The sequence below is a fragment of the Bombina bombina genome, chromosome 5, assembly GCF_027579735.1.
Source record: "Bombina bombina isolate aBomBom1 chromosome 5, aBomBom1.pri, whole genome shotgun sequence".
NCBI lineage: Eukaryota > Metazoa > Chordata > Amphibia > Anura > Bombinatoridae > Bombina > Bombina bombina.
The window spans coordinates 588,079,993-588,224,171 of NC_069503.1; the positions used below are offsets into that span (position 1 = coordinate 588,079,993).

A 144,179-nucleotide genomic window follows, 5' to 3' on the forward strand; every position below is an offset into this window, starting at 1 on the left:
TGTATGCTCAAAATGAAAATTTTGGTTTCATGCTCCTTTATTATGTGATATTATTGAACTGTTAGATTAATTGTTTGTGCATGGAATCTTGAAAAGTTTCCAATCCCTTATAATGTTTAGTGGATCTAAGCTTAAGGGACAGTCAACACCCAAAATACACTTACTTTATTGTAATAGTTGCCACCCGATTAGTCCATACATCGTGGAATAGCTACTTTTTTTGTAAAAGTTTAGTGCCGTTTTGAAACAAACATGGATCCCAAACTCCTCCTACATCACTTTGATCCTGATTTTCTTGAGTGTCGGCCACGACGACTCCTGCTCGTTCACGATCAATTGTGCATGCGCAGTTTGTTCAAATCGTCGCTCTCAGCCTTTATATGCACGGAACTATGGAAAAGTTCTCATTGTATGACACAAAGCGAAGAGAATGTGCATGCGTTAAGCTAAAAGCACGGCCTCCTGACGTCATCAACTTTGCCGGGCACGAGAGCTTTTTAAAAAAAAGCGAAAGAAGCTGTGGGGAAGAAGACGATGAGAGGAGGAGTTTGGGATCCCTTTTTTTTCAAAACAGCAATAAACTTTTACAAAAAAAGTAGTGATTTCGTGTGGACTTCTCCTGTAAATAACGATATATGGACTAATCGGGGGCAACTATTATAATAAAGTAAGTGTATTTTGGGTGCTGACTGTCGCTTTCCCCTTAGGCTTGTTATCCTGAGACAAAAATGCTAAGCAGACAAGAACGGTGATCGATTTAAACAAATAAAGGAGTTTTTTTTCATGAAGTATCTTATACTTCATGAATGAATGTCCCCTTTATTTGTTTCAATAGTCAAACCTAGCGTTTGTAAAATGCTAGGATTGACTTTCCCTTTAAAGTAAAATCTACTGTACAATGTCCTTGCAGTGGTTGCAGACATACTAGGATCCTCAGCCTCTAACACATTCCAGAGAAAACATCAACCCCCTTCCAGACATTGCATTGAGTAAATTGAACTTATCTGTAGAAGTGAACGTGGAACAAGTCAGCCAGAAGTGATTGGGAGACTGAAGATTGCTGCAGTCACCTTCAATTTGATTTTAGGAATTAATGTATCCATAAAACCAGTGTGATAAGCATAGAAATAAAGCTTTGTGTTCAAAACATTGTGGGTTTTAATCATTTGAGCTCCTATTTTCCTTTCTTTTTTTCTTTTGGGTAAAAAAACTAAATCAACTTTTTTATATCATTTTGAATCTATAAATAGTGTACAAAAATATCTAATAAGCCTAGCTAAACACAATCTGATGTCTAAATACCATTTTACATACATACAAAATGCATAAAATGTTCCGGTCTCTCAGTTATGCCAGAAACATAAAATTATTTTTTGTGCATTAGACATAAATATTACATACTGTAATTTTCATTTCCTTGCCAAAGAGCCCTCCAGCTGGTAGAACTATATCAAACATTCTTCCAAAAATAAGAGCTCACAAAACTGTAGCTCAGTAACAAGATCAGAGAGAACCTATGGGTGGGAATTTGAGTAATGTAGCAGTAGGCTTTCACTTGGAAAACAGTACATTTGAATTTTCCATTTTTCCGCTATTTATAGCAACATTGTTTATAGATATTACCTCTGCAGGATGGCAAGATAGTAAAGATAACTAAAATGCTTATATTTAGAAAAGTGCAATAAAGTTTGCATGAATACTTTTCACGCAAATCTCCCATCCCAAAGACCTAGATGATAATGACTAGTCATATATTAAAAGGGGCAGTCTACTTGAAAAATGTTATTGTTTAACCCCTTAAAGACCACAGCACTTTTCCATTTTATTACCGTTTGGGACCAGGACTCTTTTTACATTTTTGCGGTGTTTGTGTTTAGCTGTAATTTTCCTCTTACTCATTTACTGTACCCACACATATTATATACCGTTTTTATCACCATTAAATGGAATTTCTAAAAATACCAATATTTCATCATAACTTATAATTTACTATAAAAAATTTTTTATAAAAATGATGGAAAAAACACTTTTTCTAAATTTGACCCCCAAAATCTGTTACACATCTACAACCACCAAAAAACACCCATGCTAAATAGTTTCTAAATTTTGTCCTGAGTTTAGAAATACCTAATGTTTACATGTTCTTTGCTATTTCCAAACCATTTTTTTTTTTCAAAATAAGCGATAGTTACGTTGTAACACTGATATCTGTCAGGAATCTCTGAATATCCCTTGACATGTATATATTTTTTCTTAGTAGACAACCCAAAGTATTGATCTAGACCCATTTTGGTATATTTCATGCCACCATTTCACCACCAAATCCGATCAAATAAAAAAAAAAATCGTAAAATTTTTCACAATTTTTAGTTTCTCACTGGAATTATTTACAAACAGCTTGTGCAATTATGGCACAAATGGTTGTAAAAGCTTCTCTGTGATCCCCTTTGTTCAGAAATAGCAGCCATATATGGCTTTGGCATTGCTTTTTGGTAATTAGAAGGCCGCTAAATGCCACTGCGCACCACACTTGTAGTATGCCCAGCAGTAATGGGGTTAATTTGGTAGCTTGTAGGGTTAATTTTAGCTTTAGTGTAGAGATCAGCCTCCCACCTGACACATCCCACCCCCTGAACCCTCCTTAACCCCTCAAACAGCTCTCTTCCCTCCCCCACCTCACAATTGTCGCCGCCATCTTAAGTATTGGCAGAAAGTCTGCCAGTACTAAAATAATAAGCATTTTTTTTATATTTTTTTTCAATTTATTTTGCAGAGTTGGATCCCCTCTTAGCCCCCAACCTCCCTGATCCCCCCATACAGCTCTCTAACCACCCCCCCCTCTACCTATTTGCCACCATCTTGAGTACTGGCAGTTGTCTGCCAGTACCCAGTTTGCCCCCCAAAAATGTGTATTTTTTTTTTATTATTAAAATAAGATAATTTTCTGAAGTGTAGCTGCCCCCCCTCAATATCTTACCTCCCTCCCAGATCCCTTGCCCAACATCCCAGATAGCCCCACCATCGCCGTCCAGAAAAATTTTTGCAATACAAACTTAAGATATGGCACACAAACACCCCTGCCCCCCCGGCCGCTTCCGCGGACTTATGTGCAAATGTGCATTACAGGAACAGGAACCCAGGACATCGATGGACCGCCCAACTGCCTCCCTGCTGCTGCTACCACCCACCCACCAACAATCGGCACCATCAATGTCCTATGCAGAGAGGGCCACAGAGTGGCTCTCTCTGCATCTGTGGCTAAAAAAAGGTATTACAGTGATGCCTCAATACATCAGTCTACATTAATGTTGGGAATTTTTCACCTAGTTACCAGAAGGAGGCCAAGACACCCGTCACAAAAAGCCCACTTTTTTTCTTTCATAATTTTGAACAGGGCATGTGGTTTTAAATAACTTTCCAATGTACTTCTATTATCTAATTTGTTTTGTTCTCTTGATATGCTTTGTTGAAAAGGATACCTAGGTAGACTCAGGAGCTGCTGATTGGTGGCTGCATACATATTCCTCATGCTATTGGCTCACCCAATGCGTAAAACTAGCTCCCAGTAGTGCATTACTGCTTCTTCAAGAAAGGATACCAAGATAATTAAGCAAATTAGATAATAGAAGTGAATTGGAAAGTTGTTTAAAACTGTATGTTCTATCTCAATCATGAAAATTGTTTGGGTTTCTTGTCCCTTTAATATCCCTCCTACTTCCCTGACCCTCTCAGTTATTACGTATCACCAACAATAGGAGAAGAAGTAGTAAGAAAGATAGAAGGTTAAAGAAGTGCAAATTAGAACTGCCACCATTAGAAAAAAAATATTTATTTCTTATGATGGTCAGAGTCCACAATTAATTACTGTTGGGAACTAATACCTAAGCTGTGGAATCCACAAAAAAATGGGTGGGACAAAAGGAAAAGCAGCCACCTATTTACCGTAAACTATAGCCTGAAAAACCTTCCTACCAAAAACTGCCTCACCCAAGGCAAAAATATCAAAATGATAAAATTAGGTGAAAGTGTTAAAAGGCAACCATGTTGCCACCTTGCAATTTTGTTCTACTAATGCCTCATTCTTACAACCCCAAGAAGTAGACACAGAACTAGTAGAATGAGCTGTAATATGTAAAGGCAGCGACTGTCCCGCCTCCAAGTAAGCTCTGTTAATTAGACTCTTCAACCATGAAGCTAAAGTGACAGAAGTTGCCTTCTGACCCTTATGTTTACCTGAATACCAAAACAAATAAACTGGAAGACTGACGAAAGTCTTTAATAGCCTGTAGATAAAGTTTTGAATGCCCTGACAACCAGACAAATTGTGTAATAATCTCTCTTTTGAAGAGTTCAGATTAGGACATAGGGAACGAACTACAACTTCCTGGTTAATATTCTATGAAAAAAAACCTTAGGTAAGAAACTTTACAAACTAAGTAAAAACACTATATCTTGATGAAATACCAGATATGGATGATCACAAGAAAAAACAGACAACTCTCCTAACCAATGAAATGGCTAATTGAAACAAAACCCTCCAGGATAACAACTGTAAGTCCAATGTATGCATATATTCAAAGGGAGAAAAATAAAACACCCTTAGGCCCAAGTTCAAATTCCTTGCAGGAGAAAAGGGCTTGATAACAGGTCTGATTCTAACCAAGGCTTGAACAAAGGCTTAAACATCTGTAAGACCCTTTAGAGTGCTGGCCAATAGACCCTTGTCCAGGCCATCTAGAAGAAAGTTCAGAATTTGGGGAATTCAAACAGAATGCCGTGTATAAACCTGATCTCAACTCAAAGAAAGATACACCTTTCACACCTTTCAAGCGACTGGTTTGCAAGCCTGAATCAAAATATCCACTAGAGAGAAAAACACCTTGGGGTAATAACTGTCCAATCTCCAAGCAGCCAAATTGTGAGATTAAAGATTGTGGCAAAAGAAAGGACATTGAGATAACAGATCTGAACACTGAGAAAGACGCCACAAAGGAGTGCTGGACATCTGAATCAGATCGGCATGCCACGTCTTGCTGGGCCAAGCCGGAGCAATTAAAATTGCTGAAATCCTCTCCTGTTTGATCCAAACAATTACCCTCGGAAGAAGTGCGAATGCAGGAAACAGATAAATTAGATGAAAAAAACTATGAAACTGCTAGAGCATCTATCAATTCCGCTTGAGGATCTCTTAATCTCAAAGTATACTTTGGGAGTTTGTGATTCAAACAGGATGCCATCAAGTTAAATTTTGGGAGACCCCAGCGACACACCAACAGCTAGAAAATCTCCTGATTGAGGTACCATTCCCTCGAGTGTAGAGTCTGATGTCTCTGACTATTCATTTCTCAAGTGTTGACCTCGGGAATGTGAAATGCTGAGATGTTACAGTGATGAACTTCTGCCCATTCAATATGCGAGAAACCTCTTTCATCACTATAGTGCTGCGAGTACCACCATAATGATTGATGTAGGCTACCGCTGTAATGTTGTCAGACTGAAAACAAAATAAAAGGAACAGTTCTAAGAAGGGCTCAAGCCTGAAGAGCTTTGAAGATCGCACAAGTTCAAAGATATTTATAGTTAACCTCGCCTAATGAGGAAACTAAACTCTGCATCTGTGGTAATTATTTCCCATAGACCAAGGAAGATCACCCCCAAGGAACTGGAAGGGGGAATATATATGTCTGACGAAAGGTTCTAGATGGATTAACTGGAAAAGGTTTGTGTGGTCTCCATTTCACTACTAGCATGCATAGCCATCAGGTCCACTACTTCCATGCACTGAGCTACAGAAGCCTGAGGTAGGGACTGCTAGTTCAGACAAGCAGATTGAAGCCTGAGTTTGCCTTTATCTGTCAAGAACAGTCGCATGGAAAAAGAATCTATGAGTTCCCCCAGAAGGGACATCCGTGTTAGCGGAGTAAGAGAACTCTTTACAGCGTAGACCTTCCAGTCAAGATTGTGAAGAATGCAACAAAAACAGCGTTAGTAAATGCACTGAACTAGATGGAATCAAACCTCTACTAAAAAACACAGCTTCCTCTATGTTGTGTTAAAAATGTACGGCTACAAAATGCAAAGGGGTATTTGGAGGGTGCTAAAGTAAGCTTAAGGTTCCCAAAATCATGTATATTTACAATACCACACAATGTATGTATATTATAGACAATATTTATTATGACAGTTTAGCTAGCAGATCAATAAAATCGGGACGTCTCCCTTAAAATTACATATATAAAAAAAAGAGTATGTTTACTCCCTAATCACAGTGTATAAAAAATCCTTTTTTCATTAGTACAAAATAACAATCACTGGGTGTTTAAAAACTTTTAGAAGACGCTGAAAAAACATTGACAACCACTTATTTATGTCTTACATACAGATTCTGAAACAGTCTTACACGCAGGTCTCAAAACAGACAGACAGTCTTAGATTAAGGAATGTTTCGTATAATTGGTGATACGAGTGGTGTCACTAAACATGGTATTTAATATTAAGCAGCAGTAATACGATCCTCAGTGTACCTTATTTTTGTACTGTTGTTGGTCCTAGGTTCAGATGTGCGCCTTTCTCTCCCGCTACACCTGTACTGCACAGACCTGTTTCCTTACCCTGCCTCATTGTTAAACCTCCAATTGGCCGCTTTCTGTCATGCTACTTCTTCCACTTTGTCACAGACTGTTAGAAAAAACAGAATCCACGGATTCATCCTAACTTGTGGGATACCAATACCAAAGCTTTAGGACACGGATGAAGGGAGGGACAAGACAGGAACCTAAACGGAAGGCACCACTGCTTGCAAAACCTTTCTCCCAAAAATAGCCTCCGAAGATGCAAAAGTATCAAATTTGGAAAATTTGGAAAAGTTATGAAGCGAAGACCAAGTCGCAGCCTTACAAATCTGTTCAACAGAAGCATCATTTTTAAAAGCCCATGTGGAAGCCACCGCTTTAGTGGAGTGAGCTGTAAATCTTTCAGGAGGCTGCTGTCCAGCAGTCTCATAAGCCAAACGGATGATGCTTTTCAGCCAAAAGGAAAGAGAGGTAGCCGTAGCCTTTTGACCTCTACGCTTTCTAGCATAGACAACAAACAAAGAAGATGATTGGTGAAAATCTTTGGTTACCTGCAAATAAAACTTCAAGGCACGAACCACGTCCAAGTTGTGCAACAGAAGGTCCTTCTTAGAAGAAGGATTAGGACACAGAGAAGGAACAACAATTTCCTGATTGATATTCCTGTTAGAAACAACCTTAGGGAGGAACCCAGGTTTGGTACGCAAAACCACCTTATCAGCATGGAAAACAAGATAAGGCGAGTCACATTGTAATGCAGATAGTTCAGAAACTCTTCGAGCTGAAGAGATAGCAACTAGAAATAGAACTTTCCAAGATAGAAGCTTAATATCTATGGAATGCATGGGTTCAAACGGAACCCCGTGAAGAACTTTAAGAACTAAATTGAGACTCCATGGCGGAGCAACAGGTTTAAACACAGGCTTAATTCTAACTAAAGCCTGACAAAAAGCCTGAACGTCTGGGACATCTGCCAGACGCTTGTGCAATAGAATAGACAAAGCAGATATCTGTCCCTTTAAGGAACTAGCGGACAATCTTTTCTCAAATCCTAGGAATCCTGATCTTACTCCATGAGTAGCCTTTGGATTCAGACCAAAAAAGATATTTACGCCATATCTTATGATAGATCTTCCTGGTGACAGGCTTTCGAGCCTGAATCAAGGTATCTATGACCGACTCAGAGAAACCCCGCTTTGATAAAATCAAGCGTTCAATCTCCAAGCAGTCAGTTACAGAGAAATTAGATTTGGATGCTTGAATGGACCTTGAATCAAAAGGTCCTGTCTCAGTGGCAGAGTCCATGGTGGCAGAGATGACATGTCCACCAGGTCTGCATACCAAGTCCTGCGTGGCCACGCAGGCGCTATCAAAATCACTGAAGCGCTCTCCTGTTTGATTCTGGCAATCAGATGCGGAAGGAGAGGGAATGGTGGAAACACATAAGCCAGGTTGAACGACCAGGGTACTGCTAGAGCATCTATCAGTACTGCCTGAGGATCCCTTGACCTGGATCCGTAACAAGGAAGTTTGGCGTTCTGACGAGACGCCATCAGATCCAATTCTGGTGTGCCCCATAGCTGAACCAGTTGAGCAAACACCTCCAGATGGAGCTCCCACTCCCCCGGATGAAAAGTCTGACAACTTAGAAAATCTGCCTCCCAGTTCTCTACCCCTGGGATATAGATCGCTGATAGATGGCAAGAGTGAGTCTCTGCCCATCGAATTATCCTGGAAACTTCTATCATTGCCAAGGAACTCCTTGTTCCCCCCGATGATTGATATAAGCTACAGTCGTGATGTTGTCTGACTGAAACCTGATGAATCCGGCCGAAGCCAGCTGAGGCCACGCCTGAAGAGCATTGAATATCGCTCTTAATTCCAGAATATTTATTGGTAGGAGGGCTTCCTCCTGAGTCCACAAACCCTGTGCTTTCAGGGAATTCCAGACTGCACCCCAGCCCAGTAGGCTGGCGTCCGTCGTCACAATAACCCACGCTGGCCTGCGGAAACACATTCCCCTGGACAGGTGATCCTGTGACAACCACCAAAGAAGAGAGTCTCTGGTCTCTTGATCCAGATTTATCTGAGGAGATAAATCTGCATAATCCCCATTCCACTGTTTGAGCATGCATAGTTGCAGTGGTCTGAGATGCAAGCAAGCAAACTGAACTATGTCCATTGCCGCTACCTTAAGTCCGATTACCTCCATACACTGAGCCACTGACAGCCGAGGAATGGAATGAAGAGCTCGGCATGTGGTTAAAATCTTTGATTTCCTGACCTCCGTCAGAAATATTTTCATGTCCACCGAATCTATCAGCGTTCCCAGGAATGGAACTCTTGTGAGAGGAATAAGAGAACTCTTTTTCACGTTCACCTTCCACCCATGAGATCTTAGAAAGGCCAACACTAAGTCCATGTGAGACTTGGCAAGTTGGAAAGTCGACGCTTGAATTAAGATGTCGTATAGATAAGGCGCCACTGCTATGCCCCTCGGCCTTAAGACCGCCAGAAGGGACCCTAGCACCTTTGTGAAGATTCTTGGCGCTGTGGCCAACCCGAAGGGAATAGAATTGGTTTAGGATCTTTAGATCTAGAATTGGTCTGAAGGTTCCCTCTTTTTTGGTAACCACAAACAGATTGGAGTAGAAACCTTGCCCCTGTTCTGTTTTCGGAACTGGGCAGATCACTCCCATGGTAAAAAGGTCTTCTACACAGTGTAAGAACACCTCTCTTTTTGTCTTGTTTACAGACAATTGAGAAAGATGGAACCTCCCCCTTGGAGGAGAATCTTTGAAATCTAGGAGATACCCCTGGGTTACAATTTCTACGGCCCAGGAGTCCTGAACGTCTCTTGTCCAGGCCTGAGCAAAGAGAGAAAGTCTGCCCCCTACTTGATCCGGTCCTGGATCGGGGGCTACCCCTTCATGCTGTCTTAGTGGCAGCAGCAGCCTTTTTGGCCTGTTTACCCTGGTTCCAAGCCTGGTTAGGTCTCCAGGTTGGCTTGGATTGAGCAAAGTTCCCCTCTTGCTTTGCAGCAGGGGAAGAGGAAGTGGGACCACCCTTGAAGTTTCGAAAGGAACGAAAATTATTTTGTTTGGTCCATGTCTTATTTGACTTATCTTGACGGAGGGCATGACCCTTCCCTCCAGTGATGTATGAAATGATCTCTTTCAGTGCAGGCCCGAATAGGGTCTTACCTTTGAAAGGAATGGTCAAAAGCTTAGATTTAGATGACACATCAGCTGACCAGGACTTAAGCCATAACGCTCTTCGCGCTAAAATGGCAAAACCTGAATTCTTTGCCGCTAACTTAGCAAGATGAAAAGCGGCGTCTGTAATAAAAGAATTAGCCAACTTAAGGGCCTTAATTCTGTCCAAAATATCATCTACCGGGGTCTCCATCTGAAGAGCCTCTTCTAGAGCCTCAAACCAAAAAGCAGCTGCAGTGGTTACCGGAACAATGCACGCTATAGGTTGAAGAAGAAAACCCTGATGAACAAAAATTTTCTTTAGGAGACCCTCTAACTTTTTATCCATAGGATCAATGAAAGCACAACTGTCTTCAATAGGTATAGTTGTACGCATAGCCAGAGTAGAAATAGCTCCCTCCACCTTAGGGACCGTCTGCCATGAGTCCTTTATGGTGTCAGAAATGGGGAACATTTTCTTAAAAACAGGAGGGGGAGCAAATGGAATAGCTGGTCTATCCCACTCCTTAGTAACAATGTCCGAAATCCTTTTAGGCACCGGAAAAACATCAGTGTAAACAGGAACCTCTAAATATTTGTCCATTTTACACAATTTCTCTGGAACGACAATAGGGTCACAATCATCCAGAGTAGCTAAAACCTCCCTGAGCAATAAACAGAGGTGCTCTAGCTTAAATTTAAATGCCGTCATATCTGAATCTGTCTGAGGGAACATCTTTCCTGAATCAGAAATCTCTCCCTCAGACAGCAAATCCCTCATCCCTACCTCAGAACATTGTGAGGGAATATTGGATACGGCTACTAAAGCGTCAGAAGGCTCGGCATTTGTTCTTAACCCAGAGCTACTGCGCTTCCCTTGCAACCCTGGCAGTTTAGATAAAACCTCTGTGAGGGTAGTATTCATAACTGAAGCCATATTTTGCAAGGTGAAAGAATTAGACACACTAGAAGTACTTGGCGTCGCTTGTGCAGGCGTAACTGGTTGTGACACTTGGGGAGAACTAGATGGCAAAACCTGATTTACTTCTGTCTGAGAATCATTTAATGCCAAATTCTTATAAGTCAAAAAATGCTGTTTGCAATTTATAGACATATCAGTACAATTGGGACAATGGCTTCTAAACAAATTGAACAATGAGTTTCCTCAGTGTCAGACATGTTTAACAGGCTAGTAATGAAGCAAGCAAGCTTGGAAAACACTTTATTTAATGAAAAAACACAATTTGCAAAAACTGTACTGTACCTTTAAGAGAAAAAAAGGCATACACAAACTGCAAAACAGGTTAAAATTGCTTCAAAAATTCCAAAATTTTAACAGTACACCCACTAAGCTTTAGAAGGATTGCACCACAAGTAACAAAGCAATAGACCCCCAAATGAAAAAAAACGGATTGATAAGTGTCTAAAACCGGTTAAACCCCCCCTAAAGCACCTTGCCACAGCTCTGCTGTGGCCCTACCTGCCCTTAGGAAGCGATAATATGGGGTTTAAAGCTTCAATTAGTCCCTCAAAAGACTCTCAGGACCTCAGGAGAAGTTGCTTGCTGCTTGTAAATGTAGGCCCCGCCCACCTCACTTGATGTTGCTGGGGCCTACACAAAACTAACAAACCCTGCCTGAAAGCCATGTGGGTTATAAACAACCCCAAAGAACCCTCAAGCAAATGTCCCATAAAATAGAAAACGTTACTCCCAGACACAAAAACGTTTGTCCCAAATTCACATAACAAACTGAGTGCCCACAAAAAATTAACCCTTTATGCAAGCTAGTAAAAACCTCTGATAACACTAGGATTACTGCTTACCCTTCCCCTAATGGGGACACTGTCAGCCTTTCTGAGTTAACACAGTTTCTGCAGAAAATATGACTGAACATACCTCATTGCTGTATAGCAAGAAACCGTTCCTCACACTGAAGTTTTCCTGTACTCCTCAGCTTCTGTGGGAACAGCAGTGGACCTTAGTTACAAATGTTAAGATCATCATCCTCCAGGCAGAAATCTTCATCTATGTCCTGCCTGAGAGTAAATAGTACAACAATGGTACCATTTAAAAATTCTAAACACTTGATTGAAGATAAAATAAAACTAACAGTTTAACACCTCTTCTCTTTACCCTTCCTGCTTAGAGCCAGCAAAGAGAATGACTGGGGGGTGGAGTTAAGGGGGGAGCTATATAGACAGCTCTGCTGTGGTGCTCTCTTTGCTACTTCCTGTCAGGAAGGACAATATACAACACGTTAGGATAAATCCGTGGACTCGGTACATCTTGCAAAAGAAAATAATATAAACAAGTTCCAATGCACAATATTTGATACATAAAAGATACCTTGTTTGTAGTGCTTACTCTTAGTGTTGATAACACGCAAGCTTCCAAAGAGGTTGCAAGGTAGTTGATACCAATGTAGATGATGCTCAAAGTATAACCCGGGTTATGAAGTTGATATTTGTCTACAAACTATGTCCGTGGATTATGGTTAGGTTCTTCGTGTGGTCCTCCCCACCACTTTTACAAAACACTGCCTCAAAAACGTCAACGCGTTTCACCCAGTTCTGGGTTTTTTCAAGATAAGTTTCAGGCAGGTAAATAAGACTTATAAAGACCTGTGTGTTCTGTTATTGGTCCGTTGTTAATTATTTCTTAAGGTGGTATTGGAAAACATTGTCCATTTTTTACTTAAGGTGGTATTTATAGTTTATAATCTTGTGCAATCGTACTTTTTTTTTTTTTTACAGCTGAGTGGGTCTGCTGTATTGATTATCTGTTAAAGTAAGATTGTCTAAGTATAGCAGTTAGCTAACCAAGGTAGTTAGGCAAACAAGGATTTGGAGTAACCAAGGGGAAATAAAATTATTTAATATTTTTAAGTTAAACCTTTTAGTAAGTATGTGTGAGAATCTCATTCAGTGTACAGCTTGCCACGTTTGCATCACTGGAGCAGCCGCTTCAGTGATTTATATGTCTGTGGCAAGTGTGAGCATATTGTCTCTTTAGAAACTCGTATTGGAGTTCTGGAGGAACGAATTGCAACACTGCATGAAATTCAGACACTTGAAAGGGAAATTGATAGGACTGAGCTGGTTGTTAATGGTTCTAGCAGTGGGAATGGGGAGGATTCAGATGAGGAGACTCCAGGATGTAGCTGGCTCACAGTTAGAGGGCAAAGTAAAGGTAAGCGGAAGAGGCGGGCCAGTTCTGAGCTGGTACACATCAAAAGATTTGCCAGATTAAGTGAAGATGTTGGGGATATCAGTTCAGGGGTGGCAGTGTCAGATAGGGCTGTGTTGCCTAGTATAGTGAACAGTCATTTAGTCGTGGAAGAGGAGAATACTATGGTGGGCAGTCCTTCAGACATGGTAGAGGGGCATACTATAGTTAACAGTCCTTCAGTCATGGAAGAGGGGCATACAAGTCAGGGCCTGAGGTAGATGTTGGTGGTAGGAGACTATTTTTAGGAAGGTTGATTTGGCAACCAGACCCTTTAAATAGAACAGTTTGCTGTCTTAAAGGGGCTCTTATTAGGCATATTGTGGAGCTTATTGATAGAGTGTTAGCGAGATGTGGGTCTGATCCTGCAGTCATGGTAAATATTGGTACTAATGAAGGAATCAGCGGGAGATGGAGAGTACTAAAAAATGACTTCAGGGAGTTAGGTAGCAAGCTTAAAGCAAGGACCTCCAAAGTAATATTTTCGGAGATATTACCAGTGCCGTGTACTAACTCAGTAAGGCAGAAGGAGCTAAGGTCTGTTAATTCATGGTTAAAAACATGGTGTAAAAATGAGTGGTTTGACTTTTTAGAGCACTGGGCTAACTTTTCACTTGGGTACAATTTGTAAGGATGGATTGCACCTGAATGACATGGGTGCAGGTGTGTTGGGGAAAAGGATGGTAGCAAATTTAGAGAATCTTTTAAACTAGGTAAAGGGGGGGAGGGTCAGTTAGAACACAATAGAACAGAGAGATCAGTATGTGAATATGTCACTCCCTTAATATCTCAAGGAAGGGATGACTTAAGAAATGTCACATTAAAAAGTATAGAGGAAAGCACACCAAGTAGCAGCAGAAAGCACATGAAAATTAAATGTATGACAACAAATGCAAGAAGCACGACAGGTAAAATGGGGGAGCTGGAGCTCTTAGTTGCAGAAGAGGACTATGATGTTATCAGTATAACTGAAACTTGGTGGGATGATTCACATGACTGTGCAGTTAACTTAGAGGGGTATACTTTATTTAGGAGGGACAGGAATAATAAAAGGGGTGGAGGAATCTGCATGTATAGTAAACCTAACCTTAAACCTACAATAAGGGAAGATATTTATGATACAAATGACAATGTAGAGAAAAAAAAAATCCTAAAAAAATATTACTAGCAACATGCAACAAGCCCCCCAACATTAGTGACCCAGAGGAAATTCAACTACTAATCCAAATAGGTAAGGCTGCTAATAACAGTGCTGTAATTATGGGAGATTTTTACTACCCTGATATAAACTGGGCCAATGAAACTAGTAATTCAGCTAAGGGGGATAGATTTTTAAATGTTCTCGGGGATAACTTCTTGTCATAATTAATAGAGGAGCCAACTAGGAGTAAAGCTATATTGGATTTAGTGCTATCAAACAATACAGATATAATATCAAACATAGAAGTCAAAGAACATTTGGGTAACAGTGATCATAACATGGTCACATTTGAAATCTCTTTTTATATGCAGGGTCTTAAAGGTTTAACTTTAAGAAAGCAAAATTCAACGATTTAAGGAAATCATTAAATAATATAAATTGGGACAAAGTATTCTCTAATAAAAATACAAAGGATAAATGGATAATATTTAAAACTTTGTTAAATAAATAAACATATCAACAAATACCATATGGTTATAAAAATCAAAATCAAAGCCAATGTGGCTAAAGAAAAATGTGTTAAGAGAAATTAGGAAAAAACGTAGGGCATTTAAATTATTCAAAGAAAATAGTACAGACTCAACATTCCATATTTATAAGGAATGTAATAAAGCATGCAAAAAAAGCAATCAAATTAGCCAAAATTTAAAATGAAAACTTAATTACAAAGGATTCTAAGTCTAACCCTAAAAGGTTCTTTAAGTACATAAATAGCAAAAAATTTAATAAGGACAATATAGGTACATTAAAATGCGTGGAGTGTAGCATGATAAATAATGACAGAGAGAAGGCTGAGGTACTAAACCAGTTTTTTTTCTTCAGTATACACAAGAGAGGAACCATTGGATGATACTTTGGAACAAAATAGAACATGCCAGTCCATACCATTAACTGGGTTATGTTTAGAGGATATCAGGAAAAAACTGGATAATATTAAGGTAAATAAAACTCCAGGCCCAGATGGAATACACCCAAGGGTGTTAAGGGAACTTAGAACTGTTATAGACAAAGCTCTACTCTTATTTTTTCAAGACTCATTATCCTCAGGCATGGTACCCCAGGATTGGCGTAAAGCTGATGTGGTGCCACTCTTCAAAAAGGGAAGCAGGGATGATCCAGGAAGCTATAGACCAATTAGTCTGACATCAATAGTGGGGAAGATATTTGAAGGGATTATAAGTGATTATAATGATGAGATATTCGTGTAAAGAAGATTATGAGTTCTAATCAGCATGGTTTTAGGAGAAATAGATCATGTCAAACTAATCTAATTAGATTCTACGAGTAAGTAAGTAAAAATATAGATAAAGGGGAATCAGTTGGTGTGATATACTTAGATTTGGGAGTAGTAATAGATAACAAGCTAAAGATGGGTGCACAATGCAGGGCAGCAGCTTCAAAGGCTAATAAGATACTAGTATGTATTAAAAGAGGCATTGATGGGGGGGCGTGTCTAACCACCGACCAAGATGGCTGCTTGCTAAACTTCGTCTGACTGTGGGAGCAGCCAAAACTGCTGTTTGCTTCTCCAAAAGCTGTCAGATTTGAGTTTCTTGACAAGAACTGTGACAAGCATCACTTCTAGAGCAGCTACATATGTCATTTATGCATTTCTAAGGAACAGGCAGCCAGTAATTGAGTAAGTACGCAGCAGAGGCCCGGGAGCGGCCTATACTTATCTCTACCCCCCCATTATACTGAATAATCAGACTATCCAGCCAGTTGTGCTGAAGTAAGAACATTCCCTACATAGGGGCTATTACCATGGAGGACATCTCGCAATTACTGCAGGATATTTTTACAGAGTTTAAGGTAGCGGTGATTGGGGCTCTTGAACCTGTGCTCCTATCCCCTCCACTTACAAAGCCAGGTTACTTGTTGCCCACGAAACAGCCTTCGCAAGCTTCAGAGTTATGCCGACGAGACAGAAGATGCCCTGAGCTAGCTAGTTTCACCCTGACCCTGGGGGCTGTGGCCGTCCCTCAGGTGCGAGATAAGGTATATCCTACACCCAGCAGCGCCGAGCTAAGGGATCCACAAGTGCGAGCTCTCTTACCGCGCACATCTACATATTCGGCATGGAGTGCGCAGACATTTGGTTGGGAGCTGCTATACAACTATAAACTGGCTGCCTGGAAGTCCGATACGGAAGTGATACGTGGGGCTATGGAGGGGCGATAATGGACACCGCCATTCTTGTACTGAAGCCCCGTGATCTGGAGATGGTGAAGATGGAGGACAGGCCTACAATTTCTGATGCCTGCTATTTCAGGACTGGAGTGGGGTGAGAGAGCTGGGTCATAATCCGATGGGCTTGGGATATATGGAGTATGCTGTCGTAACTAGCCCACTTGCACCTTTATACCTGGGGGTTACTCTAGGGTGACTTTTTGCCTAACGCGACTCTCAATCTGACCTTATGTTCTGGGAGAGATGAGAGCTTACAGTACTGTTTTAGTAAACCGCAGCTCCACACGGACGCAACTTTGTTTGCTTTCCCCTTTTGCCCTGGACTTATGTTATCTTAGAGGGCGGAAGATCTCTGGGGAAAATTATATTATATTTTTTTTTTTTGTTGTTTGTTTGTTTGTTTCTATGTGAGATGTTTTCTTACATGCTTTCTACAATATCAGTTATACTAATGTTTCTCCTCAGCGGAAAGCTTACGCAGATGGCAGTGCCGTGAGTAATGCCATTACATGGCATTAGAGCTATATCCTCATGCTAATTCTTCATTAGTTCTATATGTATACGTGTGGGACCTTTTTTGGGCTCTACTATAATGCAAGATCAAATGTTAGTACTGTTGAACTTATATGCTAAGCAGTATTAGTTGCTAATAGTTGTGTGTCACTATCCCTGTTGGTTGTGTCAGGTTTGTTAACACTGGGTTGAATCGATTTTTCTGCTACAATATTAAGTATTCTGTATTCCTGAGTACTATATCCCTACCCCATGATTGAAGAGATTACAGAGCAGTGCTAAACCCTAGTCCTTACTATCCACATAATCCCCATACTTTGACCCCAGGTGTATTCTTCCATAATCTCCATAGTATACACTGCCCCTTTTTCCCCTTTTCCCCAATATAGTGTGTCCTCAAAACCGGGGAATTTTATCCCGATAGCTGCCCCTATGTAACTATAAGTCTTGATATATTTTGCTAGTCTATCATCTATAAACCCCTCCCTACCCGGATTGTATTAGCATATTTGTAAGTATAGTAACAACGGCCTAACAGAGGGTCTATATGAGTTAGGCGGTATGTTCTAGCTATCCTCTGCCTAAGGATATACATTGTGTTTGGGCTGTTAAAGGCCATTTGGGCTCTGAGAGGATTGTATATATTTTATATAGGAAAATTGAGGTTTCATATATCCATGTGCTGACCAACATAAATGCTAGTTTGTATCCATATGCAGCAATAGCTGGTAATACTCAGCTTCTAGATTTTATATTACAGTATATTTATATTGCCCGTACTCTCATGAGCTATTCTACTCTCTTATATGTAATACTGAATATGTATATTGCTTCATGCATACAGGTGTTGATTAACATAAAGCTAGTTTATACCCACATGAAGCAGTAGCTGGTAATATGCAGTTTATGGATTATACATTTCAATATATTTATGTTGCCTGTACTATTACGAGATATTCTACTCTCTTTTCTGTACTACTGAATATGTATATTGTTTTCTTTTCTTTTTTGTTGCTGTTTTGCTATTCAAGCTCAATAAAAAATTTATAAAAAAAAAAAAAAAAAAAAGAGGCATTGATTCAAGGGAGGAAAGCATAATTCTGTCACTATATAAAGTCCTGATAAGACCTCACCTTGACTATGAAGTGCAGTTCTGGGGACCGATCACAAAAAAAGATAATGCAGAACTAGAAAAAGTTCAGAGAAGGGCCACAAAGCTAATAAGGGGATTGGAGAATTTAACCTATAAGGAGAGGCTAGCCAAACTGGGTCTGTTTTCTTTAGAAAAAAGGCGCTTGAGAGGTGACATGATTACTTTATATAAATATACTTAGGGCCCATATACAGAGATGGCAGAAGCTCTGTTTGTTCAAAGAAAATTGTTTCTTACAAGAGGTCACAATTTAAGGTTGGAGGAAAGGAGATTTAATCTCCTGCAACGGAAACGTTTTTTCACTGTAAGAGCAATAAAATTGTGGAACTCATTACCAAAGGAGGTAGTGTATGCCAATACCCTAGATACATTTAAAAATAGTCTGGATATGTTTCTGTATATAAACAATATTCATGGATATGATTGCTAGTATTAAATGGGTCACCTTTTAGTGGGGTTATTTAAGCTTAACTGGAAATTTTTGTAAGTATTTTAGATTTGTATAGGATGAACTCGATGGACTTCAGTCTTTTTTTCAACCTTATCTACTACGTTACTATGTTGATATGTCTAAATAACAAATAATATCTACAATGGATATTCACACATAAATTAGTAGATAGTTATCTCCCATCATAATACATTAGATAATATAGGTCCTTAAACCTGCAGAAAAAGAACAGAGGCGCCACCATGGCCTAGTACCACCAAAACAGATATAAATAGATGCAGGATAACAAATATACTCACAAACATAAAGCACCCAACAGTGCTAATGGGGCAGGCTGGAACTTTGCAGTAGTCCAGCTCACTGTATGCGACCAGCAATGATGTCCAGCCAGATGACCTTGAGGGAATACACCTATTGCCGTATATGTATGAAGCAAACATTCATGGCGTCACCGCCACTCAGTCCCACCTCGTAAGCACCTTCATGTGTTAAGGGGTGTGTGCCTATGCACCAATCAATGAGGAGGAGAAGCCGAAAATGGGCGGGTCCATGAGTGTTTAGGATAACCTCAACTATAAGTCATGAGTGACATAGGCACACACACACCCCTTAACACACGAAGGTGCTTACGAGGTGGGACTGAGTGGCGGTGACGTCATGAATTTTTGCTTCATACATATATGGCAATAGGTGTATTCCCTCAAGGTCATCTGAGTGGACATCATTGCTGGTCGCATACAGTGAGCAGGACTACTGCAAAAGTTCCAGCCTGCCCCATTAGCACCGTTGGGTGCTTTATGTTTGTGAGTATATTTGTTATCCTGCATCTATTTATATCTGTTTGGGTGGTACTAGGCCATGGTGGCGCCTCTGTTCTTTTTCTGCAGATCACCACATACCAGGATTTGACCGTCCTTCGACAGAGAGCTGCCTCATTTTGGATCATTTGGACTTTTATGTTCAGGTTTAGGGTTTTTTCTTTTTAATATTATTATTGGTTTTGTACACAGTTAGTAGGAAGCGCCCCCTTTGGGTTTGGGTGTACGTTTATACACCACTCTCTATTTTATTCTTAGGTCCTTAAACCTGCTTACATCAGCCTTTTACTGAAAACACGTTCTATTCAAATAAAAAAGGAGATAGATCAAGTCCTGAATTAAGACCTTTGGGGTATAATATATCGAATTTATATATAAGTTCAGCTTCTTTAATATGCAAATTTTTTTCAATGTTACCTCCTCTTATAATGTAAGCAGGTTTAAGGACCTGTATTATCTAATATATTATGATGGAAGATACCTATCTACTAATTTATGTGTGAATATCAATTGTAGATATTATTTGTTATTATACAATATTACTTTGTGCTGACTAATAACATGGTTGTTGTACTATCCTTGTGTTATGATGGGGCAATATATTGTTTTTGCATGTTGTTGCATTATTACTATGGATGAATGTATTTACCCCCACATTACTTATGTAATGATATTCACATTTTATGTTCCTTATAAAACTCCCTTTTACACAAGGTTTTGATTTATATGTTCTTATTGTACTACATTGTTTACTATTGAGGTCTGTGATATGGTCACCATTTTGGCAGTTTTACACAATGGGGGTTCACAAAACCTTTATGTTTCTACTTCACTTGTGTATGTGGTAGGAGATATTTCCCCCCCAAAACATCATCATAAGAGTTAAGCTTTTCATAAATCAAGGGTATTTGCACCAAATATTGATTTGTTTTAGAGTTTTCCTTTGTTTAATTACTTTGTATTTTGTTAATTAATAAAAAAATTAACTAATAAAATGTCTATTTTATAAAGTTTTCTTACTTTGCAACATTTTTTCACACCTGCCTAAAACTTTTGCAAGCTCTGACCTATGCACAGTGAGTATAACACAAATAAATGACAAAAAAGAGGAAAATGTAGATACGTAAGTATATAGTAACAAATAGTATATTATTGGATCGGCAGTGCCCAAGCCAATACATAAAAATTGTCCAAGAAAGATCCTTCTTACCATTCAGGAAACTCAAAGGATAAATAGAGGGAGGGGAAAGATCTTAAAGGGACAGTAAACACCAAAAATGTTATTGTCCCTTTATTACCCATTCTCCAGTTTTGCCTTACCTTACCTATGTAATTACCTTGTATCTAAGCTTCTGCAGACAGCCTCCTTATCTCAGATCTTTTTAAAGACTTACATTTTAGGCAATTAGTGCTGACTCCACTGGGGTGAGCACAATGTTATCTATATGGCACACATGAACAAACAGTTCATGTTATTATCTATTCACAGCCAGACTGTGAGATAAAAGGTGGACTGCATAGTCTTAGAAATCAGCATATGGGCCTACATAGGTTTAGCCTTTAACAAAAATTACCAAGAGAAAAAAGCAAATTTGATGATAAAAGTAAATTGGAAAGTTGTTTAAAATGACATGTCCTATCTGAATCATGAAAGATTCATTTGGACTTTACTGTCCCTTTTAGCAGAAAGTTAGCAGCATGGTGGAAAAAGGGAATGAGGGGGGAATATGTGATACACATTAAGACATCATTCAGCAATGAAAGAAAAGTTACTAATCAACTATCTCACTGGTACTCCCAGCTTAAATGTACACTGCTTTCTCTCCTCATTCATGTATTCCACAGCTCCAAGATCAGCCAATGGAGCCCCTGGCTATCCGTCAACCGCAGGGAGAATTCCTTTTTCACAATATACTAAATTATATATCTAAGGCCTGAGTGCAAATCAGTGTCTCACCTTTCCTAGATATCAATAATTCTGTAGTAAGCAGTATATAGACACCTAAATATCTACTCTGCTGACCAACCTTGCTGAAAAGATGGTGGAATAAGGCTATACCTAGGGGAAGATTGTATAATTATTTCAGTTGGTTTCTCACTTGCTCAGTCTCCCAAAAATGTGCAAATTGGAACATCCATAGATATCTGATAGGGTTGACCAATTCTGCCACACTGCCTTCAGCAAGTATATATTTAAAGGGACACTAAACCCAACATCTTTCTTTCATGATTGCTTAACTTCCAGTTTACTGCTCTGACAGCTTTTAAAAGTATACAGTGTTAACATTAGTAAACATAAAACAAATCAAAGAACATAGAAAACAAAAAAGGACAACGCCATGTTTGTAGAAGATGATATCAGCCAATCAGCATGCTCATAATGTCCATAAACAGCCCAGAGTGCACCAATACCTCCTCTTTCTTTTTGCTGCTCTGAAAAGATAAGTACTTGGCATTGTCTTCCTAATAAAGTGTTATTTTATGCTATTTATTAAAAAACATTAATTATATTTTCATTTCTCTTTAAAATGTCCTTTACCCTATGCTTTATCCTTTTATCTAGCTGTTTTTTATTTCTATTTTTGTGGGAATTACTTTTTCCCTCCTTTCAATTTTGTTTCTTTTGTGTCCCTCATTCATGAGCGTTTTCTATCTTCTTATCTTTACCTGTATATCCGCTTCTGTTCCCTTCGGTTATTGATTTCATTGAAGCTCTTTTTGCTATCTCTCTCTTTTGTGGAGCTGTGTGTCTTCCGACCGCCATTTTGTTCCGCCCCTTCCCACCCCTTTCCCGCCACTTATTCCCGCCTCCTTCACTCATAGCCTTGTCGTGTCTTGGCAGTGAAGTGCAATTCCTTCCTCCAGGTGGTGTTCATCTGCTTCAGCTGTATTGCTTTAGATTCCGGTTTCTCCCAGGGCCTAAACACGCCCTCAGTCCTTACATATTTTAAAGTTGCAACATTGTAAGTAAAACATTTTTCTACTAACTTTTTCTGAGGTAATTTTCTTTTCTACCTCTGTGTGTCACTGTTTCTCTTTTTTCACAGGTATTGACATAGTTTATTCAGCCTTTTATACTGCTATGCTGCATTATTAAAAAAATTTACTCCCCAAATTGTCTAGAATTTTTAAACTTTATTTTAATTTTGCCAATTTTTTCTGTGTTCTCTAGATGTCTCATGAGAAGAATAATTCAGCTAACGCTGACCCCTCATTACAAAGTATTATGGCCTCTATGCAGTCCTTTATGAGGAAAATGGATAATAAAATGAATAACTTAATGGCTAATTTTCAGTCAGAAACCCCTCAAACACACAAAAAACATACTTCTAAAACTAAACATCTGTCTGTCCTCTCAGGTTGATAAAGATGCTGATAGTCTGATTCAGACAGACATCCCTCACAGCTTATTGCCTTTAAGCACCTGTACTGTTAGCCGGCACTCTATGAGGGATGGCTCTAACTTCTGAGTGTGTTGAGAGTCACATCTCAGAGGGAACTATTACTGATGCTAATTCTAAAAGAATTGGTCTTTCTGCAATCGCTCTCTGAAAATATTTCTCCCTCTTCTGATGAGGATTTTTCTGACGAATATAAATATGATTCAGATTACTCTGACTTAAATTATTTTATTAAATTTAAAAGACGCAAAAAATCCTTGCCTGTTAACGATTCAGAAATTGTTTTTCTTGACCCCCATGGTAAACCCAGATTCAAACCTAAGGAGGTTAAGCACCCCAGATCTTCGGAGTGCTTTCCCTCCTCAGGTGTTGAAGAATATATAGACTTTTATTTAAGACATCCCTTATTGCAAGAGGTCCACAGTAAACTTTGTGCAGAATGTCCTCGCCCCTCCCTCCCAGGTAATTCCAATATCACTCCTGACATTGAAGCCCAAATTTTAAAATTCCTGGGTACTCCTGGGTCTAGTATTAAAAGAGGATCCGATAAATTACTTAAGTCTTGTCAAGACAAACATTAAGATATTTCTGGCCCCTTATCAAAGATATTTGAACTGGCCGAGGATTCTGTTACAAATAATTCCTCTATGGATCCTCAAATCATTATAGAATATAATCAAAGAGCCTTTGTCTTATTAGACAACGCCAATAGGTGGCGCTGTAGGACTAAAGTGGAGACTATGTCCTGTGTTTTTATAGGTGTTTGACAATATTTCAGACTAAGAATAGGATGTGAAAAATCAAATACATTTATTCATATATTAATACACTTAAAAAAAACACAAAAAATAGTAAAATGATGAGATCTCAACTTAAAAATATATCGACACCGGTGTCCGTTTTAAAAAATATATATTTTTTCCATTAGTACAGTTATATATTGAGAAAAATGCTCTTAAATAATATGTGTTAGAAAAAATTATATTATATTAAAAAAGCTTATAAGCTATTTAAATGATAAACCTTTAGTTGATATTGGAAAATCCCAAGTGGTTTGCAAGTGGAAAAACAATAAGATTAATAGTTCATTAGCAGATTTGTCATCAGGGGAAAAAAGAACTAATTCTTTGACATTTTGAGGAAAACCCGTGTTTCCCCTTCGATTGTTAGCCCGTATAATCGGCCTCCCCTCCTCTTCCATTCAAGCCATCTTTCCTGCCCCTCTCCATTATGGGGCTCTTCAACGCCTTAAAATATCTTATTTCCAAAGAAGCTTCTCTTATCATCATCGAATCTCCTTATCCCCAGAAGCCAAAGAAGAACTCATATGGTGGATCCAAAACATAGAGGCATGGAACGGCAAGGCAATCTTCAGTTCTGTTCCAGATTTAGTTATAGAATCGGATGCAAGCAACTCTGGTTGGGGAGCTCGTTGCGGTTCCATAATCACAGGTGGCAAATGGACCCTTCCAGAATCCAACTTCTATATCAACTGCAAAGAACTTCTGGCGGGTTCCTTCGCAATTCAGAGTTTTCTCAAGTCCAGTCTCCCTACTTCAGTTCTTCTTCACATGGACAATCTATCAGCAGTCCGTTATTTAAATCGTTTAGGAGGCATGAAATCGAAACATCTATCAGACCTCACAAAAAAATTTCATTAATTTTTGCCTCAACAATAATATTTTTATTTCAGCGGAATTCATTCCGGGTTTATCTAATCAAGCTGCAGACTGGGTTCTCGCCATTTGAAGGACTCCAGCGATTGGAAATTGGACAGGGACATTTTCCTTCAGATTTTCTCTTTTAGGGGTCCTTTTATTCTAGACCTCTTTGCCTCTCGCTACAATTTCCAGGTCATCCCCTTTTTCAGTTCGAGAACAGACCCGGACGCCTCTGCCGTGGATGCCTTCCTTCAAGTGTGGCCCCCCACCGGAGCTTATGCTTTTCCTCCCTTTTCTATAATCACTCAGACTTTGGCTTATCTCCGCAGGAACCCAATATCTCTTCTCCTAATCACTCCCCTGTGGCCGTCTCAGCCTTGGTACCCTTCTCTTCTGGAAGTCTCCTTCCTTCCTCCCCTTCTGCTTCCTTCTCTCCCTCATCTCCTGGATCCCCTGGGATTCCCTCATCCTCTTCTGCTTGCTAACTCTCTTCTTGTAGCTTGGATGCTTTCAGGGGATCCTGGTCTTTCGATGGACTTTCGGACCGAGCTCAATTTTTTATTACAGGACTCTTGGGCTCCTGGAACCAAAAGATGTTATCTCTCAGCTTGGTCCAAGTGGTCTGGCTGGTGTGTCCAGAGGGACTTCGATCCCTTTTCAGCTCCTTTGAATTTTATTTTAGATTATTTCTCTTCTCTTTTTGATTCAGGTCTTGCCTATAGATCTATCAATATAGCTCGTTCTGCTATTTCTGCTGGACATGTCCCTATTAATAATACCCCTGTTGGGAAAATTCATCAGGTCTGCAGACTTCATAAATCAATTTTTATTTAAAAGCCCCCTTCTTCTAAATACTCTTTTTTTGGGACGTAGATTTGGTTCTGTCTTTCCTTAGAAATTGGCCTTCTAACGATCTTCTTTCTCTCAAACAGCTGTCAGCTAAACTTGCCACTCTTCTCTGTCTCCTCTCTTGTCACAGAGTTTCTGATTTACGTGCCATTGATATTAATTCCCAAATGTTTTCTCCTTTTGGTTTCACATTTATCCTTTCTAAAATAACTAAATGTTTTTCTTAATCTATTTGTTATCCTTATCCTGATCATCTTAAATTGTGTGTTGTTCTTTGTCTAAAAGAGTATTTGTCTCGTACTCAACCTTTACGTCCTTCTTCTCAACTCTTTTGTTTCCCCTTTCAAACCTTCTATTGCCAGGTGGGTAAAGTGGATCTATTGCCAGGTGGGTAAAGTGGATTATGCTTCTTGCTGGTGTGGAAGAGTCCTTTCCGGCTCACTCCATTCGCGGAGCTTCTGCCTCTAAAGCCTTTTTGAAATCCTCTTCCCTCCAAGATATTTTAAATGCAGCAGACTGGTCTTCGGACTCTACTTTTAGACAAATTAATAACGCTGCTTTTCCCTTAATTTCATGATCCATTTTTGCTTTAAACTAGCAAAATATGAGTCTCTGGTCTTGTAATAAAATTCTGATTATCCTAACTTTAGTGTAGCTATAATCTAGATTATAGCTACACTAAAACTACGGTAATCGGAATTTTAAACAACATTCCAATTTACTTATATTATCTAATTTGCTTCATTTTTTAGATAGCCTTTGTTGAAGAAATAGCAATGCACATGAGTGAGCCAATCACATGAGGCATCTATGTGCAGCCACCAATCAGCAGCCACTGAGCCTATCTAGATATGCTTTAAAGCAAAGAATATCAAGAGAATGAAGCAAAATAGATAATAGGATTAAATTAGAAGGTTGCTTAACTTGCATGCACTATCTGAATCATGAAAGAAAATGTGGGTTTAGTATCCCTTTACCGACCAAGGACGTACAGAGTACGTCCTTCAAAAACTGTCACTTAATGACCAAGGACGTACCTTGTATGTCCTCAGGGGTTTCAAGTGGTGGAAGCGATCTTGATCGCTTCCAGCCACTTTCAGGGTATTGAAGCAATGCCTCACTCTGTGGCCCTCTCTGCATCGGCCAGCGATGGTGCCGATCGTTGGTGGGAGCCATTGCAGGGAGGTGGGTGGGCGGCCCATCGCTAGAGGATATCCGGTAGTAGGGGTGGGATCGCTAGCGGGGGTGCTACACTATGGAACCTGTAAAGTGTAAAGGGAAGGAGGGAGGGGGGAGGGATAAATGTTATCCAAGGGATCTGGGAGGAGGTGGGGGGTAGGTTATTGAGGGGGGCAGCTAAACTACAGGAACATTTTTTTTTAACAAGCTAATTGTTTGGTAAACTGGGTACTGGCAGTACCCAAAAGCAAATTGTTTGGCAAACTGGGTACTGGCAGACAGCTGCCAGTACCCAAGATGGCGGCAAATAGGTAGAGGGGGGGGAGGTTTAGAGAGCTGTTGGGGGGGGATCCTACATTGCAGAATATATATATATTTTAGTACTGGTAGACAATTGTGGGGTGTGGGAGGGAAGAAAGCTATTTGAGAGGGGTCAGGGAGAGATCATGGGGTGGACCGTGGGATGTGTCAGGTGAGAGGCTGATCTCTACACTAAAGCTAAAATTAACCCTACAAGCTACCCAATTAACCCCTTCACTGCTGGGCATAATACACGCGTGGTGCGCCGCGGCATTTAGTGGCCTTCTAATTACCAAAAAGCAATGCCAAAGCCATATATGCCTGCTATTATGAACAAAAGCATTTACAACCATTTGTGCCATAATTGCACAAGCTGTTTGTAAATCATTTCAGTGAGAAGCCTAAAGGTTGTGAAAAGGTTTGTGAAAAAGTGAACATTTTTTTATTTGATCGCATTTGGCGGTGAAATGGTGGCATGAAATATACTAAAATGGGCCTAGATCAATACTTTGGGTTATCTACTTAAAAATATTTATATATATATATATATATATATATATATATATATATATATATATATATATATATATATATATATATATATACACACACACACACACACACACACACACACACATGTCAAGGGATATTCAGGGATTCCTGACAGATATCAGTGTTACAATATAACTATCGCTAATTTTGAAAAATGGTTTGGAAATAGCAAAGTGCTACTTGTACTTATTGCCCTATAACTTGCAAAAAAGCAAAGAACATGTAAACATTGGGTAGTTCTAAACTCAGGACAAAATTTAGAAACTATTTAGCATGGGTGTTTTTTTGTGGTTGTAGATGTGTAACAGACTTGTTTCAATTTTTTCATCATATTTTATCATTTTTTTTATAGTAAATTATAAGATATGATGAAAATAATGGTATCTTTCGAAAGTCCATTTAAATTAACGGTATACAATATGTGTGGGTACAGTAAATGAGTAAGAGGAAAATTACATCTAAACACAAACACAGCAGAAATGTAAAAATAGTCCTGGTCCCAAACGGTAAGAAAATTTAAAAGTGCTGTGGTCAAGGGGTTAAGATGTCAGACCAGTAACCACAACTAAACAAGGGAGCCAAACTGAAAGAATGACCAAATGTGCAACATTATATGTCCCCATTTGTTTGCACTCTCTAGTTTACATGAATCCACTTCTAGTACTGTTGGTCAGTCATTAAAGGGACACTAACCCAAATTTTTTATTTTGTGATTCAGATAGAGCAATATTAAGCAACTTTCTAATTTACTCCTATTATTAAACGTTCTTCGTTATCTTGGTATTTTTATTTGAAAAGCAAGAATGTAAGTTTAGATGCCGGCCCATTTTTATTGAACAACCTATAAACAAGTGCTGTCCAGGGTTCTGGACTTTCTTTTTCAAATAAAGATAGCAAGAGAACGAAGAAAAATTAAAAAGTAAATTAGAAAGTTGCTTAAAATTGCATGCTCTATCTAAATCACGAAAGAAAAAATTTGGGTTCAGTGTCCCTTTAAAGCCTATTTAATATTGAGAATGCAGATATCTGAGGCTTGGAAAGACAAAACAGATCCTGGAAAGCCTCTGGGAAGATTAGGGCGGTATGATGTATACCATTTACTGCCAAAAACTCAGAGCTTTTAACCCCCGAATTCTTAAAGCCTAGAGCCCCCACTATTTAAGGGGCATAAGTACACATGCATGATGCATACCTGCATTTAACCCAGGGTACCAGTAACAAAGATGGCGGTGACTAGTCGGAGGGGGATCAGGAAGGTGGGTGGATGAGGAGGGTTCCCTACATTACAGAAATGAAAAAATTATATATATATATATATATATATATATATATATATATATATATATATATATATATATATATATATATATATATATATATATATATATATATATATATATATATATATATCCCTAAACTGCATACTAACAGACTGTCTGCCAGTACCTAAGATTGTGGTGACCAGTGGGGGGAGAAGAGAGCTGTTTGGGAGAGATCAGGGGGTGGTAGGTGTCAAGTGGGAAGGTAATCTCTACACTACAGCTAAAATTAACCTTGCAAACTACCTGATTAACCTCTTCACTGCTGGGAATTTCAGTAGTGTGTTGTGCAGCAGTAATTAGCGTCCTTAATGCCAAACCCAATGGCAAAGCCATGCATGTCTGCTGTTTCTGAACAAAGGGGACCCCAGAGAAGCTTTAACAACCATTTGTCTTATGACTGCAGTAGTTGTGTGTAAATAATTTCAGTGAGAAACCCAAAGTTTGTGAAAAATGTAACAATTATTTTAATAAGATTGCATTTGGCGGCAAAACGGTGGTATAACATATACCAAGATGGGCTTAGACCATGGTTTTCCAACTTGTCTTCAGATTTTCAGGAATGCCTTGGGTGAGAGCAGGAGTCAGAAGTCAAATTCTAGGAGTGAGTGGCTCCCTGACTCCTGGGTTTGTCAAGCCCTGGGTTAATAACCATGTTTAGTAATCAGCTGATTTTGTCACCTGTGCTCTAGTTCGGATATCCTCAAAATCTGGCCTGTTAGAGAGGCCTGAGGACAGGTTTGAAAATTAGTTGTCTAGATAAATACCTTGGGATGTCTACTAAAATTATATCATTTTGATAGGTAAATATTTCTGTTTAAATGGAGTGATAGCAAAAATGCTAAAAATGTCCCAGTAAATAGAGCAAGTTTTCCTCTAAATTTCCCAGTCCTTAAAGTGACATGAAACACATGTTTTTTCTTTCATGATTTAGATAAAACATGTAATTTTAAATAACTTTCCAATTTACTTCTATTATCTAATTTGTTTTGTTTTCTTGGTATCCTTTGTTGAAAAGGATACCTAGGTAGGCTAAGGAGCTACTAATTGGTTGCTGCACATATATGCTTCACGCTTTTGGCTCACACAGTGCATTAACTAGCTTCCAGTAGTGCATTACTGTTTCTTCAACAAAAGGATACTAAGAGAATGAAGCAAATTAGATAATATAAGTAAACTGGAAAGTTGTTTAAAAATTGTATTCTCTCAAAAACAACCTGTAATAGACAAATTGCATGATAAAGGGCTACAGATCTCAAAACCAGAGGACATTTCAAACACATTTTACGAATATTATCAGGAGTTGTACTTATTTAAAATAAGTGATTCACAGAAATCTTTGGACTTCTGGAGGGACATTAAACATCCCAAAATTACATTAGAAATGTCCAACAGTCTAAATGCTCCTATCTCCATAGAAGAAATAGAGAAAATAATATCTGAACTCTCCCTAAATAAAACAGCAGGTCCAGATGGTCTTCCGAACGAATTTTATAAGATTTTGTCTAGTGAGGCTACTCCGCATCTCTGCACTCTTTTTAACACTTTTTTTATAAAGGGTAATTGTATCCCTTCTTCATTTTCTAGCTCATATACAACTCTGATACTAAAGGGCGGAAAGGACCCTAACTGTAAAGAATCCTACAGACCAATTGCTCTGCTAAATTCTGATTATAAAATTCTCACTGCGATTTTAGCAACTCGGCATCAAGGGAACCAAACAGAGATAATTCATACTGATCAATCAGGCTTTATAAATAACCGCAACTCGGCTGCAAAAATTAGAGAAGCATTGTTAGTGACGGAATACTTTGAGGTTATGTCTAATTTAAATAGCGGGGGAGAGGGCACACCTGATCTTGTCATTATTTCTATCGACGCTGAAAAAGCCTTTGATTCAATATTTTACGATCATATTAAAACATCACTAAGGCGTTTTGGTATTGGGGGCAATTTTCTTGAATTTATTGAGAATTTGTATAAACAGCCATCCACAAAATTGATAGTGAATAATACTATTTCTTCTTCTATCTTTCTAGGCAGAGGGACGAGACAGGGCTGTCCTCTCTCCCCGCTTTTATTTAATATCTCCATTGAGCCTCTGGCAATTAAAATCCGCCACCTTCTAGATGGTATAAAAATTTGCAACACTGAAATAAAAATTGGCCTCTATGCAGATGACCTGCTGCTTTATTTGGCAAACACTAAAGAGAACTTACCAAAACTTTTTCAGATTCTGGAACAATTCGGCTCATTTTCCGGATATAAAGTAAATATGGCTAAGTCGGAGATACTTTGGTTGAGGAAAAATAGTACCTCTATATTGAAAACCCCCTTTCACCAAGTAACAGATTCTTTTAAATACTTAGGGATTCATATCCCGAAAAGAAATTCAGACCTATATGCTTTGAATATCCCCCCGGTAATAAAAACGATCAAGGAAAAACTTCTGATTTGGCAAAAACTCCCAATATCACTCTCTGGAAGGATAGCTCTTTTTAAGATGGCCCTCCTCCCAAAATTATTGTATATACTTCAAAATACGCCGATAATTCTCCTAGGAAAGGATATTCGATCGATAAATACCTCTCTTACTCAGTTCTTGTGGCAGAACAAAAGGTCAAAAATATCCTGCATGAAACTTTCAGTACCAAGAGAAAGTGGAGGTCTTGCTTTGCCTGACATAAGGTTCTATAATTTTTCCTTCCTAGCTCGGAATGTAGTAGACTGGATCTCGTCTAATAACTTTGTATTGAACAATGATCTTGAGTCTAGTGTTTGCTATCAGTATTCTTTGGTTGCGTAAACACATTTAGAACCAAAAGAAATTCCAGCGGAAATTAAGAGATTTAAAACTATCCTTAACCCACTGAAAACTTGGCATAAAATATCATCTATCTTATCAATTAATAAAAGAGCCTCACATTTTTTACCTATAATAGGTAATCCCACTTTCCAAGCAGGCTTGGACTCGCAGGTTTTTAGAAAATGGCATACTGCTGGACTAACAAAGGTATCTCAAATCATAGATATAGAAGGGAAATATATTAAAACATTTCAGAACTTAAAAATGGATTTTGATCTGTCCAATAAGGACTTTTTTGCATATTTGCAATTAAGACACTTTGTCCAAGACCTAGTTAGAAAAATGGGCTGGGAATGGGGATTGGGTATATTGGAAAATTGGTTGGTCTTAAAAAGAAATGGCCATATGTCGATTGCGCCGTGTTATCATCTTCTGAGTATAAATAAAGGAACTTCGGTATTGGCAAACCTGGTTGCTTATTGGAATCTATTAATCCCACAGAGTAATATCGAAACAAATACTATCCAATTATCAATTAAGAAAATTGCTCAAGTAACATTATCTGCAACCTGGAGAGAGGCGCATGTCAAACTCTTACATGGGGCATATTTTACCCCTAAGAGAGGTTTTAAATGTGCCAATAGCGGGTTTAATAAGTGTCCTAAATGTTCGCTTCAGGAAGCCGATTTAATTCACATGTTCTGGCATTGTCCAAGGATTAATAATCTTTGGGCTAAAGTTGAATATTGGCTCAAGAATGTGTTAAAGATAGCATGTCCTTCATTAACATTATATCAGATAATATTCTGTCTTAAAAAAGAATCTGGTAGACAAAATAATGAAAGATTAGTAATCTCTACCATCCTCGCTACCAGATATTTAAGTTGTAAAAAGTGGAAAAATCATGCAATTCCAAGCATCTCTGAGATTAAAAATTGCATGAAAAAGCAATGCATTTTAGAACAGAGAGATACGGACATAAATAACGACCAGGACATCAAAAGATTTTTTGATAAATGGGCAGTCTTTTTAAGAATATTCTCTGTGGTAGAAATGAATCATATCATATAATCTTTCCTTTTAGGAACACAGAAATTGTTTTGCTAGGGAACTGGTAGATACCAAGAGAGAAGCAGTGGTAGAAGGGTAGAAGTGGTTCTCCCCTTCCTTCCCTTTTCTTTTTTTTTTTTTTCTCTCTCTCTGCGATTATGGTTTGGCTGAACTGCTTCTCCGCACGGGGGGGGGGGGGCGTATGGGGAGAGGGTCCAGAGGGGGTTGAAAAATAAAAACCCCAAGTAATGTCAATGAGTAAGCTGATTATATCAATATGCTGATTAGTTAAAATATATATGTATGCATAGTTAAATACAGTATTATATGAACGAACGTATGTATAATTTATGGATTATGTTATGTGTTCAATGTTTATATTTGCTCTTGGACATTGTCTTGGTTCATAAATAAAAGCTTTAAATAAAAAAAAAATTGTATTCTCTCATGAAAGAAAATGTTTGGGTTTAATGTCCCTTTAAGGGAATTTGCATGATACAAACTCTAATGGCTCTGAGCAGATGCTTAGTGTTTAAATGCAGTTGCAAACGTCACACCTACAAGGAACAGAAAAGCTCTCATCCTGCATATTGTGATGGTTTGGAAGCTCTGCCACCCTATACATATTGCAGCTTCCCCTTATCTCCCGATTACCATAGCAAAATCAGAGACTGACCAACTCCCTCTACTGCCTGCCTAAACTCTTTGTATTATCTAAAGAAAAACTATGTAAACAAGAATCAGCAGCACCCAATGGGGAGTGTGGGAGTGAAAGATACCAAAATGTAAATTTCAATTGCTCTCTATAAGGGTCTGATTAATCTATAGCTCTCTGGTCTGGTGAGATTATCTAAGAAGAGTCAGCAGTACTCCAAGGTCCCCGAAAATAATTTTAGGAAGGCAAATTTTAGAATGAAAGTGGTTTATCTCACTATGCAGATTTCTAGCGGTAAAGGAGAGACACGTACATTACAATAGAAGGTATATATATATATATATATATATATATATATATATATATATATATATATATATATATATATATATATATATATATATATATATATATATATAGCATATTTTCTCTCCATGACAGTGAGTTTTTGTGTGCAAAGAGATAAGGAGGCATATGTGTGTATAGATAAATAGATCAGGTTGGTTGCTCTTTCTGCAAACTCAGACCATTTAATGAGTTGTGTTTACGTTGAGAAAAGGCAGCTGTTTCATATACAAAAACAAACCCAAATGAACAGTTTCCATTCTATCTTATACACTTCAAATTATATAAAAAGTAATTGGAAACACATTTATGGGAAATCAATTTTACAATACAACGTCCCTGTATGGCTCCACTCATAAAAGACCCACTGTTACTAGTCCTGGGAGGCTTCCAGCAAATATTGGAAGGTATGGACCAGAAATAACTAGTAATCGAGGTATTTAGTTGCTAATACAAAATGCTTATATTTAAAATTGAAATGCACCCAGGAAAATGTCAAATTTGACTGTCATCATCACAATTAGCCATCTTTTTGCAAGGACATACTTCTAAGATCTTGCTTTTAATATATGTATACTAATATATAAAACAAGATACTGGAAGCATTATACCTTTATTACATTTTAATTCCGACAACAATTAGCAAATCTCAGATTCATATACTAATATAACTGTTAGTTCAAAAACGAAGCTATACCTGAATCAAAACTGAATTCTTACTTCTTGATTGAAGGACACAGCTTTGTGAGTACACATGAGAAACACATGTCTGACAGCAGGGCGGACATATTTAATAAGGGCGAAGTGTTGAAATTGTGCATATATGTTGTTTCATAAAATGTTTAAAATAAACCGAAGCAAAAGATGTTTCCCAAAACAAAGATGGTGCTTTTGCAGTTTAAAAATGTTTTAGCTTGCCCTCACTGGATTGGGTTAGACTTAGATGGTTTGTCGAAATAGCCAAGTCGCGCTGCTTGAGCAGGATGTGTTGTGTAACAACTCTGTAGTTCTATGCACGAGCTTGAGAGTTTGGAACTTGTGCTGTGGGCGCGCCCGGTTATCAGTTCTTTACAAGCGATAGAAGCCGTGTAGGTAAGTAGCACACAGTAGCTACAATGCACCTTTAGCATCACGTTTGGTAACACAATGATATTTAAAGTAAAGAAGATGTATGTTGTTATAAATGGCTATTTATATGCATCTATTGTGTTTATACAGGTTTTTTTTTATACTTTTTATTTTTACAGTCGAATACTTTGTTTTTAGTAACACTGCTTTTCTAATAGTTATTGTGCAGTTGTCACTTTTTATTATTAGCCTCGCATGATGACAATGAGGATCTAGATCAGGTGTTGTATAAGAGGTTTTTTTTCCCCCTTTTGAGGTCTGGTTATGAAAGCACAGTAATTAGGTGGATTCATTCACTGCTCACTTGCAGGCTGCTGTCAGTTCAGAAGACTTGCATCTAAACTGTAAGTAACAATATTTTTTGGAACAAAATGAACATTCATAACATAGACAAGGAACAATAAATGCAGTTATAATTAGTTTTATAAATAGAGGAAAAGGAAGCCACTGACTTGTAAGATGTTTCTCAAACAAACGAATAAAAATTGTAAGCGATCCTTGCACTCATACTGTTATTAATATTATTTCAAAAGTTCATTCATATGCATAGTATAGTACAAGAATCACAACTATCACCAAACAGAATTCAGTCATTTATCCTAAAAATGAATAATAATGTTGGCTGATTTGCAAGTGTGCAACATATTGCTGTGATGTCTGAAAAGAACATGGCAATTTAAAAAAAAAATTGCAGCTGTGACATAACCATTGTGCAGTTGTTTTATACAGGCAATAATTTCTTAAAAAAATAATACATTTTGGCCCTAAGTGACAAAACTTTAGTGTCAAATCTCAAAATTCTATTAACTATTTGCTCTAAACTGTACATACTAATTGTTTTATTTGTCACTATAGACTTTGTTTAGTAAACTATTGACTTTATAAAGTGTATAAATGACAAATGTTAGTGTAAAATATATGGGAATGATAACACAATCAAGATGTGTTTAGATGAGAAAGGGCTATTGTGTGATATGATACAAAATTAAAGAAACATCATTCTTATTAAACTTTACTGTACATTGCCATATAGTTCTATATTTATTTTATTATAAATTGCATATTATTGCATTTTTCTGGCTTATAACCATGTGTTTAACCTCTGCAAAAAGATTAAACACATAGTTAAAGTTACCCCCCAGAGCAGCAATGAACTCTTGGGAGCTAACAGAACATATCTGGTGTGCCAATGACACATATACCAGTACCCAGCAACCACCAGCTAGCTCCCAGTAGTGCATTGCTCCTGCTTTGAATATGTACATTTTCAACAAAGGATAACAAGAGTACAAAGTAACTAAATAATAGAAGCCAATTTAAAGCTACATGCTCTGAATCCTGAACATTTACTTTCCTGTCCCTTTACTATATTGTTGAGTTATACACTCCCTCTAAGGCTCCATATACGAATTTGTAACAGAACAATCTACACCAGTGATGGAAACACTGTAAGAGTTTGTATCCATATTGTAAATAATCTTCTAAAAATGTATCTCATGGTGGGAGCGAAATGTCAGTACTGCATGCTGTGTTATCAAGAACATTTTGTTTCCGCCCCATTGGGTAAACAATCTATGCCAAGTTTCCCCTTCCCTGTGCCATATTAAAGGGACATGAAACCCAATTTTTTTTCTTATATAACTCAGAATCAACATACATTTTTAAGCAATTTTCCAATGTACCTCTGTTATCGATTTTGCTTTATTTTCTTGATATCCTTTATTGAAAGAGCATCAATGCACTACTGAGAGTTAGCTGAGTACACTTGTAAGCCAATTAAATAAGGTATATATGAGCAGCCATCAATCAGCAGCTAGCTTCCAGCCCCTGAGCCTACCTAGGTGTGCTTTTCAACTAAGGATACAAAAAACTTAACAAATTAGATAATAGAAGTACATTGAAAAGTTGTTTAAAATTGTATTCTCTGAATCATGAAATAATTTTTTGGAGTTTCATGCCCCTTTAATGTGAGAGCCCCTTTTACATTCATAGCACAAATGTAGATTGTTTTTGTTTGTTGTACCAAGGAAAGTCTTGAACACTTGGGGATCGATTTATCAAGCTGCGGCGGACAGGGGCGTACATTGCCCTGTCTGCCGCAGTTCGCCTTTAGTGGGCTGAATTACTCAGCCGGAATTCAGCATTGCACAAGAACGCGATTTTGCACTCAGGTGCAACGCCGCCCCCTGCCCGCGCACAGCCAATCATGTGCGGGCAGGAGCTGCAATCTCACCGGTTGGACAAGACTGGGGAGATTGAAATTCGCCGCCTAAGAGGTGGCGAGAGGTTAGGGAACCAGCGGTTTGACGACCGCTGCTTGTTAAATACGGACTGCAGGTTCTCTTGTGAGAACCACCAGTCGTAGAAGTGGAAAACCTTTGATAAATCGACCCCTTAGTATCTGATATGTTATCTATTTATATATTACATTTCCTCTCCTTTAGTTTGCTAAATATTTTTGGATGATCTGTTTTAGACCTGTTTAATAAAAGGATACTACTATCAGTGTCCATATAGGGGCTCTTGGCCTCTTCAGTGCTGTTATCTGGTACTACAGTTCTCCATAGCAAGCCTGCTTAAACCTTTATCTTTTTTTACCATCTGATTTTCAATTAACATAAATAGAAAGCGCTACTTTTAAGAGTTTATATTGCTCGTGTCAATGGTGCATTGACTTACTCAGCAAATGTATTTTGCCGAGTAATACCCACTTTTTTAGTGCCACGCCTTTCATTAGTGCACAGTAAATATATCCTTCTAAAATCCTGTTCTGCATATCCATTTTTAGGCATTTATCTATGTTAAGTCTTTAAAAAAAAATGCATTAAAGGGATATGAAACCCCCCCCAAAAAAAAATTCATCATTCAGACAGAACATACAACTTAAAAAAAAAAGTTTCCAATTTTACTTCTATTAAAGGGACACTGAACCCAAATTTTTTCTTTTGTGATTCATATAGAGCAAGCAATTTTAAGCAACTTTCTAATTTACTCCTATTATCAATTTTTCTTCGTTCTCTTGCTTTCTTTATTTGAAAAAGAAGGCATCTAAGCTAAGTAGCTAGCCAATTTGTAATTCAGAACCATGGACAGCACTTGTTTATTGGTGCTGTCCAATCAGCAAGGACAACCCAGGTTGTTCACCAAAAATGGGCCGGCATCTAAACTTAAATTCTTGCTTTTCAAATAAAGATACCAAGAGAATAAAGAAAATTTGACAATAGGAGTAAATTAGAAAGATGCTTAAAATTGCATGCTCTATCTGAATCATGAAAGAAAAAAATTGGGTACAGTGTCACTTTAACAAATCTTCTTTGTTGAAGAGATACCTAGGTAGGTATCCGGAGCACTAGATGGCAGGAAATAGTGCTGCTATATAGTGCTCCAGACACTTGCACGCTCTGGACTTTACATCCCAGCTTTTCAACAAAAGATACCTAAAGAAAAATTAAACAAAAAATAATAATATAACTAAATTAGAAAGTTGTTTAAAATTACACGCTCTGTCTGAATCATAAAATATTTATTTTTTTTGGTTTTCATGTCCCTTTTTATAAACATATCCTTAACACTTTTGTTGCAACTTGTTGCAACCAAGGGGTTAAACGGTTTTGAACTAGGAATGTATTTAGCTGAAGCTAGTCACTTACACAACTGGACATGTGCCTGTCTTTAAAAGATTAGTATATTCCAGGGTAAGCTTTGACACCTAAGAGTCTTCTTCAGATTAAAATCCATGATACTTGCATTGATAATCAGTGCCTCCGACAGATTAAAGGAGCAGGCGGTTTTTCTATATATACACATAGCATATTAACACTGCCATATTTCTGCATAAAAATAAATGTTATAAAAATCATGAAAAACTATTATTTTAATAAAACATATAATGTATCAGAGAACACCAGGGATACAACACTTGAGATTCTTCTTGTATATATTAATCACACATCTACTTTGCTATGGTTCATCAGAAGTCAGTTTAAGAAATCACTGTGTGGGTGCACTGAAGCATACTTAAGTATGTAACATCTATTTCAGCCTCTCTTCTGTAAAGTAAAAAAAATATTTAAGGGGTAACAATTTTACATTTTGTTTTTTTTATTTACTATAATTGTTTAAAGGGACACTCAAGTCAAATTAAACCTTTATGATTCAGAAAGAGCATGCAGTTATAAGACACTTACCAATTTTGCTTCCATTATCAAATTTTGCACAATTTTTTTTTTTTTTTTTTTTTTTTAAAGCAAACTTTCTGGAAAAAAACAGATCCCAATGAGCACAAGCTCACAGGGTATATGTATATTAGTCTGTGGTTGGCTGATTCTACTGCATTGTGGGGTCCTTTAAGCAATGTATGGGAAACTTAAACTAATTTTCTTTTAAAGGGACATAAAAATAAAAAAATAAATTTCATAGGTCAGATGGATTATGCGATTTTTAAGAATCAATTTACTTTTATTGGCATTAACTTTGTTCTATTTATATCCTTTGTTCCTTTTGTTTTCTTGGTATCTAGTAATGGCAATGAAAACTGGGTAGATTCTACTACTCAACATAAGTAGTTTTTCTAACTTAAAGGGAAAGTAAAGACAAAATTAAAGTTAAATGGGTTGGATATAGAGTATGACATTTTATAAAAACTTTCCAATTTACTTCTATTATCACGTTTTCTTAGTTCTGTTGGTATCCTTTGTTAAAGTGTAATCTTAGGTAAGTTCAGGAGCATGGGACATGAAACCCAAATTTTTTCTTTCATAATTCAGATAGAGAATACATTTTTACGCAACTTTCTAATTTACTTCTATTATCTAATTTGTTACATTCTCTTAGTATCATTTGTTGAAGGAGTAGCAATGCACTAATGGTTTCTAACTAGCCACATGGGTGAGCCAATGACAATCGGTATGTTTATGCAGCCACCAATCAGCAGATAGAGCTGAGCTTTCCTAGATAAAAACTTTCAGCAAAGGATAACAAGAGAAGGAAGCAAATTAAATAATAGAAGTAAATGGGAAATTTGTTTAAAATTGTATTCTCTATCTGAATCGTGAAAGAAAAAATAGTAGGCTTCAAGGGACAGTACACTGTAAAATTATTTTTCCATAAATGTATTTTAAATGACTTGTTATACCAACTGCAGAGTATAAAATATTTGAGAAATTGCATTTTCAGGGTTATTTGTGTATCTGAAGTAGCTGGTTTTGTGCTTTGAAACCACAGCCTATTACAATGGGTTGAGCTTCAGGTAATATCAGATCTCATTATGTTATCACTTTCATGTACACAGACTTGCTATCTTATCTTATATTTGTCTGGAACACCAAAGCTCAATACATAGAGAGAACAATGGAAAATTATCATTTTATTACTTAACTATCATGCCCCCCACTGAGGGTGTAATCTCTTCTGCTGGCTGTGTTTACTTAGGCTTGTCAATAGCATATACGCCAGTATCAAAACTTTCAGTATAGGTTGGGAAACCACAAGCTAAATCAGCTATTTCAAATGCTGAAATAGGAGTAAAGGAGCCACTTGCAACCAATTTAATACACTCTAGCAGGTAAAAAGGATCATTGGGAATAATTTAAAGGGGAGAAAGTTTTTGGGTGAACTGTCCCTTTCATGTCCCTTTAAGCCTTTGGGTAGCAGTGTTTGCATTGATGTTTATAGTGATGTTATACAGAGTTGCAAACACTTATACCATAGAATTCTTCAGATACACGCACACACTTCTTAGCTCCTATTAGCCTACCTATATTTACTTGTCAACAAAGTACACCCTAAGAACAAAAAATAGTTGATAATAGATGTAAATTGGAAAATTGTTTAAAATTGTATCCTATATCTAAATCCTGAACATTTAATTTTGACTTTAGTATCCATTTAAGGGCACAAGTCAGATTGATTTGCTTAGTCAATCATACAGTTAAAAGTTAAAATGTAAGTTTTTACCCTGGTTTGCTTGTCTCTGGTTGCAGAGCTTCAGCTGAACAGCAATCAATAACACTTGTGATTTGAAGTGGTTAGAAGCAGGTAGGAACGGCCAGCCAAAATGTCAAGAAAGTGAGAGAAACATAGTCAGAGCAGAAGATCAGTATCTGGGTTTTGTCATTTCCCATAGCCCCAGTGGCAGAACTTTTTTCACTTTCTGCGATGAGATTTTTTTTTAGTGAAAATGTTTCTGCAGGTTATTTTTAAATATAATTCAATTTTAAATTAGGCATTTACACTAAAGCACCAGTTCAATTGTAGTGTGTTGGTTAACTGGAGAATAAAGCAATTTTAAAAGTTTTATAATATATTACAGCAGTTGAATATTGGATTGCAAATTAGCTGTAGACAAACAAATCAATTGTAAAATGTCTCTTGAAAAAATGTGTTTCCTTTTCTCTTAGTCTAACATAGAAATGCAGTAATAAAAAAGATGCATTGCTCATAAGAATGTCTTACATTCAGGAAAAAACAGCTTTGTAGACTGGGAAAGGCTAGGGGCAGGTTTAAAAAAATACGAGAACCAGTCAACAATCTACTGCTATGCAGCTCTACTGCATATTTGACTGCTCACTTCAAACAGCACTTTGCTGTGGATGCTCTGTGTTAAGGAAAACTTGCACAGTGCAGCCAGAGCAAAGCTCTGTTTGAAGAGAACTGTCTAATGTGGAGCAGCGCTGCTAAGTTAAAGCAGTAACAGTTGCTGCATGTGTCCTGTTCTTTCTGCAGACATGCTGCATTTTCTGCTATTACATCTCTGATCACTGCATGTTCTGCCTTGGGGCGGCCATAGCTTGTCCCTGATGCACTTAGATTGTGAGCTGATGTGGAAACTAACTTCCTCCTTTTAAACATCTCCACTGGAGCCCTGCTTTAAATATAAACACTATACCGTCATACATGAGAAGCACTTTGCAGTGAATAAGGTTTTTTGTGTTGTCCAATTAGGGCTCGATTTATCAAGCTACGGCGGACAGGGGTGTACATATGCGCCATGCCTGCTGCAGCTCGCCTCTGGCAGCCAGAATTCCACTGGTGGAATTTAACATTGCACGCGAGCGCTATTTTGCGCTCATGTGCAATGATGCCCACGCTCAGCCAATCACGCCTGGGCAGGAGTTGTCAATCTCTCCACCTAAGAAGTGGAGAAGTAGCTAGGAAGCAGCAGTCTGATGACCGCTGTTTGATAAATCGTGACTGCAGGTTCTCTTGTGAGAACCTGCAGTCGCAGAGAGGCGAAGCCTTTGATAAATCTACCCCTTAGTATATTTTTCTGTTCAATTATTTCCCAGAACAGAAAGACCCTTGTTAACCAGTTACAATAATATGGTGGCTGAAGCTGTATTGCTGTTCACACATGGACAGTGGAAGAATCGTCTTTTAATAAAGGGGAAGTAAAGTCAGAATTAAACGCTCATAATTCAGATAGAATCTACAACTTTATATAGCTTTTCAATTTACTTCTATTATCTAATTTGCTTTATTCTCTTGGGGTCCTTTGTCGAAAACAATACCTAGGTAGGCGCAGGAGCAGCTTGACAGTAAAAAGTAAATGTTCATGATTCAGACAGAACATGTAGTTTTAAATGTGTGTCCTATTATCAAACTTGTTGCATTTTTTTTTTTTTTTTTTTTATTGAGGTACTTGTATAATAACAAACACAATAAAGATACAAGATATAGTCAGGTTGATACATTACAGTGAATAGACAGTAGGACAAAATTTTATCTCAAGGATAATTAAATAATAAACATATCATGTATACTAAATAACAACTGTGCTATATTTAGTGATGACACATAACCGAATGTCAAGGATATAATAAGATAAACATAGATGAAACCTCATTTTCCTATAGCGTAATATAGTGGTATGCAAGATGTGTTAGCATATGAAGGGTACGGGAAGATCAGCAGGCAAGAACTGCTCAGAGTTGAGGAAGGGGAATAGGGAGGGAGGGGGCGGGCATGGTAAATGGTGATATATGTGAATACTTAGAGAAGAGGCCAGTGTGGAGCACCTTTGAAATCCTTGTTGCATTCTTTGATAATAAAGTAAACTGAAGTGGTGTTTAACATTGTATTCTCTTAATCATGAAAAAAAAAATTGGATTTTGTCTCTATAAATTTGCTTCCATTATCAAAGTAACTTTATTCTTTTGGTATGGTTTGTTGATAAGCATATTCTCAGCAAGAGCAATGAACTACTAGGGGTTAGCTACTGACTGGTGACTGCACATATATGACTCGTCATTGGATCACCAAATGTGTCCAGCTAGCTCCCAGTAGTGTGTTACTGCTTCTTCAACAAAGGATAACAAGAGAATTAAGCAAATTTGATAATAAATGTTAATTAGACAATTATGTACAATTGTATGTTCTATCTGAATCATGAAAGAAAAACAATGAGGGTTGCATGTCACTTTAAAATAGCTTAGCACTGAGTCTGCCCAGTTCACTACAATTTAACACTTTTTTTTTTTTAAATTTATATTTATTACACACACTTTGTTTCTCTGGCCTTTAGCTGCATTTTGTTTCCTTGTTTTAGTTTTTGGGTGTTACGTTAGCACTACTGTGTTAGGAGTATATTTTGAATCTGTGTGCTGTTGTATATTTAAAGGGACAGACAATTGCATGTAATAGAATTATCTAAACATTCAGTATAAAACCTTTTAAAAAATTACTTGGAAGCTCCCAGTTTAGCACTGTTAATGAGGTTTGGCTGGGACACCCACTGAAAGGGGCTGGGAAAACAAGAAGAGCAGACCCCCCCCCCTCCCTGTATATAAAAAGACAGATAACATAAACAGGAGTCAGCAGTATTCTGTAAACGCGTGTATACATCTGACACTGTGGGGCTTAATTAGGAGCCTTAAAATCAGCACAATGTTTGCTTAAAAATAAGCAAAACTATACATTGTTACAAAAACACTACCAGATGGGCTATATAAATGGATCATCTACAAAACATTTATGCAAAGAAAAATCTAGTGTACAATGTCCTTTTAAGCTTATTGACTACTTTTTAGTGGGACGTCTCTTTGTAGTACTTCTCAGCAGATTTGCACATGTGTTTTCAACTGTAGCTAGGAGAAATCCTTCAGCATATAGAATCAGTTGGACATTACCAAAGCAGCCCGAGGTGACTGGCAGAGTATGAATATAAAACTGCACTCGAGTGATAACTGTCCTTAATTGGCTTCAGCAGAGAAGATTATATAAGGGAAACCTAGGCTGCAACATGGCTGCACCTATTGCTTTATATTTTTAATATTTTAAAAAACTGATGGGCATAATTAAAAAAAAAAAAATCTCTATATTACGATGTTTAATCTTTAGTTTAAATAAATCTTTCTTTTTTATTTTAGCGTTTAAGGTCCCTTTTTTTTTTTTTTTACTGTTTTTCAAGCATATGTGTAGTCTGGCAAAAGATTGCAGTCAAAAAGCCTTGCAAGTATTGTTCCTTTTGTATATAAAAAAAAAAAAGAAGAAAAATAAAGTGATATAGAGGCAATGCCTTAAAGGGACACTGAACCCAAATTTTTTCTTTCGTGATTCAGATAGAGCATGAAATTTTAAGCAACTTTCTAATTTACTCCTATTATCAAATGTTCTTTATTCTCTTGGTATCTTTATTTGAAATGCAAGAATCTAAGTTTAGATGCCGGCCCATTTTTGGTGAACACCCTGGGTTGTCCTTCCACCCATCAAAAAATTAAACTTTCATGATTCACAGAGAGCGTGCAATTTTAGTCTTTAGGCTTCAGTTTACATCTATTATCAAATTTACTTTGTGCTCTTGACTCCTTTTTTTGAAGAATAAACCTAGATATGCTCAGGAACAGTAACAAACTACTAGGATCTGACTGGTGATTGGTAGCTAGCTATGCACATATGCTCCTTTTATCCTATCATTGGCTCACCAATTTTGTTCATCTAAGTCCCAGTAGTACTCAAGACAAAAGTCCAAGAGTGAGACATTATTTTCAATACTAAAAAGGTTGGCATAGCCCCAGCAGAATGTGTTCTGAATCTTTATGAACAAAAGGATATGAAGTTTATAATCCAAGAAGAATCTGTAGTCTATCTAACAAAAGACACATACACTGACCCACAGATATAATATGGCTAATTAGACTTTCTATAATTTTAGTCTTGTCCTTATTATAATGCAGACATCCAACACACACACACACAGGTCTTACATCCATATGCTTTTATTTTATTTATTTTTTTCAATAATTTTTATTGAGGTGTTTGGCAAAAAGGTACAGACAATAGTACATTACATTACAAACAGTATACCTCATTTTTTAATTATACAGTATGCGGTTGATTTATCAAACTCTTCGAACCCCTTCGACTGCAGTTTCTCACAGTAATCAGACCGCTGCTTTCCTTTTAGATGGCAAATTTAAATCTCCCCAGTCTCGTCCGACCATGGAGATTGACAGCTCCTGCCCGCGTGTGATTGGCTGTGCGAGGGCAGGGGGGCGGGATTGCACTCAAGCTCAAAATAGCGCTTGTGTGCATTGCTGAATTCTGGCAGCGGAATTCAGCCCGCCAGAAACCCGCCACAGCTTGATAAATTGACCCCAAAAGTAAATATCCCCGTCAAATATGGTTAGATAAATAATGGAATGTTATCCCCAAATAGTAAACAAGGGCCCCAAAGATATTATATTTGATTGAAAGGGGTATTTCAGGGGAAATAGAAAAATAGGGTCACTCTTAGACCCACAGAAAATGATCTTATCAAAACATATACAATAAACAGTAAAATGAAGAATATTGTAGGTAAACATCAGCTGCCTTATAATGTAAGGGCCCGTCTGCTAATGCTTAGTTCACAAATCTAGAGTGGTACTCAGTACATACTATTATTATGGTAGAGGCAAAAAAAGAGCACCTTGTCTGATACTAATATAAAACTATACAATAACAAAAGAGAAAGGTATGTCCCCCTGAAACCTACTGTACATTAAAGGGACAGTATACACCTAATTTAATTGCATGTAATAGACACTACTATAAAGAATAATATGCACAGATACTGATCTAAAAATTATAGTATAAAAACTTTTAAAAACTTACTTAGAAGCTCCCAGTTTGGTACTGTTGAAAAGGTTAGCTGGAACACCCATTGCAAGTGGTTCTATAGCAAAAAAAGCAGACACTCCCCCCTCCCCCTTCCTCTGCAAATAAAAATACTTTTTACACAAACAGGAGCAAGCTGGAGTAGGTATACATCAGTATTCTCCTAAAACAATGTTTTAGGAAAATCAGCGCAATGTTATGTAAAAATGAGCAAAACTATACTTTTTTATTTTTTTTATTTTTTAAAGAGCTGTTTAGGCTATATAAATGGATCATCTACAAATCATCTATGCAAAGAAAAATCTAGTGTATAATGTCCATTTAAGCAAATATTGGTAAAAAGTCAAGTTGTCTATATAGATGGTTGTGCAAAAAAAGTTATATATAAGGCTTAAAGGGACATAAAATAGGTTGAGATCTGTGCATATCTTAAAAGGGCTAATTAATTAAAAATTGCTGGCAAGTATTTTTAAAATTTTCAAAAATAAGTAAACTGAATTACATAGCTAAGCTGCCTGGAGCAGCCAACTCCACCCACCCCTATCAGTGTTTAGACACCGGCATTGTATTTCAACTGAGTTCACAGCTTCTTGGCATGCTCCAGCAGATAATCACTGTGCACTTTTGCATTCTACCAAAGCAACAATAGATATAGATACAGCCATAGAAGGAAATGTGTGGGAGTTAGAGCTTTACAAATTAGAAACTAAAAAGAAAGGGTTAATAGCGAGGCACTGCAGTATAAATTTGCAGGTAAAGTTCATTATATTTTGTCTCTATCCCAACTTGTTTCATGTTCCTTTAATACCCAACAACTTCAAACATTCATGACTCTTGAGAGCAAGATGATGGGTTAGTAAAGACCCTAATAATCGCTACAGAGACATATCTAAACTAAATCTTGTAAACACTAATTACTAGTAAGGCAGACTACACAACATTGCTAATTAGTGTGACTAAAGAAGAAGAGCCAGCGTAACAAAGTAGTAGATTCCTTAGTTATAACAGAAATGGCTCAGTCCAGCAAATATATATAGGGTAATCTCCACTGCCTGCTAATAATAAATAAATAAATATATATATATATATATATATATATATATATATATATATATATATATATATATATATATATATATATATATGAGAGAGAGAGAGAATAGTTCAGCTGCTTGTCCTCTACAAATCACACCAATGTCCCAAACCTGTAGGTCCTCATTTACAACATTAATGCACAAGGTAATGTATCTCAATAATCAACCTATTAATATTTCCCTTCATATAAAACAAATACTGCAGAGCAGAGTGAATATCATCGGGAGACCTTTACACATACAGTTTAAGATATCTACTACAAAGTAAGTGCTGCTTTAACCGGGGGGGTAAAAAATTAACACTTTATTAACATATATGCAGGTGGACAGAGCACCCTTATACCGGCATCTGATCTAGCCTATAACATCCATATAGCAGTTAACCCACACTATTCTCTGGTCCACCTGGCCCTCATGTTTTTAATTAAGATACCTTAAAGGAACGTTGATCTACATAGAGTTTGGAAGTGCTCATACCCATCTCTTAGCTTCCACTTTTTGGTGTCTGACTCACTGTTTTTTGTCCATTTGCATATATGTTAATTAAGTGTTAAATTTTTTACCTATATTTAATCATTTCTAGTGTTTAATTAAACCCTTGGCTTTAATGCTAAAACCCTCTATAGTTCCCTAATCCCCTACAATGGACACTTATTAGAAGCCACCATATTGATTGCTTTAATTCTGAGAAAATTAAATTCTTTCATAACTAAGTAAACAGAACAGCTGATGGAAATCTGAAATAACAGGCAGAGGCCTGCAAGTTATGATAATTATAAATCACATGCTGTATGATAACAACCATTTATAAAGCAAAGCAATTACTTATTTTTCTCATCACTGCATAATGTCGTATGAGCCTCAAAGTCCTCAGTAAAAATGAACATAACACTACAAAGTTGTATAAATCCAGAAGAGGTAAAGTAAAATTTCAGAAATTATTTTTGGCAGACAACTGTTGAATATGTACTAGGCACAGAAAATGTCTAATTAAACCTCACCATCAGACACAACCATGGCCGGACTGTTAGCCAACGGACATTTGGCCGGCAGACAAGTGGCTGTCAGATAACAGTCCGGCCACGAGATAGATAGATTCAATAGATAGATTTGAAAGATAGATAGATAATTCCCAGACAGAGAATTACAAGATGTGCGGTCTGGGACGCATGGTTAGGTTCTCAGAGGCGGTTGTGGCGCCTGAGGCTCTGATTAGAATAGAGCACTCTGGAGCGTATCTGCCCTCGGCCGAACTCGGAACATGCTTCTGCATTCTCTCCGTCGGCCATACGTCCATCGGACAGAATGCTGCTGGCCAAATGTACGTTGGCTTTTTGTCAGAGCACCAGGCAAAACAAGTGAGATAGCAAACCTCATAAACGCACCACTCTCAAGTGGTAGCCAATCATAATAGAAGAAAAAACACTAAAAGTGCTTTTTACTGCACCTGTACAACTGCTATACATCCAAATACTCAACTGTATAGTGAAAAAACCGACTGTTATTCTTTCGATAATCCACTTTTCAAAAAAGGTATTACAGTCCTTTGTGTTTGAAAAATGATAATATTTTGTGCTAAATAAACCAACTTTTTTTCCTTAAGAGCTGTCCATGTTAGCCAGTGAACAATAAAGTTTCAGGACTTTGTTGCACTCAACTATATGCACTTCCTGTTAAATTTTACTCCAAATTTAAAGTGAATGTAAATTTTGATGCTAAAGTGCCAAGATTTTAAAACTTCGATTAAAAACAGGGGCACGTTAATTCATAAAAATTTACATTTCACTCCTGTTGTGAAGAAATACTTGCCTTTTTCACAGCAGCTCCAGCTTCCTCCGGTCTCGCAAGCCATTTCTGATGTCAGAAATGATTGATAGGTCATCCTCCAATCACAGCTTCCCCCCCCCCCAGGGGGAATCCGTGTCTGATTCAACGCTGTGATTGGAGGAAGCTGGATGCCTCATTTTAGACCCAGGAAGAGGCTTTGAAACGGGTGGAGGAAGCTGGAGCTGCTGTAAAGTTTTAAAGGTATGTTTTTTTTCCACAACAGGAGTGAAATGTAAATTTTGATGAATTAAAGTGCCCCTGTTTTTAATCGAAGTTTGAAAAACCGGGCACTTTAGCATCAAAATTTACATTCACTTTAAATAGCTTTTACTTAAGCTTTTTTATTAAAAAATATTTTTAGCATGTGTAACGGATGTTCTAACATTGCCCTACTGTTATTAACCCTTAACTCCTGCTAGATCCTCATTACACAAATTACCCCCCCCCCCCAACGCTCTTAAAAGGACACAAAACTAAAAAAAAAAAAAATCATGATAAAGGACAAAGCATTCAATTGTTATCAACTTTGCAATCTACCTCTATTATCTCATTTACTGTGTTCTCTTGGTATCCTTTGTTGAACAGAATACATAGTTAGGCTCAGGAGCAGCAATGCATTACTGGGAGCTAGGTGGTAATTGGTGGCTGCACATATACCTGTTATAATTGGCTTACCTGATGTGTTCAGCTATTTCCTAGTAATGCATTGCTGATCCATCAACAAACAATACCAAGAGAACGAAGCAAATTTAATAATACAAGTAAATTCGAAAGTTGTTTAGAATGACATGCTCTATATTTTTTTTTGGCTTTCATGTCCCTTTAACCTATTGTCACGACCACCTCTCCTGATCAGATGCGAGGATGAAAGTGTTAATAAAACTCTAAACTATTCTAGCTCCAGAAAGAACAAAAATCCTCTTTTATCACCACTAACTGCATCTATAACTCTAAACTCTGCCACCACCTAAGATTATTATATGGGAAATTCTAAGGAAAAAAAGAAACTACCAGATTAAAAATCCCAAACACACAATGTAGCAAACATCGGTCTAAAAACACAATACTGCCATTACCAGTCTCTTCAAGTAACGTGTCTGTTTCACCCAGAAGTAATAATCATTCCCGAGAACATTGCATTTTCTTGTCTTAGATAGTTCTGATAAGAATTTGTAAATAGCATGGAAATACAGCAGAAACTGAAAAGAAAATGAACTCCTGACATCCTAAAATCATGAGGTCTTCATGACACCTATTAACCAGGCGTCCTGATTTTTCCAGGACAGTTCTGAATTTGGTAAATCTGTCCCAAATTGTCCTGAACATGCCTTGCAGAGTGTTGCGACTTATTTAGAGAAAGATGGCCTAAATAAGTAGTGTTCATTATTGAGCCATCTCTCTCTAAATACATAACACTGATTATGGGTCATATTGCGGTCTCATGCAGACTGTAATGACCCACTAATGTCATATTATTATATAAGTCAGCAGCTAGGTCATTCCAGTAAGCTGTGGTATGTTGGAATGCTTATTATCTGCATTACTATGTGTATTTTATGCATTTATTGTAGTGCTACTGTTGCTTTACACCAGTGGTTTCCAAATTGGGCTGTACTGTACCCTGGGGGGCACTTATAGCACAACAGTTGGACAGGGAGCAATGGGATTCCCGTAGGGGGGCGCTAGCAGGCAAGGAGTGCAAGAAAATGCTAGTGATTTTTACTGTACTTTGCTTCTTATGCCTTTTGCCTTTATGATAGTTCAGGTTTATTAGCAACTTGCACTCACTTGTACTGAAGGCAAGGCCGGTTTGGGGAATATTCTATTGCAGGGGGACTGAACTTTTGCCACTCTTATTTTAAAAGCCCTCCACCTTTGGGCCACCATTATAGTGGTTAATATTTAGTTTTTCTTAAATTTAAATGTTATTTAATTTTCAAAAATAAATAAAATAAAAAAGAAAATCGAGGTTTGAACACAAGTTGAAAATGTATGGCCTATAAAATAGAAAAAAGGGGTGATCAGAAAAATGTAACTATTAATTAAAACAAAAAAAGAAGAGAAAGGAAATTAAAAGTTCAAATAAAAAAATAAATGAGAAATATACACTATATGGCCAAAATATGTGGAAACCTGACCACACCTATATGAGCCTGTTGTTCATCCCTTTCCAAAACCATAGGCATTAATATGGAGTTGCCCCCACAATGAGGCTTAAACAGCCTTTACTCTTCTGGGATAACAAGATTTTGGTGTGTTTGTGTGAATTTGTACCCATTAAGTCAAAAGAGTATTTGTGAGTTTAGGCATTCATGTTGGACAATGAGGTCTGGTTTGCAATTGGCGTTCCAGTTCATCCCATAAAGTGTTCAATGGAATTGAGGTCAGGGCTCTGTGCAAGCCATTCAAGTTCCTCCAGACTTGTCAAACAATGTCTTCATGTACCTCACTCACTGTGTACAGGGACACCGTCATGCCAGAACAGGAAAGAACCTTCTCCAAACTGTTGCCACACAATTGGAAACATCCAGTTGTCTAAAATGTCTTTGTATAATGTAGCATTAAGATGGAGCTAAAAGGGCTATCTCAAAATATAAAAAACAGCTGCAGACCCTTATCCCTTCTCCGCCAAACTCCTCAGTGTGTCACCCCTGATCTTATAGATTTAAGCTTGGCAGTAATACATTTCACCACCCCTGTGACAATATGGACTTATAGCCCCATATTTCCAGCTAAATTAAAGGGACAGTAAAGTCATAATTAGACATTTATGATGAGCATACAATTTTAAACAACTTTCAAATTTATTTCTATTATCAAATTTGATTCCTTCTCTTGTTATCCTTTGCTGAAAGGTTTATCTAGGAAAGCTCAGGAGCAGCAAATAAGCTAGGTTCTAGCTGCTGATTGGTGGCTGCATATATATATATATATACACACACACACACAACATAGAAGGGGACTGCACTCTCAGACTAGACTGGGTACACATCCCATGACTCTGCAACATGCTCAGCCCTGGGTGCTCAATAGCACTCACAGGAAGCTGTGCTGTCCCCAGAGTCACAGGCAGTTAAGCCCAGAAAGGTCTGGGTGCAAGGCCCATAGGGAAAATTGAAAAACAAATTAATACAACACACAGAGAAAGTCCAGCACTCACTCACAAGCTCTCAGCTAAGATTAAAAGCAAAAATGGAAGGGTTAGTTACCGCATCTGGCCAAATGGGACAAGCCCAGGTACCACGTCAAGGTCCCTTCCAAAACCTGGGTCTCTAAAACAGACAAACAATGCAAGCTCTCAATCAAACAAACTGGGAACAATTGAAGGGTGCACAGGCTTATGTATTCACCCTAGACATATACAAAACATGGAAATTGACTGTACTCTGACTGGACTGGGTACACATCCCATGACCCTGCAACATGCTCAGCCCTGGGTGCTCAATGGCACTAACAGGAAGCTGTGCTCTTCCCAGAGTCACAGGCAGTTAACCCCAGACAGGTCTGGGTGCAAGGCCCATAGGGAAAATTACAAAACAAATTAATACAACACACAGAGAAAGTCCAGCACTCACTTACAAGCTCTCAGCTAAGATTAAAAGCAAAAATGGAAGGGTTAGTTACCGCATCTGGCCAAATGGGTCAAGCCCAGGTACCAAACAATACAAGCTCTCAAACAAATTTAAAAAAAAATAATAATAAAACACTAAATCCCAAAATAGGTACTTATGGTTCCTGAAGTCCGGCTGAGAAGGTCTTCTTCTAGGCGGGTCCATCATCTTCATCCACAGCGAAGGCGGCGCGTAGATACGGAGCGGTGTTCCCAGAGGTGATCCTCAGCGGCGACAGTCCTCTGTGGCGTGGAGGCTCCTCTTCATGCGATTGTCCACCGCAATAATAGCCAATAAGATTTCCGTGGCTCTCATCCTATTGGCTGTTCACCAGCCAATAAGATTTCACTTGCTCTTGGTTTCAGTGTGCGGTGGATGATCGCATGTAGAGGAGTGCCACCGCCGAGGATCGAACACTGCTTTGCAACGCCTTCACTGTGGATGAAGATTATGGACCCACCTGGAAGAAGACCTCCGCCGGACTTCAGGAACCGTGAGTACCTATTTGGGGCTTTAAATTAGGGGTTTTTGGGCAATGTGAAAAAGAGCTGAATGTCTTTTTAAGGGCAATGCCCCTAAAAATGCCCTTTAGGGGCAATGGGTAGTTTAGGTTTATTAGTGTTAGTTTTTTTTATTTTGGGGGGTTTGGTGGGTGGGAGTTTTAATGTTTGAGGGGGGATTAGTAATATTTTAGGTAAAAGAGCTGTTTAACTTAGGGCAATGCCCTACAAAAGGCCCTTTTAATGGATATTAGTAGTTTATATTACATTAGGGTTTTATTTTGGGGTGGCTTTTAAAAAAAAAAAAGAAAAAAAAAAGGGGTTATTAGATCAAGAATATTTATTTCATGTAATTGACAAGTGAAGTATGGGATATACAATCCTACCAGGAGGGGCAAAGTTTCCTAAACCTCAAAATGCCTATAAATACAGCCCTCACCACACCCACGATTCAGTTTTACAAAATTTGCCTCCTATGGAGGTGGTGAAGTAAGTTTGTGCTTGATTTTTATGATTTCTTCTGTGATAAGCGCTTCTAAGCATTCTGAAACCCAATTCCTCTCAGAGTACAGTGTTTGTCAGAGGGATATGAAGAGAGTATCGCCTGTTTGATTTTATGGTTTTCCTTGCGGGAAATCTTTTCAAGGGTTCTCTGTTATCGGTCGTAGGGATTCATCTTCTACCTCCCTTTTCAGATTGACGATATACTCTTATATACAATTACCTCTGCTGATAGCTTTCAGTACTGGTTTGGCTATCTCCTATATGTGGATGGGTGTCTTTCGGTAAGTATGTATCATTATTTTAAGACACTCTCAGCTATGGTTTGGTGCTTTATGTATTAATATAACGTTTTAAATATATGTATTTTACTTACATTTGCCATGAGTCAGAACTATGTGTATTTCCCTTTGCAGTCTAGCAGTTTTGTTATGGGAATCATGTTTAGGAAGTTTGTCTTACCTGGAGTATAGACTTTTTTTCAATTTGACTTGTTTTTTCTTGAAAAACTTGCGGGCAAATTAGGCTTTGCGAGGGCACAAAATGCTGTTATTTAGTATGCCATTCTTGGCGCGAGATTTTTTTTGGGCACGAATGTGCGTCTGTCATTTCCTGCGTCTTAGTTGACACTAGGTTGTGTGGCGCGAAATTGTGTTTGACACCAGTTGCGTCATTTCCGGATGTTTGTTGGCGCCAAAAGGGTCACTTTTTTAGGTTTCCAGATAGATTCAGTATCCATGACTCTGTCTTTAACAGACAAGAGACGAATGAAATTGGTTTCTGCCTGTCAAAACCTTCAGTCTTGATCATTCCCTTTAGTGGCTATGTGCATGGAAGTTTTAGGTCTCATGACTGCAGCATCGGACGCAATCCTCTTTGCTCGTTTTCATATGAGACCTCTGCAGCTTTGCATGCTGAATCAATGGTGCATGGATTATATTCGGAAATCACAGTTGATATACTTAAATCCCAACATTCAACTCTCTCTGTCCTGGTGGTTAGACCATCATCGGATTATGCGAGGGGCCTCTTTTTTTTGTTCGTCCTGCCTGGACTGTGATTTCAACAGATGCAAGTCTCACAGGTGGGGGAGCTGTCTGGGGGTCTCTGACAGCACAAGGAGTTTGGAATCCTCAAGAGGCGAGGTTACCAATCAATATTTTAGAACTCTGTGCTATTTTCAGGGCTCTTCAGGCTTGGCCTCTATTAAATAGAGAATCATTCATTCGTTTTCAGACAGACAATATCACAACTGTTGCATATGTCAATAATCAAGGGGAGACTCACAGTCCTTTAGTGATGAAAAAAGAATCTTGGATACTTTCTTAAGCAGAATCCAACTCCTGTCTAATTTCTGCGATACATATTCCAGGTGTAGACAATTGGGAAGCTGATTATCTCAGTCGTCAATCTTTTTATATCCAGGGGAGTGGTCTCTCCATCCAGATGTATTTTGTCAGATTGTACAGATGTGGGGCCCCCCGAAATAGATCTGATGGCTTCCCATCTAAACAAGAAGCTTTCCAGGTCCAGGAATCCTCATGCAGAGATGGTGGATGCGTTAGCAGTTCCTTGGTTTTACCAACCTGTTTACATTTTTCCGCCTCTAGTTCTTCTTCCAAGGGTGATCTCCAAGATCATATTGGAACAATTGCATGTGTTTCTGTTAGCACCAGCATGGCCTCGTAGGTTTTGGTATGCGGATCTTGTCCCGATGTGCAGTTGCCAACCTTGGCCCCTTTCTTTAAGGCCAGACCTTCTGTCTCAAGGGCCATTTTTTTTCCATCAGGATCTCAAATCGCTAAATTTGAAGGTATGGAAATTGAACGCTTAGTACTTAGTCGTAGAGGTTTCTCTGACTCAGTGATTAATACTACTGCTACAGGCTTGTAAGTCTGTTTCAAGGAAGATTTATTATTGGGTTTGGAAAACCTATATTTCATGGTGTTTTCCTCATAAATTCTCTTGGCATTCTTTTAGGATTCCTAGAATTATACAGTTTATACAGGTTGGTTTGGATAAAGGTTTTTCTGTAAGTACCTTTTTAAAGGGACAAATGTCGGCTCTTTCTGTTTTATTTCATATAAAGATTGCTAAACTTCCTGATATTCACTGTTTTGTTCAGGCTTTGGTTCTTATCAAGCCTGTTGGTAAATCAATTTCTCCTCCTTGGAGTCTTAATTTGGTTTTAAAGGGACAGTATACTGTAAAATAGTTTTTTCCCTTAATGTGTTTACAATTGCTTTTTTTATCAACTGCAGAGTAAAAAATGTATGAAAATGAGCTTTTTAAGGTTTATTTCTGTATATTAAAGCTCTGATTTTGTGTTTTGAAGCCACAGCCTAATAAAATAGGTTGAGCTTGTAGGTATAATCAGATCTCATTACTGTATCACATTGTGCACATATACCTGCTTCTTTTTCTTATATCTGTCCTTAAAACAATCACCAATACTTTGAGAGAACAATGGAAAATCAACATTTTATTACCTTATCTCTGCTTTATCACACTGAGAGTGTAATTTCTTCTGCTTGCTGTGTTTACAAAGCTTATCTATAGCTGGTACGCGCGGCCACAAACTTTCAGAATAGGTGGGGATACCACATGCTAAATTAACAATTTCAAATGCCAATATAAGGGTAAAGGAGCTACTTGTAAACAATTTAATACACTCCAGCAGGTAAAGTGGATCATTGGGAACAAATTAAAGGGGAGAAATTTTTTGAGTAAACTGTCCCTTTAAAGGTTTTGCAGGCTCCTCCTTTTGAGCCTATGCATTCTTTGGATATTAAACTGCTTTTCTGGCTATCTTTTGGCTATCGCTACAGCTAGAAGAGTTTCTGAATTGTCTGCTCTCTCTTGTGAGTCTCCTTTTCTGATTTTCCATCAGGATAAGGCTGTTTTACGGACTTTGTTTAAATTTCTTCCTAAGGTTGTGAATTCTAACAACATTAGTAGGGAAATTGTTGTTCCTTCCTTATGTCCTAATCCCAAGAATACTCTTGAAAGATATTTACATTCTTTGGATGTTGTAAGAGCTTCAAAATATTGTGTTGAAGCTACTAAAGATTTCAGGAAGACTTCTAGTCTATTTGTTGTTTTTTATGGTCCTAGGAAAGGTCAAAAAGCCTCTGTCATTTCTTTGGTATCTTGGTTAAATCTTTTGATTCACAAGGCTTATTTGAAGGTGGGACAGTCTTCGAGAATTACAGCTCATTCTACTAGATCAGTTGCCACTTCTTGAGCTTTTAAAAATGAAGCTTTGGTTGATCAGATTTGCAAAGCAGCAACTTGGTCTTCTTTGCATGCATTTACTAAATTTTACCATTTTGATGTATTTGCTTCTTCAGAAGCAGTCTTTGGTAGAAATGTTCTTCACGCTGCTGTCTCAGTTTGATTCTTCTGCTTATGATTTAAGTTTTTTTTCTTGAAATTTATAAGAAAGACTTATTTTTTTGTGGATTTATTTTTTTCAGCAGAAATAGCTGTTTTTATTTTATCCCTCCCTTTCTAGTTCTTCTGTGGTCTCCCACATCTTGGGTATTTCTATCCCATATGTCACTAGATCATGGACTCTTGCCAATTACATGAAAGAAAACATAATTTCCGAGGCCCACCATTTTTATGGTGGTTATGGTTTCTGTTTAAAAAGCACAATTATATTTCCAGTTACTCTTTTTGTATGCTTTTTTTACTCCTTATTTTTTCACCCCACTATTTGGCTATTTGTTAAACTGAATTGTGGGTGTGGTGAGGGATGTATTTATAGGCATTTTGAGGTTTGGGAAACTTTGCCCCTCCTGCTAGGATTGTATATCCCATACGTCACTAGCTCATGGACTCTTGCCAATATGAAAAAAATGAATTTATCAGGTAAGTTCTTAAATTTATGTTTTTTTATTTTGGATCATGACGTTTGTTTTTTGTTCAGTAATCTTAGCTTTTTTTATTTTTTGTAATTTTAGTTACTGGAAAGGGGGATAGGGACAGGGGGATAGCAACAGAGGAATAGGGGTATGGATGAATAGAGTGATAGGGATGGATAGGTATATTTATTTCATTGAACATTTTGGCCCATGTACACGGGCTTAACCACTAGTGTGTGTGTGTGTGTGTATATGTATATGTATATATGTATATGTATATATATGTGTGTGTATATGTGTATATATATATATATATATATATATATATATATATATATATATATATATATATATATATATATATATATATATATATATATATATATATAATCCAATAGAGGCACTCCCTGTAGTAATAAAGTGTTTTATTTTAGAGTGAACGTTTTTGGGGTGTGATCCTCGTCCTCAGACTCCTGAAAAATCAAACAGTGTTTGATTTTTCAGGAGTCTGAGGACGGGGATCACACCCCGAAAACATTCACTCTAAAATAAAACACTTTATTACTACAGGGAGTGCCTCTATTGGATTATTCTATTGATATGCTTGAGTGCACCCCGACATCATTTAAAAGCATAGAGAGTGCTGGTATTTTTGGATATATATATTATATTATATTGTATTATATTATATGCTCACCCATGTGTTCAGTTAGAAACCAGTAGTGCACTGCTGCTCCTTCAACATATGATAGCAAGAGAATAAAGCAAATTTTATAATAGAAGTAAACTGGAAAGTTTATTACCAAAAATAAAAAGAGAGATATATTCACAATATTAATGGATATCAAAGAATGACAAGGCAGCACTCAAAAATCCTTAATAAATAAAAAAAATTGAATTACACCTCTTTACACCTTTTTAAAGTGAAGGTCAATTTTCATCAATGAGTGCCCGGTTTTTAAAAATACTTTTAAAATCAGGGGCACTTTCATTGATGAAAATTAACATTGCACTGGATTTTAAGAAATACTTACCTTTTACTTCTGCAAAGCCGGATCGACGATCTCCCTCCTTCTTCTTCCTGCTGTAGACAACAGCAATGACGAAACTGGCTTCCTCCAATCACAGCCAGGCATCACGAGCTGGACGCTCTGGGGTGCAAGCCATGATTGGAGGAAGCCGGTTTTTGTCATTTCTGACGTCACTACAGAGGAACTGAGGCTGAGATCGGCGATCCGGTTTTGCAGGAGAAAAAGGTAAGTATTTCTTAAAATCCAGTGCAATGTTAATTTTCATCAATGAAAGTGCCCCTGTTTTAAAAAGTATTTTTAAAAACCGGGCACTCATTGATGAAAATTGACCTTCACTTTAAATAACCCCCAAAGTGCGAGCACAAATTAGAAACATATGAGCCAGATTATACATTCCTAAATTATTCCCATATAAGAAATGATTACGGCAGATTCCAGGGAGCCAAAGATTCAGCACCTAAGTGTACAGAACACGCTCAAAAGGCTCAGATTTAAAACGTTCAGTAACAGTTCCTTTATGTATCCAGGTTGCAACAAGCAATTAAACTGTAGGAAACAAACTTGCGTTTTTTAATTTCGATGCCAAAATCAACAGAAAGAAACAACTTATGCCACGTCAAGCCTGAGAGCACTTAGTGTGTAGATACGCTCCCGGTATTAAATCACAGTGTAAAGTAGCAAACCACCATTATGTGGAGGAAACTTATATCCGGATTAAATCGCTTTGTCCCCAGATCTCACCGCTCGACCTCCGTATTTTACAGCTGGCTGGTATTACTGCAAACACTTCCTGGCGTTTCGTCCTGGGTCCTTGCTGCAAGACACGCCTTAGATGCGAACAGCTGCGGTCTCTCAGGTTCAGTCCAGAGCGGGTGGGGAGACAATCGCGTTATTTCGGCTCTTGAGTTTAAAATTTCCCGGTCAGATGACCGTCAGTCATACTATATAAACTGGAAAATTGTTTAAAATTGTATGTTCTAACTAAATCATGAAAGAAACATTTTGAGTTTCATGTCTCTTTAATATTGCAAACCATACTAATGGAAAAATGTTACTCACAAATTTTAGGTGGTATTCTTTTAAGGGACATGAAACCCAAAATTTTTTTTCATGATTCAGATAGATCATACAATTTAAAAAAACTTTCCAGTTCAATTCTATTATCTCATTTCTTGGTATCCTTTGTTGAGGGAGCAGCAATCACTACTGGGAGCTAGCTGAAAGTCAGTGACAAGAGACATATATGTGCAGCCACCAATCAGCAGCTTCTGAGTCTACCTAGGAATATTTTTAAACAAGCATGCAAAGAGAACAAAACAAATTTGCTAAAATAAATAAATTGTAAAGATATTTAAAATTCATGCTCTACCTGAATCATGAAATTAAACATGTTGGGTTCATGTAATTTTTAAGCCTCATAACACTTAAAATTGCATGAAATGTTATGTTGAAAGTGGTGCCATATTATCTATCTTGCAGCAAAAGCAGATCTTTGTTAGTGCCAGAGCATGCACTGAACCATTTTTTTTTCAATTTGAATAGAAAGAAATATGGTTGACAAAAAAAAAAAATTTTTTTTTTTTTTTCTAAAGTTAATAATACTAAACCGCTGTGTAATTAGGTTTAAGATAAATGTGTTTTGGGGGTTATGTTGACGTGTAATGTTTAAAGGGTCACTGAACCCAAATTTTCTCTGTTGTGATTCAGATAGAGCATGCAATTTTTAAAGCAACTTTCTAATTGACTCCTATTATCAAATTGTCTTCATTCTCTTGGTATCTTTATTTGAAATGCAAGAATGAAGTTTAGATGCCGGCCCATTTTTGGTGAACAAACTGGGTTGTTCTTGCTGATTGGAGGATACATTCACCCACCAATAAACAAGTGCTTTCCATGGTTCTGAACCAATAAAAATATCTTTGCTTAAAATTGCATGCTGTATTTGAATCACAAAAGAAATTTTTTTTGGTTCAGTGTCCCTTTAAGACACGGATTTTAACTGAATATAAAAAAAAAAAAAATAAGATTGACCCTTTTGTCTTCTTTATGAATGCAGTGTAACTTTAATATGTATTTGCAAATATTTTGATGGCAATCGGCTACTGACATGTCCTTTCTTATGTATATTTTGCAGAAGACAACAATGTTCGGGGCTGTGGTTGTTGGAGTTGGAATTGCTGGGTCTGTGCGAATCAGGGACCTCCTCAGTCCACTGCAGTCTAGTGCCGCAGAAGCACTGAAACTCATTGGCTTTGTATCTAGGTTCGTCTAAAACTTACATTCTGAATTAGCTTCTAAGGCAATGATGTCCGAATATTGTCTTCCAAAAGGCCATTTGTGGCCTCTAAGTTCTCATAATGGTTGCACTGTACATTTAACACTTGTCTTGAACGGTCAGAAAAAGTGTTTTTATCTATTGTGTCTGAGGGAGTTGGTTAAGGGGGAACAAAGAGGAAGTGCAGGAGTTGTGAGGTACAATAGGGGATATTTGTGTGTCTTTGTGTACAGTCACACCAGCCAGTGCCCTAGACCTGTACACTTGATGCTGAAAATTATTTTTAAAGTCAAAAAGAATTCTCTTATAAGGCACAAAATAGGCCAGAATATTAGTACAATATAAAATTAATATGATTTAAAATAATGCTGCTCAGATATTTTTTTATATATGTATCATGAAATTTATATAAAAAAATATATATAATCAGCCTTATTTTTAATCCTATTCATTTTGTATTGTACTGATATTCTGAGTGTGTTCAGTGGGATTAAAATAAAATACGTATTTTGCTGAAGTATTGTTTTTTTTGAATGTTGAATGTTTTTGAATGTTGCAAAATATTCGCCCATCCCTAGTGATTAGAGACAAATACGTGTAGCCACCAATCACCAGATAGCTTCCAGCAGGATATGTACATCTTCTTTTAACAAAGGATATCAACAGAACAAATTAATTTGAAAAGTGAATTTAAAGTGTCTTAAAATGATATGATCTATCTGAATAATGCAAGTTTAATTATGACTTTTCTTCTGTTTTTAGAAGTTCTTTTGTGGCATTCCTAATAAACTATTAGTCCGCTGGTCCCATTCGGGCCTATAGCTTGTGTTTGTGTTCATTAGGCAGGAGAATGGTTTTTTTTTTTTTTTTTTTTTATAAAGGAACAGGAAACCCTTTCTTTCATGTTTCAGATACGGCATATACTTTTAAACAGCTTTCCAGTTATATAATAATTACAATAATAATAATAATTTTTATGAAAACTAGTCTCCATTAGTATTTTTTTTTTTAATAAAACAGGAGACCCCTTGGCCAATTTAATGATGTAAAGCAGGTCAGCCTTGAAGATGCACTGAAGAGTGAGTCTGTTCATGCCGCCATAATCTGCACAGATAATCAAAACCACGAAGAAAGTATCAGGTAAATTATAATAATTTCTTAACATGGTGCTGGTATTGCTCACTGCTCTGTACATATTTTGACTGGATCTTCTGTAGATTTGGCCGTTTTAATGTTTCATAATGTTGACGTGTGTCGTTTTAAAGTCTCTGGTTCATTCAAATGCAAGCTACAGACCTGAGTTATTGAATGACTTGGGGAAAGCTCCTTGCTAAACATTATTTATTATGTGGTCTTTAACCCCTTTGCTACTGGGAATTTCAGATAAAAACATGCACAAAAGTATCGGAGAATTTTTAGCATTTTTATTCTCACTTTGTTTAAACAGAAATAGAGCCTTTTTTGTGTAGACAACCCAAGGTATTGATCTAGGCCCATTTAAGTTTATTTGATGCCACAATTTGGCCACCAGATAGGATCATATATACAAAAAAAAGTTAACTTTTTCACAGACTTTGACTTTGTCACTGAAATTATTTACATGCAACTACTGCAGTCAAAAGACAATGGTTGTAAAAGCTCCTATGGGACACCCATTGTTCAGAAATAGCAGGCATGCATGGCTTTGCCATACATTTTTGGCAATTAGGAGGCCGCTAAATGCAGCTGCGCACCACACTTCAAAATTTCTGGTAATTAAGGGTTTAATCAGTTAGCTTGTAAGGTTAATTTTTGCATCTGATGCCTCCCAACCCCTGATCCCTCCCAAACAGCTCTCTTCCCTACTCCCCCCCCCCCCTCCAGTGTAATTTAGTTAATTTATTTCTAAAGTGTAGGAGTCCCTCCTCACTCTCCCACCTCCCTGATCTCCCCCCCAACAGCTCTCTTACCCTTCCACTGAATACCGCCATATTTGTTACTGGCAGATAGTCTGCCATTAACAAACTATGTAATTTCTTTAACATTTTATTTTATATTATTATTTTATATTATTCTGTAGAGTAGGGGCCTCCCTTATCCTCCCCCCTCCAAAACCATTTTCCATAGTGTAGGGTTCTTCCTCTCCAGCTGTTACTGTTCCATAGGACCCCATCCCTCTTCCTTCATAAATTTTATTCTGTAGCAAAGGGAACCATGCCCATCCACCTCCCTCCCACCCCCCCAGCTGCTGGGCTGATCCACCCGCTTCCCTCCCACCGCTCCCACTCGACACAAACTATGATTGTTACAGAGAGTGAGACAGACAGTGTCACTTTCACTCTTTGTAACGTTCTGCGATCTGGCTTGATATGGTAAGGGAGCACTATTCGTGCTCCCTTACCATATGAAGGCAGATGTCTTCTGTCCCTGGTTGCGGGTCCCACTGTTTAAGCTGACAGCGGAGACCGCAACTGGTGTCTCCATGTTGGACATGGGTACTACATCAACACAGTAAGCTGCGCAAAGTACTGTGTGATGTAGTACCTACATCCAAATGCCGCAAGAGGTTAATAATGAATATTATTTTTTTGGATGTTGACCCTGTTTTCTGAACACCAGTAGAGGAGTCTTCGGTTATATGAATTATCATATTAATAATATTACCTATCTTTTTAATAGCCCTTTATGGGTGCTGGGTTTTTTATTTTATTTTATTTATACGTATGTCCATATTGCAATGCAAGTATTCTAAACCTTAAAAATGAATTCTAAATCAATGGAGGATTTTAAAGACTATTTTATTGTCCCTTTGTTTTGAAAGGCAATTCCTAGAGAATGATAAACACGTCCTTGTGGAGTACCCGATGGCACTTTCTGCAGATGCAGCACATGATTTGTGGAAGCTAGCTGAGAAAGAAGGTAAACTTGATTGTGTGTACATATAAGCATTTCCTTATTTGAACTATGTTTTACAACAAGAATATCTATCTGTACTGTAGAACTTTTTTATGTTTTCTTAGAGTTTGAAATTCCAAAATGTTTGTCTTTTTAAAAAAACAAAAAAAAAAAAGCATGAAAGCTCTGACTATGATATCTGAAGCTTTGTTGCTTGGAGGGATTATGTTGTGCGCTATTGAATGGTTTGGATAGTTGAATCCATTGTCATTCTAAATTTAATTATCTTGTAAAATGTTGTCTTTCACACTAAAGTTAGAAACAAAGAATATTGGTTATGTTTAGTTAATTAGATGTTTGATCTCTGCCCTTATAGCTGTACAGTAATTCTGTAGAATGATTTAGATTAAAGGGACATAATACTCATATGCTAAATCACTTGAAACTGATGCAGTATAACTGTAAAAAGCTGACAGGAAAATATCACCTGAGCATCTCTATGTAAAAAAGGAAAATATTTTACCTCACAATTTCCTCAGCTCACCAGAGTAAGTTCTGTGTAAATAGTTATACTCAGCTGCTCCCAGCTGCAGGTAAAAAAATAAAAAAAAAATGAAGAAATGAACAGCAGCCGATCAGCATCAGCAGTGAGGTCATGAACTCTTACTGTGATCTCATGAGATTTGACTTAACTCTCATGAGATTTCATAGTAAGCTTCCTTTACCTGATTGGTGAAATAATATGAGAGTGCACGATGCTCATCCCTTCGGATGTCCCGGGACAAACATACTAAAATGCTGCTTAGAAATCCTTTACAATGGGAGGTGGCTACTGAGGAACTTTTGAGGTAAAATATCTTTCTTTTTTACAAAGAGATGTTCAGGTGATATTTTCTAGACAGCTTTTTACAGCTATGCTGCATCACTTTCAAGTGTTTAAACATTTGGTATTATCATGGCCCTTTAAGCATTCCATGTTAAAATCTTGGTATGTGCACTTCTTTGGAATTTGTCATTCTTTATAGAACAAATGGCCACAGATAGCTGCATTAGGCATTTGTAAGTGTAAAAGTGCAAAGCAGAAATGGAGTTGGTTAGCAGAGGGTGAGACCATCCCTACTTGTGTCCTTATAGCTGTCTCCATATGATGATCTATGGATCTGAGACTTTTTACGAGCAGCCTTCTAATTTTTCTATATAGTAAAACAAGGGGAAGAGAAGTGCACAGCAGATTCAAGTGTAGTATTAAAACATTGATTTTATTAGCCCAACACAATAGGCTACTCACAAGATATAAATGGATACACGCATATAAAACTTAAGACTGTATCACCCGTTTCGTCACGACTGTGTAGATACAATAGGATCGATAGTGTCCCAAATCCACGTCCACATCCAAGTGTCAGCTCTCACAATGGAATGAATAATAGTCTAAAGCCTTGAAAACATACCTGTCATACAGGATGAAATTGCCCTCAGCAATAGCCCGTGATACTCCTATGTAGACGCTGCTTTGTGGTGGTATCAGGGGGAGGAGACGTGCTTACCACGTTCAATACTACTCCTGTGTACTTCCCAGGCAAGCGTTGGCAAATGTAAGGAGCTACGGATGCCTAACAGGGACAAAATAGCTAAAAAAAAAAATCTCTACGCGTTTTGTTCGGTAACTTTGTCAATAGTAAATATTCACATCTGATGCCCCCCTAAATAGCAGTGTCTGCCCCGTCTTCTATTCAACGTAATCAGGGTTGTTACTAATATTATGGGATGCACAGAGTGTACATTATATTGTTATGTCATACTATATAGATATTTAGATGTGTATGAGCCATCTGTGCTCAAATCGGAGCATAATACTCCTGAATGTATTGAATAATATACAGGTATAGCCCAAAAAACCTGCATGTACATGAGACTTACATTTTGAATACTACTATAAGGGTAATTTGAAGAGAAAAAAAATTGAGAATTGTTTTAAATCCACTTAAACCTACTTATATATATAAAAAAATTTTTTTTTTAACATTTTGACAGCCACCAGAGGGCACTACAGCAGAGTGCTTTTGAGCATGGGAAATGTCATTACAAGGAGTAAAACATTAGCATTTGAGAGTATTTCTGAGTGGGCACTAAACCACTATGCACAGTGTGAGACAGACTTGGCACTTCAGTTTGTACAGTGTGTGCCTGAGTCAGACGGCAGATCACTTTCATTTGCAGAGTAGGTAGGATTTACTTAGTAAATGTTTTTTTATTTATTTGTGCAATTTCAGATTGTAAATTCAGTGTGGTAGTTGTGTGGTGGGCCAGGGGTCCATATTAACAATTTTTTTTAGCAGCAGTGTATTTATGATTATTTGACAATGCTGTAGAAATTCTATATTTAAAACCATGCAGAAATGTTTCCTCCTCAATACACAAATGGTAGGTGCCCTTTTTTTTTTTTATTTATCCCAGATGTCAGGAGGCATTTTATCTAAGGTTTTTACATCTGCATAAGCTAGGGTAAAAAAGGGTCTGGAACAGCGCTTATACAGCAAAAAATAATCAACCAGAGGGAGGATAGACTTCTAGACACACCAGATGATCTTAAAGGGACACTGAACCCACATTTTTTCATTCGTGATTTAGATAGCCCATGCAATTCTAAGCAACTTTCTAATTTACTCCTATTATCAAATTTTCTTCATTCTCTTGGTATCTTTATTTGAAATGCAAGAATGTAATTTTAGATGCCGGCCCATTTTTGGTGAACAACCTGGGTTGTGCTTGCTGATTGGTGGATAAATTCATCCACCAATAAAAAAGTGCTATCCACAGTCTGAACCAAAAAAAAGCTTAGATGCCTTCTTTTTCAAATAAAGATAGCAAGAGAATGAAGAAAAATTTATAAAAGGAGTCAAATAGAAAGTTGCTTAAAATTGCATGCTCTATCTGAATCACGAAAGAAAAAATTGGGTTCAGTGTCCCTTTAATACAATAATAATTTGACACAATTCCTATATACTACTCAACTAATTAATAAGTGACCGGTCACTATAAAACAACATATATTTAAAATATAATTGCAAAAATATGTGGGTACTTGTCAGGGTTTTTCCCTGTTGTGTTTGCCATGTGCTGCTGGCAGCCATTTTACTCACCTCTCTTCCTGACTTGGTGCATTGTGGGGGATGCTGCTCACTTCCTGCACTTCCTTTTATGGCCAGACTGTTGTGCATCATCCATGTGAGACAGGATGCAGTCTCAGAATTGTGATGTCATCATTTATTATTTAAAGGGCCTCTGTGCAGTATGCTTTGCCTTTGCGTTGTCTGAGACCTGTTTGTGAGAGTTCCTGTGTATTACCTGGCTGCCTGATGTCCTTCCTGGTTCCTGATCCCTGGCTTGTTCCTGACTCTGCTGTTCTCCTTGTTCCTGATTCCGGCTCGTCTGACTATTCGCTTTGGCTCCTGACTTGGCTTGTCTGACTACCAGCTCTGGTTTTGACTCCTGGCTTGTTATTTGACTTAAGTTGAATTTTTTGCTATTAATAAAGGTGTGATTATTTTTGCACTTCTCGTCTCAGTCTGATTCCTGGCACCCTGACATTACGCAAAGGCCATGAATCCTGATGCTGCTAATTATCCACCTTTACCTGCCATCATTTCCAGGATGGATGTACAGGATCACCGCTTGGATCAATTTGCACTAGCCCTGCAAACCCTGCTGACTTGCACTGCACATTTGGACCAAAATGTCCCGCATGTTATGGCTGCTCCTGTTTCCGCTGCTGCACCTTTGCCTACCAGGAGCATGTCCGGTTCTGCACCTCTACCTCAGCGATATGGAGGCGATCCTATTCAGTGCAGAGGGTTTTTGAACCAGGTGGGCATTTACTTTGAGATGTTACCTCAGGCGTTTCCCTCTGACAGAGCTAAGGTGGGATTTCTCATCTCGTTACTCTCTGACACAGCTCTTGCCTGGGCTAATCCCTTGTGGGAGACTAATAAACCTGTGATTTCAAATTACCATGAATTTGGGGCCGCCTTTCGAAGGGTATTTGATGTTCCGGCTCGCTCCTCCTCTGCTGCTAAATGACTCATGTCCATTCAGCAAGGTACAAGATCTGTTGCTCAGTATGCTATTGAGTTCCGTATGCTTGCCGCAGAGATAGGTTGGAACAATGAAGCCCTTGTTGCCGCCTTCTTTCATGGGCTCTCTGATGCGATTAAAGACAAAGTTGCTGCCAGATATTTACCAGAGGATCTCGAGGCATTGGTGTCTTTTTTTATCCTAATTGACATCAGACTCAGAGAGAGGCCCTCTTTCAAGGAGCGCTTGCGGAAGCCTCCTGTTCCGTTGTCTCCTACGTGTTCTTTTCCTCCCATGCCTCCTGGTCCCGAGTCACCAGGTACTGCTGAGCCGATGCAGTTGGGATTCACGCGTCTCTCCACGGCGGAGAGGGCCTTTAGGAGGAGGGAGGGGCTCTGCCTCTATTGTGGGTTACAGGGCCACCTTTTGAAGTCTTGTCCTGCACGGCCGGGAAACGCTCACACCTAAGGTCCTGTCGGGGGCAGACCTTGGGTGGTTTATCCTTGTCCCCGGAACCGCTTAAGGAGAAACCTTTGGTCACGGTTGTCCTTTCCTGGGTGGACTCCTCCATAGTCAATCAGGCTCTTGTTGACTCCAGTGCTGCTGGCTATTTCATTGACAGTGCTTTTGTATCAAAGCACTCCATTCCTGTTTTGCCTCGGTCCGTTCCGCTTGCTATTGAGGCCATTGATGGCAGGCCCCTTCAGCCCGCACTCATTACTCACAAAACTGCTCCGTTGTCCATGGCTGTTGGGGCTCTCCATTTTGAAACCCTCCAGTTCCAGGTAATAAACTCTCCGCATTTTCCAGTTGTTCTGGGTTATCCCTGGCTCCAAAAGCACAATCCCAGTCTCGACTGGCGCAGGTCCGAAATTTTGTTGTGGTCCCCACAATGTATTAACACTTGTCTTCGGAAATCAGTTAAAGCCTTGTGCACTTCTTCGGTATCTCAATTGCCAGAGGAGTACCGAGAGTTCCGAGACGTGTTTGACAAGGTGCGTGCCGGTACGTTGCCTCCTCACCGGTATTACGATTGTGCCATAGACCTGCAACCCAGAGCCATTCCTCCTCGGGGCCAGGTGTACCCTCTGTCTGTTGCAGAGAATTGTGCTATGGAGGAGCATGTTGCTGATGCTCTGTCGCGGGGGATCATCCACAAATCCTTCTCTCCTGCAGGGGCTGGCTTCTTCTTTATGAAGAAAAAGGGTGGCGAGTTAAGACCATGTATCGATTTATAGGGGTCTTAATCGTCTTACCATTAAGAATGCTTACCCTATTCCGCTCATTACGGAACTCTTTGACCGCCTCAAGGGAGCTACAGTCTTTACTAAACTTGATTTGAGAGGAGCGTACAATCTCGTTAGGATTAAGGAGGGCCACAAATGGAAAACGGCATTTAACACCAGGAGCGGGCATTATGAGTATCTTGTAATGCCCTTTGGCCTATGTAATGCTCCTGCTGTTTTTGAGGAATTTATTAATGATGTCCTACGAGATATGTTGCAACAGTGTGTTGTGGTGTACTTAGACGACATCCTCATACACTCACCCACACTTGAGGCTCATCGTTCTGATGTTACACGGGTTCTTCAGAGACTACGTGAGAACGGCCTGTTTTGTAAACTTGAGAAATGTGAGTTCCATCAGACTCAAGTAACCTTCCTAGGTTATGTTATCTCCGTTGTAGGGTTCTCCATGGATCCTGACAAGTTATCTGCAGTTCTGCAGTGGCCCCGCCCAGTTGGTCTTCGGTCTATTCAACGTTTTTTGGGGTTCGCCAATTACTATAGTAAGTTTATTAAAAACTTTTCTTCCTTGGTCAAACCTATCACAGACATGACCCGTAAAGAGAATGATCCACTCCATTGGTCACATACTGCCATTGAGGCCTTTGATAGTCTTAAGACTGCCTTTGCTGCCACTCCAGTTCTGGCTCATCCTATCCCTGTCCTGCCTTTCGTTCTTGAGGTCGATGCTTCTGAGACTGGAGTAGGTGCCGTCTTGTCTCAACGTCCTACGTCTGATGGTTCCTTGCATCCGTGTGGTTTCTTCTCTAAGAGATTGTCTCCAGCAGAGTGCAATTATGAAATTGGCGACAGGGAATTACTGGCCATAATTTTGGCACTCATGGAATGGAGGCATCTTCTCGAGGGTACTAGCGTGCCAGTGCTCATTCTTACTGACCACAAGAATTTAACTTATCTATCTGAAGCAAAACGTTTGTCACCCCGACAGGCCAGATGGGCGCTATTTTTGTCTCGATTTAATTATGTGGTCTCCTACCTGCCTGGTAGTAAGAATGTTAGGGCTGATGCCCTCTCTCGATAATTTTCGCCTCTGTCCAAGGAGGAGTCTGTACCTACTCCTGTTATACCTCCTGACCATATTTTGGCTACCATACATACTAATTTGACTTCTCCCTTGGGGGAGGAGATCCTGGCTGCACAAACCAATGCACCGCCTGAGAAACCTAGTGGTAAGTGTTTTGTTCCTGAGAATCTTCGAACTAAACTTTTGCACACTTACCACTATTCTAAAGCCGCAGGTCACCCAGGCAAGAACCAAATGATTTGGTCTGTCACTCGACAATTCTGGTGGCCAGGTCTTCGTTCTGATGTTGCTGCGTATGTTGCCTCCTGCTCAGTTTGTGCACAGAATAAGACTCCTCAACGTCTTCCTGTGGGTCTTCTTCAACCTATTGCTAATGGTGAGCGTCCTTGGACACATCTTTCCATGGACTTCATTGTCAAACTCCCTGTTTCCAATGGCAATACTGTTATCCTTATGGTGGTTGACCGTTTTTCTAAAATGTCACATTGCATTCCCTTGATGAAGCTGCCTACCGCTCAGGAGCTTGCTTCAATTTTTGCCCGGGAGGTCTTCCGTTTACATGGGTTACCCAAGGAGATAGTGTCGGACCGGGGTAGCCAGTTTGTCTCCAGATTTTGGCGTTCCTTTTGTGCTCAAATGGGGATCCAGCTTTCCTTCTCCTTAGCATATCACCCTCAATCCAATGGGGCTGCGGAACAGTCTAATCAAGCTCTGGAACAGTTCCTCCGTTGCTATGTCTCAGATCACCACAATAATTGGTCTGAACTGTTAGCTTGGGCACAGTTTGCTTGTAATAGTGCTATTAATGCTTCCTCCAAGTTATCCCCGTTCATGGCGAATTATGGGTTTCAACCATCCTTGTTGCCCGATTCATTCATGTCTCAGGGTATTCCGGCTTTGGAGGAGCATTTCCAGCAACTCCGTTTCACGTGGGTGCAGATTCAGGATTGCCTTCATCGTTCTATGCAGCGCCAAAAGTTCCAGGCTGATCATAGGCGTCTGCCCGCACCTTCCTACCGGGCTGGTGAGAGAGTTTGGCTGTCCTCCCGCAACTTGAACCTTTGTGTGCCTTCCAATAAATTGGCTCCCTGTTATGTTGGTCCTTTTCGAATACTCAGACGGGTTAATCCTGTGGCCTACGCTCTTGACCTTCCTCCTGCTATGCGCATCTCCAATGTTTTTCATGTCTCCCTCTTGAAACCATTGGTTTGTAATCGGTTTACCACTGTGTTGCTTCGTCCCCGTCCTATCTTTGTTGACAACCATGAGGAGTATGAGGTCAGCAGCATTATTGACTCTCGTATGTCCAGGGGCTGTGTACAGTATTTGGTTCACTGGAGGGGCTACGGTCCGCAGGAGCGTTCTTGGGTTCCCTCCTCTGATGTTCATTCTCCCGCCCTCCTCTGTGCCTTCCATGCCCGTTTCCCCAATAAGCCTTTTGTCCTCCCGCGGGGGAGGGGTCGTTGAGGGGAGGGTACTGTCAGGGTTTTTCCCTGTTGTGTTTGCCATGTGCTGCTGGCAGCCATTTTACTCACCTCTCTTCCTGACTTGGAGCATTGTGGGGGATGCTGCTCACTTCCTGCACTTCCTTTTATGGCCAGACTGTTGTGCATCATCCATGTGAGACAGGATGCAGTCTCAGAATTGTGATGTCATCATTTATTATTTAAAGGGCCTCTGTTCAGTATGCTTTGCCTTTGCGTTGTCTGAGACCTGTTTGTGAGAGTTCCTGTGTATTACCTGGCTGCCTGACGTCCTTCCTGGTTCCTGATCCCTGGCTTGTTCCTGACTCTGCTGTTCTACTTGTTCCTGATTCCGGCTCGTCTGACTATTCGCTTTGGCTCCTGACTCGGCTTGTCTGACTACCAGCTCTGGTTTTGACTCCTGGCTTGTTATTTGACTTGTGGACATTTTATAATTTTTTGCTGTTAATAAAGGTGTGATTATTTTTGCACTTCTCATCTTAGAGTACTGTCAGGGTGCCAGGAATCAGACTATTTCAATGTCTAAGTTAAAATATAATAACGTGTGTTCCCAGAAACTTGTTTAAAAAACAGTCATCCATATGCAAAACAGTATAACACCGTGTGAAAAACAAAAATAGTCTCTAAAAAGTCACTTAGAATATAAGATCCTGAGGCTACTGCTTTTTTACTTTTTTGGCTGTGCGTCTAAAATCAAAAACTTCTCCTCTCCACAGACCTGGCAGCTCATTCGTTTATTACCTGCTCATCAGGACTCCCACTCTTTGCGGATAAAGAAGAGAATAATATCTGTGTGTTTAAAATGTTCTCTTATATCAATCCTCACCTAGATTCTCTGTGTAGAGTAGCCATTATTGATATGCTTCCGCATCATGTGTTAATCTTCGGCCAATAGCTGCTTCCAAAAAATGGCTCTGTGAGGTTTAACAGCTTGGAGTACCTGTTCGCGTGCTTCCGTGTCACGTTTGATGATCTAGCCAACAGCCGCTCTCCAAAATCGACTTGTGCAAATGAGCCCACGTAGGGTACAAAAGAGAGAAAACAATAACATTTTATGCAGATGTAAAAATCTTAGATAAAATGCCTCCTGTCATCTGGACAGTAAACTGGAATGTTTTTTATTTTTATATATATATATATATATATATATATATATAGTACCAAGATGAGCACTCTCACTTCAAAATTCAGCAGCCAGGGTGCTAGTGGATAGTAGATAATGATAGCAAAAACTTGCACTCACTGGACTTTTCAAACACCAAACATTTAATGTAACGTTTCGGAGACAAAGTATCCCCTTCCTCAGACAAAAGTGAAATGGCAATACATGCAGTATAAAAAGGCAAACAAAGTGATAACCCCTCCCCCCAATTAAGACAAAAAAACGCCAAAATAGTAGTCATGGCAACCACACAAACCAAAGGGACAGTATTGTTAAACAAAGCAAATAGTCCTGAAGAATTCAAGTTAAGTGATCAAGTGGTTGAATATTGGAGTGCAAAACACTATATAAATGTGAGACATTGAGAAATAAGGATTAAAAATGTATGTACATACATCCAACATATGGAACGATAAATTTGCTACTCACGTATGGGCAGATATTACCACAAGCATATCCCATTCTAAAACTGCTTACTAGGGAAATTGGGAGGCACAAACACACACACACAGCTCACAGCCTATTTGTTCAAATGTCTAGGACCAGGTGCGTGCACAACGTACTGGTATTGCAGGGTTATGGGGTTAATCCCAACTATAGGGGATTTCATTACTATCTACCACACCACCTCACCTATTTACAAACAATATAACACACTCACTGTATAGTCAGGTCGGCAAACGGATCACTAAGGATGGGAGATCAACCAGGACCGGTCACGCCGAAAACCGGAAATGCAGAGGGCGTGTGATGACGTCACGTAACCTAGGCAACAACGGAAGCTTTGCGCACACATAGCGCATACTCAGACCGCTGGGGTAATCACAAAAGAAACATGTGTAGTCTAAGAGCCCAAGCATCGCCAAATCAAGTGGTTATCTCTAAGAGCGCCCGCAAAAAGAGTTATACCAAAGTCCACACGTCAATAAAACCACTACTTTAGACATGTGTATTAAGTCAGCGTAAATTCAAGAGAGAACAAGAGGTCCTGAGTGAAAAATAATTAAACAGGAATACTATGCAATCAATAAGAAAGTGAAATATTAAATAATAACTTGCAAATGGAATGAGAGTACAGTGCAACCAATAATAGTGAAATATTAGATGGTAAATCCTAATAACTTTCAAAATAAATAAAATTAAATAAAATTAAATTCCCAATGCTGAGGGACTAAACACCTAGGGGTTCAAATACCGTATGTAGGCAATACATGACTCCTACCATGTCATCCATCAGCACAAAGCAATTGTCACAGCAAATGAGAATGAACAACATAGTGCACTTGTCGCCACAAGTTGTAGGGCAAAAAACTTTATTCTCAAACTATAAAGGGGTAGTCTAATCAGTGATAAACAAACGTGAGAAGGGAACGTAAAAGACCGCCCCCGGACCGCAATATACCATATGTCGGCTTGCATCACGTCTAAACATAGAACAACCGTGAGCATACAAAGTAAAGCGTCAACAAAAAAGGATCAACAAACACATTGTGGTCCACACATACAGGGGATACCTGGGGAAAACTGGCACACACACAATCAACCTAATTACAGAATGGATTTGGACTCTCATATGTAGAAAAAATGGAGCATGGCCCTCTAGAACATAACTCTCAAGAGATAAGTCCATAGACATTTCTTCTGATGTAGGTAGTAGAGACTACAAAAAGCAGTGCCAATCTATCACAGTGTTAAGTCCATTAGGTTGTGTTGTCTTTAGGCGGTGGATCCACCTTGCTTCTGTTTGTAACAGGATCGTGTTGCGGTCACCTCCACGCCTCAGTGGGGGAATGTGATCAATCAGAATGAACCGTAAGTCATTCACTGTGTGTCCAGCTTCAACAAAGTGTCTAGCCACCGGTTGATCACTTTTCTGTTTTTTCAGTGCTATCCTGATGGCCGACCTGTGGTTAGCAAACCTTGTCCTGGCGTCATCTGTCGTTTTGCCGACATAAAAACGCCCACAGCAACAGTTCAGAAGGTAAACCACGTGTTGTTGTACACGTGATAAAGTGTCTAATCTTGAATCTCTTGTTGGTATGAGGATGGGCAAATGTTGGACCCGTCAACATAGAGCTGCAGGTTGTGCAGCCGGTGCACCTATAGCAGCCATTCTTCTTCTTTCGTTGTAGCCAGTTGGATGGGGTGTAGCAGTGAGCTGGGTCAGTGATCATTAGAGCATCTTTCAAGTTCCTGTTCCGCTTAAATCCCACTCTGGGATGTTCCCACTCATCAAACGAGAGTGAAGGATCGCTCTTGATGATGTGCCAGTGTTGGTTGAGGCTTGTGCCTATCTCCCTCATAGATGGACTATACGTTGTTGTGAAGGTAAGTCTTTTTGTGTCACTTCGAGGTGTCATGTGCCCCCCTGGTTCCACGTTAGTGACTTCACGCATATTCTTATTGATCAGGTGGGTATTGTAGCCCCTCTGTTTGAATTTCTCAGCCATCGCTGTGAGTTGTGTTGACATCAATTCAGGTTCACTATTATTCCTTACTACCCTTAGTAGTTGGGCTTTAGGAATCGCCCTCAACAGGCTAGTCGGATGGCTGCTGCTCGTGTGGAGCAGTGAGTTCCGGTCTGTTGGTTTACAGAGCAATGCAGTACCCAGATGTTGTTGGCCTTTTTTAAATATCTTCAAATCAAGAAATTCAATTGTTGTTTCCTGGATATTGAGTTTGAACTTCACTGGGTTGTCGAGTATGTTTAACTGGTCAAACCAACCCTGTAGACTCTCAGCTGTACCGCTCCAGATGATGCAGAGGTTCTCTATATAACGACAGTAATATTTCACCTCGTGTTTGTCGAAAATCCCCATGACCACTGTTTCATTTTGCACTCCAATATTCAACCACTTGATCACTTAACCTGAATTCTTCAGGACTATTTGCTTTCTTTAACAATACTGTCACTTTGGTTTGTGTGGTTGCCATGACTACTATTTTGGCGTTTTTTTGTCTTAATTGAGGGAAGGGTTATCACTTTGTTTGCCTTTTTATACTGCATGTATTGCCATTTCACTTTTGTCTGAGGAAGGGGATACTTTGTCTCCAAAACGTTACATTAAATGTTTGGTGTTTGAAAAGTCCAGTGAGTGCAAGTTTTTGCTATCATTATATATATATATAATGCTTATGATTAAGGCTGCACTAGCCGAAACATGTAAGGCATACTTTCTAGCTTTGCATTCTTTTTTACTTATTTTAATGTATATGAAATAAAGATCGTTTTTATCATTCATCCTGGGAGAAGTGCCGGCTTTTTCTTTCTGCCCCAAAAGGGCACCTACCATTTGTGTATTGAGGAGGAAACATTTCTGCATGGTTTTAAATATAGAATTTCTACAGCATTGTCAAATAATCATAAATACACTGCTTCATATTTCTAAAAAAAATAGTTTTTATGGAGAATGTAGGTGAGGATTGATATAAGAGAACCTTTTAAATGCACGGATATTTCTTCTCTTCTTTATCCGCAAAGAGTGGGAGTCCTGATGAGCAGGTAGTAAACAAACGAGCTGCCAGGTCTATGGAGAGGAGAAGTTTTTGATTTTAGACGCACTGCCAAACAAGTTAAAAAGCAGTAGCCTCAGGATCTTATATTCTATCTAAGTGACTTTTTAGAGACTATTTTTTCATCCACACAGTGTTATACTGTTTTGCATATGGATGACTGTTTTTTAAACAAGTTTCTGTGAACACACATTATTATATTTTAACTTAGACATTGAAATGGAGTACCCACATATTTTTGCAATTATATTTTCAATATATATGTAGTTTTATAGTGACCAGTCACTTATTAATTAGTTGAGTAGTATATAGGAATTGTGTCAATAAATTATTATTGTATTTAGATCATCTGGTGTGTCTAGAACTCGATCCTCCTTCTGGTTGATTATTTTTTGCTGTATAAGTGCTGTTCCAGACCCTTTTTTACCCTTTCTGATTACTTTTTAACAGCCAATAGGGAGAGCTGTATACTGGAATAGCTTAACTTATCTTTGGGGTTGTGTTGTGGTATACCTTTTGTGTGTTTTACATACTCTCAGGCTATGATTGCTCAGTGTTTGAAATGAGACAGGTTAACTTAAAGTGAAGGTAAAGTATCGCGCAAGTGAAAGCAGTAGTTTGTCAATTAGTTCATATATACCAAGATCGCTAATTTTTTAAAACATTTTGGTATACATATCAATATAAAATAAATACTTATTTTCTCTGTGTTCGGCCACTTATAGCTCCTCCCTCCATCTAGTTCCTGGTTTATTTCTGTTTTACGTATAGAGCGTTCCCACCCGCTCTACACGTACTGTCTTTGCGCGTTCTCGATTCTCCTAATGTTTGCGCATGCGCACATCACGCCGCAACATCAAATTGCGCCTGCGCGACTCCAAAACATTACGAATTAAAGCGCATGCGCTAAGCTGGAACGAGCACGGCTTAGAAGACATAGGAAGTTAAACTAACGCATGCGCACAATTTATACTAATGCAGTGACGTAAAATGACGGCCGCCTAACGGCCAGACATATCATTGGGTACAAGAAAAACGTGACCTGGCTATGAAAAAAAAAAAAAAATAAACGGGCAGATTACACAACGGATATTTTAAAGATTAGAAAAGAGGATAAAAAGGTAAATATTGAGAAATACGAAAATTGATGAATTAAAGTACCATTATTTTTAATGCTATTTACATTTGCAAGTATCGACACAAGCGAACTTTACCTTCACTTTAACACTGTTCAGTTTACACTACAGCTGACTTAATTTTGAAATACATACAAACAAGCCTAATTCCTTCATTTAACCAGATTTAATTGTATGAGACCTAGTGCCACAGCTTATGGTTCCACCAAGACCATATAGAGTACAGCATTTTCAAAATCCATAAGTACAGCTGACACATGGGAACATTTATACACCAGATATGAAGTGGTGCTCTTGGTTGGGGAAAATGGGGGGGGGACCCAAACATATGTCAACCTTTCAAAAGTACTTTTATTCATCTACCCATACTGACAGATCAATAATGAACAAATTTTGAATTCACAAAAGTATTTTTCTTTGCACATTTACAAATATGATTTTACCTCCTGTAAGTGTTTCTGTGGGTGTATGTGTTTATGCATATGTGCTTTTGTTGGTGTCTCTATGAGTGTAATTTTTTTTTGTGGATCTCTCTGTGAGGGTTTGTGTGCCTGTCTTTGTGCATTTTCTGTGAATGTCTCTGTGAGGGGAGGGGTGTGTGTATGTATGTCTTGGTGTGTTTTCTGTGGGTGTCTCTCTGTGTTAGTGTATGTCTTTCTTTTCTGTGGGTGTCTGTGAGTGTGTATGTCTTTGTGTGTTTTCTGAGGCTGTCTCTATGGGTGTTTCCTTGGGTGTATGTGCAAGTTTGAGTTTGAGTTTGTGTGTGTGTGTGTCCATTTTGTTTCTTTTTAGGACATTTTGACCATACTACTGATTATTCACTTCTTTCTACAGACTTTGAGACTAATGCAACCTTTCTGGAAGTCACCAATCCACAAATTATTGTTTAAGCATTTCAGGGTCCTTCCTTTCAGCCACTGCATGCTGTTGTCATCAAATAGTTGGCATCTTCCTTGACAAAAAGATAATCAGAATTCCATATTTTGTCTTGTAAATCTCCTTTTTTGACAAAACTGTAGTCTACCTCATTACTTGTCAATGTAAACAAGTGCTGAGTGTCTGTGTGGGTGTTTGTGTCTAAAATTGTTTGTGTGTCTCTTTATGTAACCTACCTAGAAAACACATCTAGGTCACACAATTTCTCAAGATAAAAAGGTGTGTGTGTATGTGTATATGTATGTGTGTGTGTGTGTGTATGTGTGTATATATATATATATATATATATATATATATATATATATATATATATATATATATATATATATATATATATATATATATATGTACATACATACTCCAAAAGAATGTTTCCAGATATTTAGATGAGAAACACCTAGATGTCCAAATCTATATTTAGACCTTTTGGTTGTAGGCAATCCAGGGTCATAATCCAATAGGTCTCACGTTGTCTTAAACGTAGTAGCCTATTTGTATCCCAGACATCTGAAGGAATCCATTCTATAATTGTAATTCTTAGGTTTTAAGGATTTTAACTATGTACCATTCTAAAGTGGTGAGATACACTATGATTTTTCAAAGCTGTATTCAAAATTTCTTAAGTGCTCCCTGAATCTATATTTGATATTCCTTTTGGTCCTCCCAACATAGATCAAATTACATTCACAGGTGAGTTGGTATATTACATACATAGAATTATACGTGCATCTGCTTTTACTGGTAAAAATTTTGGTAGGATTAAAAAAAAATCCTGGTATTTTCAGAACCAATGTGACTACACATAACACAATTTTTCTGTTTGCATGGAAACAAACCAAAGGAGGCTCCCCACCAATTCCCATTTTCATATGTTGTTGCTTTCTAAGTTTGGTAGGTGCAATGTCATTTTTCTTTTTTTTTTTTTTTTTTTTTTGAAAAATATTTTTATTGAGACAATCAGAAATAAATACAGTAATACGAGCCCACATGGGTATGTGTACAATCGGATTTGAGAGAAAAAAAGAAAACATACAGAAAGATACTACATGAATAAGAATAAACAATAAACCTTAAACAATGATGTGAGAATTATTATTCTTTAGTTGTCGTACACACTATTTTACACTTATGGGTAAGTGCAGAAGTGGGGTTTCTCGTAGATGGATAGAGCATCTCTTTTTTTCTATTATAAATACTATTGCGAGTATGCATTTAAGTAGTTATATCTATGATATGTGGAGGATTGAACTGAGTGGTCTACCATTTGTTATCTGAAATGATTATTAGGTATTAGTATAGTTCGGGATCAAAAAATATATATCGGCCCAGAGGTAGGGGGGGTGGGAGAGGAGAGGGGGGTTTCAAGTTGGAGAGTCCCGTAATGTTAGGACTAATCTGGGAAAATAGCAAGCCATGGGGACAATATTCTTATATGGAGGTCAGTTTCATCTAAGACCCTGAAGAAGTACTGTTCCATTAATCTAATATGTCGGGCGATGGATAGGACTTGTGTAAAAGATGGTGGATTTTTATTTTTCCAAGTTCTGGCTGTGGCCAGCTTCGTAGCCATGAAGAGGAAGATCGTTAGTGCTTCTGTAGGGGCGTCCAGATTAGGAATTTGCATGTGAAGAAGAGTAATCTCTGGGAGATAAGGAGGTCTAAGATTGAGGTTGTTGAGGGTGTTATACAGCTTCCTCCAGAGAGGTTGTATTTTGGGGCAGGACCACCAAACATGTAAGGGCATGCCAGGGAGGCCGCAAAGTCTCCAGCACAAAGGGAAGTGAGAACTGTAGATTTTATGCAACAAGGATGGGACCAGGTGCCATCTAACTGTTATTTTATAAAACAGTTCTCATAGGGTGGCACAGTGCAGTAATTTTCTAGTTACCATAATTCTTCTGCACCAGATACTGGTGTCAGCAATGAATCCTATTTCTTTCTCCCAAGCGCAGTGTTGAGAGATTTTTTGATGCAGTTGTGCGTTAGAAAGTAGGTTATAGTGGAGGGAAAGGGGGTGTTTAATAATGTGGGCTTTGTTCCATAAATGCTCCCATAAGGATGGTTTCCAAAGGGCATGTTTGGGGTAGCCCCAGGAGCGTAGCCAGGAACTGAGGCAAAAGGCTTCAAACCGCAGTCTTGGGGGTATTTGAAATTTAATACAAAGTTGAGGGTGAGGGGTTCATGCATCGTATTTGTAGAAGTGAGTGACAGTTTTAATCTGTAAATTCTGCCATAAGTCTGGATGTGCATCCGGCAAAGAGAATAAGGCTGCAGCTAAGGTGAGGATGGGAGATGGGTGGGGGGCAATGGTTGGATTATGTCGTATTTGGTCCCAAAATTGAAAGGCGTCATGTAGAATGGGGTGCAATTCAGCCAAACCCTGTCTGTGATGAGATGGGATCCAGAGGAGGTCCGGGAGTACAAGGTTTGGGGGTAGTAGCGAGGTCTCTATATGATACCAACCCAGAATACGGTCTTTATTATTCCAACCAAGTAAATGAGACAGCCTGGCTGCATTGTAGCATATGATAAGGTTGGGTAAAGCTATTCCTCCCTGTGTGCAATGGCATTTTTAATATCTTTGTTCTTCCTAAAACGCACCTCAGGTTTGGGGGTAGTAGCAAGGTTTCTATATGATACCAACCCAGAATACGGTCTTTATTATTCCAACCAAGTAAATGAGACAGCCTGGCTCCATTGTAGCATATGATAAGGTTGGGTAAAGCTATTCCTCCCTGTGTGCAATGGCATTTTTAATATCTTTGTTCTTCCTAAAACGCACCTCAGGTTTGTCGCCTAAGTTCTTTTTCAGTAGTGGATCAAGAAGCAAAACATTCCAATGTTTCTCCAAGATGCTTTTAATTCTCTGGTGGTGTTTGTTATGTTTAGTAACAAACTTAGGATGATTGTTTGTTTGTTGGTGAAGTTTCATTTCCCTATGATTCTCTGTCCATAATATCTTTTTTTTTTTTTTTCTAACATTTTGGACTTGTATCCCTGTTCAAGAAACTTGTTGGTTAAAACCTCTGCTTCATAATCATATGTTTTAGTACAGTAATGTTTAATCCTCTGATACTGGCTCAATGGAATATTATTTTTCCATTGTTTTAAATGGCCACTATTGGCATTCAAAAGCCCATTTCTATCCGTAGGTTTTCACTGCCACTGTATTTGGGACAGGATCTTGAAACAATGTTAAATCTAAGAAGGGCATAGATGTTTGTGATACATTAAGGGTGAATTTTAGATTCTAATTATTATTATTCATATATTCCTCAAAATGTTCCACCTCTTGTAAAGAGCCTTGCCAGATGATTATGATATCATCTATATATCTATAGTACCTTACTATATTGCAGTTAAATTTATTATTGTTCCAAATTAGATTCTCCTCAAAGTTTGTCATGTAGAGTTCTTTTTCTATATGGCTACCAAATTGTACATTTGCTCCATATTTGTGATCCCGATGTTGTTTTATAGCTATATAGAGTCATCTAATTGTGGATATATATATATATAATGTGTAATTTTAATAATCTTCATTTCGTATCAAGCTTGCTCTGCTTCGCAATAGTGATACTCTCATTTATGTGCTATGAGAGGGAATAATTTGTTTACCATCTTTGTGTTATATTACTTGTTACTAGCATCTATGATGTCTCATTATAGAGGGCCATTCTATAGATCCCCAACTTAAGCTATATAGTCTACTCATCTAAATGCTTACATATATCGGGCACTTACCCACTACTGAGCTGTATATTTCAAATGTAGGGCAAACATTGTTTTTTTTTTTGGGTGGGGGGGTCCCTATCACTATACTTTTCTTAACCCCTGGGAATATTGCTAGCTAATATATTGTTTTGTTTCTTTCCTGTTGGGGGAGTCGTTTGCAGGGGGTACATTTGGTAGTTGGGGGGAAAATAAGAACTTCATTTTCCTTATACATATAATTGCAATTATTTGTTTTATATCATCCTAGTGAGATCCAGAGTGTTTATACCCATACTTCCGATGGTTAGTTACTATATAACAATGGGATGCATTGACTTTGTTACTAGTTCTATTACATACTACTAATGGTCCTTGCACTCTTACAGAGAGAGGTTGTTTTTTTTTGTGTGGCACAGCCATTAAAGTTGGTGCTTTTTCTTCTTTCTAGTAGCCATGTAGATTTTATATATTCATGCTCTTGTACTTATTCTCTGTTATGCCAATTACTATTTACCTGTACAGTCAGATTATTTACTCAGATATGTGTCATTACTTGTTGAAATAGGGATTCTAAGCTTAAGTGACAGTATATAGTCTGCCAGCCAAATCCCTACCTTGTGGTTTTGATAGTTAATTTACTTATAAAGCTTTTTAAAGGTTTTTCTTAACTCAGAAGTTTTCTAGTAATCTGAGGTCTAAGAGTGGCCTCATAAGTTTTGAGAGGACCCCCCCCCCCCCAAAAAAAAAAAAGTATAAGTAAAATTAGATATTTTATATTTGATATTTTATATTTCAGTTTACTATTATTGTTTTATTCTTTGGTCCTATATCAAGTTAAGTTACATTCCCTTATATCATTTTGAAAGGATACAAGAGTGGCCTCTGATGATGGTGATGGAAGTGAATAAGTTCTAATATCTTGCACAATATTAAAAGAAAACTTGAGTTCCAAGAGTGGCCTCTGACCATGGGGAGGGAAGCTAATTTATATAAATAAAAATTTGAGGTTTGCAATTACAATATAGTTTGCTCAAGCAGATATGTTCTACAGGGAAATAATCTCCGTACATCAAATGTACAGAGAGTATGCACTTGCGCTGCAAAATGCAGCTGGCTGAATAGATTCTATTAGATTAGAAGATATATATATATTTGTATTTAGAATGTAGGCATATATCACATATCAAATCAAGTACATATGAAAACAAATATTACACATATCAAATCAGACACATCAAATACAAAAAAAAGTACACAGATCAAAGCAATTTGAAAGCAATTGCAGAAGTAATTAAAAAAACAGTTGAAAGCGCAATCAAAATCAAAGTCAGTTTTTTTAAATTGAATAGTAAAGTCCGTTAAAGCAAAGTAGAGTTAGTATAGCTTCAGATAGTGGGTAATTTGCAAGTAGAGGCGTTTGCTGTTGTTATTTATGCTGCAGACAGAAGAAACAACAGAAAGGGTGCTTTTAGGGAGACAATACACATTCATAGGCATAAGGTGCACATTATTACTTACACCGTCTGCCTTGTGTTAGTATCTGACATTCCCAGGACCTTCAAGCTGAACCGCTACCTCCCAGAGACAAATTTTCGGCTTGTATTCAAATGAATATCTTTCACTGCTATACAACTACGGCAGCCGGAAAAGCAGATATGTTCCCCAAGACTTATTCACTCCAAGTACCATACAGACTATTGTACTTGAATTGTTGTTTTGTTTCACTTTGAGCATGCATATTATATGTTTAGTTTGTCTGTAATTCTCTATATGTCTGTTTTGAGTCATTCTCCAACCTAAATTTATGTAGCAACTGGGGTCCAAGAGTGATCTCTGATGATATTGAGAGAATTTCATCTATATAAATAAACTTAGAGGTTTGCAGCTGTATGGTGATCTTAAGCAGATATGCTCAGATCTATTTATTTCCAACGAGGGCCAGATAATTGCATTTGATTTGTTTCTCTGTTTGTACCTATGTCTGTGCACTGATGTTTAATTTACATGTCAACCATAGGTGAGCTCAGGAGTGTGCCCATGTCTTTAGCCATCTCGCCTCAGTATTTGCAACAATGTTTATAGCAATGTTATACATAGTTACAAACACTGCTGCCATATAATGCTATAACTATATATAACATTGTTTTAACCATTTTTGCCAACACTTGCCCGATGGCTAAGGACACGTGCACGCTTCTGAGCTTACTTAGGATAACTCTTTAACAACATTGTATAGCAAAGCTAAAATAATGTTGCAAAACACTGCTGCCATAGAGTACTAAAGACACGTGCACACTCCTGAGCTCTTACGAGCCCACCTAGTTTTACTCTTCAATAAAAGATACCAAGAGAATGAAGAAAATTTGATGACAGAAGTAAATTGGAAAGTTGTTTAATACTACATTCTCTATCTGAATTATGACTTTAATGTTCCTATAAATACATCATTCTGTCTAGTAAATATTTTTAAAGTACAGAGTTGCAGCTTTCTCTGTCACTCAGCGGGTTAGTGTTTTCTCACATCACCACATAGGAATTAACAGACTTTGCAGAGAGGTAAAACCACTGTATTTACACAATGTTTATACAAACACATTCTGTTCCAACAACTTCTGTTTCATGCCAAACCTGTAGAGCTGCTTTTGGGAATTCTTTAGCTGGCAAATTATTCAGAATATTGTTATATCAATTACAACCCCATGTTGACTACTTCATGAGGGTCATGCAGAGGCAATGTAATTAGCAAAAGAGAAAATAAAGTTTTCAGAGTTTGAAGTGTGTTCATGCATGAAGGGATTGTAGCCATTTATCTATGTAGAAAGTTAGAAATGCCATGAAGGTCATTCTAAGAAGTCCCTTGTCTTAAAGGGCTTATTAAAGGGGAAAGAATACCACATGCACATTTTTCTAGATCCGTTCATCCCACATTGTCACCATGATGGAGCGCATGCGCAGATTCTGAAATATTGCGCTCTTCTAGGCTGAGACTAAAGAACATTGTGAGGCACAAGAGTAGGGCCCAAATATGATTTAAATGTGCATGCGTGGGTCAGTGAGCGTCCATGTTGGGCCATACCTAAAGTAGCCCACTATTACAATGAGTCCAACAGTGGATTGGGCAGAGAATCGATTTACAAATGGTAAATGCAGAGAAACAATTCCAAACATCTAACAGTGAGTAACTGAAAAGTCTATTTTTTTTTATCTTACAAACTGAGAAAAAATATTTTTTGTGTTTCATATCCCTTACTAAGATTTCAGTTCTGTTTTACCTAGAGTTTCTAGGGCACGCTTGGGGTTTCCCAGTTCATTAATGTAGAACTCTATGAAAGATGATTCAGATAGACTTCCCAATTTACTTATATTATCAGATTTACTTTGTTCTTTTGGTATCTTTTGTCGAAAAGCATACTTAGGCTCAGGAAAAGCAATTCACTACTGGGAGCTAGCTGGTGATTACTGGCTATGCGTAAATGCATCTAGTCATTGGCTCACCAGTCATGTTCTGCTAGCTCTTAGTAGTGCATTACTGCTCTGGAGTTGACTTTAACCCCCACACACAAACACATAGTTATATGCATGCAATAAATAGTGCATTAAAAAATGTTTTATCACCCAAGAGCATTTTCCTTTTGCAAAATTGTGTACCTAGAGAGAAGGGGAGCTAAAAAATGAGCGCCGCCAACTGTATCCCCTGCACCTTTTGATATTTAGTTGTGCGATTAAAGGGACACTGTAACCAAAAATTTTCTTTCGTGATTCAGATTGAGCATGCAATTTTAAGCAACTTTCTAATTTACTCATATTATCAATTTTTCTTCGTTCTCTTGCTATCATTATTTGAAAAAGAAGGCATCTAAGCTTTTTTTTTTGTTTTAGTACTCTGGACAGCACTTTTTTATTGGTGGATAAATTTATCCACCAATCAGCAAGGACAACCCAGGTTGTTCACCAAAAATGGGCCGGCATCTAAACTTACATTCTTGCATTTCAAATAAAGTTACCAAGAGAATGAATACAATTTGATAATAGGAGTAAATTAGAAATTTGCTTAAAATGTCATGCTCATTTTGAATCATGAAAGAAAATTTGTGGGTACAGTGTCCCTTTAACTTGAAGCCCCAAGTTTTCTCCTTTCATAAAGTTGCTGTTTTGCTCAAAAGAGGCAGTTTGTTGGTTTATTTTTAAGATAGGAAGGTAGATGTTACAATTTGCATAGCATTAAAGTCATAGATCTAACACAACAAGTTATTGCAGCTAATAAGCAGCAAGGGAATTTGCCATATAGTCACATGACTAGGGATGGGCGAATGTGCTGAAAGTGCAATTAATTTGGTAAAACGAATAGTCTTGTGGACATTCGTTTTGGACAATTGAATGTTGATATGAACGAAAATCCATTAAAATTCTGTAATCAGGAGGCGGAGCCGGCTCTGCTAGGTAATGGCCGCACTGTAAGTGAGCTCCGACGAATTAGCCCACAGAAGGAGACTAAAACAATATGCCAGACCGCATTTAATCCCACTACATATCGATTGAGGGTATATAACCAAGTCCGGAGCAGTACAAATCAGATGAGGAGCAATTAAGGAGAGAGGTAGCTTACAACGGATCATCCTGAATGACACACGCACCTCAGAGACAGGCCGCAATCACGAGCTCACTCAAAGAAGATATAAGGTAATGCCTGACCGGACCTGGCTTGCATTTTTAAATACACAATCAACACTAATGCATAACGCATACTAAAAGACGGGTAGTGGTTAACGCTAAACATACATACCGGAATGTTCACTACTATACTGCAGCCGCCATTTTAAGAGACACAGTTACAGCTCATATAGCAGGCCACATGGCAGAGTATGAATAACGCCACAGTTATGTGTTAAAGAGAAATAAAGGAAAGGCTACACAGTCATCAAGGCAAGAGGAGTTTTGGCTTATGAGAGGCTCTATCCGTGCTTAGTGACACTACAAACAGGCTATTAACAAGGCACAATAAATAGCATGTGTATTTTGCATATCGCCGCAGTCAGCATCAGACAGTCATTTGTAAAAGTTGAAACGCCACATGGTGCATTATTATTCTGTTAACCAATATGCTATGGAACATAAATAAGAAGCTAGAGAATATGACTAACTAACAGTGTTACAAAGGGATAAAGAACCCTAATAGCTCTATGACAAAATACAATTAAAAAAAAAAAGCTGAATCTATAGTTCACTGCTTCCTGTCTGTTACAGGAGAAGAGATTCTGGGACACTTTTGAGATTTCTATCTATAGACATAGCAACAAAGCGATAAAAAACAAACGCAATTTTCTAAAACTCTAACATACTACCTTTTAAAATAAACCACTATAGTAAGGATGTGCCCCAGGAAGAGCACACTGAAGGGGAAACAGACCAAAGGAGGAAGCCAGGGGAATCCATCAATGGACAGCTACTTTAAAACAGTAGCACCATCCCTATCAAAAAGCTCAGCATATGGTTCAATTAGACCACAACTCTCATCTAGTTCAGCAGAATCGGGGTCTGAAGAAGAAGACAATATGCTAACTATCCCACAGTCTGTGATTTCTTCCATACCTTCAAAGCAGGATTTTTCTAGCCTGATAACTCGGGTAAAACAATGCATAAAAGATGAAATTTCTGAACTGAAGAAAGATATTGGGGAAATTGGCAGTAGAGTAAATACTATTGAAGACACTATACTGGAACATGATGCCTGTCTAACAGAAGTAAACATGCAGATAAACCATCAAGATCAAACAGTAAGAATGCTGGAGGACAAACTTGAGGACTTAGAGAACCGATCCAGACGACATAATATTAGGATACGAGGTATCCCAGAAGACATAGATGCCTCAACTCTCCCCGAATACCTTCAATCTCTTTTCTCACAACTCAGAGATCCCACAGATACATCAACAGTAGAGATGGATAGAGCACACAGGGCCCTGAGGCCTAAGCCCTCTGAAAATGCACCACCTAGAGATGTAATTGTTAGAGTTTCAAAATATCAAATCAAAGAGCAACTCATGTCAGCAGCAAGAGAGAAGCGTCCTATTCAAAAGGACGGAGTTACCCTTCAGTTTTTTGCTGATCTATCAAGCAGAACTATCGCCAGAAGAAAAGAACTCTCCCCACTTACGAAACACCTGCAAGCCAGAAATATTACCTATAGATGGGGGCACCCATTTCAGCTAATTGTAATATGGAAAAACAGAAGAGCAACCTGCACTTCAACGGAGGAAATTGAGGACTGTTGCAGAAAATTGGAAATACCTGCACCTATATTGCACCCAGATACTGTACAAGACTCTTTGCCTCCTTCTGACCATCGTGGCTTGCCACTACCACAAAGAGGTGAATGGCAAACAGCTAGAAATAAAAGAGCTAAAAACCACTCGTCTAAAGATACTAGAGCCCAAGTAGGCTGAAGGTGGACATATTAAGTATCCTTTATTGGTAAAAAAAAAAAAAAAAAAAAAGAATGTGTAATCTAAAATACAGAATGTAACAGTCTCTATAGTTATTTTAAATATGAGAATTGGTCTAAACAGACTTAAAAATCTGTTAAGTTTTCTGTTCGCTAATCGATTCCATATAGGGATCTATTAGTCATTTCCCTTTGTGTATGGAGGGTAAAAGTTTGTTATGTTTTTGTTATAGTTCTTATTGTTAGTTTTGTATTAGGATTTTTTCTTGCAGAATCGTTTCATGAAACAAACAAACACTCAGGTAACTGTGTCATGTTGGAGTGGAGGAAGGGCGTCAAAGGTAACTGAATGACTGATCCATGTATACAAATTATAACACAAAATGTAAAAGGTTTCAACATTCCCCATAAGAGATCGTTAGCCCTTAGAGATTTAGGACAAAAAGGGGGGGGGAATAATTGGATTACAAGAAACTCACTTCAAAAGAGGATCCATTCCTAAATATATGTATAATGGCTTCTCCCAACACTATCATAGTGCACATACCAAAAAAAAGATTAATGGTGTAAGCATCCTTATACATAATTCCATCCCATTTAAATTGTTGGAGCAGAAAAAAGATGGGGAAGGCAGATTCCTTGCCATCAGAGGGATTCTTTATAACAAAATAGTAACAATAGTAAATATCTATGCGCCCAATCATAAACAGGCTGTCTTTTTTAAATCCATAATCCCTCTTATACAAGACATACAGAAAGGACAGTTAATAGTAATGGGGGACTTTAACTTACCAATTAACCCTTCATTAGATAGTTCAAACACAAGTATACACATTGCAAAAAACACAATGAAGTCGCTCTGGCACTTCTTAAAAGCATTCGGGCTGCATGACCCATGGAGAGTTGCTAATCCTGATAGAAGGGACTATACCTTTTTCTCCAATCCCAACAAATCCTATTCGAGAATTGACTTCATTCTCCTGGACCATTTAACATTATCGAATGCAACAGTATCAAGCATTACACATACGGCGTGGTCCGACCATTCTATGGTTAGATGCTCTGTTTCTTGGCCTTCAGCACCCATAAGAGATTTCACATGGAGACTAGATGAAACTCTACTACTTGACCCAGTGGTGTGCGATACCTTAGAGAAAGAAATTCAAGAATTTTTTACACATAATGTTACTGAGGACGTAGCACCAGCTATGCTGTGGGAAGCTCATAAGAGCGTTATAAGGGGGACACTAATTAAAATTAGGACTAATAAGATCAAAAAACAAAGAGAAGAATATACCCATATAGCTAAAGAGATCGAACAACTAGAATACATACATAAACTACACCCACAAGACGAACAGACCTTTCAACAATTAAAATTCTACAGAGCCAAAATGTTGTCACACTTGCATATAAAAGCACAGTCGATTGCACTTAAACTTAAACAGAAATACTACTATGAAGCCAACAAACCAGGAAGGCAGCTAGCTAGACTACTTAAAACTAGACAAGCAAAAAATTACATACATTCCATTAAAACATCTACAGGAGAGAAAGTTGAGGACACAAAGAAAATAGCAGATGCCTTTAAAAATTATTATCATGCTCTATATAACCTCTTCCCTAAGAGAGCACACCCGGACCATGAGATTAAATGTTTGGAATACTTAGAAAATGGCCAAGTCCCGGAAGTATCTGAAGAAGATAGAGAAATGTTACAAGCCCCCATAAGCAATAAAGAGATAACATTAGCGATTAAATCACTAAAACCCGAAAAAGCACCAGGCCCAGATGGATTCTCTGGATCATATTACAAAACATTCTCCCACTTATTGACACCTCATTTATTAAACACATTTGATCAGATCGATAATGGAGGTACATTGCCAGATACCATGCTTCAGGCTTATATTACCGTCCTCCCCAAACCAGGTAGGAAACCAGATACCCCAGCAAATTATCGACCAATATCATTGCTGAATATAGATTTGAAAATACTTGCTAAAGTGTTGGCATCTAGACTCAATAAATTGCTTCCCACCCTAATATCCCCAGATCAGGTCGGTTTTGTACCGCGGAGAGAGGCCAAGGACAATACTGTTAAATTATTAAATATCTTAGAATATATTAATACAAACAAAATCCCTTCATTATTACTATCCACAGACGCTGAGAAAGCGTTCGATAGACTAGATTGGACCTTTCTACAGACAACCCTAAATAAATTTAATCTTCCCACTCCATTTATAAATAAAATCATGGCCTTATACTCCTTTCCCACCGCCCAGATTAGAATAAATGGTACACTTTCTGATCAATTTGAAATACGAAATGGCACACGTCAGGGGTGCCCGCTATCCCCACTCTTATTTATCCTATCCCTAGAAACACTAGCTAGTAGAATTCGATCAAATACTAACATAAAGGGCATAAACATTAAAAATAGGGAATACAAATTATCTATGTTCGCTGACGATGTTTTATTGTCTCTATCATATCCTTTGGAATCTCTCTCCGCGGTGCAATCAGAGATGCTGAAATATGGAGAAGAATCAAATTTCCTAGTGAATCCTAGTAAATCAGAGCTACTACCCCTACATATATCCCCTACAGACCTGACCACAATTAAAACGAACAGTCCTTTTGCGATCCAACAGAAACATATCAAATATCTAGGTATATACTTGCTGCATAACGTAGATTTAATTCGTACATTTAACTACTCCAAACTACTACATAGTATTTCTAACCAGGCCTCGTCCTGGTTATCTAAAAATATATTGTGGGTAGGGAGAATAAGCACAGTGAAGATGGTACTCTTACCAAAAATTTTATACATTCTACAGACGCTACCACTTCCACATACCCAAACATACCTACAAAAAATGCAAAGAGTGATACTTAATTTCATATGGAAAACAAAACCTGCAAGGGTAAATAAATTCTCATTGTATGCTAATAAATATATGGGGGGCCTAGGAGTACCCAATATAACACTATACAAACAGGCCATATCACTACAGAGAGTAGTAGAATGGAGTAGACATAACTTAGATGAACCAAAACACTGGATCCAAATAGAAAAAGATATCAGTAATGTATCACAATTAGGGAGTGTGTGTTGGCTCCCTAATTCCATACCTAAATTACAGAATAACACCACACAGACTGTTTCAAGCTCCTTATCAGACTGGAAACATATACGAGATAACTATAATGGAGTTTCTAGCACATACTCGCCCCTAACTCCAATCTTGATGAATCCTGAATTCAAAGAAGGACAAGGACATCACCTAAATAATGTTCATAGTCTGAAGGACTACATTCCCATTACACTTATAACCAACTCAGGGAAAATAGTACCAAGGATAGAATTACAAGAGGTGGGAGACGGTTTCTTTAATAATTGGCTTAGGTACCACCAGGTAAATCATTATATTATGACCCACAGAGACAAAGCCAAACTGCTGAGGCAGTTGACACCATTTGAGCAGATGTGCATCTCCAATATACCACAAAAAGGGATAATTTCCCTTATTTACAAACTACTGCTGGAAGCAACAACCCCAAAACCACATAACTTCATAAAAGGGTGGGAGAGGGAATTACTAGGGAAGTTAAGCCCAAAGACGTGGAATGAGATTTTTCATAATATAGCCCACTCTACTCATACCACACATGCACTAGAAACAAATTACAAAATACTGTTCAGGTGGTACTTGACCCCAAATAGAATGAAGCATTTATTTAACACTGCTAATGAGAAATGCTGGAGATGTAGGCAAGATATAGGTAATATGGGTCATATCTGGTGGTCCTGTGGAAAGATTAAAAACTACTGGATAAAAATTGTTGAAGAAATCAATGGTGCCACGTCCTCTAATATACCATATAACCCACTAGTATGTTTATTCAATATGCTGAAAGAGGTCCAATGTGTTATTAAGAAAAATTTTATAAGTGTAATGCTAAACGCAGCCAAACAGCTCATAGCCTCTGCATGGAGGTCTGATAGAGTCCCCACAATAGAATCCTGGAGGGAAAAAGTTAAAGAAGCACTAATGATGGAAAGATACTTCTATCTCAAAACAAATAAATTGAACATGTATTATGATATGATGTTTTACTGGGAATCGTATGTAGGTACTTGAATGGTAATAAAGAGAAGGCTCAATATAATAATAACAACTATTATAATTGTAGGAATCTATAATTGAAACTTTAGGTAACCTATAAGACGAAAGGTGAAACATAAATGGAATCTAGCAAGTATATTTTAAGGTAGTGACGAGATACCTTCTGACCACCTGTACAACACTGAAATGATTTAAAGACTGCAAGTAATTGTTTTGTTCTGTTTTGTCTTTTTTTTTCTTTTAGTTTGTTGTTAATGTTAGACTAATCTGTGTTAGTAAAGTGTTTTTTTTTTGTTTTGTTTTTTGATGGATGTTCCGTCAAGCAATATTAGAAGTACCTATGGCTGAATGATATAGTTTACTTTAAAAAATATGGACTAATATTGATTAGATACTGTATTACAAGTACAGTCGCAAGACAGCATTGGACAATTTGTTGAGATTGGAATATTTCATGGAAATGTTGTACCCATTGATCTGTGAATATTGTACTTTATGAAAACTCAATAAAGACATAAAATATAAAAAAAAAAATTCTGTAATCAAATGTTACTTCCGGTTTTCGAATGTTACTTTCATTTTCAAATGTTCACAATTACATAGTCTCCACATTCAAAATTTTGAATGTAACATTCGATTTAACAAACACTATTCAGAAGTTCAAATGATGAATATGTGTAACTGCTGGCTCTCAGATTAGGAACAAGCAGTGAATGTACATTGCCTACAGGCGTATGATTTGCAGATCACATGCACAGTAAAAGCATTCTTATGTTCTATGCTTTTTTAATTTCAACTAGATTGACCCTTTATAGTCACCATGTCAGAACTGAAGAGTGTGATACTGTTGTAGATGTCTTTATTTTGGCTTTGGGTAGGAAAATGACCACCTACCTGAAAGATGGGGCCTCTTTTTTAAGGAGCCTCTCAGCAGGGAGAATGAAATAACCCTTTAAAAGATTAAAACATTTTTTGAATGAGTAATTTATTTAAAAAAAAAAAAAAAAAAGGGATAGTCAAAATTAAACTTTCATCATTCAGAAAGGGCCTGCAATTTTAAACACCTTTCCAGTTTACTTTTATCATCAAATTTGCTTTGTTCTCTTGGTATTCTTTGTTAAAGGCTAAACCTAGGAAGGCTCATATGCTAATTTCTAAGGCCTTGAATGCTGCCTCTAATCTCATGCGTGTCATATGGATAACATTGTGCTCACTCTCGTGGAGTTATTTATGAGTCAGCACTGATTGGCTAAAATGTATGTCTGTCAAAAGAACTTAAATAAGGGGGCAGTCTGCAGACACTTAGATACAAGGTAATCACAGAGATAAAAAAGTATATTAATATAACTGCTGGTTATGCAAAACTGGTGAATGTGTAATAAAGATATTATCTTTCTTTTTAAACAATACAAATTATGGAGTAGACTGTCCCTTTAAATCTTTTTTTGGTATATATGTGTGTTACAGGTAAAGTTCTGCACGTGGAGCACATTGAGCTTCTCACAGAGGAATACAAACAGCTAAAAAAGGAAGTTGAAGGAAAGACCCTGTTGGAAGGAGAGCTTCATTTCACTGGTGAGGCATAATAGGTTTCTGAAATAAGTCATTGCCGAGCTTTGGTTGGGCTAATGAAAACATTATTTTGTCATATTTTTTTTAATTTTTTTTTTTATTGCCTTCCCGTTCAGTTTAAATTAGTTATAAAGTAAAAAAATGTCACTCCTTTATGAATATAAACACACTGAAGTTAGGTTGAGGAATAACTTGCTGAAGCCATTTTTAGAAAGGGGAGCCTTCAAGAATGCTTAGGATAAGCATAAGGCTGTCATTTGAACTAATTCAATTCTACTTTATAGGAAATGTAGGTAGACTTGTTGGGCCTTTGGTTCTTACCTGCCATAAAAATCTATTTTTCATTTTTTTACACTTTTGAATTTCTCTCTCTCTCTCTCCGGTCCCTGACCTGTTGCATATTAGAGTTTTTTTTACTTTGCCTCCATTTGAGGTGGTTGAAGCATAACGATGTGCTTGACTCTTTAGTGAAAGGCGCTTCAGAGCATATTGAAGCCCAGTTCCCCTCAGAGTACAGTGCTTGTCAGAGTGATGTGTTTGGAGTATTGCTTTGTGATACAATATTTTGCCTAGTGGAAATCCTTCATGGGCTCTCCGTAAATTCAGTCACAGGGACTCGTCTTCTGCCTCCCTTTACAGATCGATTATATACTCCTTTTCCATTACCTCTGCTGATATGTTTTAGTACTGGTTTGGCTATCTGTCTATGGGTAAGTATGTTTTTATATTTTAAATATAGACACTCACTGCTATGTTTATGGGAACTTTTGAAATGTTTAAAACTTAAAGGGACAGTCTAGTATAAATTAAACTTTAATTATTCAGATAGGACTTTTAATTTTAATTGACTTTCCAATTTACTTTTATCATCAAATTTGCTTTTTTCTCTTGGTATTCTTAGTTTAAACTAAACATAGGTAGGCTCATATGCTAATTTCTAAGCCTTTGAGGGCTGCCTCTTATCACATTCTTTTTTAAATCTCTTTTCAACACAAAGAGACAGAAAGTACACGTGGGCTATATAGATAACACTGTGTTCAGACACAGAAAGTTATTTAAGATCTAGCACAATACAATGCTAAACTTAAGACAATAGAAAATAAACAGTCACAGTCATGTGATCAGGGGGCTGGAAGAAGGTTCCTAGATACAAGGTAATCACAGAGGTAAAAAGTAGATTAATATAACTGTGTTGGTTATGCAAAACTGGGGAATGAGTAATAAAGGGATTATCTATCTTTTAAAACAATAACAATTCTATGGTTGACTGTCCCTTTAACTATATATATATATATATATATATATATACACACACACCCCAATGTGAATCTGCCCTCCTGGGGTCAACCACACAGCTATGATACTTCCAACAAAATCAGAGGCAAACCAGGATTTCTTCAAAGCAAAAAAGTCAATTTTATTGACGTTTCAGGGAATAAAACTCCCCTTCTTCTCACTTTTGTGGTCCCGAAACTTCACAAATTAAAAAGGATTGTCACTGATGACCAAAGTCCAGTGAGTGCTTTCTTCCAATACCTTTTTTCTACCTTGCTAAAGCATCCTGGCAGCTGGAGTTATCCCTGGGACATATACTCACCATTCCCCTTCTCTTTTGCGTGCAACAAAATTTTTGGCACGCTTTAAATTACGTGCGCCAGTCCAGATCCAACACTTGCATATCTTAAAGCACCCTAGACTACGCACGTCGGGTTACCACATGTCCTGTCATCCGTCAGATTAGCGCACGTCAAATGATAGTTTAATTTTACATCTTAGCGTACGTACCCACAATATCATAGCATGTTGGATTAGCACACGTCTCTCGGATATGCGCACATAGGATAATGAAGCATTATCTATATTTTGTGTAGGCTGAAATTATTGCTACCCAGGCTGTATATGCTTAAAGGGACATAAAACCCAATGTTTTTTTCTTTCATGATTTAGATTGAACATCCAATTTTAAACAACTTTCTAATTTGTTTCTATTATCATATATTTTCTTAGTTTTCTTGTTTTCCTTATTTGAAAAGCAGAAATGTAAGCTCAAGAGTGTGCACGTGTCTGCAGCACTATATAGCAGCAGTTTTGCAACAATGTTATACATTAGAAGGAGCACTAGATGGCAGCACTATTTCCTGTCATGTAGGGCTTCAGGCATTCAGGCTACCTACCTAGGTATCTCTTCAACACAGAATAACATGAGAATGAAATAAACTTGATAATAGAAGTAATTTGGAAATTGTATTCTCTATCTGAATCATAAAAGAAATGTTTTGGGTTTAATGTCCCTTTAACCCTTTAATATCCATGCAACGCTATATAAAGGAGGCATACATTTTTTTATTTCCTTTCCTCAAAGCTTGCTTAAAAGGGTTAACATATACTACTTATTGCATCACTTTTTGTTTTTGCTATAATGGAGCAGCACCAATCTGTCCCTAAATATGCCATAGGAACAGAGTCTACAGAACACCTTTCTACCAAAGCTAAGTGTCCTTGTTGTAAAACAACTGAAGTACTTTCTTCAGCTCATTTATGTGACTCATGCTTATATTTGCTATTGCATACTGATCATTCTAATGTTTCTATGTGTTCTAACGCACCTACTGTCTCTTCATTACAGATAGATGCAAATGGTGTACCTCCAGTTATGAAACATTTCATTACAACCGCTATCATGAAGGCACTAGCTGCACTACCACCTGTAAATAAGCGAAAAAGGTCAGTTCAAATTTGACATTCAACAATATGTCCTGACCCACAAAATACTGAAATATCTTTGAATGATGAGGATTGCTCTATTAGTGAGGCTCCCTCATCTAACATAGAACCTGATAATTTCTTCCTTTCATTTAAAATTGAACATATTTGTTCTCTTTTAAAGGAAGTTTTAGTCACTTTAGGGGTTGAGGAATCTAAACCTTCTGATGATAAACCCTGTAATCAATTCAGTATATAAAACTGTTGGCAATCTCCCTGAGATTTTTCCTATACATGATGCTGTCTCTGATATGATTGCTAAGGAATGGTCTAAACTTGGTGTTTCCATTAATCCTTCCACAAGGTTTAAAAAAAAAAAGATCCTTTACCTGCTGCTAAATTAGAGTTATGGGAAACGGTTCCCAAAGTTGATGGGGCCATTTCCACTCTAACTAAAAGTACTACTATTCCTCTAGAAGACGGTACTTATTTCAAAGACCCTTTAGACAGAAAACTTGAATCTTATCTAAGAAGGGCATTTCTACACACTGGTTATATACTTGGACCACCTATATCTATTGCTTACGTAGCACCTGCTTCTACTTACTGGTTAACCAGTATTGCCCAGATGTTATCCACTGACCCTGATGAATAGTCTAACCTGTTGAATTTATTTCAAAATACAAACTATTTTATTTGCGATGCAGTATTTCATACTATAAAAATCAATATCAAATGCATATCTCTAGCTATACTTACTGATATGGTGTCCAAAGCTAGATTGTCTCCTTCTTTTCAAAGAAAGAAATTGTTTGGGTCTGAATAAAATTCTATTATTTCTACTATTACTAGAGGTAAATGAGCTTTTCTTCCTCAAGACAAAAAGTTGTTTTTGTTCCTTTCGTTAGAATAGAGAACAGAAAACAATAGATTTACAGGATGCTTACCTTCACATACCAATTCACCCAGAGCATTATCAGTTTATTGCTCTTCCATTTGGTCTAGCTGCACTTTTATCTGTAATCAGAGCTCAGAGTATTGCAGCATTTCCTAACCAGGACGATTACTTTTCTACTAGTTCAATCTTCTCATTTAGCAGAATTTCATACAAAACTGTTCCTTCAAAGACATGGTTGGAGTATCAATTTACCAAAGAAATTGATTCCTCAGATAAAAGTCACCTTTTTATGTTTCCAAATAGACTCATTGTCACATGAGACCTCTTGAACTATGTATGCTACATCAATGGTGCAAGGATTATACTCATATATCCCAAGTGATATTTTAAGATCCCAATACAAACATGTATTTAGAAGGCCTCTGTTGCTTGTCCTACCTTGTCCTACCTGGTCTGTGGTCACCACAGATGCAAGTCTTTCAGGTTGGGGATCTGTTTGGGGGTCTCTGACAGCACAAGGGGTTTAAAAATACCGGGAGGTGCGGTTACCAATCATTGGCCTCTATTAAAAAGGAAGCGTTATCTCTGTTTTCAAACAGACAATGTTATGGCAGAAGCTTATGTCAATCGACAAGGGGGATAGAAGTATCTTGAATCCTCTCTTGAGCAGAAAACAATTCCTGCCTCATTACTGTGATTCGCATCCCAGGTGTAGACAACTGGAAGGCAGACTATCTCAGTTGTCAGTCCCTACATTCAGGAGAGTGGTCTCTCCACCAAGATGTATTCTATCTGAATGTAAAAATCTGGGGCCTACCAAGAAACAAACAAATTATTGCAAGACATATATGACAGAGAAGTAACATTATTACCGGAACATGCTTTGCTACACCTCCCAATGAGAGGATTCCTACCAAAACAAAATAAATTAATTGCTCAATTATGTACAGCCACGAGATTATGCCTTGCTAGATACTGGAAAAATGAACCACCAGGGTTCTTCATAATTCAACAAAAAATAGAGTATTTATACAAAATGTCTAGTTCAGTAGCGGATTTAATGGCAAATAAAGACACATTCATAGAAATATGGGAACCTTGGATAATGTACACAGAAGCAAAACACAGAGAGCAAGCCAACACCATCACAACTGTCAGGCCCCATATCAATCCTGGTGTACAAGCTAAATAGCCAAAGACAAGCTAATAGTATACCAACACAGACCATATCAGGAGAGTTACTGATTTAGGAGAGATGTTGAAGTTTTGAATGTACAAGTCAACTATTCTTAGTTTATATCTATTTGCTGTCCTTTTATATCTGATAATAATTCATACAAAGTTTTCAGGAAAACAAGAATGGACCACAGACTTTACTGTTTACATTTATTATTTTTAGTTTTAGTTTTTTTTTTTGCATTGTATAATTTATCTTTCTGTTATGATGTGCAAAATATGCAAGCACAATATGTTATATGTTACATATGATAATAAAAGCAATTTCTGAAAAAAAAAATCTGGGGCCTACTAGAAAATAGATCTTATGGCCTCTCGCTTGATCAACAAAGTTCCTAGGTACCTTGCAAGGTCCAGGGATTTTCAGGGGGAGATAGTAGATGCTCTAACAGTCACTTGGTTCTTCCGGCCTGCTTATCTTATTTCCTCCTCTGATCCTTCTCCCAAGAGTAATTTGTAAGATAAAATTGGAACAGTCATTCTTAATACTGATTGCCCCAGCATGGCCCCACAGGATTTAGTATGCTGATCTGATTCGGATGTCCAGTTGCCCACTATGGCCTCTTCCTCTAAGGCCAGACCTTCTATCTCAAGGTCCCTTCTTCCATGCAGATCTAAAGTTTCTAAACTTAATGGCATGGAAATTGAATGCTTAGTTCTGAGTCATAGAGGATTCTCAGACTCTGTGATTAACACTCTGATTCTGGCTTGTAAACCTGTTTCTAGGAAAATTTGTCACACAGTTTAGAAAACGTATTATTTTTGGTGTATCGACCATGAATTTGCCTGGCATTATTTCCGAATTCCTAGGATTCTGCAGTTTCTGCAGGACAGTTTAGATAAAGGTTTATCTACCAGTTCTTAGAAAGGACACATTTCTGCTCTTTCTGCATTCATTGTTTTGTTCAGACTTTAATCCGGATTAAACCTGTTATTAGGCCTATTTCTCCTTCGTGGAGTCTTGTGTTAAAAGTTTTGTAGGCTCCTCCTTTTAAACCTATGCATAAATTGAACATTAAACTTCTTTTGTGGAAAGTATTGTTTCTTTTGAACAGAAGAGTTTCTGAATTGTCTGCTCTCTCTTATGAGTCTCTCTATCTGATATTCTATCAAGATAAACCTGTTTTGCGGACTCCATTTACATTTTTACCTAAAGTTGTTTCCTCACACAAAATTAGTAGGGAAATTGTTGTTTCCTCTTTGTGTCCTGATTAAAAAAATGCTTCTGGAAGATCTTTACATTTCTTGGATTTTGTTAGAGCATTGAAATATTATGTTGATGCTACTAAGGATTTCAGACAGACTTCTTGTCTGTTGGTTCTTTATTCTGGTTGAAATTTTGGATTCACAATGCTTATTTGGAGGCGGATCAGCCTCCACCACAGAGAATTACAGCTCATTCTACTAGATCTGTTCCATATCTTGGACTTTCATGAATGATGCTTCAGTTGATTAAATTTGCAAAGCGGCCACTTGGTCTTCTCTGCATACCTTTAATTTTTTTTACCATTTTGATGCTTTTGCTTCGTCAGAAGCAGCCTTTGGTAGAAAAGTTCTTCAGGCAGTTATCTCCATTTGATAATTGTGGCTATATTTTAAATTTGTCATAAAATACCTATTTGGATTATGGATTTAATCGCTCCCTTTGTTACTCGTGGACTTCCACAGCTTGGGTTTTAGGTCCCATATGTAACAGGTCATGGACTCTTGCCATCTATATGAAAGAAAATATAATTTATATCTTACAGGATAAATTAATTTCTTTCATTGTGGCAAGAGTCCACCAGCCCGCACCTATTTTGGGGTTGTTTTTTGTTAAAGCATTTATTTTTTCCTTGCCCTTAATTTTGGCTTTTACTCCTTCCTACACCTCACCACTTGGCTATATGTTAAACTGAGGTATGAGTGAGGTGGGAGGGGTTTTATAGGCTCTTGGGGTATGGGAAAATTGGCCTTCTCCTGGTAGGATTTTATATCCCACCTACATTTATTAGGTATATAAAAAATGTATTTAATTTTTTTTTCTCTGTCTCTTTTTTTTCTCATGAAACTAAATATGCAGGCAGTAATTTTGTATGATTGTATGTGTTATCGTCAATTGCATTTGTAAAAGTCCTTTTTTAAAGTTAATATCAATAAGTTGTATACATTTATTTGTCAAAGGTCAGCTGTCAGAGTGTCATACAACTTGAAAAACAAATAACTCCCAAAATGTTTATTTTACCCACTTTTTTCCTGTTATTTACCTCTGAAAATTGGACTTTACCTACTCCTCCACCAGAGAGGTCGATGTGTATGCTAAATTCCTAAGTATGCTACAGTTTAGGTAAACTAAAAATGACAGTTCTTAATGTTTATAACATGTTTATTCTGCATATATTTTGCAATTAAATGCATTCATTTGAATATATACTGTACTTTACAATAGAAAGACTTTAATGCCTCTTTAACCTAATTTATCATGTAGGTGGACCTTTAGATGAAGAGCATTTTGGATTTCCATCATTTAGTGGTATTGCCCGCTTAACCTGGCTAGTAGACCTCTTTGGGGATCTGACTCTCACCTCAGCAACCAGGGAAGAGCAAAAGGATACAAATTATTCTAAATTAACAGCAAATTTCCTCACTAGAGAGAACAGGTATATATTTTTGAACATTGATTCGTTAACAGGTTTTAACATAGAGGCATGTACAATTTTAATTACATTTATTATTGCCATCATAATATTTTTGATTTAAATATAGTGCTTCCCGTTTATGTTCTTTCTCCAAAATATTAGCCAATGTCTGTCTCTGAGTTTCTAGTTCCTGGTGTAATTTATCATTTAGAGGGTTTTGTTTATGCAATGAGTCTGTCTGCTGTTCTATTTAAGATCGATTGCATAGCTTGTTGTTTTTGTCTTAAGACATAAGCTTTAATTTTCATAATTTCCCCTCTAAGCACCCCTTTATGTGCTTCTCATAAAATTATAGGATCTGAGACTGTCCTTGAGTATTTTTTATGAGGAGGGGAATAAAATGTGTAATCTCTGTGTAATTCTCCAAGCATCATGGACTAGGGATATCTTTAAATCCTGTTTTTACTTTTTGAATGATAGAATGAGGTACAGATGATCTGCCATTAGAATTATCTACAGTAGGATCCAGAGTTAGATTAAAATCTCCGGCTACGCTTTTCTTCAATTTCTGCTGCAATGGAACTGGACGCTGCGCTATACAAGTTAGAGGATTGTGTCTCTAGGAGCCTGAAAGAATATTTTTCAGAGATGAGCCTACTACTCACACAACTCACTGATCAGTTATCCGCTGCATGTGACAGACAAGATGGCGGTGTTGATTCGAGAACCAATGAGGCTACTAAAATACTGCCCCTATATATGCTGAAGCTACCGGCCCCATTGAGATCAGATACGGCCCCAGCAAAAGCATGCAAGAAGTTTAACAAACTGAAAAGGGAGCAATTGGAATACCTCATGAAAGTGCCGGGCCCGGGAATCATAGAGTCGGATCCTCAGTCAGTCGGCAATCTGAACCTGCGCACCTACCTGGTAGATTCCATAAGTGTGCTCCCGCATAAGCGGGTGTGTGAAGCTGCTGGGGGTTTTATGCCTCCCGGATGGTCAGCTGTTTATGACTTTCCAGCCAGGTGTCACAGAAGCAGCAAGGTTTTGTCTCTTACAGGCTGCACATTACGGCTGTTACTGAGGGCTTGGAGCCTCTGGGGCGCCGCGCAGTTCAGGGTCTGGTCCCGACAAGGTATTGGCTAGATCAGTGGTTTGTGACTGTAACGGAGATCAGAACGACTTGGAATTGAGCAGACACACATTCATCTTAATTTCTATGACTCATACTGATCCCTCACGGGCAAGCGTGGTGACATATATGCTAACAGTGCATACCTACAGTCATTAATAGAGTTGTTTGTTTTTTCTTTTTCCAATACACCCTGAAAGGTTCAGATAGTGTACACACCGCAAGCCCTGGGTGGTAAATGTCAATATTTATGTTGGCAGAGTTGGGACTGGGTAATCACTAGAGCAACACTATGTAGTAACTCATCTCCTGAGGACAGTTTTGCACAGTTTGATACGACCACATTATTGAGGACATTGGAACTTATTGATGACGGTTAACAGCCTGATGTGTGTCCTCATTACCTTCCTCCATCAAACTCTTTATTTATTGCATGCCTAGACCCTTATTAAGCTGTGAACTCCCTATGCTGATATTGCTCCATATGATATGATACATGCTCTTCCCAGTTGTATATCCCTTACTATACATAAATATGTTACCTATGTTAGCTTAAGCCTCCTGAGAGCCGTACTGCAGGGGTTGGATAGTCTGATGATTTTCGTATTATCCGCTTAATTTAACAAATATATTAGGGATTTATCTATCTCTAGTGAGTAATTAATCAGGTTAAATCCTAATACTAAATGATGGAAACCATCTTTAGGAATGTTTCCCCCTCCCTTTGATATAATTTAGTACCCCCACTCTAGCTCCGGGCACAATATGTATTTTGTTTGTTTTTTTATGTTTCTTTTTCTCTCATATTTCCTAAATATTAAATCCCCCATATAAGTCCTATGCATATAGTTATTTTATCCTCATTAACCTAACCCACTATTGGCACAAGCGCCTCAACTAGAGATATGGTAATACTAGGGGAGTGGTGGGTCATCTTTGCTGTGATATGCACCTTTGGCAGTGTATATAGCTACATGTACTATAACAATGCCCCAATTCATGGTAATATTATTCCTATTTCCCACCTCTTTAGCCTGCCAGAGGTGCTATAATATTCCATGATAGTGCTACAATCTGTTTAGAGATCAACATACCTGATAACCCAGATATGCTGCTTAGACCTATGTTTCATGTCTACGTATAAATACTTGTGCAGGGGTATTAAAGACTGAGTTAGTCTTATATTAAGTTTGTTTTTTATGGATTGATTCTTATTTCTATGAAAATGCCGGTGTTGTAGACCCTTGCTCATATAACCTATATCTAGATCTTTCCTAAGGACTCCCTAGCTGTATAGATGCAACTCTGGTATATACTTTCAAATCATTCTAAGTTAGAAAGTTCACTATAGGCACGCTAATTGTATGCCAGGATGCTGCAGTGTATATGGATAATGTATGTTTATTAGAAGGGTTCTGTATGCTAATCTAAGCTTGTTCTGCTGGTTGCGGCCGGGCCAGTGGAATTGGCATTATACATAAAAAATACAGAAGGGACTCCTCTCCTCCCTTTCACGCCGGTTCTTGTTGCCTGCGGGTCATACCCCTACTCCCTTTTCCCTTGTCGCCGGTAGATGGCATCTCCCCAGGAGAGGAGCTCCTCTAGAAGCCCTCTATATCTCGTCCCATACTATGTATCATATTATTTATCTTATGTCTCATATTACATACATCCTGATACTCTGCTGTGAGAATAATTGCCCCAGAATGTAATCTGATCCATATTATACATAAAAGCCCAGGGTCTCCGGGCAGGTTTCTACTTAAGCATATGTATAGGGTTCAGCTATAATGATGACAGCCTGGAAAGTTTGTAAACTCCAATAGAATCTATAGCTCCGTCCCCCGCCCTCACCTTTAGCTATTGTCCACTCTTATTTTAGGTATTCACCACAGATATCGCTTTGTCATAAGTTGCTCTTAGTCTTCTGTCTATCAAGAAAATGAGGCACTTTGCCCCCCGTTCACGTGTATCCAGTAGGAGCAACTTGTTATGACTCCCTATAATTTGTCAATCCTCAAATAATAAATACACCTATTTTATAATTAATATATCACTCTATAGGAAGTATAATTTTCTCGGGATGTTTAAAATCTATCATTTTATTATGTATCTACATAGGAGACAAAAGGAAAAAAGAGGTAATGCTTGATTTTATGTATTTGATTTCTTATATGCATACAATGTTTTCTATATTTTTTTGTGTTCGATTTGTGAGATACATATATAATACTTGAATTATGATCTCTTTATTCTCTCATATGTAAAGGTTTCAGTATCTAATGGATAAACAATGTCCTGTATGCAAAAATTACCAAAGTGATGCAAAATGTATATTATGTTCATGTTCTTTCTTTTTCTTGTATTGCCTCAATAAAAATCTTTGATTAAAAAAAAAATCTCCGGCTACTATCGCTATACCTTTTTGATTTTGCAATAAAATGCTTAAAAAAAATGCGAAAGAATATATCCTGTTTTTTTTTTTTCATTCGGAGTATATACATTCGCTAATGTTGCGAATTTATTATAGAGGAGGCCGTAATTATAAGAAACCTCCCTTCTTTATGTTTAATAATGTTATGAGGAACAAAGGGAATTTTTTTTAAAATTAAAATTCCTACTCTGTTAGTTTTTTTTTTTAGAGTTAGAAGCAAGGAAACTCTTGCATAAAAATTACATCAGCTGATTTGGATTTTAAATCTTTCAATGCTTTTAGCATTGATAGTTCAAAAGGAAAGGTGTGTATTATCTTTTAAAGTCATTTCAAAAGTAAAATATGATTAATGCAAGTTATCTCAATGATAAATGTATATATTAGATAATACAAGAGTATAAGTTCTGTATAAGGACATGTCTTTGGTGTATATTTAATTGTGGAGTATTTTTTAGTAATTTTGTAAGGTTGGAGTATTAAACAAATTGTAACAAAACTTATATAGACAAAAACATAGAAGAATGATATCACAGGTAGTCATTACCATAAATTATAGGGGGGGGGTCACATTATGACATTATCACAGTTTTAAATTACCTTTATATTCGTTATAGCACAGAAACCTTAAAGGACCAGTCAACACAGTAGATTTGCATAATCAACAAATGCATGATAAGAAGACACTGCAATAGCACTTAGTCTAAACACTGCAATAGCACTTAGATTTTTTTAAAATAAATTGCAAATTTATGTTTTTTTCCACTCCCCCTGTATCATGTATCAGCCAATCACAAATGCATATATATATATATATATTCTGTCAATTCTTGCACATGCTCAGTAGGATCTGGTGACTCAAAAAGTGTAAATATAAAAAGACTGTACACATTTTGTTAATGGAAGTAAATTGGAAAGTTGTTTGAAATTGCATGCTCTATCTGAATCATGAAGTTTAATTTTTACTTGAGTGTCTCTTTAAATAAGGATAAAAGAAAATTAACAGTGCACCAAAGTTGCATAATTCTGTATTTTAACAAACCTAATTAAACATATGAAACACAGTATGATCGCTATAAAACATAATTTCAAAGTACGTAAAGTAAATCTTCAATTAACTGGATATTAAATTTGTTCAAACTATATCAACTATCTCATTAAAGATTGGATATTGGATTTATGTGTCCGAAGAAGGATCAGGCCGAGATGGCGGAGTTGAAATCTGCTTTCTTTTCTTGTTGTGTTTTGAGGTTACTTGAGACCATTTAGGTCTATGCTCAAATGTATCTTGTATGTTGAGATTGGTAGGGTGGGAATTAATGGACGTTGAAGTTCCATCAGAGTTTGCTGCTGAACATGAACATCCCAAATTTTTAGTAACGTTCTCTAGATCTTGGGGCCCTCTATAAGCATAGGTTATACCATCTCTTGTGACATTGAGGCTAAACGGATATTGCCATCTGTATTTTATATTCTTTTCTTGCAGTTGTTTAGCAAGAGGTTTAGCTGCTTTCCTTCAAAGTATAGTAGCCGGGCTGAGATCTAAGTAAATTTGTAATTTATGATCAAAATAAGAAATTTATTGTGATTGTCTGTCTGGCCTTTCGCCATATTAATTCTTTATCTTTGTAATTTAAAAATCGAAGTAGAACATCTCTTGGAGGTTCATTAGCCGTTGGTGGAGGCCGGAATGCTCGGTGTATTCTTTCCAGTACTTGGGGTGGAGCTGATGTCATCTTGTAATTGTTTGAATAAGTCCTGTACATATGGTTGTAGTTCCTTTGATTGTACAGTATATTTTCTGGTATACCTCTTATACGTAAGTTGTTCCTCTTTCCCCTATTTTCAAGATCTTCAGTTTTCATTTGGAGTTCTTTAATTTGCTGAACATGTGTAGATGTGGTACGTGAGACCCTGTCCAACATCTCATTTGCAGGTTTCCTGCATTTCTTCAAAATCTAGAACTCTGTAGACAATTTCTGAGATTTATTTTTTTCATAGCAGCTAATTCAGGCTTAATAAGGTCTTTGAGAGAAAGAAAATCCGCTTTAGTGGGGAGATTAGCAATATCTGTTTTTAATTGTGAAGCATAATCGGAGGATAATGAAATAAGATCACTTTCTTGTGCAATTGTATTGGCATTATCTGTATCAACAGCAATCTGAGGGGTTGTAGCCGCCTCTTGTGGTTGGAAAAAGGTACTGAGCGAGGTTGTAAGAGTGGACGACAATTTATTTTGCTTATCTGTTTTAGCATTTATTCTTGGTGCTATCTTGTGGTGCAAGTAGGTTTAAATATTGAAATGCTTGTTTAAAAAATTAACAGTTTTGTGGGAAGCAATCTTTCCAGCACTTTGCTTTGTGCAAATGGGTCTCAGCAAGGCATCATTAGGAACATAATGAGGCATTATGGTAATTAATAAACTTAATATGGTTCTTATAGAGTAATGTGCCGATTGGTAAGTAAAATGCAGCTTTGATAGAAACATCCCATGTGAAATAAATAATATAGGAATTGAGAGTCAAAGTGCAAATATTATGAACTTACCCCTTCTAAGTAAAGCATTATGTTAGAGGAGAAAAAGAATGCAGCTGTCATATAACTGACCCATTATTGTAAAAAATGCCTTACAGTGAATTCAGCATTCCAGCTCATTCTTACACAGTTATATTATAATGAAGTATACTAAACAGTACGTTAAAAGATATAGATTATGTTTTGCATTAGGGGTTCAACTATGGGTATGACACAATGTAGTTCTGGGATAGCACCCTAAATTCCACTTGTGTTTTGTATAGATTGTGATGGAGGTTGCTACTTCTTTCTCTGAGTCCTGCAAGATGTAAGCTAGATGGCGGCTTCTCCAGAGAGCACACAAACAAACCCATCCTGATTGCTGCTTACTGTGACCTTTTTGTCACCAGATGAAGTAGGGAGAGTTTCGCAAGTCGGTGCACTTATAAAGTTGAGCCTTTATGTGGTTTCCCATGCATCTGAGTACTGTGTAATGCCGGAACGCACGGAGCCGATCTATCTTGCGGGCATGTTCTGGCACGGCCAAACTCCACCCCTCTCGGAAATTCGCTAGGTTTTTATACATTTCAACCAGGAGTTTCTCAGACTTTAATAATTCATGCCTTTTATGTATAAATTATCAAAGATATTCCAGACATTTATTTTTAAATCTATTTTTTGTTCATTATCTTATACTGTAGCCTTCAAAATGCATTATTTTACTTTTCACAATTGATATGTATCTGTTATCATTTTCCTTGTATATAATTTCTGTCATTCTCCATTCCCCAGGCCATTGACTTGGATTGAAGAGAGAGCACCAGGAATGAAACGTGGCAAAAAGGTTCACTTCACCTTCACTACAGGGATACTGGAAACTTTACCTGCACCACCCAGGGCATCTATTGGGCCATTTATGCAAGATCAGATCTTGTTTGCAAGGAAGCTCCTGGGGCAGGTACCCAGAGAAGAGCTGGCAGCAGAAAAGAAACGCATCCTCCGTTGTCTTGACTTAGCAGAGGCGATCCGACAACAGTGCAAAAAGTGAAACCTTATTTACACCTCAAAAGTTGAAGCATGTAACTGAGGTTATACTCGTAGATTTTTCTCCATTGCCTGAAACGTTGCAGCTATATTTATATGTATTTAACATATGTTCTAGCTTATCAGTATGTGATACTTTGTCATTTAAATGAAAGTGCATTGTCATAGCAAAAATAATAGAAACTCTTTTATTAAATGTCACAACTGGAACTCACAAGAATAAGTCAGCGATGTCATAGATCTGTAAAAAAAAGTTCAATCTTTGTACGTGTTGTCTCCAACTACCTAGCCTCAAAAACTTATGTTTTGTTACACTGTTATATACAATGTGCACTCCAAAGGAAATTTTTTTTTTTTTTTTATCTATACATCATATTCTATTAACATTGATGTAAATGTAATTAAATTGCAAAAGGATGTTAGAAAAAACAGCTCATTACAAAATAGTAGCTTTGGTGAGATTCGTTTTATGTGTGTTTGTATGTATATATGTATGGGATATATATATATATATATATTTAAACAATTAATAAATTCCTAATTGCCTTGTAAGGTAAATCTACATGTTATGATTACTAACATTTCCTAGTAGTTTTAATCCTCCCAACAAACAAACAAAACAAAAGCAACAGCTATAATTTGTAGATGTAGCTCGTCATGAAAACTGACAACTTTCTCTCCAGTAAGAAAATCCTCTCCAGTACCAACAATAACGTATACAGTTTATTCTGTACCATTAGAAGACATAAACTTAAGTACTTAAGTGCCGTAGAATATAAACTGTAGTGATGCCTTACTTTTATGCAGCTAGATTAGGTACTGTACTTGTGCCATGTGTGTTTTAGGCAGTAATTTAATGGCAGCCAGAGTGCTGTATCGGGATTATATGGCTTTTGGTACAATACTTGTTACTTTGATGCCTGTGTGTATGTTGCTGATAGAGAGGCTGCAGTGATAGGGAATTAGTATTTAAAAATAATAAAACATGACAATATGTGCCCTATATGTTCTTTGCATTAGCTGGTTTGAAAAGTGCCTACTCCTTTTTTTTTTTTTAATGGACGCTTCTTTACAATACTTTGCCTTTACTACAGGGGTTATAGGCCTCTCAAAACTGCACTTCTTCCTGAACTGCATACTTTTTTTCTAGCTGCACATTATGCTGGAAATCGTAGTACCCATTGGGCTTAGATGAGATAAGCTGCCACCTGCCCTGATTACATTTAAATTGGGTTAAAGGCATAAGGCATTATGGTGGTTTCATAAGGGCTCAATAATCCATTCTCCAGGAGGACCAGTTATTTCATGATGCCATGAACACCGTGGTGCGTGGGTATTTTGAGACCTGATATATAAATCACACTCTCTATCTTTTATATCCTTATATATATATGATCTTAACAGATGCCTGAAATTCTTCTCGCTCTTAGATTTTGAACAAGTGTGTTGAAAAAGCAAAACACAATCAGAAGAAAATGGTAAAAAAAAGTTATTATATTCTAAAATTTACAATTGTCTGTATTAAGTCTTGTATTAATTCACTATAATGTTTCACACCCTGATTTGTTTTTATTTGCCACTAACAAACCCAAGGTCTCCTTCATAAGTGTAACAAATTGAAACAATAATAAAAATGTTAACTACAATAAACATATGGCATGATGGTATTGGCGTGATTGCTGGATAACACTGACTTTTCTGATGATGGTATTGTGTGGCAGCAGTTAAATGTGGTACTGTTTGTGCGTCTGCGTTGCAGCTGGATATTTATTGAAATGTCTAAATGATACTGCTTTAGATTTTAATCTACTGGTGCAATGTCAGAGAGGACCTGGAGATCAGAAGGTCACCCACTATAAAAGAGCTTTACTGGAACATAGTTTTATAGGTGCCACTGCTTGCTTATTTATGTTTAAAAAAAATTAAGATATACTGTATATTTTTATTTTTTTTCACAAGAAAGAATAACAAGAAGAGGATAAACTCATGACAAAATTGTACCATCTCTTCCTCAAAGAGGTTTACATACAAATAGCAAGAGGAGACACTAAATATACTGATAATGTCTGGTCACATACTTCAACAAAAAAGAATACTATTTATAATAGAAGAGAAATGAGTGAGAGAAAAAGAAGGAATAGACAAAACAAGAAAGGAATGGGCCAGTAGGTAATTTATCACAACTGTGTAGGTGTGGATATATGGATGAGACTATAAAATACAGAACAATAAAATCTATTGGACCAAACATTTAGTCTATAGATTTATGTTTACATTTTATGTTTTTACAGTTTGGTCATTTTAGGCACTTGGAGTGAGCGAGTACATTTAATATTCTGAAAGTGGGTTTTGTGTAATGAACCATGAATTTGAACTCATTTTGTCCGAAATGTTGATTAAAGGGTAGGAAATACAAAATATTTCTTTCATGATTCAGATAGAGCATGCAATTATAAATAACTTTCACCTAGGTTACGAGTTTTGCACTAAACAGGGTGCGAAACTAACGCCAAAAAAGTTGCGTTATTTCACTCTCCATATCGCTGCCATTACGAATTACTGTGAAAAGCCTCCTTGTGCGTGCGATTTGGTGGTGTTAAGCTCCATACCGCACAAAATCCAAGGGCTGCTTTGACGTGCTCATGCACGCTTTCCCCCATAGACATCAATGGGGAGAGTGTGTTAGAAAAAAACCTCCTGAAGTGCGGAATGAAAAATCTCCGTAACGCAACCCCATTGATGTCTATGGAGAAAAAAAAGTTACGTTTAAACCTAACATAAACCCCTAGTCTAGACACCCCTAATCCGCCGCTCCCCGACTTCGCCGACACTATAATAAAGTTATTAACCCCTATTCCGCCGCTCCTCGACATCGCCGACACTATAATAAACCTATTAACCCCCTAAACCTACAGCCTCCAACATCTTCGCACTTAAATAAACCTATTAACCCCTAAACCGCTGGTCCCCCACATCACAAAACACTAAATTAAACTATTAACCCCTAAACCTAACACCCCCTAACTTTAATTTAAAATTATAATATAACTATCTTTAAATAAATAAAAACTTACCTGTAAAATAAAAATAAACCTAACATTAAACTATAAATTAACCTAACCTTACTATTCTAATAAAATAAAAAAATACTACCAATTAAAAAATCTAAATGACAAATTTAAAAAAATCTGTAACACTACAAGAAAAATGAAAAAATCTAAAATTGCAAAACATAAAAAAACTAAGCTTACAAAAAATAATAAACGAAATTATCAAAAATAAAAACAATTACACCTAATCTGATAGCCCTATAAAAATAAAAAGCTCCGGGGCGTGTCCGTGCAGCGTACTGGATAGGACGCACATTCTGAATGCTCCAGGGAAATCTTTGATAATCCGCCGATTATTCATTTTCAGCAGCTATATTAAGTATACATTTTACAACGGTGTCACAGTCCAGCTAATTGTGACCCAATTTTTTATTTTCTTAGCTGTTGTTTGATACTGGGGCATCGGATCGGAACATTAAGGCCTAAGGCGGCGGCCTACTATTAGGTACCCACCTCCCCCCCGGGAAGAGCCGGGTCATCAGTGCTGTCAGGAAAGCTGACTTACTGAACCTCTTCAAAACCCATCACTGAGAAGACCTTAAGCTAATCCACTGATCTCTACTACCGAGCAGCATTAAGACTCTTGCAGCGAGGAAAACTAGTGCATGGAGCATATGTGAGGGGAACGTCATAAGGGAGGGGCTGCTGGGAGAGAACAAAGGGTGATCTAGGTGTGCCAGGTGGGGGTTGAGGCAGAGATAAGGAGAGCAGGCATTGGTCAGGAGTAAGGACAGGGGTGGAGCTGGAGGTAAAGGTGTTATAAGGAAGGGGACTGCAGGAGGGAGTCACTAACCTTTTTTCTTTGTTTGGGAAATAACTTTGGATGTTGTAAGCTCAATCATTGCTAAATTGCTGCTGGTAACGTATAAAAATTGTACTACTGCTTAAGCTTTCTTGATAGCAATAGCTTAGCCGAAGCTGTGATTTAAATGTGTATTGTTATGTCTAAAATTTATATTAAATATATTAGTGTATCCTATATAATAATTACACTAGCATTTGTGTATTTATCACTGTGGAAAAAGGTTTTTTGTATTTTATAGCATAAGTAAAATTTTAGTTACTGGTAATGTTTTTAAAATTGTATTGTGGCTAGATGAGACTTATTAGGCTGTATTGGTTGATATATTTATCTGTTAGTAAGGTATACATTGCTCTGATTGATTATTTAAGTCATGTAAGACTATTTTGGTTAGATAGCTATATTATACCGCCAGGAATTCTATTCGGTTTGGACAATTGCTAGCTAAATGTTGTTAAATAAGCCATATGCCGAATGGGTTTTGTTACTGGCTAATTATAATTGTTATATCTAGTAGCATTAAATTGTGATATTTATAGTTTATTAGTTTTATTTAAAGTTCTGGGGACGCTGAGCCCGGGTTTTTTCTTTCGTGATTCGGATGGGGCATGAGATTTTGTCCGGCTTCTCTGGTTTGCTCCTATAGTCGGGTTTTCTTTGTTCTCTTGGTATCTTTATGTGAAATGCAAGAATGTAAGTTTAGATGACGGCCCATTTTTTTGTGAACAACCTGGGTTGTCCTTGCTGATTGGTGATAAATTCTTCCACCAATAAAAAAGTGCTGTCCAAAGTTCTGAACTATGAAAAAAGCTTAGATGCCTTCTTTTTTGGTTAGGGATAGCAGGAGGGCGTGGAGTATTTAATGGGGGGAGTTGATTAGGGGGTTGCATGCTCTGTCTAAGTCACGGGGGAGGGGGTTGGTGTTCGGTGTCCCTTTAATTCCTAATAATATGGTGACCATATCCAGGATACAGACGATTTCATTGAATATTAATTAATATTAATATTTCTATACCTTGCTTTATATTATAATTTTAATATGGTAAAAATCAATTAATATGTATCTGGTCATAATCAATATTCTATTTACTGCATAAATATAATCACTGTGTTTGTAAAATAAAAAAATAACCTGTTCAGAAATTAAGAAATATTTTATTTGGGTTTAAATATTAATATTTGATAATCGTATTGTCATTAATTGCTAGATATCTCAATAGTATTATTTTGGAGTGCGCTACTGAGATTATATAACAATTTTCTGGGGTGCACTGCTAAGATTCTACTATATGAATTGGAGGTATTGCTGACAAAAAAATTATTATTGTAATTAATTATTGATATTTATAATCCATAAATAATCTCATTAGGAGGGCACTCCTAAATTGTACTAATATTTATTGAATACACCTCCAAGATATTCTAATGAACAAAATATCTAATGGAGGGGAGAGAACGCCAAACTTTTGTGTCGGTCTTTATTATTATTAATTAAAGAAAATCAGTCGGGAGAAGGGAAGGTTATAAATTAATGGGATTACAGGGAATGGAAAACTAAAGTTTAAATTCCTTAGTACAGTGTACTGACAGAATACTAAGGGAACAGCTTAAGGAGGTTACTTTGTAAGCAAAGGGAAGTAAGGAGGGGATTGTTGTTTTAAGCATTGTTTAGAAGCTATGCAAACGAGATAAGCCAGGTTTACAGTTTCAGATGGTCATGCTTCTCCTGGATTGATTAATTAGGATGCGTGATGTCCTAGGAGGAGGGGTTGCATAGGGGATATAAGCTGATAAACACCATGCAATGGCAGAAAAATAATTTAGTCTTTACGATAAGAGGTGTGATAGAGGGAATTCCTGTAAATATAGGCATGTGTGTAGATATTGTAACGGAAAGCACTCTGGTGTGGATTGTAAAAGGGGCAATGTGAATAGGCCCAGGTATTCCTTTCAAGGGCAGGGTAATACCAGCGTGGAGTTGGATTGGGGGTTGGCCAAAACACCACTGAAGATAGATAGGTTGTTACAGGAACTACAGGCATATGAGAACATAGAGGAAAAAAAAAATAATAAAAAAAAAAAAATTTCTAGAACATAGTTTGTCTGAGGGTTTTGTGGTACCAGTTTGCTGCAAGAGAAATTGGGAGGAGGTAAAATTAGGGAGGATGGCAGGCACATTTAAAGAAAAAACGATTGAGGATTTAGTAGTGTATCCCGTAGGTGTAGTCCTAAAGAAGGAGTAGGGCAAGTACAGGATGATCCAACACCTATCTTACCCCAGGGGAGGGTCAGTAAATGATGCAATGGCTAAAAATGATTCATTTGTTGAATACCAGTCTTTTGACAGGGCAGTGCATATGGTGCAGGCTTTGGGTAAGGGAGCTTTGTTATAAAAAATTGACATAGATTCAGCATTTTGTTTGTTGCCCCTTAACCCAGAGAGTTTTAAATTAAGGGGTTGCAAGTTTTAATGGCAACTATTATGTTGATAAGTTTACCCATAGGGTGTTCAATTTCGTTTAGTTCTTTTTTGCATTGGTTAAGCATTAAGAAGTCTGGTACGGGCAATGTTGTTCACTATTTAGATGATTTTTTTTTTGTGGATGGGCTTAGCGGGAGCTAACGATTGCGAAAGGTTAAAGGTGAATTAGTTGGGAATGTTGGAACATTTTGGGAGTACCGGTAGCTATGGAGAAGACAGAGGGGCCTTGTACCAAGCTAGTCTTGCTAGGTATAGTCATAGATTCCGTGAAGGGCCAATGCGAGTTACCAGAGGAGAAGGGGGAAAAGGCCAGGGATCTGGTAAGGGAAATTGTAGGGAGTAGAAAAATATCGCTCAGGGAAATGGAGAAAGCCCTAGGAATTTTGAACTTTGCGTGTAAGGTTATACCAGTGGGCAGAGTATTTAAGAGAAGATTGGAGTTGAGTACCTGTGGAATAAAGAAGCCAGAACATAAAATCAGAATAACCAAATAATTGAAGGAAGATCTCAAAGTGTGGGATTCATTCTTGATCCAGTTTAATGGGGTGAGGATTTGGGAGAAGGAAATTCTATGGGAGGAACTTGAGTTTTTTATGGAAAGGGGGAAAGTGGTGCGCAGGAGGGTGACCAGAAAGATGGAAGGAAATGGATTGGGTTAAGAACTGGGAACTGCTGGAGCTATTCCCCTTAGTGGTAGCAATAGAGTTATGGGGCGAGGAGTTAGCAAATAGAAATTTAATCTGTTGGTCGGACAACAGGGGAGTGGTAGAGGTCATCAACCTTCTATCGGCATGATCGCTACCAGTAATTAGGTACCTAAGGTATTTGGTGCTGGAATGTTTAAAGCATAACATCTGTATCAGGGCCAAACATATTCCGGGTTTCAGAAATGTAGTGGCGGACACGCTATCCCGTTTTAAATGGGAGAAGTTTAGGGTCTAGCCCCCAATGCCAGACAAGAAGGTAAATGTTGCCCTGGACTTCTTTGGCAGATTGGCAACGGATAGACGGAATCAAGGAACTCGTCGAAGGCCCTGGCACCAAGTAAATGGGCGGTTTACAGAAAATATTGGGGACTATGGTGCAAGCATAGGAAGGGGACACGAGAAGGAGAGGAAGTAATTGAGGGAGAGTTTTAGAATGTTTGGTGGTGCTGCGGAGGGAAGGCGTAAAAAAGGGGAGATTGAACGCAGTGTTAGCAGGGATTTCATACTGTTCGCAGCTATACGGGGGAATAGATTGGTCCAGGAAGTTTATAGTAAAGAAAATAGCAAGGGCATGGGGAAGAGGGGAAGAGAAGGGAATGGATAAAAGGGAACCAATAACGGAGGTCAGATTACAGAAAATGACAGGGGCACTAGAAGGGGTATGTGCAAACAGGGACGAGGCGCTAATTTTCAGAACGGCTTTTGTAGTGGCATTTCACGGAGTAATGAGGATAGGGGAGCTGTTACCAAAAAAACAGAAGAATAGGTAAAGGGGGTGTAGAGACAGGGGACGTAAGATGGGGGGAAGAAGCCGTACTAATATTGGTAAGACGATCTAAAACAGACAAGGAAGGAAAGGGGGCATGGCTAAATATGGCTAAAACAGGGGGAGCACTGTGCCCGGTGGCCTGTGTTAAGGAGTACCTGATAACAAAGAGGAAAGGGGGCCGCACATTTCTGAGGCATGCAGATGGCTCAGATGTAACACTCTTCCAGTTTAAAAGCATATTACAAAGGGTAGTTAAGAAACTGGGGTGGAAAGATGCACACCTCGCGCCGCATTCATTCAGAATATGAGCAGCGACCGCCGCAGCGGGTAGGGGTTGTTCAGAGGAACAAATTAAAAAACTAGGGAGATGGAAATCCGCTGCGTACAAATCATGCATAAGAGTGCAAAAGGAGTAAAGCCTCAATTAAAATGTGCTAATGGTTAAATTGTTTTTTTTTTTGTTTTACAGGCAAAGCGTTAAGGGTGTGGATAGTAGGGCATTCCTACGTTTACTGCGCACAGGCTAGGGCGGCAGCATCGGCGCAGGGAGTAAATTTGGGGCTATCGCACAAGGAAGTTAGCATTAGATGGTTAGGAAAAAGAGGCATGATGTGGGATGAGTTAGTGCCAACAATACAGCAGGCAAGGAGAAGATGGGGGTGTCCGGACGCCATAATTATACATCTGGGGGGGAACGACATAGGTGCTTACCCACTCAGAGAGCTAGAAGAGAAAGTTGCAGAAGCAATGAGATGGTTGAAGGTGGCATGGCCATCAGTCAGGGCGATATGGTCCAATATAGTTTCAAGGATATACTGGCGGAACTCGTACACGAGCAAAGCAGGATATAGATCAAGGAGAAAAGTGAACCAGGTAGCAGCAAAGGTTATGAAGGAAATAGGGGGTAGAGTGGTGGAGCACCCACTGATAGCAGCGAAAAAGGAGGAGCTATTCCGACGGGATGGAGTGCACCTAACGGATGAGGGGAATGACCAGCTGCTGGTGGACATCAGAGGGATGTGCCAAGAGTTGGTAAAGGTAAGGAAAGGTCACGAATGGTGGAAAGAGTTTGGCCGAAAGAGGGGCTCTTTTTGGTGGCGGTGAAGTTTGTGCACGACACGTGGGCGGGGCAGAAGGGGAGGTGGGAGGATCCCGCGGCATACCCAGCCCTGAGGGGTGATCCGGTGGTCTATCTAGGGGGAGGGCTGTGCCGTGGGTTCTCCTTTCTCCAAGCTGCCCTGCCAGGGGGGGGGGGGGTAGTTGTTACACCCCCCTAGGCGTGGTTCCCAAAAATTCTGGTTTTAATGCATGGGCATTATTTGGTGTTTATTTTGAGTTGATTTATGGCTGAATTTTGCAAGATATAGTTTAAAGGTGGCAAAATTCAATTAAGTAATAAAATCGTGACCTTTCCACATTTCGCCATAACTACTGTGTCTGTGTTTTTATTTTAGATAAGAATTAGATAAGAGAAATGGGGATCGGGGGGTTATGGTTTTCTGGGTGTTATACATGTATTGGGCAAAGGAATGCAGCCTCCTCACCTTAAACTAGTGCATGGAGCATATGTGAGGGGAACGTCATAAGGGAGGGGCTGCTGGGAGAGAACAAAGGGTGATCTAGGTGTGCCAGGTGGGGGTTGAGGCAGAGATAAGGAGAGCAGGCATTGGTCAGGAGTAAGGACAGGGGTGGAGCTGGAGGTAAAGGTGTTATAAGGAAGGGGACTGCAGGAGGGAGTCACTAACCTTTTTTCTTTGTTTCCCACCCTCCCACCCTAGACGCAGCAGAGCACGATGCAATAACCGGAGAGGTCACGTGAGAAGGCAGTACTTGCACGGCTAAGGGCAGGACGTTGACTAATTGGTTGAGTCGCAGTAAGACCGCCCGTGCTCCTCAATAAGGGGAAGAACACAGCGCAACCGAAGGGCAGCAGGTGACCTGGCGGTCTACGCTGACTGGAGGATAGAAAACGGCAGCTGTTTTTGACATAGTATTGAGCATACAATCGCAGCAAGCGGTGAAGTTTGTGCACGACACGTGGGCGGGGCAGAAGGGGAGTTGGGAGGATCCCGCGGCATACCCAGCCCTGATGGGTGATCCGGTGGTCTATCTAGGGGGAGGGCTGTGCCGTGGGTTCTCCTTTCTCCAAGCTGCCCTGCCAGGGGGGGGGTAGTTGTTACACCCCCCTAGGCGTGGTTCCCAAAATTCTGGTTTTAATGCATGGGCATTATTTGGTGTTTATTTTGAGTTGATTTATGGCTGAATTTTGCAAGATATAGTTTAAAGGTGGCAAAATTCAATTAAGTAATAAAATCGTGACCTTTCCACATTTCGCCATAACTACTGTGTCTGTGTTTTTATTTTAGATAAGAATTAGATAAGAGAAATGGGGATCGGGGGGTTATGGTTTTCTGGGTGTTATACATGTATTGGGCAAAGGAATGCAGCCTCCTCACCTTATAGAGAACTTTACTTAGCGACACATGACAGGCATGGCGGATGAGAGCTGCCCGACGCAAGATGGAGATCTTTTTGCAAAGTTTGATATCATCATGCACAAGCTAATTGATAGAGCTCCGTATGATTACTTATTAAAGCGTTTAAACTTTGAGAATGAAACCGCAGCACTCACGACGGACTCACTGGAAGTAGAGCCCTGCAAGGCGCAGACTGGTATCGACTACAAACCCATGCTAAGGGAACCGCGCGGCTCACAGTGTAATCTACCACCCCCCAATACATTCAGAAGCACTCACAGCATAGAACTGCAACCAAGGTCTCCAGAGCACTGGCCGCCGGCTATGGGGAAGCATGTGGAGCTGTCAGATATGACTATAATAGCCAAGGGAGAACCGATCATGCTGAGCATGAAACCAAGGAACCGTACACTAACATATAACCGGACCAATCAACAAAAGAGGAGGAAAATGCCGGCTCAAGCTGTCTTAATACAAAGGGCTGGGGGGGCCCACCCAAAAAAGCACCACCAATTGCCAGACATGCTTCTTACCTGCAAATATAATCGTGATGAATCCCACAGAGGCGGCAACAAGCTGACTACAACACAAGTTACCTCACGGCAAGACATCATATACCTTCATAGGGAGGGACATATCCCGAAGACAGGAGAGGGGTAATCTGAGGACGCCCTTTACAGACATTATGCTGCTGAAGTGCCGATAATTGGAACTCTGACAATATTATCATATGCTTTGCAGTGGTGTCAATGACAATGTTGGGACATGTTTTATTGTGGCGCTAGTTCTACGTTCTACAGTTTAATTAGCGTTCATTTCTCTGCTAAAGTTATGTCGGGTAATCATCAGCAATCTGAGGATAGCAATGTTTGGTTGTGTTTTGTAGTATTTTCAGTTTCTTATCATTCTCATGCTCAGCAAGTTACTATTAATGAGCGTATGTGCTCCTCAGGGCGCACGTAACATCGCTGAAGGAGACTACTGCTTCCGGTAAACTATTCCTATGTTATAATTATTATATCTTATTGTGTTGTAAGGCACCGAGAGGCACATCATACCTTTAAATAATACATTTTTGGTTCACAGCACCTTAGAAAGCAAACAAGGCACAGAAGTCTAATTTACATATGCTTCCTGATATGTGACCCGCGGCCGGGGAAGCTGAAGGGAAGAATAGATTATGTAAACATCGAAAGTGACATTCTAAACCAAACGCTTCTTAGAACCAGCTTGCCCATACTTAGTCCCCTAACTGTTATGTTACTATAAGCTCTCTGTTACCCAATTTAACTGGCCAACACGAAAAAGCGATAGCAATACATAACTTTGACTAACTGATAGGAGCATAATAACTCAGTTCTTACTTTATTAGATTAAGTTCATCCATAAGTTGAGTAAACACTTTTTATGTCTCTCGTATTAATCCCTCTTTAAGACGGTAGTCTCAGACATATATCAAGCTTACTCTTGAGCAAAGCAGGGAATAGTCCTTTTGATGGGGTACACAAGCTTTATACTACGAGTCATACTGTAGCAAGAATGTTTCACTATCACTACTAATAACTCTTATAACCCACATAAATTACACTCACTCTACAATAAGCTTCATCTCCTGCTTATCTGTGTCTCAGTTTTAATACTTATAAGTCCAATATTGTCTGAATATGCCCAATGTCTCTCACCATACTAAAACTGTTATATTTAAATTGTTTGTTTTCCCTACCCATAACACTCTTCCTCACCTCTACATAACGCCCAATAATGTTCATGAATGTATCTGTCACAGACCCAAGTGTGGTCTATACAGTCAGAAAATTGGGGTCAAAGTATTATACTACAATAGTTATGCTTACTTTGTTTGCCTTCCTTACCCCTAGCTCTCCCCCTCACTTCCATATATTCCCAACACTGTTCATAATGTCTATCTGTCACGGACCCAAAAGTGGTCTATATAGTTAGAAAATTGGGATCAATTCACTATCTTTAAAATGTTATACTTGAATTGTTTGCTTTTCCTACCCCTAGCTCCCCCCCTCACTGCTATATACCCCCTATACTGTACATATGTGTATCTGTTGCAGACCCGAGAGGTCTACATAGCAAGAAAATTGTGATCAATTAAGGCATACACTGATCATAACATGTGTCATCAAGTGTTGCAAAGACTGTTTATAATCAAGCCTCGCACCTTTATACAGTTTGTACACTGGACTAATGTGATGAAGCATTTTATTGTAACGAGCCTTGAAGTAATATGTGCACATTTCATTTATGCCGTGTATGTATTGTTTATCAAAATAAAGCTCTTTTGAAAATAAAAATAAAAAGCTCCACCCAAAATAAAAACACCCCCTAGCCTACAATAAACTACCAATAGCCATTAAAAGGGCCGTTTGTAGGGCATTGCCCTTAAACAGCTCTTTTACCTGTAAAAAAATACAAAGTCCCCCCAACAGTAAAACCCACCACCCAACCAACCCCCCAAAATAAAAAAAAACTAACCAAAAAAAAACCTAAGCTACCCATTGCCCCTAAAGGGGCATTTGTATGGGAATTCAGCTCTTTTTCATTGCCCTTAAAAGCGCATTTAGCTCTTTTTCAAATTGCCCAAACCCTAATCTAAAAAAAAAAAAAACACCCCAAAAAAATAAAAAAAATACCTAACACTAACCCCAGAATATCTACTCACAGTTCCTGAATTCCGGACATCCATCTCAATCCAGGCAGCGACATCTTCATCCATTGCGGGGGCGTCTTCTATCTTTATTCTGGCGGCGCGGAGCAGCGAAGACATCCAGCGTGGCGCGTCCTCTTCATACGGTCCCCACCATACACTGAAGCTTCAATGCAAGGTAGCCGTTTCAAAATGGTGTACCTTGCATTCCTATTGGCTGATTTGATTCTTCAAATTCAAATCAGCCAATAGGATGAGAGCTTCTTAAATCCTATTGGCTGATTTGAACAGCGAATAGGATTTCAGTAGCTCTCATCCTATTGGCTGTTTTGAACAGCCAATAGGATGTCGGAGAGCGGCGGATTAGGGTTTAATAGCTTGTACTGGTGTCTGCTGTCGGGAGTGGCAGATTAGGGGTTAATAACTTTATTTAGGTGGCAGTGATGTTGGGGCGGCAGATTAGGGGTTAATAACTTTATTTAGATGGCAGCGATGTCGGGGGCAGCAGATTAGAGGTGTTTAGACTTGGGGTTTATGTTAGGGTGTTAGGTTTAAATGTAACTTTCTTTTCCCCATAGACATCAATGGGGTTTGCGTTACAGCGATCTCCATTCTGCACTTTAGGTGTTAGTTTTTTTTCTAACACCTTCTCCCCATTGATGTCTATGGAGGAAAGCGTGCACAAGTACGTCAAAGCAGCCCTTGGATTTTGTGCGATATGGAGCTTAACGCTACCATATCGCACGGACAAGGAGGCTTTTCAGTAACTCATAATGGCAGCTCTATGGAGGGTGAAATAACGCAACTTTTGTTGCGTTCGTTTTGCACCCTGTTTAGCGCAAAACTCGTAATCTAGATGCTAGTGTTTTAAGAAGAGGTGTGCTCACACGAGATTAAGCTAAGACTATGGCGTGGAGCTGAAACACATCAGCTTCTCTTGTGCCATATCTTCTACAACTCTATTTGTTTTTTATCTGAATTTGGATGATTAAAGTATATTTTAAACTTTACTTGGGACTTTCATACGTCTTTACTTTTGGATTAAAGCCACTATCATTAGACCCGGAGGAGGTCCCTTACCTATCCACGTCATTGACAGTAGCTTGCACAGCTGATCGGCCAAGGGTGAGCGTCCAACACTGTCCTCGGGTGGAGAGGATGTTACGGCCAGGAAGTCCATGGTGACTATAGGTGAGCTTGTTGTTTCAGCCACTTACCCTGTAATGTGACCAAGTACCCTTCTTGACCGATGAACTGTAGCGTAGCGTTATTAGCACACGACACACACTATACCACGTCAGATTCACCCGCTACCCCGTCGCTGTGCTTTCTGGGCAAAAACTGTCAGTTTACAGACATCCCAGATTAAAGACTGTGTTGTTTGAACTCACGGCAACTACAAAACACACTACCCTGTTGGTTCAGGGGAATAGACACACATACCTGTACTGCTTGCACATAGTTTTCTTCTGTGTTTGTTCAAGATATCAGAGGAGCAGCTGCTCTTATTCTATGGTGCTGCAGTGTACAGCTGTATGTTTGTGTCTGGGGACCTTTTAATATATGCTATTATGGTTATGTACTAAGGATCCATATAACCTGATTAGGACTTCAGTATTACAAGGCATTTACCATTTACATTTGACAAGATGTCAGTGGATGGTGTTAACACAGACTTTTATTTGCTCAAATCAGCAGACGAAAGAGATGGAAATTTACAGGATTATGACAGTCTTTTCCAGGGATAAGTCTTTGGACTCTTTAAGTTCATTATTTGAGAATGTGGAGACTTTACTTAAAGAGAACAATCTAAAATGGGATATACAAATCTTGAGACAATATCATAACATGGGTATAATACCCAGAGGACAAATTTGCCACCTTTATTGTTGAGGACTCTGACTTCATTAAACGTTGGAACGATGCCCTTTCTGAATGCTCCTTAAAACTTATATTGTTAATCATTGACTTTAAGACCAAGCTACTTGATGCTATAAAATTACAAATAGATTATATACAGTCAGAACTAAATAAAAGAAGCAGGGCACCGGATTATTCTGACTTTGATAAGATTTAGCAGGGGTCAAGGCCCTCCTAATAGAATTAAAACACAAAAATACCTAAGGGATCAGTTTTAATATGATTCTAATAAGGTATATGTATGGCATAGGAAGGAAAGATTCCAATATAGAAGAGGTAATGATTCCACCATACCTAGAAACAAGTAGAACAGGCAAAACAGGAGAAATAGGTCTCGAACAAATGACCGGAGGGTCAGGTTCTCTGACACAGAAGCAGAATCCATGGAGGAGTGCTCGGGCAGGACTTGTGGAATGCTGTTAGTACATTTAACCAGTCCCTAAAATGACAACAATTTGTGTCATACATAAACCACAGGGGGACAGAGAACCGGTAGTCAGACCAAAGGAGAGCTCATTGAGGGTACAACCAATTTTAAAGAATGATTACAGTGGTCAGACTTGGAGCAAATATCAGATGAGTAGAGATAGAGTTCAAGTATCTTTAAACACAGGGCCCAGTGGTGAGGACCTAGAACAGGTTTTTCACACATACCCAAAAGGACCGGGGGGGGGGGGGGGCAGAGAAATAAATACAAAGGCACATCAGTACATGCCAAATCAGGGCCCACAAACACAGAATATGACAGGTCAGGACAGATGCCCCCGGAGAACGGGCCACCAACAAAGGAAATATTAACAAATAATGTCATTAGCCTTTCTTGTTATCCCTTATCAGATGTGGAGAAAAGAGTGCTTCGTTCCATCTACAGGATTTACTTTATTTTAAAACATTGATAGATGTCAACAGGTTAGTAAGGAACATCACCCTTCATAAGTTTTACAAGGGCAAGAGAAGCCCAGTCTCAGCATCCTTGGAACCAAATGCAGTGTCACAAATTTCCAAACTGACTTTTGGGGAGGACTGTGACCTTCTAATATTGGAAGAACTATATCAGGAAGGGACCACCTATATCCCAGAGGGAGGTACATTTCAAACCTTTAAAAATAAATCGATTTTTTATCTAGTCCAAAAAAAAGAGATGGAAACATTCAAAAAAAAAGAATAGAAAGTGACCTCACACCTAGATTATGAGTTTTGCGCTAAACAGGGTGCGAAAAATAACAACACAACCATTTGCGTTATTGCACTTTCCTTAGCGCTGCCATTATGAGTTACTGAAAAGCCTCCTTGTGCTGTGTGTTATGGTGCGTTAAGCTCCATACCGCACAAAATCCAAGGGCTGATTTGACGTGCTCGTGCACGCTTTCCCCCATGGACATCAATGGAGAGAAAGTGTTAGAAAAAAAACTAACACCTGGGATCGCGGAATGTCAAATCGCTGTAATGCAACCCCATTGATGTCTATGGGGGAAAGAAAGTTACGTTTAAACCTAACACCTTAACATAAGCCCGAAGTCTAAATACCCCTAATCCACCACTAAATATAATTATTAAAGGATTACTTTCTGTTATAATTTTTAAGCTAAACAACTAACATATTAAAGTTAATAAACATTAATTAAAACCTACTGACCTATATTTTCTCCAAAACGAAGTTTCATAACGTTCTAAAAGTTATATCTTTTATTCGCCGATGATGTCACGTTATCCTGCCCACTATTTTCAGCACTGAGTGTTCAAAATACTTAAACCAATAACTTTGTGTTTAAAGCGCCATTTTGAAACCTAGGTATTGTAAACGGATTGGTACAGAGCAAAGGATACCCACGGAGTGGGTTTGGAAAACAATTAAATTTGCAGACAAGATTTCTGATATACGGTAGAGATATGTTAATGAAATGCTATTGATAAAAAGCGTATTTGGGGTAGTTAGTAACAGGCATAGAAAATATTTACTTACAGTGGCCCTTTAACCCGTAATACGCCACTGCCCGACATAGACGACACTAAATATAATTATTAACCCCCTATTCCGCCGCCCCGTACATCGCCAACACCTAAATAAACCTATTAACCCCTAAACTGCCAGCCCTCCACATCGCCAACACTATAATAAAGTATTTACCACTAAACCTCTAGCCCCCCACATCGTAACTACTAAACTAAACCTATTAACCACTAAACCACCACCCCCACATCACAAAACAATCAATTAAACTATTAACCCCTAAACCTAATACCCCTCTAACTTTAAACTATAAATTAACCTAACATAGCTATTCTAATGAAATAAAAAATCTACCAATTAAAAAATATAAATTACAAATTTTAAAAAATCTAACACTATGAAAAAAAATAATCTAAAATTACAAAAAATAATAATCCCTAAATAAATCCCTAAAAAAACTGAGTACACAAATAATAAACAAAATGATCAAAAATAAAAACAATTATACCTGATCTAATAGCCCTATAAAAATAAAAAAGCCCCCCAAAATAAAAACACCCCCTAACCTACAATAAACTACCAATAGTCCTTAAAAGGCTAAGTTAAACAGCTCTTTTACCTTAAAAAATGACTAAATCCCCCCTAAAAGTAAAGCCCCCCCACCCAACCATCCCCCCAAAATAAAAAAATACCTAACTCTAAAAAATCCTAAAATACCCATTGCCCCTATAGTATTTCAGACGCTCTCATCCTATTGGCTGATATGAACAGCCAATAGGATTTCAGACGCTCTCATCCTATTGGCTGATTTGAATTTGAAGAATCAAATCGGCCAATAGGAATGCAAGGTACGTCATTTTGAAATGGGTACCTTCCATTCACCTTAAAGGGACAGTCAACACCAGAATTGTTGTTGTTTAAAAAGAAAGATAATCCCTTTATTAACAATTCCACAGTTTTGCATAACCAACACTGTTATATAAATACACTTTTTACCTCTGTGATTACTTTGTATCTAAGCCTCTACAAACTGTCCCCTTATTTCAATTATTTTGACAGACTTGCTTTTTAGCCAGTAGGTGCTCACTCCAGGGTAACTCAATGTTATCTATATGGAACACATGAACTAATGCCCTCTAGTGGTCAAAATGCATTCAGATTAGAGGCAGTCTTCAAGGTCTTAGAAATTAGAGTATGAACCTCCTAGAATTAGCATTCAACTAAAAATACCAAGAGAACAAAGCAAAATTGGTTATAAAAGTAAATTGGAAAGTTGTTTAAAATTACATTCCCTATTAAAGAGACAGTCAAGTCCAAAAAAAAAACTTTCATGATTTAAATAGGGAATGTAATTTTTTTAATTCTTTTTTTATTGAGAGAACAAAAATTCACATCACAGACACCACTACATAGTTAAAACTGCATTGATGAAATTGTCAGTTATTTTTGAGTGCGATAAACCAATGGTCTTGGTACAACAATTACAATCTTTAGTCGGTATTACAAAAGGACCGTATAAAGAATAAGCTTAGGAGTGTTATATTATTGTGGGTTATCTGTAAAGGCTCTCAATTTTATCTTTTATAAACAAAAATAAACACAATAAACAAAATATACAAATGAATAATAATTATGAACAAAAATAAACGCAATAAACAAAATATACAAATTAACAACAGTATGGATATTAGTTAAATAATAATTATGCAGCATATGTGAGCAAGGCATTGCAGATATGGCCTAAAAAAGGATTCAATAAGTATTTTTTCTGGGTCGTGATGCATGTTAAGTAAATCAGACTCAGAGTACAGCACTGACCATTCTCCTCTAAGAGCAGCTGTTAGCATTACTTCGTGCTGTGTGAAGGGTTTAAGTATCTGTCGCTGTTTTCCAGGGGGGAGGGTCTCTAAGAAGGGTTTGCATTTTTTAAGGAAAGTGTGTAGTCTGTGTTTAGTGTCAAGTATGACGTCATGTTGTTCAACAAACAGATGTCTGTAAATTAAACGCTTAAACAGTGTCAAAGTTGGAGGAGCTTTCGAGCACCATAAAGTTAAGATACATTGTCTAGCAATTAGGGTAAAGAGAGTTAGTAAGGGTTGGAGCGTGCTTCTGATATTGGTCCAATTAAATAAATAGATGTTGGACATCTTGTATTTAATCTCCACTTTCAAGATTATTATAAGCCAATACTGTAAACGACCCCAGAAGTTTTTAACCATAGAAGTAATGAGTCAGGGAGGGGTTATAGTGCTGACATTTAATACACTGGTTTAAGGAGGTTGGGTTCCATTTTGTTTGTCTGCTAGGTGTGATGTAATCTTGATTAATCAGTCTGACCTGTGTTTCTCTCAGTGTTAGTGAGAGAGTTCCCTTCTTAGCTTTCGTAAGGCTATTTTTTAGGTCTTGAACGGTGATGTCGCTATTTGTGTGTAAGTGTACTTTCTGTAAAAGGTCAGACTGAATATCTGCAGTCTGTGCTCTAAGAAGTTCTTGATAAAAAATCTGATAGTGAGAAACGACCGAGGCCAAAGGCCATGCGTGATATGGTAAATGGAGCTTTGTTCCAGAAATTAGGGTGCCTTGATTCTAATTCTTTTATATAGTGGCACAGTTGTAAATCTGCATAGAAGTGGTTATTTGGGATATTATACTTATCTTTCAATTCCTGGAATGACCTGACGGTGTGCAACAGAGGATCTAATACATCACCCACCCTTCTCAGTCCCCTCTCCCACCAGATACGGAAAGGTGCATGATCGTCGCCTGCAGGGGAATCTTTATTACCTCTAAGGGGGATGAATTTAGGGGAGGATTGTGGAAATTTTAGTAGGTTGTGAGCCTGAAACCAGACCTTAAATGGGTCTTGATATAAAATGTTGTTTTTGACCTGAGGAGGTAATTCACTTCTAGGACAATAAGGCAAATAAGATAGTGTATAGGGTGAGACTACAGCTTCTTTCAAGGTCGGGTCATAGAAATGTTCTGAGCAATGCGGCCCAGTTATAAAGTTTAATGTTTGGGAGGCTCAAACCTCTGTTATTATAATAGAGGTATGGTTTACGAGCGGCTATTCTATGTTTCTTCCCCTGCCATAGAAATTGTCCTAAAGCTTTCTCTAGATCTCTCAAATATTTTTGAAATATTAACAGCGGCATCATAAGCAAAGGGCAGAGAAGTTTTGGGAGCAAAGTCATTTTGAGCAGAATTATGTGACCTGTGTGGGACAAAGGGAGATTTTTCCAATTGGACAACTGGGAGTATAATGATTTACATTGTCTTGATACGTTTAACTCGTATAACTTATGAGGGTTTCTATGTTAGCCAATTCCTAGGTATGAGAGAGTGTCGAATACTTCTACAAAGGGGTAAGATGAGGCACTAGGGGAATGCTGGTGAAGCCATAGTATTTCTGACTTTGTTTTGTTAATTTTATAACCTGAGAATTTACCAAACAGATCCAAGTTATCCAGACTTACAGGTATATGGGTCTGGGGGTCTTCAACAAATAAGAGCATGTTGTCTGCATACAGTGCACATTTGGGGATACTACCTGTAATAGACACTCCCAGAAAGATCTGCCTAAGCTTTACAGCTAATGGTTCTAGTGCCAGGTCAAAGATTAAAGGTGATAGGGGGCATCCCTGTCTGGTGCCCCTTTCTAGGGTAAAATCTGGAGAAAAAAGGCCAATAACTGATATGCGGGCTAAGGGAGTTACGTAAATATTACGAAGCGTATGTATAAAGGGCCCTTTAAAATTAAATCTGTCAAGTGAGTCGAAAAGATAAGGCCATTCAACCCGGTCAAAGGCCTTTTCTGCATCAAGGGATAGGAGAAATGCCTCTGTGAATGTATCTTTAGAGCCTTTCCTATCTCTCTCCCAATAATGATTTATGATATGTAGTACACGTCTTAGGTTGGTCACAGACGTACATTGGAATACAAAGCCTGTTTGATCGGGGTGTAATAAAGTAGGCAAAATGATTTTTAAACGATTGGCTAGCATTTTAGTGAATATTTTATAGTCTGTGTTAAGGAGAGAGATAGGACGATATGACTCCGGGAGTAGATTGTCTCTGCAGGGTTTAGGAATTAGGGTTATATGCGCTGAGGAGAATGCTGTGGAGGGGGAATTCTCTTCCTGAAGGAGACCGTTGTAAAGGTTAGTCAGAACAGGGGCTATTTGGGGCTGTAGAATTCAGTAAATTTTGGTCGAGAGCCCATCAGGACCCGCTGCCTTCCCTATTGATAAAGACTTAATAGTGTATTGTAGTTCTCCTATAGAAATAGGTGCATTTAAGGAATCCAGGTGTTCACTAGTGAGTTGCGGCAGTTCAATAGACTGCCAGAAGGTATTCAGTATTTCCGATGTCGCTGTTGGTTGTTTGGTGTACAACTGTTTAAAATAATCTGCAAAACATTGCGCTATGTCTTTGTGAGCTTTATATGTTTTGCCGTTATATTTCAAGGCTGCCACCTCTCTTCTGGTAGCGTGTTTATTTACTAATGAGGCTAGTAACCTACCAGATCTGTTTCCAAATCTATGATATTTACCCGCTGTTTTTAAAAGAGTAGAGGCTGCCCTTTGCTTAAGGAAAGCATCTACTGTTTCTCCTCTTTGGCTAGGAGGAACACTTCATAAGCTGTTTTAGAGTTAAGGTCACAGTATGTTTTGTAGGCATGTTCTATGTTTTTTTGAAGGATGATGTATTTTTGATTGGTTTTATGTCTTAAATTGGCAACGTATGAGATTATTTGCCCTGTAAGGACCGCTTTAGCGGTTTCCCAAAACAGTTGGGGGTTGTTAGGTTTGCCGTTGGTTGTCAGTGTAGAAATCATTCCAGCATTGAGTCAAGTATTTGTGAAAGGCTTCTGAGTTATATAAGTAAGTCGGGAATCTAAGCATATTTCTGTTCGGTTTGGGTCGGTGGTGTTGGATTGTGAGTTCTATAGGGGCATGGTCGGAGAGCAGTATATCATGGATTTTTTCTTGTTTGATTCGTAATATCAATGTGTCTGAAACTAAGAACATAGCTATTCTGGACATAGATCCGGTAGTCTTTGATAAGCAAGTATTATCTCTATCTGTTGGGTGTCTCCTTCTCCAAATGTCGCACATTGCCAGGTAAGCACAAAGTTTGTTAAAGACTCTGTTTTCGAACATATGTCCTAGGTCTGGGGTTAATATTAATGGGTTGGAGCCAGGTTCTGTCAAGCTTTGGGTTGGGGGCTAAATTGAAGTCTCCCCCTATTATAAGGGATAATTTTAGGAATGGGGTCAGTGCTTGGGTAAATTTGTTCCAGAATGAAATAGTTTTGGAGTTAGGTGCATAAATATTGCATAGGGTGTATTCTACATTATTTATTTTTGCTGTTAATATGAGAAATCGGCCCTCCATGTCCCTATAGGTGTGTAGTATATCAACCTGGAGTTTTTTGTTAAACAAGATGGCTAATCTCCTACTAGAGCTTGTATGAGAGAGGTATGAAATCGCCTCCACCCAGTCTCTTTGTAATTTGGCGTGTTCTGTATCTGTCAGGTGCGTCTCCTGAAGTAGTGCTATGTCAGAGCCAATTTTTTTTAGATGAGTTAGAATAGATTTGCGTTTCACTGTGGAGTTAATTCCCCCAATATTCCATGAGATCAGTTTAAGTGTCATCTATAGTATTATAGTAGGGATATAAGGGAGGGAGAGAGGGGGGAATCAGAGTCAACACCGTTTGTGTAATAGCATGTTTAAAAAACATGAGGGTATTAAAAACAACAAATAATTTAGAATAGTGTAAAGAGATGTGGCGGTCTCCAAAAATCAGAGTGTCCAAACATGACATATTGTATGATGTAACGTAAGTGGAATGTTCACTAAGTGTCACTTGTGGAGTCACAGTAGCTATAGTAAATGCTGGCGCATAAATATATGGTACCCATGATAGCAAGAATAAGCATAACAATATATAATCGATAGACGTTGTGAAAATAAACAACATTAAACAAGTGGAACACAAATCAACAATAATACAAACACAAAAACTTTTTGCAATGTAGATAATAGAGTACTGAGTTTTCAAGTAACATGTGCCATAGCTCCTAACATCTGGGGCATGTCCAGTCTCACATATATGGTATCAATACATTTGTCTACTCTGGATGTATAACAGCCTTTCAAATAGGTAAGTGCCAAATAGGCACAACATCACCGGAGTGTGAGGGACATTACTCAAAGTTAACAGATAATGTATAAGTTAACCATTATATATTTACGTGTTCCTAAGAGTGAAATCCCTTCAGCCATCTTCTCGGAGCCTTTCCGTGGTTAGATAAGTTTCCACTGCTTGGGGGGTATGAAAGTACTTAACCCCGAGGTGGTTTGGAGATATAGCTTAGCAGGATATAATAGTGCAACTTGGCGACCTTGGTTGTAGAGTCAGGAGCAGATTGGTGCAAAGTCCTGAAAAAGGAGAAGGTGGCTACCCTCATATACCACTTCTTTTTGTGATCTGTAGGCCAGGAGGATTCTCAATTTTTCTTGGAAGTTAAGGCACTTAAAGATTATTTGCCTAGGGGGTGTTTTCCAGGTTGCGTTCAGGCCCGACTCTATGAGCTCTTTGCACATCTATGGGTAATATATATTGTGGTATGCCTAGCAATTTGGGGAAGACCAGGGCTGTGAAGTCCAAGAGATCCTTGCTCTTGACTCCTTCCGGAACACCCACAATGCGCAGGTTATTACGACAAATCCGATTTTCTAGGTTGTCAACCCGTTCCTGTAAGAGCTTGTTGCTTTTGAGTAGTTGTTGCAATGAGTGATTTGTTTCTGTCTGCCTATCCTCCACCTCCAAGATCCTATCTTCAGTGCTGGTTAGTCGAGATGATTATTGTCAGACTTTACTTATTAGAGTATCCATCTCTGCCTGTAGTGATTCCATTTTAGGCAAAAAAAAAAGGATTTAAGTTCCTGCATAAGTTGATTTTGGTCCCCTGTATGTTTAGGGTGATCTCCATTATGAGGGGTTATTTCAGCGTGCACCTCCAAGGGTTGGCATGTTTTTTTGTCAGCAGCCCTAGATTTAGAACTCATGTTGTTTGCTGGAGAGGGGGAGAGCCTAGGAAAATATTTATCCACTTTCATTAGCAGAATTTGTAGTGAAGGTATACTCTGGACGGTTGTGCTGTATATTAAGCTGGTACTGTGAGGTCAAAATGCTATATAGGTAGAGTTTTCTATTTCCCTATTGTCCTAGATTATCAGCAGGGAATATCATTCAAGCTCCTTAGTGATCCCTCAAGTAGAAATTTCCTTACAAGTTCTGTGATATGCGGTTGCCTAGTTAGAGCAACAGTAAGGCAGAAATTACTCCTTTTCACCACATGAGGGCAGTGGCGCTTCACCCTTAATATATTACTAATGTGTGAGGGAGATGAGGCCTACTATGTCCTTCCTTTCTGCCTCCTTCCCTCTCTGTCCCCCAAATCCCAGTCCTGTATGAGTTTGTGCTTGAAGGTACAAATAAAACAAAGTAAAGGCAAGGAGATTACCTGTTATAGTTGTTGATAGCAGTATCACAGCGCTTCTCCTTTAATGTATGGAGCGCTACTGATGTATCAAAAATACGCCGTGGAGACAAGGCAGTATACCTGCAGGTCTGTTAGATCTAGCTGACACAGTACGCGCTTGCCTTGCTTACAGTTCGATGTCGCTTCACCTAAAAGGTTCTCTCTCCTCTAAAACTCCTCACTCTGTCGAGCTCACTTGCTGACCCTGTATTTCTCACCCTGCTCTTTGGCAAGATGGCGCCGGCGCTTTCGCGCTCTCGTCTTTACTTAATCCGGAGCCTGGGGATCAGGGATTGTACCCCACGTGCTCTGCTGGCCAGAACAACTTGCGCCCCCAGTGTTAATGGTGACGTTGCTGCCTAAGGGTATTACGTGGGAGCAGGTAAGGTGTTGAAAATGGCTTTTATAGCTGTCGTTATACCGGAGCTCTGCAGATCTGTTCAGGGAATGTCATTTTAAACAACTTTTCATTTTACTTTTATAACCAATTTTGCTTTGTTCTCTTGGTATTCTTAGTTGAAAACTAATTCTAGGAGGTAAATATGTTAATTTCTTAGACCTTTGGAGTTATAAAAAGTAGTTGAGAGGAGCGCTAGACTCAGCCCACTTAGCCAACCTCTGGTACTGCCTCCTTCCTAGGTAGTTAAAAATAAAAGATTCTAAATGTGTGTAGTGTAGGTGGCGCTAAAAATACACTAAGTATACCTAGCAGTGGGTTGATAAACCAACGATACAATGTTTCAGCAAAATATCTATCTTAGGACAGTTTCATATAAATCTTCATATCAACTCTCATATAAACTTTCTGATTCAATAATTGGAGGTAACAAGTGCCTGGATTAGAAATATGTACAATTTTTATTCTCAAGTAAATGATATAAAAAAGGTAAAAACACAATATAAAAAACGCAATATAAATAATCAAAGTAATCTCTCATACGATTGGCCCACACTCTTCATTCACAACCGCTTCTAAATTAAATCGCTATTACAAAGGATGTTGGCGATTCTAGAACAATATACTGCTACAAATGAAAATATTGCTAAAATGAAAATGGAAATCCTGCTTATAATCCCCCCTTCTTACAGGATTATAAGCAGGATTTCCCTCTGTAACAAGGCACAATACAAGGACTATTCCAAACCACGGGTTGTTAGCCGAGTGGAAACAGGCAGTCAAAACGCCTGATTGTTACGGCAATAGAAGAAAGTCCCCTATACACAGAGGCTTGTAATGGGAAATAGAACCCCAGCCAGATAGTCATACGAATACCATTTTATGTTTGCATATTGATCTTAGAAGTGTATCTCTTTTACCATTTACCTTGAGGGTTTACTATCATTTTCATTTTAGCAATATTTTCATTTGTAGCAGTATATTGTTCTAGAATCGCCAACATCCTTTGTAATAGCGATTTAATTTAGAAGCGGTTGTGAATGAAGAGTGTGGGCCAATCGTATGAGAGATTACTTTGATTATTTATATTGCGTTTTTTATATTGTGTTTTTACCTTTTTTATATCATTTACTTGAGAATAAAAATTGTACATATTTCTAATCCAGGCACTTGTTACCTCCAATTATTGAATCAGAAAGTTTATATGAGAGTTGATATGAAGATTTATATGAAACTGTCCTAAGATAGATATTTTGCTGAAACATTGTATCGTTGGTTTATCAACCCACTGCTAGGTATACTTAGTGTATTTTTAGCGCCACCTACACTACACACATTTAGAATTTCTTAGACCTTAAAGACTGCCTCTAATCTGAATTAATTTTGGGGAATGGGGAATGGGTAATAAAGGGATTATCTTTTTAAACAACAAAAATTCTGATGTTGACTGTCCCTTTAAATCATGAAAGGTTTTTTTGGACTTGACTGTCCCTTTGAGTGTACGGCGGTGATCGTATGAAGAGGACGCTCCGCGCAGGATGTCATTGCCCTCTAGGGTAGCTCCACTTTGCGCCGCTGGGATGAAGATAGAAGACGTCCCCAAGATGGATGAAGGTGTCGCCACATGGATGAAGACTTCTTGCCACATGGATGAAGATGGATGTCCGGACTTCAGGAACCGTTAGTAGATTTTATGGGGTTAGTGTTTAGTTTTTTTGTAAATTTTTGGGGTGTTGGCATGGCAACTCGTGAAGTCAGAAGTCGAATATGTGAGCATATCTCTTACAACAAGCTAGGATCACTCACCACGCTCCTTATAACAATACCATTCAAAAAGTCCTGATAGCTTAAGATGGACAGAAGTGGACAATGTGTCCAAAAGTAAGCATGGGGATGATAGGGAATATCTTTTAGTGAGACAAGAGGTATACTGGATCTTCAAGCTGAGAACGAGGGCTCCGTGTGGCCTCAACTCAGAGTATGACCTCATAAACATTTGGTATTAGATTATACGTAGACACATATAATTCCACTTAGTAATCCACACCACCATAATAAAGTTATGCAACGTCTTTTTAACCGGGACTTTCATATGTATTTACTACAGGTATGATGGGACACACCTCTGCAGGTATAATACAGGTATGATAGGTACACACCTCTGCAGGTATGATACAGGTATGATTGGGACACGCCTCTGCAGGTATGATACAGGTATGATAGGTACACGCCTCTGCAGGTATAATACAGGTATGATAGGTACACGCCTCTGCAGGTATAATACAGGTATGATAGGGACACGCCTCTGCAGGTATAATACAGGTATGATAGGTACACACCTCTGCAGGTGTTTTTTTTTTTTTAGATTAGGGATGGGCACTTGTAAAATAGCTGAATGCCCTTTTAGGTTTTTTTTATTTTGGGTGTTGGTTGGGTGGGGGTTACTTTTAGGAGAAGTAAAAGAGCTGTTTAACTAAGGGCAATGCCCTACAAAAGGCCCTTTTAAGGGCAATTGGTTGTTTATTGTAGGTTAGGGGTTGTTTTTATTTTGGGGGCTTTTTTATTTTTATAGGGCTATTAGATTAGGTCTTATTGTTTTTATTTTTGATAATTTCGTTTATTATTTTTTGTAATCTTAGAGTTTTTTATTTTTCGTAATTCAGTGTTTATTATTTTTAGTCATTTTAGATTTTTTTAATTTTTTCGTACTATGTTTTTTTAAATTTATCATTTAGATTTTTTAATTGGTAGTTTTTTTTTAATTAGAATAGTTATGTTAGGTTAATTTATAGTTTAAACTTAGTTTTTTTTAATTTCACGGGTAAGTTTTTATTTATTTTAAGATAGTTCTATTGTAATTTTAATATAAAGTTAGGGGGGGTGTTAGGTTTAGGGGTTAATAGTTTAATTTAGTGTTTTGCGATGTGGGGAGCCAGCGGTTTAGGGGTTAATAGGTTTAGTAGTTACAATGTGGGGGGCTGGAGGTTTAGGGGTTAATAATTTATTATAGTGTTGGCGATGTGGGGGTCGACGGTTCAGGGGTTAATAGGTTTATTTAGTGTCAGCGATTTCGGGGGGCGGCGGCTTAGGGGTTAATAGGTTTATTTAATAGTCACGATTTGGGTGGGTGGCAGAATAGGGGTTAATATGTTAATATAGTGTTTGGAATGCGGGAGGATGATGGTTTAGGGGTTAATAGGTAGTTTATGGGTGTTTGTGTACTTTGTAACATTTTAGTTATGAGTTTTGTGAAACATATTTGTTACACAAAATCCATAACTACTGCTCTCAGATGGCGGTATGGATCGTGTTGGTATAGGGTGTAACGCAAGCATTTTTTTGAGTGCGGAATGGACATTGAGTTACAGGCTAATATGCTTGTGGTATAGCTATACCGCCGCTACTCGTAATGTGCGTTACTGGCCATTCCAGCGTAATGGCCAATTTTTCAGCGTTAATAGCCGTACCGCAACACTTGTAATCTAGCCGAGAGTTAGCTGAATATCATAGGCATAACAATACACAGAATTTAAATAGAAGCGAAAGCCTTACCTTAGAAAATCTGAAGAGTAACACAGAATTGGTTATACGTGCGGCAGACAAGGGAGGGTCCATAGTCGTTATGGATAGGCACCACTTTATCTGGGAAGCCCAAAGACAATTGGGGGATAAGGATCAATACACACCCTTATCAACAGACCCTACTGCCCGTTTTCAGAATGAACTTAAAACCTTACTCGATGATGGCTTTGAGAGAGGTTACCTAGACAAATCCACATGTGCTTTGCTTTATCTGGATTGTCCGGTAATACCAACCTACAACCACCTACCCAAGGTGCATAAATCCCTAGAGGTAGTTGAGGGCTAGCCAATAGTAAGCAGAATTGGTTTCATGTTAGAACACCTTTCCCGGTTGGACAGGATCCTCCAGCCTCTGGTCATGGACCTCCCCAGCTATTTAAGAGATACAAAGCACCTCTTACAACTTCTGGAAAAACAGGAGTGGACCTCAGACCTAATAAAATCAACAAAACTCATGGCTAACAACCACTCATGCAAAGCGTGTGAATACCTAAATATATGGAATGGCTTTACTAGTGAGGTCACGGGAGACATGTACACACACAAGATGTGCTATAACTGCAGGACCAATTATGTGGTGTATGTCCTTACCTGCACATATTGCAAAGTCCAATACGTTGGCATGGCAACTCGTGAAGTCAGAAGTCGAATATGTGAGCATATCTCTTACAACAAGCTAGGATCACTCACCACGCCCCTTATAACAATACCATTCAAAAAGTCCTGATAGCTTAAGATGGACAGAAGTGGACAATGTGTCCAAAAGTAAGCATGGGGATGATAGGGAATATCTTTTAGTGAGACAAGAGGTATACTGGATCTTCAAGCTGAGAACGAGGGCTCCGTGTGGCCTCAACTCAGAGTATGACCTCATAAACATTTGGTATTAGATTATACGTAGACACATATAATTCCACTTAGTAATCCACACCACCATAATAAAGTTATGCAAGGTCTTCCACACAATTGAGTTGTAAGGTTAAGGGGAACACTCAAGATTAGCTCGCCCTCTCAACTATGGTGTCAGATCAGATGTCCCATGTCTGCTGATTTAGAGGACAGTGTAGGTAGATTAAAGTTCATGTAATAGAGTATTGTTCTAGGTGATTTTATATACAAATACATTCCTTATTTCTCTATTCTTTAATTGTTATTCATTTATTCACATTGAATAAGTAATTCAAACCCTCCCTATTAAGGGAACACACATGTACTCCTATGTAATTGTTTAAAATATAAGAGATAGTGAAAGACAAGCTGTAGCAATAGATAATTGAGACCAATAAAATATGCCTTATAGTGAATCAGAAAAGATTGCATATATATATATATATATATATATATATATATCTATATTTATATTTATACCTAAAACTCAGGGTGTTTGTGTAAAAGGGCTACACTCAAGGAACAGAGGAAGACTAAATCCTAGTATTACATGACAATGTATTGTTGCAATGTAAGCTTTTGAGTTTGTTTATATGCACTGGTGTATTAAAAATCTGCAATATGTTAATCTGCCTCACCAGTTTAAGTTGACACTGTGTTCTCGTATTCAATACACAAAATTAATGAAAATTAATTAATTACATTTGTAATTGCCAAAGATGTTTTAACCAATGGTAACTTACCTTACCTTATCTTACCTTATCTTTTACAACTGTACTTGTTTTGAATCTGAAGTTGGATGATTAAAGTATATTTTTAACCGGGACTTTCATATGTATTTACTACAGGTATGATGGGACACACCTCTGCAGGTATAATACAGGTATGATAGGTACACACCTCTGCAGGTATGATACAGGTATGATTGGGACACGCCTCTGCAGGTATGATACAGGTATGATAGGTACACGCCTCTGCAGGTATAATACAGGTATGATAGGTACACGCCTCTGCAGGTATAATACAGGTATGATAGGGACACGCCTCTGCAGGTATAATACAGGTATGATAGGTACACACCTCTGCAGGTATGATACAGGTATGATAGGTACACGCGTCTGCAGGTATGATACAGGTATGATAGGGACACGCCTCTGCAGGTATGATACAGGTATGATAGGGACACGCCTCTGCAGGTATAATACAGGTATGATGGGTACACGCCTCTGCAGGTATGATACAGGTATGATAGGGACATGGCTATTCAGTTATGATAAAGGTATGATATGAACATGGCTATGCAGGTATGATACAGGTATGATAGGGACAAGGCAATGCAGGTATGATAGATACATCGCTATACAAGTATGATACAGGTATGATAGGGACATGGCAATGCAGGTATGAGAAGAAAATAATTATTTATTCAAGACAGGAAAATGGGTCTTTTTATGTTTTAAAAAAATCTGAAATAAATTTAAAATGCCCTTTTTTGATTAAACAGAGACTACATTGTCCCTATAAATATGCTTAGACAGGAGGGATAGCCTGTATGAATATAATCAGTCTTATCTTAATTACTACAGTCTGATCTGATTAGTAGTAACTTTGTCAAATATTATTTTCAACATTTTTTTTTATTTTTATTTTTTTATTATTTATCTTTTTATTTATATCCAAAAAACAAAAAAGAAACAAATACATCAAAAAAGAAAAAATTAAGAAGACAAACAATACTCAACACATAAAACAAATTACATAAAGCAAATTTCCCCAAAATAGCAACAAATTTAAATCAAACCAATTACCAGTTCCCAAATTATTCATTTTCCTTGTCCCTGTCCCCCTATCCTCCCCCATCTATTTCACAAATACTAACTATCCATGTGGTTTAAAAAGAAGAGAAAAAAAAAAAAAAAAACTCCCTCCACTCTCACGCACTCCGCTCCCCCCTCCCCTCTCGTCCCTCCTCTACCATCTCCTGTACTTCCTCAAGTTATCTTTAGATTAATAATTTGCTCTATATAGAGTACTGTACCCTCGCTTTGACAGCAAGCGAACTCTCTCCAATTCTTGAGAAAGGAATTTCCTCTTCCCCCACTCAGTTTAGACTCAAAGGCTGCCTTTATCATTGAGTCAAGCAGAAGATTTTTCACTTCCCTCATAGAGGGGGTTTTAGAAGTTATCCAATATTTAAAAATAAGTGTCCTCACTATTATTATTACCGTACATATGAAGTTTACTAAATTTCCCCAAGAGTTATGGCCGACCAGAAAGAGGATAGAGTCCATTTCTATGTAAATCCTCGATTTCCCTATTAAAGAGAGATAATACTCTAACTTCGCCCAAAATTGTTTAAGCTTGGGACAATCCCATAACAAATGACCCAAATTAGGATCTTGGAAAGAACATTTAGGACAAACATTAGTCACTTCTCTATTCCATTTAGCCACCCTACGAGGGGTTAAATAATCCCCCTGAATTAATCTAAATTGTGATTCTCTATAATAAGAAGCCGAAAAAAGTCTTTGAGTAAGTTTAAGACTGTTCATAAGTGATTTATCTAAGTCCGTTGAGTCAGTTATTCTATCCCACCGTTTAGCTAACTCCTGTGACACATCCTTTTCTTCTAAAGATAGAAGAAATCTGTAGATATTTTACAATAACCTTTTCTCTGATAATTTAACATTAATAAGAGGATGATCCTCCCATATATGGGGAGAAATTCTAACAAAACCAAGAATATAACTCTTACGGCTAGATTTGGAGTTTTGTCGGTAACGACCCGAAAAACTAACGCCGGCTTTTTTCTGGCCGCACCATAAAAATAACTCTTGTATTGAGAGTCCACATAAAGGCTGCGCTAGGCTCCAAAAAAGGAGCGTAGAGCATTTTTAACGCAGCTTCAACTCTCGATACCAGAGTTGCTTACGGACGCGGCCAGCCTCAATGGAAACAATGGGGCTGTTTGAGCTGAAAAAAACCCAAACACCTGCAAAAAAGCCGTGTTCAGCTCCTAACGCAGCCCCATTGTTTGCTATGCGGTAACCCTTCCTACGTCTGCACTTAACACTCTAACATGTAACCCGAGTCTAAACACCCCTAACCTTACACTTATTAACCCCTAATCTGCCGCCCCCGCTATCGCTGACCCCTGCATATTATTATTAACCCCTAATCTGCCGCTCCGTAAACCGCCGCTACTTACATTATCCCTATGTACCCCTAATCTGCTGCCCTAACATCGCCGACCCCTATATTATATTTATTAACCCCTAATCTGCCCCCCACAACGTCGCCTCCACCTGCCTACACTTATTAACCCCTAATCTGCCGACCGGACCTGAGCGCTACTATAATAAAGTTATTAACCCCTAATCCACCTCACTAACCCTATCATAAATAGTATTAACCCCTAATCTGCCCTCCCTAACATCGCCGACACCTAACTTCAAACATTAACCCCTAATCTGCCGACTGGAGCTCACCGCTATTCTAATAAATGTATTAACCCCTAAAGCTAAGTCTAACCCTAACACTAACACCCCCCTAAGTTAAATATAATTTAAATCTAACGAAATTAATTAACTCTTATTAAATAAATTATTCCTATTTAAAGCTAAATACTTACCTGTAAAATAAATCCTAATATAGCTACAATATAAATTATAATTATATTATAGCTATTTTAGGATTTATATTTATTTTACAGGTAACTTTGTATTTATTTTAACCAGGTACAATAGCCAATAGAATGTAAGCTCAATCTGATTGGCTGATTGGATCAGCCAATCGGATTGAACTTGATTCTGATTGGCTGATTCCATCAGCCAATCAGAATATTCCTACCTTAATTCCGATTGGCTGATAGAATCCTATCAGCCAATCGGAATTCGAGGGACGCCATCTTGGATGACGTCATTTAAAGGAACCGTCATTCGTCGTTCAGTCGTCGGCCAGGATGGATGTTCCGCGGTGGAGGTCTTCAGGATGCTGCCGCTTCGCTCCGGATGGATGCCGCTTGGATGAAGACTTCAATCGGATGGAAGACCTCTTCTGCCCTGCTTGGATGAAGACTTCAGCCGGATCATGGACCTCTTCAGCCCCCCGCTTGGGCTTGGATCAGGACATCGGAGGAGCTCTTCTGGACGGATCGGTGTGATACCCGGTGAGGTGAAGACAAGGTAGGATGATCTTCAGGGGCTTAGTGTTAGGTTTATTTAAGGGGGGTTTGGGTTATATTAGGGGTATGTGGGTGGTGGGTTGTAATGTTGGGGGGCTTGGGTATTGTATGTTTTTTTTTACAGGCAAAAGAGCTGTATTTCTTGGGACATGCCCCGCAAAGGGCCCTGTTCAGGGCTGGTAAGGTAAAAGAGCTTTTAACTTTAGTAATTTAGAATAGGGTAGGGCATTTTTTTATTTTGGGGGGCTTTGTTATTTTATTAGGGGGCTTAGAGTAGGTGTAATTAGTTTAAAATTGTTGTAATATTTTTCTTATGTTTGTAAATATTTTTTTATTTTTTGTAACTTAGTTCTTTTTTATTTTTTGTACTTTAGCTAGTTTATTTAATTGTATTTATTTGTAGCAATTGTATTTAATTAATTTATTGATAGTGTAGTGTTAGGTTAATTGTAGGTAATTGTAGGTAGTTTATTTAATTAATTTATTGATAGTCTAGTGTTAGGTTTATTTGTAACTTAGGTTACGATTTCTTTTACAGGTAAATTTGTAATTATTTTAACTATTTTAGCTATTAAATAGTTCTTAACTATTTAATAGCTATTGTACCTGGTTAAAATAAATACAAAGTTACCTGTAAAATAAATATAAATCCTAAAATAGCTATAATATAATTATAATTTATATTGTAGCTATATTAGGATTTATTTTACAGGTAAGTATTTAGCTTTAAATAGGAATAATTTATTTAATAAGAGTTAATTAATTTCGTTAGATTTAAATTATATTTAACTTAGGGGGGTGTTAGTATTAGGGTTAGACTTAGCTTTAGGGGTTAATCCATTTATTAGAATAGCGGCGAGATTCGGTCGGCAGATTAGGGGTTAATAATTGAAGTTAGGTGTTGGCGATGTTAGGGAGGGCAGATTAGGGGTTAATACTATTTATTATAGGGTTAGTGAGGAGGATTAGGGGTTAATAACTTTATTATAGTAGCGCTCAGGTCCGGTCGGCAGATTAGGGGTTAATAAGTGTAGGCAGGTGGAGGCGACGTTGAGGGGGGCAGATTAGGGGTTAATAAATATAATATAGGGGCCGGCGGTGTTAGGGGCAGCAGATTAGGGGTACATAAGGATAACGTAGGTGGCGGCGCTTTGCGGTCGGCAGATTAGGGGTTAATAAGTGTAGGCAGGTGGAGGCGACGTTGTGGGGGGCAGGTTAGGGGTTAATAAATATAATACAGGGGTCGGCGGTGTTAGGGGCAGCAGATTAGGGGTACATAAGTATAACGTAGGTGGCGGTCGGCAGATTAGGGGTTAAAAATTTTTTTTTCGAGTGTCGGCGATGTGGGGGGACCTCGGTTTAGGGGTACATAGGTAGTTTATGGGTGTTAGTGTACTTTAGAGCACAGTAGTTAAGAGCTTTATAAACCGGCGTTAGCCCAGAAAGCTCTTAACTACTGACTTTTTTCCTGCGGCTAAAGTTTTGTCGTTAGATGTCTAACGCTCACTTCAGAAACGACTCTAAATACCGGAGTTATAAAAATCCCATTGAAAAGATAGGATACGCAATTTACGTAAGGGGATCTGCGGTATGGAAAAGTCGCGGCTGAAAAGTGAGCGTTAGACCCTATTTTGAGTGACTCCAAATACCGGCGGTAGCCTAAAACCAGCGTTAGGAGCCTCTAACGCTGGTTTTCACGGCTACCGCCAAACTCCAAATCTAGGCCCCTATTTGTAATAAATAAAAAATATGGTTTCTCTGAATTACTGGAAACTTTTTTTGAAAATTATCAAATGCATATACTTTATGCTGGTTATAGTCATAAAAATCACTAACAATCAAAGGATTAGCCGGTGACCATCTTTCATAAATCACCGTCATGTCACCCAGCGGAAATCAGGTATTGCCTTTTATCGGTAACCATTTAGAAACATTCTGGGCTAAACCCAAATGTTTAGATAGCTTCCTCCAACACAGCAATATATCCTTAAATAATGGATGGTCAAAAATAACCCTACTGAGCTCCTTGTTGGTAGCAAATAGAACAAAGTTCAGGGAGAGAGAGGAACAAACCTGTCTTTCTAGAGACTCTTCTGAATATATAAAGGACCGTTTTAACCAGTCTACTGGAAATCGCAAGATGGCAGCCTGATTATACCATTCTAAATTGGATAGCCCTAAACCTCCTTTACAATACAGTTGATATAACCTGGCTAGCTTAAGTCTTGGTTTCCTTCCACTCCAAAGATAGTACCTTAATGCTTGATTAAAGCACAAAAGATCAGTCTTCTTAATCAAGAAGGGGAGCATCCTTAATGTATACAACATTTTAGGAACAATAAACATTTTAAACAGGGCCACTTTACCAG

At 38.2% G+C, this 144,179-nt stretch overlaps 1 protein-coding gene across 2 annotated transcripts; it reads left to right on the top strand.

Moving 5' to 3' along the window:
- The first annotated feature begins 34,371 nt into the window (after positions 1–34,371).
- Positions 34,372–109,965, top strand: BLVRA (biliverdin reductase A). 2 transcript variants are annotated; one of them, XM_053714549.1, is made up of 8 exons: positions 34,374–34,527; positions 34,820–34,907; positions 60,222–60,349; positions 61,383–61,502; positions 63,163–63,260; positions 93,632–93,739; positions 101,041–101,212; positions 108,064–109,965. In XM_053714549.1, the coding sequence occupies exons 3-8, from the start codon at positions 60,231–60,233 to the stop codon at positions 108,317–108,319; spliced, it is 873 nt and encodes a 290-aa protein (XP_053570524.1). In that variant the 5' UTR covers positions 34,374–34,527; positions 34,820–34,907; positions 60,222–60,230; the 3' UTR covers positions 108,320–109,965. The 2 variants fall into 2 exon arrangements, with proteins under 2 accessions (XP_053570523.1, XP_053570524.1); XM_053714548.1 differs by lacking the exon at positions 34,820–34,907 and having other exon boundaries at positions 34,372–34,527.
- The last annotated feature ends 34,214 nt before the right edge of the window (positions 109,966–144,179 follow it).

Excerpts from the sequence above, each read along its gene's own strand:
- BLVRA (XM_053714548.1), top strand. The coding sequence starts at position 60,231 with ATGTTCGGGGCTGTGGTTGTTGGAGTTGGAATTGCTGGGTCTGTGCGA. Across the intron at positions 93,740-101,040 it reads AGGAGAGCTTCATTTCACTG|GTGGACCTTTAGATGAAGAG; the intron begins GTGAGGCATAAT and ends TTTATCATGTAG. Across the intron at positions 101,213-108,063 it reads TTCCTCACTAGAGAGAACAG|GCCATTGACTTGGATTGAAG; the intron begins GTATATATTTTT and ends TCCATTCCCCAG.